At 48.1% G+C, this 119,765-nt stretch overlaps 2 protein-coding genes, 1 long non-coding RNA gene, 1 other non-coding gene and 1 pseudogene across 17 annotated transcripts; 3 read left to right on the top strand and 2 right to left on the bottom strand.

The window, feature by feature from the left end:
* Positions 1 to 2,594: 2,594 nt before the first annotated feature.
* On the bottom strand, positions 2,595 to 75,706 carry DEPDC5 (DEP domain containing 5, GATOR1 subcomplex subunit). 10 transcript variants are annotated; one of them, XM_043901248.1, is made up of 43 exons: positions 75,510 to 75,706; positions 74,708 to 74,825; positions 70,691 to 70,778; positions 69,886 to 69,932; positions 68,223 to 68,308; positions 67,054 to 67,137; positions 66,003 to 66,052; positions 64,497 to 64,566; positions 62,810 to 62,888; positions 61,891 to 61,952; positions 58,686 to 58,755; positions 57,948 to 58,020; positions 56,533 to 56,636; positions 56,172 to 56,246; positions 54,749 to 54,883; positions 53,959 to 54,020; positions 53,747 to 53,820; positions 52,938 to 53,007; positions 52,705 to 52,741; positions 51,861 to 51,981; positions 49,138 to 49,358; positions 47,748 to 47,951; positions 46,888 to 47,023; positions 45,574 to 45,671; positions 43,401 to 43,466; positions 40,129 to 40,285; positions 39,802 to 39,962; positions 37,011 to 37,128; positions 35,001 to 35,168; positions 30,945 to 31,164; positions 29,591 to 29,724; positions 23,948 to 24,056; positions 21,128 to 21,193; positions 18,420 to 18,574; positions 15,823 to 15,900; positions 15,303 to 15,435; positions 14,271 to 14,379; positions 13,345 to 13,569; positions 10,513 to 10,682; positions 9,518 to 9,689; positions 7,088 to 7,148; positions 3,337 to 3,419; positions 2,595 to 3,220 (listed from the first exon to the last, which is right to left on the bottom strand). In XM_043901248.1, exons 2-43 carry the CDS (start codon positions 74,763 to 74,765, stop codon positions 2,928 to 2,930), a joined length of 4,782 nt encoding a protein of 1,593 aa, XP_043757183.1. In that variant the 5' UTR covers positions 74,766 to 74,825; positions 75,510 to 75,706; the 3' UTR covers positions 2,595 to 2,927. The 10 variants fall into 10 exon arrangements, with proteins under 10 accessions (XP_043757183.1, XP_043757180.1, XP_043757182.1 ...); XM_043901245.1 differs by having other exon boundaries at positions 15,303 to 15,558; XM_043901247.1 differs by having other exon boundaries at positions 40,129 to 40,312.
* LOC122693645 lies at positions 11,603 to 13,330 on the top strand. The gene is made up of 3 exons (XR_006340957.1): positions 11,603 to 11,717; positions 12,403 to 12,479; positions 13,124 to 13,330. It is a non-coding gene; the product is annotated as an uncharacterized LOC122693645 (long non-coding RNA).
* Positions 32,704 to 34,524, top strand: LOC122693643 (annotated as a pseudogene). Its single transcript, XR_006340956.1, has one exon. The product of XR_006340956.1 is annotated as a heterogeneous nuclear ribonucleoprotein A1-like (transcript).
* Positions 58,094 to 58,229, bottom strand: LOC122695716. The gene has a single exon (XR_006341474.1). It is a non-coding gene; the product is annotated as a U4 spliceosomal RNA (small nuclear RNA).
* Positions 75,707 to 78,853: 3,147 nt separating the features above from the next.
* Positions 78,854 to 119,552, top strand: PRR14L (proline rich 14 like). 4 transcript variants are annotated; one of them, XM_043901257.1, is made up of 9 exons: positions 78,854 to 78,978; positions 87,765 to 88,288; positions 95,527 to 95,599; positions 98,344 to 103,432; positions 104,295 to 104,366; positions 104,968 to 105,139; positions 105,681 to 105,787; positions 112,662 to 112,733; positions 115,351 to 119,552. In XM_043901257.1, exons 2-9 carry the CDS (start codon positions 87,815 to 87,817, stop codon positions 115,628 to 115,630), a joined length of 6,339 nt encoding a protein of 2,112 aa, XP_043757192.1. In that variant the 5' UTR covers positions 78,854 to 78,978; positions 87,765 to 87,814; the 3' UTR covers positions 115,631 to 119,552. The 4 variants fall into 4 exon arrangements, with proteins under 4 accessions (XP_043757192.1, XP_043757191.1, XP_043757194.1 ...); XM_043901256.1 differs by having other exon boundaries at positions 78,885 to 79,057; XM_043901259.1 differs by lacking the exon at positions 87,765 to 88,288 and having other exon boundaries at positions 78,887 to 79,057.
* Positions 119,553 to 119,765: the final 213 nt, after the last annotated feature.

The raw sequence follows: 119,765 nt of genomic DNA on the forward strand, positions 1-119,765 counted from the left end.
CCGGCGGCTTGGAGGGGGTCAAGGTTACCTTTCTTCTGCTTTCTTTCCTTCCCTTCCCAAGTTTCCAACCGGCTGGTGGTACACCAGGCTCTCAGTGGACCTCCGGGCACATTCAAGTCAGAAGTTTTGGGCAGGCACAACAGCCCTTGCCCAGCTCCCCTGTACAAAATTACGCCCCCTCTTCTATTTCTGCCGTACTTTATGCATCTGCTGTCCTTCACCAGGAGTGCAGGGCCGCCTTGGTCCAGCTTTGCATAAATGTTGGCTGAACGAATGAATTCAACCCATTCTATATGAGCACCCGTGTGGCGTGGGCACCCGCAGTGAAGGTACACGGTGAGCGAGGTCTGCTCTCTGCTCTCAAGGAGCACAGACAGCTGGAGAGGCAAGCTACGGGTACCACGAAAGGGAAACACAAGAGCTGCCCTGAAAACCACGTCCCAGGTTGCTTATCCAGGCTCCATTCCCGTCCCCCCGCCTGGAAAAGCAACCCTGGACGTGACACTCCATTCCCACCAAGGCTGCTGAAGGACTGAGAAGGGGGCTCTCTCAGCCTTGGCTTCCTGCCGGTGGAGAAGGGAAGCTCTGGAGTCCCCGGGGCCCCCGGGTTTCACCCAGACTTGCTGCCGAGGGAGAAAGTGCTCAGAGAGCCAGGGGCCTCTGGGAATGGCACTGCAGCTCTCCTCCTCCTCTCACCCTCACGGGGAAGAGGGCTCCTTCTCGGAACGCTGCTGTGAGGACTCACCGAGAAACAGATGGCTCTTGCCGCAGCCGCAGAAGCGGGCAGAGGTCAAGTGTACAGGCTGGTGGCACTGAGCTGTCGGCACCCGCACATTCCAGGCCAGGCCTGGGGCCAGCCTGAAGGCCAGGAGCTGCCTGGAGCGCTTGCAGGCTGACGTCAGGGCCTTCAGGCCAGAGGGGGGCAGCCTGGGGGAGAGGAAGGGCCCTTCCCACCAGACCCGACACTGCACCTCAGCGGAACAGTCAGCTGGCACAGAGGGCCCCCAGGAGGGAAGGGTGGGCGACGCCTCCCTGTCCTAGCTCCCCGGGGAGAGGAGAGGCACAGGGCAGTGGACGGGGCCTGGCTGGGCTCTGGGGTCCCACAGACCTGATTCCAGCCGCGGTCGGCTGTATGGCCTGGGTGTGTGACCTTGGGGCTCCCACCCTCATCTGGTCGTGACAGCTGTTGATAAGATTACAAGACGGAAAACATGGCAAGTATGCTTACACTGTCCAGAACACAGGCTCAAGGAATGGTGCAACCATTATTATTTCACACATCTGTTTTCCAGGTAACCGAAGGGGCTTGTGACTGGTTTCTTCTGCCTTCTCCCCCGCTCCCTCCACGTGAGCAAAGCCTCGTGGCGTCTCAGCTGTGTATCGTGTGCTCGTTTCTTGTACTGCCCGAACCTTCCATCTCGTTTTGATGGGTCTCTTCCTACAAACAGGCTTCCCTGGCTCAGACAGTAAAAAATCCACCTGTAGTGCAGGAGACCCAGGTTCCATCCCTGGGTCGCAAAGATCCGGTGGAGAAGAGAATGGCAACCCACTCCAGTATTCTTTTGCCTGGAGAATTCTGTGGACAGAGGAGCCTGGTGGGCTACAGTCCGTGGGGGGTCAGGAGGAGTCAGACACGACCAACCGACTTTCACTTCACTTCTCTACAAACAGGAGACGGGCTTCTGTGCCTCTCTGACGGAGAACTTGGCAGTGTTGGCCCAGCCTTTGGGGGTCCTGTGGCTTTGGGGCCCCACGCTCTGAGAGGTCCTTGTGGCTCTCCGTCCGCCCCGACTGCCATCGAGCCGTCACTTGTCATTCACCCTGCTCGCGAGTCCTCTGCCTTCCGGTGTGTGACCTTTGCTCTGCTTTGGTCTGAGAACCAGATTTCCAGGCGGGTTAGGGCTGCAGGTGAGGTAAGTGGGAAGAAGCCCAGAGGAAGGGTCTGGGGGCAGGGCTTCTCAAATGGACCATGGAGAGCCTGGTCACTTAGGCGTCGTTTACAGCACAGAGTCCAGAGCCCCCAAATCAGAATCTCCAAGAGAGGCTGTGGAGCCTGCAATTTAAGGCGCTCCTGTGCAGAGGAGCCTTGGGAAACCACGGCTGGGACTAAGGTGGCCCCTCCTGCTCTGAAGCCCCGCTGGCTGAATTCTTGTTGCTTCAGTAACGGGATGCATTTCTTCCACCCCACACCCCCCCCACCCCCGGCGCTTTCCTTCCGCATCCCACCCCCATGTGGTTCCTCACCCAAGGCTCATTTCTACATCCGGGAGGCTGACGGGTGCTGCCCAGGTATATAGGGGGCCTGTGTGCACTCCCTGCCCCCGGCGCAATCAGCGAGCTGAGAAACGTCTCCAGAACTCCCAGCCTCGGACCACCACCCTGTTCCCGATGGGCAGGAGCCAGGAGGCTCTTCTTCCTGCTCTCAGCTCAGAAACGACTTCCAGTGAACTCACAGCCACACGCCCCAGGTGGATTCTGGAGTCCTCCCCAGCGTCCGCGGCCATGTCACCAGCCTCCAGGGCCCCAGCGACGGGGCATAACCGCCTGGCCCAGGAGGGGGTAGCTGCCGCCGGGGACCAGGCTGGGGACCGAGATGCTGCCTGGGGCACTTTATTCCCGCTTCTGCTCTGTACAGGTATATACAGCTGTGTGAGCCTATGGTACATTATTTCACAAAATTATACATCCTGTGCGCACTCCTCCTGGGAGGGAAGCGGCAGGTCCCGCTTCGCCAGACTGCGGATGCTCACGGGGCTGCCCTCCCGCCCACTCCCAGGGCACAGCGGCTCCTGCAGCCTCCCTTCGGGGAGAGGATGGACACTGGTGGGGGACATGCACCCCCACAACCCCCATCCGCTGAGCCTGCCTGACCATCCCCCTCTGAGTCTCATGGGCAGTGGGACGCCAGCTCCCAGCACCCTGGCCCATCACGGGGCGCTGGCATGCATCTTCTCCAGGCAGCCGGTCCAGAAGGCCACCAGCCGATTGTCACGGTTGCCACAGAAGTCTGTGAAGTCCTTCAGCAGCCGGTCGGCAAACCTCTCGTCGCCGGTGGCGCTGGAGCGCCAGGTCTTGGTGAGCATGGTGTTGTAGGCCCAGTTGTAGCCCACGCGCTCCTCGCAGAACAGGGTCTGGCTGGCGGAGCTGGTGGAGTTGCGGCGCCGCCGCGGCTGCCCCGAGAACTTGCGCTTGGAGTAGGGCAGCTGCAGGAACACCGTCCCTGCAGGGAGACGGCTGGGTCGTGGTGCCGCCAGAAGGGAGGGAGGCACAGGACCCCAGGCCAGCCCGCACACACCATCCTACCCCACCATCCACACCACGCCTGGGGCGCCTCACCTGTGACGTGAATGTACTGAGGCTTGTTCTCTGCTGGGAAGTTGAAAGCGGATGCAGAGTATTTATCTTGTACAAACCCAAACCTAAAGGACAGACAGGGAGACACGCTGCTGAGGACCTCCTGGGCCGGAGTGTGGCTGACACAACCCTCGGGTGGCCCAGCCTGGGGAGAGGGGACCTGGAAAGTCCCAGGGGAACATCCCCACTGCTCCTCTCCATCCTCACCGCTTCCTTCCTCACTCCACTGCACTGGCACTCCCTCCCTCTCCCCTCCACCACCCCACCCCCGAGACCCTCAGCTCCCCAGGGAAGGCCCTTGTCTTAACTCCGCTGAGTTGGCCAGCCTCACTCCCCTTCCTGTCTGTGCTCCCATGCTAAGTGCAGTGGTTCTCAATAAGGGCTTTGCACTGAGAAATGCCGTAACTGCAGTCATTTTCCTTAAGCCGAGAAACACACAGGGCCCTGCCTCACTGTGTTCTGGAAACAGGCAGGAGGGGCTGTTTTTCATCCATGCGTGGTTCTGGGCCTCGTTTTTCTGTTTCCACGAAGCCCATTCATCACAGCTCCACCTGCTAAGTGCCGTAGAGGATGTGCTGGCGAGCGCGACCCCTGCCCTGAGTTGAGGGGTTTTTTTAACAAGGGCTGTGAGGAGGCAGAACTAAAGTAGGTACAGTCCTGTCTCGTCTCCTGGACTGAGCTCTGGGGAGGTGCTGTGTTGCATCCTCGGCAGAAGCTCCTGGTTTCACAAGGGCACCTGATAACTCTTTGCTGAAGGACACGAGAAGTCAGATGCGTAAATTAAATGGATCGGCTGCTTGAACCGTGAGCTCATCACCATCGGCCAGTTCTAGCACATGCAGGCACAGCTCTGGAGTTCACCCTTCCTCCTCTCAACTTTCCCATCAAGGCTATCTACTCAGTGTGGATCAGCACAACCTGCTGACAAACTCAGCTGGGGTCTTCCTAATAGTAACTACCATCTCCTGGAGGCTTACTAGGTGACAGGAATGTCAGGGAACCCTGCCAACAAGCCAGGAGAGCATGGACGCAGCGCAGCTCACGACTCCTCGGCCGGATGCTTGGTGGAGGGGTGGGCGGGGCAGAGGTGAACCAGGCCTGTCTGCTTCTCGCGTCAGAGTCCTTTCCCACCGACCTCTTCACTTGACGGCCCCGAATCGTACACCCTCCTCCTGGGAGGAGGAAGCCAGGTCCCTGGCACTTACTTCACAGCCTTTACCAGGCATCAAAGACAAGGGCAGAGGCAGACCTAAGGCAGGCCTGGGCCAGTTTGGGTGGAGGAGGCTGAAGGGTCTGGACTTCATCTTATGGCTGTGGGTGTGTGTGTGTGGTGGAGGTGTCTCTGTGCATGATGAGGTGTGTGCACAGTAGGTGTGTGTGTGTGTACACAGTGTGTGCATGCACACATGGTGGGAGTGTGTGAGCATGGTGTCTGTGTGCATGGTGGGTGTGTGCAGTGGGGGTGTGTATGTGCACAGTGGGAGTGTGTGTGCATGCTGTGAGTGTGCATAGTATGTGAGTGTGCACGGTGGGTGTGGGTGTGCACAGTGGTGTGTGCACGGTGGGTGTCTGTGTGCATGGTAGGGGTATGAGTGTGCATGATATGAGTGTGCATGGTATGTGTGTGTGCACGGTGGGTGTGGGTGTGCACAGTGGTGTGTGCATGGTAGGTGTCTGTGTACGTGGTAGGGGTGTGAGTGTGCATGATGTGAGTATGCATGATGAGTGTGCACGGTATGTGTGTGTGCATGGTGGGTGTGGGTGTGCACAGTGGTGTGTGCATGGTAGGTGTCTGTGTGCATGGTAGGGGTATGTGTGCGCATGATGTGAGTGTGCATGGTATGTGTGTGTGCACGGTGGGTGTGGGTGTGCACAGTGGTGTGTGCACGGTGGGTGTCTGTGTGCATGGTAGGGGTATGAGTGTGCATGATATGAGTGTGCATGGTATGTGTGTGTGCACGGTGGGTGTGGGTGTGCACAGTGGTGTGTGCATGGTAGGTGTCTGTGTATGTGGTAGGGGTGTGAGTGTGCATGATGTGAGTATGCATGATGAGTGTGCACGGTATGTGTGTGTGCATGGTGGGTGTGGGTGTGCACAGTGGTGTGTGCATGGTAGGTGTCTGTGTGCATGGTAGGGGTATGTGTGCGCATGATGTGAGTGTGCATGGTATGTGTGTGTGCACGGTGGGTGTGGGTGTGCACAGTGGTGTGTGCATGGTAGGTGTCTGTGTGCGTGGTAGGGGTGTGAGTGTGCATGATGTGAGTATGCACGATGTGAGTGTGCACGGTATGTGTGTGTGCATGGTGGGTGTGGGTGTGCACAGTGGTGTGTGCATGGTAGGTGTCTGTGTGCATGGTAGGGGTATGTGTGCGCATGATGTGAGTGTGCATGGTATGTGTGTGTGCATGGTGGGTGTGGGTGTGCACAGTGGTGTGTGCATGGTAGGTGTCTGTGTGCATGGTAGGGGTATGAGTGTGCACGATGTGAGTGTGCACAGTATGTGTGTGTGCACGGTGGGTGTGGGTGTGCACAGTGGTGTGTGCATGGTAGGTGTCTGTGCGTGGTAGGGGTGTGAGTGTGCATGATGTGAGTATGCACGATGTGAGTGTGCACGGTATGTGTGTGTGCATGGTGGGTGTGCACAGTGGTGTGTGCATGGTAGGTGTCTGTGTGCATGGTAGGGGTATGTGTGCGCATGATGTGAGTGTGCATGGTATGTGTGTGCATGGTGGGTGTGGGTGTGCACAGTGGTGTGTGCATGGTAGGTGTCTGTGTGCATGGTAGGGGTATGAGTGTGCACAATGTGAGTATGCACGATGTGAGTGTGCACGGTATGTGTGTGTGCATGGTGGGTGTGTGTGTGCACAGTGGTGTGTGCATGGTAGGTGTCTGTGTGCATGGTAGGGGTATGAGTGTGCATGATGTGAGTGTGCATGGTATGTGTGTGTGCACAGGGGGTGTGGGTGTGCACAGTAGTGTGTGCTTGGTGGGTGTCTGTGTGCGTGGTGGGGTGTGAGTGTGCATGTGAGTATGCACGATGTGAATGTGCACAGTATGTGTGTGTGCATGGTGGGTGTGGGTGTGCACAGTGGTGTGTGCACGGTAGGGGCGGGTGTGTGCACAGTGGTGTGTACATGGTGGATGTCTGTGTGCACGGTAGGGGCGGGTGTGTGCACGGCGGGGCTGGGACTGCTGAAGGCTCCTGAACAAGGTGAAATGACCCTAAAAGCAGCACAGGGGGCTTTGATTTTCTGTGATTAACACCGGGCAGCCACCGGACCCTGAGCTAGTGACACTCTGGAGACAGAGCTGGACTGGCCTGAGCCCAGGAAAGGCCTTCCTTGGTACACACAGCAGGTTTCAGTAAGTAGCCACTGAATGTATCTATCGATTGTTAAGTGTTTACTGTCTTCTCAACATGGGTCAAGGGGCTCCCGAAAAATTCTACCGGTCATCTCCTGGCAAGTTTGGCTCTGGGTGGAGGCCGAGGAGATGGCTCTCTGCTCGCCCACCAACATGAATGAGAGGGAGTCGGGCCTGAAAAACTGCAGCTCCAGGAACTGGACAGGAGGTGCCTATCTCTGAAACCACGGCAGAGGGACCTGTCGGAGATACACAGTAAATCTCTCCTTGGAGGACTGGATCTGTCTCCCCAGAAAGGGAATGGACTAGCTTCATTGTTTGAGACAAACACCGGGGCTTCCCCATGCTTCCTTCTTGTTAAGAACAAACCTGTGTGCAATGGCTTCCTGGAAAAGGTGCATTCGGTCCCAGTATGTTTCTGGTTCAAAGCCTGAAAGGAAAAAAAATAAATGCTGAGTTGCTATTCTAAGCTTTGCAATCATCCCTGGGTCCGGCCTCCATGATCCATTACTACTCTTGGCAATTCTCCCCCCTTGAGCCTGAGCTCTGCTTTTCCACGCCACCAGCTTTCAGAACTGGCTTCCACCCCAAGGAGGAACGTCCTAAAGAGAATGACAGCCCCCAAGCTCCATCAAGGTCTATAAAGGGGAGGAACACAAGTCCTCAGCGACTAGCATGAGCAGCCAGAACTTGCTATGAGACTCATTCTAATGAAGTCTGTGCCAAAAGCAGAAAGGAGCAGGATATTAAATCCAAGCGAAGGACAAGCTTTAAGTGCATGCTATTTGCTTCCAAGGAGAGAAAAACGATTTACCAATTTTCCAGTTTAGGGGTGGGGAAACTGAAGCAAATCAATATAAAATGGTTTTTGGAAAAGTGATCAGCTGGGGAGGGGCATGGAGTGGGGTAGATGGGTGCCTGCCCCCGTCACCCACTTCATGCTGCGGCCTGGCTGGTGTGAGGAAAGGAGCAGGGCAAGGAGGTGGCAGGGCTGAGGCAGCTGTCACACGGTAGAGGCCACGGGCCGGGGCTGCTTTTGGGGTCAAAGTGCTGAGTGCTAGAGCAGCAACCACTCAAGACAGCGTCCCAGAGGCCAGGGCCGCCTGCAGGGGCTTGGCTGCTCTTTCCTTCTTTGGAATTTTATACATATGATAGATGTGAGGATTCTGGGTAACCAAAGAGCAAAAGAAAAAAAAAAAGACTTTGGCTTTAATTGGTAAAAACAAGACACAGAGTGTTCTTGTCATGTTTTTAAGATTTTGAATCCCTTCTTATCAGAAGGGGAGAGGACAGCGGAGATGGCACAGAAGCAAGAAAATCGACTTTCAGATTCAAACCCTCATTCCTTTCAACTAGGATGCCTTTCCTTCAGCCGTAACCATGGCAACCAACAGAGGATGCTGGCCTTGCAGACTGGTTACGACTGGCAGGGAAAACCATCAGCTCATACAGCAATGTCCTCCGGGGCCAGCCCTGTGAGCACTCCTGCCCAGTTACAGCGAAGGTGGGAGACCCCAGAAGAGTCTTTGGACGGTCTGGGTGAAGATCTCGCCTTCTCCACAACATATTAACAACAGCAATAGGAGGTGGTGCCTGGCTTAAAGTCATCAGACACAGATATAAACATCTGGCAATTTCAGGACTGCAGAAAACGGTCCCTCCGCGGCCATACCACAAGGGGAAAGAAACGAGAATGTGGGGGGTGGGGGATGTCATAAACTCCAAGGATCACGGGATCTATGGCCTCCAGGGGTCATGCAGCTTGCCTGGATTCCCAACTACTGCATAAAATGTTGTGTCTGTACAAAAATGTCTTCCAAGATGTAAAAAACATACAGATGTACCTTCAGAACAAAAGCTCTTTGCACCCCAGTGCGGGGTGGTGAGGGGGGAATGGTCTCTGCCATGAACCACGCCACGGACTCACGAGAACTCGGGGAAAGCACCTCCTTTGCCTCTAAGGTTTCTTCTTCCACACTGATAATTTCTACACCTAGGAAGCTAGAGGGTTCCAATCACCAGCAGTGACTCTAGCTTTTCCTTATAAAAAGGTCATCTGTGAGCTTAGGGAACGCTTTGCAGGAGCTAACGATAGGCTCATCACGGTGCACTTGGGGATGAAAAGTCCGTGCCGTGTGAACGCAGCTCACCCCGCGATCTGTCCACACCTGCCCCTGGAGTCAGGTGGGCGAGGGTGGAGCAGCGGGCGAGGTCGGCCCCGTGGGCTCCGTTCTGGGGGAGGGCTGGGATCGGGGGGTCCCTCGTCCTCCTCCTGCTCTGCCTCCTTGGGCCACGGGACCGGAGCCGTCCAGGTGCTAAGGCGCCTCAGCCGTGCACAGCAGCACACTGTCCTGCTCCACTTTCACTGCCTCCCCTTTCCAGCCCTTCTGCGTGGGGCAGTGATGCAAGCCTCCCATGAGGTTCAGCTTCCTGCCACCCAAACCAGTTAGGCTGGAGTGGAGAGAGGAGGCCGTGGGGAGAACTCAAACAACAGCGCCCCCTCCCCACCCACCATGCTCTCCAGGCCACACGAAGGTGTCCCTGAGCTGGCAAGGCAGCTCGGGCCACCCCCATTTTAGAAACAAGGCCATTTGAGGCTCAGAGACATTAGGTGACTTGTCCAGGGTTGGCCAGCCACTGAGTGAAGAAATCAGGATTAAATGCTGGTCCCTTGTCCAGAGGCCCCTTCTTTTTACCACCCACGAAAAGCTGACCTCCCTCCCAGTGCCTCGGGAGGCAACGCTGGCGGTGGGGGGGCGCGGTGCAGGGGACAGCCCTCAGGAGGGGGGTGTCTCTTACTGTCAAATAGGTGCTCGCTGCCCTCCTTGAGCAGGCAGCTAATGTTGAGTGGGATGAACAGCTGGGCCCGGAGCGGGTCGCCGTACAGGTAACTGGGCAGAGCAAAGGGCCCCTCCAAAACCGGCACCAACAAAAAGCCACAGGAGGTGGCCTTGCGGTGCCAACCTTGGACCTGGTGGGAAGCACAGAAACACAGAGTTTCCTGTTATGCACGACTCCTTTTTTTTTTCCTGTATCAAGCAGCATGCAGAATCTTAGCTTTCCGGACCAGGGATCGAACCTGAGCCCCCCTTCAGTGGAAGTACTGAGTATTAACCACCGGACTTGCCAGGGAAATACCACATACGTTAACTTGTAAGAAACAAACGTTATTTCAAAAACCTTCCACCGAAAAGGAGGCAAAACCAATTTTTAAAAAAAAGAGGCCGACTTATTCATAGAGAAGATACATAGGTGATAGGAAATTCTCAGAAAATTATCTACCTGTTAAAAAAAAAAAAGGTGACAGGGCCTCTACCTGCACAGAATGTCTCCACCATAACAGCAAAGTGTCAGGGCAATAGATGGAAGTTCCAGCGAACGGTGGGAGGGTGAGAGAAAGGGTTACTTTTTGCTCTACACCAGGGATTCTCAACTGGGGGCAACGCACCCCTCCCTGGGGACATTAGCAAAATCTGGAGACATTTTTGGTTGACATAGGAGGGGGTGCTACTGTGGGTAGAGGCCAAGGATGCTGTTCAACATCCTACAGTGAACAGGCCAGGCCCTCCACTCCTGACAGAGAACAATCCGTCCTACATGTCAGTAGCCCCAAGGCTCAGACACCCCCTAATCGACACCTTTTCCGACTGTTTGAATTTTTCACAATGTTTAATTTTTTGAAAGAGGCTATTACAAGGGTCCAGGTGAAGGTAACAGGAGCCTGAACTGAAAACAGCTGTTTAAGGGATGAGAATCCCTGCACAGGCCCGACCGCGCACGGGGTGGGGGCTCACCATCTCAAAGAGCACTGCGGCGGTCACAGCCATCCAGTGCAGCTTGATCTCAAAGGCCGCGTTCAGAGAGAAGTTGCCGTGGTAGTAACAGCTGCACCACTCCAGGCGGTCCGTGCGGTTGTTCACGTCCACATCCAGGGTCACGGTCCTCTGCTCCGGGACAGTGGCGGCTACGTCAGCGTGCAGGTGGAGGGGGCGCCCAGGGGAGGGAAAGGAAGGCAGGGGTGAGGAGGAGGAGCAACCAACCAAGCATACAGACGTGAATCTGCAGATTCTAGACGCTTCCTGGAAATCGTCTAGTCCAGGGCTCAGCAAATGTTTCCTATGAAGGCCCAGGTAGTAAGTATTTTAGGTTGTGTAGCTATAAGGTCTCTGTTCTCACTACTCAATGCTGCTGTTAAGAGTGCAAAAGCAGCCAGACATTACCTAAATGAATGAGCACACTGTGTTCCAATAAAACTTTATTTACAAAAACAGGCAGATTTTTAGGGCAGTGAGACTACTCAGTGTGATACTCTAACGGTGAGCGCTACTGTGCTGTGCTAAGTCGCTTTAGTCATGTCCAGCTCTTTTCGACTCTGTGGACTGTGGACTATAGCTCACCAGGCTCCTCTGTCCACGGGATTCTCCAGGCACGAACACTGGAATGAGTTGCCATGCCCTCCTCCAGGGGCTCTTCCTGACTCGAAGATAGAACCCGCATCTCCTATGTCTCCTGCATTGGCAGGAGGGTTCGTCACCACTAGCGCCACCTGGGAAGCCCCAGAATGGTGAGTACATGTCATTATACACTTGTCTAAACCCGTAGAAGGCAGAACACCCAGAGCACACTTTAAGGGAAACCGTGGACCTGGCTGATAATGATGTGCTGGGGTAGGGTCATGGACTCTAACAAACATCCCACTTCAGTGGGGATATGTCGACGGCGGGAGAGGCAGGGGTGGGCAGGGGGTATACGGAAACTCTGTACTTTCTGCTCAATTTTGCAGTGAATCTAAAACCAAAGTTATTATAAAACAAACAAATGAACAAATAGGCGTGTTTGTTCATAGCCTGCCTCCTCTAATCTAATCCCACCCCCGATCTACAGATGAGGAAACAGCAGCCCATGGAGGGGAACTGCCCTGGCCGAGATCAAAGTCAGAACCTCAGCCAGGCTGAGCCCCAGATCTTCCAATTCCAGAGACCAAGGAGCCTAGACCAGAGTGAGGAGGGGGTATTGCTTTTTGGTTTCAACCCAGGAAGGCAACAGTTCTATAATCTTTTCTCAAGAAATGAAACTCTTACTGAAGTCTAATACTCTGTCCCCGGCTTCCCAAGTGGCCCTAGTGGTAAAGAACCCTCCTCGATGCAGGAGACGCAGGTTTGATCCCTGTGTTGGGAAGACCCCTCTGGAGAAGAAAATGGCAACTCACTTCAGTATTCTTGCCTGGAAAATCCCATGGACAGAGGAGCCTAGTGGACTACAGTCCCTGGTGTCGCAAAGAGTCGGACATGAATAAGCATACATATGCAATGCCCTGTCCCAGTGACCGGGTGCTGCCCACTGATGCCAGGTCAGCACCAAAGTAGCTCATCCGACCTGGGCTCCTGCTCGCAAATCCTTCTCAACCAAGATGGGTGTTTTAGAGATGGGTCAGACATAGAGTTCCTGACCAATGGCCTGAAGCTGGCTCAGACGTAAATAAAAACCAGGGCTCCACTCTTGTCTTTCTGGGTGAGGCCAGACCCGGGGCTTCTGTAAACTGTGATCGGCCCCATTTCCTCCCTCCCCCTCAAATCCAATGGCATTTCTTTATGGGCAGCAGTCCACTGTAACAATCATGGGAGCTATTGAAATAGTAAGAGCATTTTCCCAGAAAACATGCACACATGAAAGATTCTGCTTAGTTCTAGATGTTCCTAAAGAAACTGTCAAGAACCAAAATGATACTACTTCTCCCAGAAGCAGAAACTCTAACAAAGGGGTAAGTGCAACACACGGGGTCCTGCACCCACCCCTGGGGGGAACCTCGGTGGTGGGCGGTGCCCTGCTCCACTTCTCACACAGGGCACCGGCCACGCGGGCTCTGTGTGACTCTGAGGATCTGGAAACCAGCACGGTTTCCATTCCACCAGCCAGGCAAGAACTCGAGTTAGCCAGGCGCTTCCAGGCTGACCAAGTAGGAACAGGAATTTCACTGGAGTCTGGCCTGTGTTATGTTTGTTCCCCTCCTTCTGGGGGGTTTTCAGGGTCTCTCCAACCTGCCTTTGAGGGGAATCTCACGACGCCTTGCCTAGAACTCACACCTCAACTCATCAATCTGGTTCTCAAAATCAGAGGTCACCATCATTCAATAAGAATGTATTCACCCCACCTTAGGGAAGGGTCCTGGGGTGCATGCCCCAAAGTAAGCACATTTGGTGGGGGAGGGCAGAGGGGAGGTCCACGCTCAGAGTAAGTGCCTGGAATAGACCACCTCTGAGATCCCTTCCTCTTCTGAGGTCCTGAGATGCTCTGGTGTGGGGACAGCCCCTGGCAGGGGCTAAACCAGCAGAGAATAGCCGCTCACACCCACTGTGTCCTGACCCCCTGGGAAAAGTGACCACACTGTCTGTCCGGTCCATGCAGGACTAGCACCTGGCCCTGATCTGACAACTGCCGAGCCCTGCTGGTCGGCTGGGACAGTAATGCACGCGCCCCACTCAGCAGGTGGAAGCTGCGCAGGAGACCGCAGCATTGACAGTCACAGCGTGGCAGCTGCGGCGGCCCTAACCCTGGTTCCCACGGCACTGCCCCTCTGCCCAGCTGCCCGCCAGCACTCCCCGGGCCCCACCAGCCCAGACACCTACCCAAGAGCGCGGCGGCCTGGCTGCGGCCCCCGAAGCTGCGGCTGAAGGAGCTGTGCCTGCTGGCGTAGGAGGCTGGCCGGCTGGGCAGCCAGGGCAGCAGGAAGGCAGGGATCTCCGAGTGCAGGAGCTCCTCCGCCACGAAGGCCACCTCGAACCACTTGCGCTGGAAGCTGGCGAAGTCATCCACTGCCGTCGTATGCCAGGTGGTGGGCTGCTGCACAGCCACTGCGGAGGGCGGTGGGGGGGGGCCTCAGCACGGTGATCGTGTTTTCACCGATTCGCGCCTGACGCAGTGAATCTGAAAACACGGCGCTAAGAAGCCAGCCATGAAAGGCCGCGGAGTGCGTGAGGCCACTTGGGTAGAAATGTCCAGAACAGGCCAGCCTTTAGAGACAAGACAGCTGACTGGTGGCCAGGGCCTGGGCGAGGTGGAGTTTGGGAGGGAGCACCCCTGAGAATGGGGCGTCCCTTCAGGGTGATGGAAAGGTCATGGAACTAGACAGAGGTAGTGGCTATGTGACACTGTGAGCCCTACATGCCACTGAACTGTCCCCTTTAAAATGCTTAGTTTGGGGGAAGTCCCCAGTGGTCCAGTGGTTAGGCACTTTCACAGTGGTGGTCCTAGGTTCAACCCTTGATCAGAGAACCAAGATGCCACAAGCCACGTGGCATGACCAAAAAACAACAACAACAAAAAAAAAAAAGGGAAAAATAAATAAAATAGTTAGTTTCATGTTATGTGACCTCTATTTCAATTAAGACTATTTTATCCTGCAGTGACGCTCAAACTAAGTACAGATGCTCAGGGAGGTTGACATGTCCGTCAACCGAGGGGACAGCATCACACAAGGAGCCTGAGAAGCCCTGTCATTTGAGGGGGCGCGTCGCCGGGAAACACCTGCCTCGCAGGCAGCAGTCAGCCTCACCTCGCTCGGGATCTCTGTCCATCACGATCTTGTAGAAATAGAAGCCGTAGATGAAGGTCCGCCAGGCTTCGCCAGAGGCGTGTGTGATGAGTTGCTCTTCCAGCATTTTCTAGAAGGAGAGTCAGCGAAACTCTGAAATTCCTGCAGGGGAACATCTCAGAGGGGCAGCCCTCAGAACCCACCCTCCTCCCTATCAGCTGTATCGGTTGCACTGTGTTAAACGCTGTGCCTGATACAGATTACATTATAAAATGCAAACACATAATACAGTGTCATTAGATATTTCAAACACACAGACAAATACAAAGAAACTTCAGGTCATACCATCAGCCACCTTCGACTAATTTAACTTTTTGCTATACAGACTTAAGAGATTTGTTTAAGATCCTGCAAGCCATGCAGTGTGGCCAAAGAAAACTAAACAAAACTTAGAAATCTCTATGGATTCTCCCATGTCTCTCCCTTCCTCTCTATCCAGAAATAAATGGTGAGTGTAATATAATTCTCATGTATATTTTTTAATAATTTTATTATATAGACACATACTGATCAAATGTCATTGATTCTCCATGGGGGCCTCTGTGTGGACAGGATGGTGTGCACTGACCTTTCCCTTCCCCGCTTCTCGAGTTTAATTCCAGTTCTGAACAATGTCATTAAATTCAGCAAGGGCTGGCTCAGTGCCTACCATGTGCCAAGTAATACTCGGGCACACAAGGTCGGAGCTGCCCTGTTCTCGAGGGGCCTGGTCAGGGCGGAGGATGAACGAGATGCGGACAGACCACACGCAACTGTGCCCAGCGCTCTGGGAAGCGCAGGGAGCCAGGAAGGCGCTGAGGCAGACAGAGGGCTTTGCCTGGGCACTTTTCACAGGGATTTCCCCCCTGAGGGTCAGAAGTATAGATTCTGCCCAAAACACTTCAGTGCACATGGGAGACTGTGTCTGATATTTAAGTCAGGGACAGAAGTGCCTTCCGAACCACGACGGGCCTGTGGTTCATCGGTTAGCCCCGCGCCGCCCCGGGGCCTCACCTGCATGATGTCGATGGCCATGGCCTGCGTCTGGACCCCCTCCACGTGATTCACCAGCCAGTGCACCACCTCCGCGCTGATGAAGCAGCTCGGCGACAGGCCCTTCTGCTCAGGGAGCAGCTGGACACCTGTCCTGAGTTCCGAGGAGGCCACAAGGGGAGAGGAGGTGCGGAAAGAAGAGAGTCCCCCACGGAAGGGAGGGCCCTCACAGCACAATTCCTCCCCGCTGCTCCCAGACGCAGGGAAATCCCTGTGGCTGGACACGAGAAGGTGTGGCAGGGGAAAGGAGAAGGGGGAGGGGAAGACCTGGCCTTCAGAGAACACCTGCGACTCAGCCACTGCGGTCCCACTTTACAAACAAGCTAACAGGGCTCGGAGACGTCAAGTAACTTGCCCAAGGTCACACAGCTGTTGAGGAATCAGGTATAAACCCACCAAACCCCACTGCCTGAGCAGCACCCTTGCTCACACCATGGGATCCTCTGACCCCCTGCATTCATCCACAAGAGAAGCCACTTACGAGGGGTGCTTCATGGCCTCCAGGATCTCCACCAGGGTGGAGGAAGAGGTCAGGGAGCTGGCCGCCAGTTGCTGAGAGCTGCAAACAGAGAAGGAGAGCAACCTTCTTAAGGGTCTTGACCTTCCTCCTTCACTTCTCACGGAGCTGGAAGCCAGGACAATCTGGACACCGCAGACGCGGAAGCAAAGCACGGCCAGCTACATCCTGGGGATGTCTCAGAGGGGCTGTCCTGCTTCCAAAGCGTGTGTGTGTGTCTGAGTCGCTCAGTCATGTCCGACTCTTTGCGACCCCATTTACTGTAGCCCACCAAGCTCCTCTGTCCATGGAATTCTCCAGGCATGAGTACTGGAGTGGGTTGCCATTTCCTTCTCCAGGACATCTTCCCAACCCAGGGATCAAACACCACAGGCAGATTCTTTTCCATCTGAGCCACAAGGGAAGCCCTTTCCAAATAAGTATATATATCTATTTAAACCCCATCCTTGGGTCCCCGTGTCTCCCGGGGACTATATACGACATCACGGCTGCCCTCAGGCTGGGCTGGTTGGGCTGATCTGATAAACCTATCTGTGGGGGCAAAAATAGAGACTCAGACCTACAGAACAGACTTACAGACCCAGCGGCAGCAGAAGAGGGTGGGATGAATGGAGACAGTAGCACTGAAATAGACACATTACCATGTGTAAAAAATATTTAGTGAGCTAATGGGAAGGTGCTGTGTAATGCAGAAAGCTCAACCCGGCACTCTGTGACAATCTAGAGGGATGGAGCGGGAGGGAGCTTCGGGACGGAGGGGACATACATACACCTGTGGCTGACTCACACTGCCGTGTGGCAGAAACCAACACAACACTGTAAAGCAATTGTCCTCCAATTAAAAATAAATAAATGTACTTAAAAAAAAAAAAGAATTCAAAGTGGTTTCGTGTCCTAACTTGCTTCCTCTAACGAGCCTCTCCCCTCTGAATAATCTATGTCAGGCTCGACCACTTCCAAGATATTTCCCTGGAGGGACGCTCTGGGCCTCCCACCCGTGGCATCCTTCTTCTCTGGTGCCTCAGTGGTAAAGAATCTGCCTGCAGTGTGGGAGCTGCGAGGGTTTGAGCCCTGGGCTGGGAAGCTCCCTTGGGGGAGGGCATGGCAACCGACTCCAATATTCTTGCCTGGAGAATCCCCATGGACAGAGGAGCCTGGTGGGCTACAGTCCATAGGGTCGCAGACAGTCGGACACGACTGAGTGATTTAGCATGCACGCAAGCATTAGGTAACTGTGGCCGGAGCACGGGGTACAGAATCCCACGGTCATCACCACCAGTGGGAGGGCCTCTGGTTTTACTTGGCCTCAGCTTCCCCATCTATAAACTGGGGAGGACACTGTTCCTGTCCTCCAGGGTTGCTGGGAGGTTAACGTGTATAAAATACTGAGCCTGAACTGACGCCCACCAAGTCCAAAACAGTCAATGATGCTAAACACAACAGTGACAGCCACCCTCTTGAACTTGGAGACATGAAGGATGCTGGTGAAGGGGACTTCCCTGGCAGTCCAGTAGTTAAGACTCCGAGCTTTCAATGTACGAGGCACAGGTTCAATCCCTGGTTGGGGAACCGAGATCCCACATGCCACATGGTACGGTCAAAAAAGAAAAAGACCTGGTGAAGGTCAAAGAGCCAGGAAGCATCAAGGGTCTACATTTGAATCCCGTCTGCCTGCTCCCAGTGCCCAGATCTTTCTATCACCTGCTCCTCGAGCTCTTCCTTGACAATATGACGGTTCATAAAGATGCTAAATACTCAGCAACTGAACCCAGATCCCGGGGCACGGGTCACACCAAACCTGGGGCTTATCCGGAAGTTCCTTAATCCCCACCCCCCTCCCCGGGTGCCCCTGTCTTGGCCTCCTCTTCCTACTCGGCGGATCCAGGACCCACTGGAGCATTTCAGAACCTCAGGGGTTAAAGAAGCCTTTAAAGAAAGATCCTGGAAGTGAACTTCCTTCTGATGCCTGAGTCCCTGTGACAAGCGTCTGGACAGAGGCTGTGCCATCGTGTGAACATCATCAGCGGCAGAGAGCTTGGTTCCCTGAGGCAGGAGCAGCTGCCTGGGGCTTTCTGCCGTGAGATGGAGTGTGTTCTCTGTAATTCAGCCAGGCGTCCTGACTCGTGTCGATCCCAGCCTTCTCCAGCCTAGACATTCCCAGTTCCTCTTCCAAAAGCAGAAGAGAACCTACTGTTCTACCCTCGTGAGCAACAAGGAAGCAGAAACGTGCATGCCTTTCCTGCACCCTGGAGGCTGGAGCTGAAGCGTCCACCAGGCTTGGTGGGGACGTGGGCCTGGAGAGACGAGAGGCTGGACGGGCCCAGCTCCTGCACAGCGCCTGATGCCTTGGCGTTCCTACAGGAGCCTGTGAGGAGGGCCGGGCACGGACCACCAGCCCCTTTGGAAGATGCCGGTGAGGACTGACTGCTCTGGGCTCCCAGACATAACTCGTAGTCGAGTCAGAACTCGGGCCCGAGATCCAGACCCCCAGCCTCTGCAGCCTCTGAGGTCAGAGCGTCCCCACCGCCCAGTAGCACGAGTGTGGCCTTCCTGAGTCTCACCTGCTATCACTGGAGTTTGCAGAGGGGAAGCCCTGTTCCCCCAAGCTCTGCGAGTTCCCGAAGGTCTGGCTGTTACCCCTGTCCACGGACTGGCCTGTGCTCACCCCCAAGCTGCTGCCGTCCAGCACTGGGGCAGCCGTCTGGTCCAAAGACACCTGCAGGAGATTTAAAAGTTAACGCCAAAAAAAAAAAAAATTAATGCCAAAAACCAAAAACCTTTCAGGCTGTTCACAAGTACAGTCCTTCCTATCCCTCTCCTTCCTAGTCCCCGCTGGTCCCTGGGGGAAGAGCTAAAGGAGTCCAGGGACCGCCCCCCACCAGGCATGTACCCCCTTCCATCAGAGTAGGGGGAGTTCATGCACCCCAAACTGAGGCCATGGGAGGCCATTGTGCACAGTGAACCCCCCAGACCAGCACCTGACTCAAACCACAAGATTTACACTAAAGAAAACCCCTGGAGAAGGAGTGAAGAGGCCGTCCCCCCGGGCTGGGAGGAGGGAGACAGCAGCCCCACACCACTCAACCCTGTCCTCCTAGCCCACTTCCGTCACGGGTCCGGTCAGTCTTCCCAACTGCCCAGGTTCACACCTCAGGCACACCTGGAGTTTCCTTCTCCCGCCTCTCCCCTAAGGAGAGGCCTCGTCCTGCAGCCTCCCCTCCGCTGACTCCCAGGGCCCACCAGATGCACCCAAGAACCACCCAGCTCCCACCGACGCCACCCCACACACATCCTACCTGCGAGCACTCCAGCTTCACCCTCCTGAAGGACAACTCAACCCCATCACTCCTTACCCTGACATCTTTCCAGTCTCCGCACGAGCTATCAGACTGAGACCCGACTTGCAGAACTGGGGGCTTCTGCACACACACAGACACACACACACAGACACACACACACCCACCCACACCCACGGCTGCCTTTCCAGCAGAGTCAATCCCGTGTGTTCAATCCTCTCTGTGTGCCCCTCGGGGACTCCCTTCCCCACCAACACGGGCTAGAAACGCTGTGTTCCAAGTGCTGCTCCCTTAGTGAAATGCTCCCTGACTCACTCTGGGCCCCAAACAGAAACCTCCTTCTCTGCTTTCAGTCTCTGACCCTCGCCTGGGGGCTGGCACGTTTTGCTTCATGTCATGGTTTTCTGTCTCATTCCCTTTAAACAGCCTGAAGGGCAGGACTGTGACCTGCCCACCTAGAGAGGCTGCACCCAACAGCGAACATCTGGAGAGAACAGCAAGTCTCCAAGAGCATTTCTGGAAAAATACAAGCCACCTAGTCTCTCTCACACGGGGTTCTCGAGTACTTACAGAAGAATATTATCAGATACTCTATTAGATGATTAAAAAATCACTCCTTCTAAATAAAACACAGCATCTCAACCATGGTACTGCTGCCATTAAGGGTCAGATAAGCCTTTGCTGTGGGAGTTTCCCAGCTGGCTCAGTGGTAGAGAACCTGCCTGTAATGCAGGAAACACAGGTTTAATTCCTGAGTCGGGAAGATCCCCCGGAGGAAGAAATGGCAACCCACTCCAGTATTCTTGCCTGAAGAATCCCATGGACAGGGGAGCCTGGCGGGCTACAGTCTTGGGGTCGCAAAGAGTGACTGAGTACCCACGAAGCCTTTGTTGTGGGGACCACTGGGTGCATTGTGGGTGCTCAGCAGCACCCCTGGTTTCTGCTCACCAGACACTAGCCACGACCCCCTTATCATCTCCCTCTGCTCCAGCTGTGACAAAAATACCTTCAGGTATTACCAAAGGTCCCCTGGGAGACAAAATCATCCCTGGTTCTGAAAGAACCAGTTTGCTCTTCTATACCAGGCTCAATGAATTGCCAAAAAAAAAAAAAAAAAAAGAAAAGGACCACATAGACTCTGCCAGCCCCATAAATACAGAGAGAAACGCAGCAAGAGATAGCTTGCAATTACCAACCACCATCTGCCCTCAACCAGAAAGACTTAGGAAGAAGTGCCATGCCATGAAATTAAGTTAGAAGCTAATGCAGGGGACCAGGCCCAGCTCTCTGGTACAGGTGCGCTTTCTGGGCCTCTCTGTGGGTTATCTCTTGTCTACTGCCCCTGAGTCAGAACCGCACCACCAGCCCACACCAGGATGTGGTTAAAGAGTTATCCTCTAAATCAGAAGTTGGCAAATATCTTCTGTCAAGGACCAGATGGTAATTATTTTAGGCTTTGTGGGCTATAAGGCCTGTTGAAACTGCTCAACTCTGCATGAAAAAGCACAAAAGCAACCATCAATGATGTGAATGAAGGAATGTGGCTCTGTTTCGATAAAACTTTACTGACAAAAGCAGATGGTGGACCAGACTAATGTTTGTATGATTACATGGTTAATCAATATAAAATAACAAGTTAAAGAAGATAAAACTTCCCCTGCCTTCATGACACTTACCATCTGGGAGGAAAAACAAATAAGAGTTCAGCCTTTAAGTCAGGTTGCTACGTCATATGGACAAAAACACCTAAAGGGGAAGATGCTATCACGTGGGCAAAGATGGAGACAATGAGCCCCCTTTGTTGCCACAAACAGAAGGTACTGCATCTCCAAGATGAAATTCAATTTCAACTGCCCCTCAAACTCAGCTTCAGCCCAATTCCAGGTGTTTTCAGAACCGAGCTGAAGGCCAGGTCAAGGCTTCAACTAACAGACAGGCACACACGGGCTGCAGGGCCCTGGGGTTGGACTGACCTGCGGGTAGAAGGCGGATGCTGCTGTGCGCGGGCTGCGGACAAACTCCATAAAGAAGGCCCCGTCCTGAGGTCAGAGCGGCGGGGAGCGGCGGCAGGCGCGAGGGGGTGGAGGATGGCACGCGGCCCAGCGGTGAACCATTGCAGAAGGAGGAAGGGACAAAAGAAACAAACAAAAACAAGGAGGGAAGGAGAGAAAGACGGGCACATGAGGGGAAAGGGGGAGAGAGAGAGAGAGAGAGACCCATCCACCCAGGAGGAAGATATCCAAATGCAAAGCATTAGCAGAAACCCACACCTTCCCAGGCAGAGCATCCCAGCCATGTAGGCGCAGCACCTGGGGGAAGGTGTGTCCAAGCGCCTCAGCTCTCATCAGAGCCAAGCTTGGATGCCTGCGCCCCCACATAGCTCTGAACGTCCTTCAGACCCATGCCAAGGGGACAGAGAGGCCGCAGGGCAGCTTGTGTGTGTGTGTGGGGTGCACAGGGCAGGAGGGGGGGCAGTGTCCTGGCCTGGTGGGGAGACTCCCAGGCTTCTGGAAGATACATGGACACCTGAAGCTTGCTGCTAAACACGGCAGCAGGTGGGAGAAGAGGATTCAATGAAGGAAAAGTTCTTGCTAAATTTTCCAAGCGAACCAGGGAGACAGAAGCAGCAGTACCTTCTCCTCTGCTGGTTGTGTAACAAAACCACGAAGCCGCTGAGACATTTACAGTGTCAGACACGTATGTGCTCACCAGGAGGGGCCCCTGGAGCGGCCTCCCCGCCATCCTTGCAGGGTTCGGGTTACCGTGGACTTGAAACATAAACGGCAGAGAGAACTTTTCCAATCACACCTCCCTCCCTCCTTCCTTCTTAAGGTCAAGACATATCCTCTTGTCCCTTCAAAATCTGCACTTTTTATGTCATTACTGAAATTTGGAAATAGCACTCCATATCCCTGAAGGTCTCTGCTTTCCTACCACTTCTCTTTAATTCTAGAAGTAGAATCACTGAAGTATTTCACTGTCTGTTTTACCAGGACTGCTGTCCTGGCCCATCAGCCCCGACAAGCTCCAGTAATGAGCCGTGGAAACACACACATGGGTACCCTCCACACATGCTAACATGTAGGATGCTGCCTGGAGACAGTGTTGGGCCATCTCCTGACCCCTCTGCCTCCTGCGGACCACTTGGAAATCTATACCCGGGCAGACCCATGGCCACCTTGTGGACTTCACTGTCCAGCCGGAAGATGAGGGGAGTGCTATGGACAACAGTCTCCTCTCTGGTCACCGGCATATGTTAAGCCTAATCCTTGTGGTTCTGTAATCTCTCACTTCTCAGTACAGTCCCCACAGTTTCTAATCCTCAAAGAGGACAGCCAGCGGACAGCACACAGGCATTTGTGTGTTCCCATGCTCTATTTGCGCCCCTCCTCTGCCAGAACACAGAAAGAGGTGCTGACGTGAGGCACCCGTGAGGACAGGTGAAAAGACTTCCTTCACTGACGGGTCGTTCCTGACGCACATACTACACTGAGGACTGGACCCAGAGCCACGGTCTTAGAGCTGGGCTTGCAGAACAGCCTACAGAAAAATGTGGTCCCCTGGTTGTTCCAGCCCATGAGTTGAGAACTTTTCAAATTTTAAATGGTGGAGGAAGAGTCCACACAACAACCTGGATCCTGCCTCTCAGCCCACAAAGTCTAAAATATTTATTAAGGTTTGCCATCTCAGGTCTATGAACTCCCCAAGCTGCTTGCAGCCTCAGTTGCTACTTTTCCCAGATTTTAACCCCTCCATCCTAGTCATCTAATTCTAGGAACTTATCCTGAAGAAATAATCAGAGATGTGATCAAGTAATTATATGCAAGGCTGTTTTCAGCATTATTTGTAATTGTGATACACTGCAGAATAATTATAAAAACCTTACAGAATAGTTACCAAAAACTATTTTTAAAAATCAGAAATCAAAAAAAAAAAAAATCAGAAACCAACATACATATTTTTGTAAACAAATGAAGGTCTATCCACATGATGAAATATTATATATTTTTTTTAAATCATGCTTTGGAGAAATAATGAGACAGGGAAATGTTCATGATGTGGGAGAAAAATAAATAGGCAGATGGATATATAAGTTAACCACAATGTTGAAAAATAAAATACATCTATTGGATCTGCTTCATCTCTGAGTGAGAGAAACCAGATAAGGGAATGTGCAGCCACATCAGAACGATCTCAGGTTCTGAGTTTCTGGGGAGAATGAGCTGACAGAGTCGTATCTATTGGTCTTCGAAGGCAGGACAAGCCTGCCCTGTGGAGTTTTCAGCCCCTCTACTGTACTTGCCAATTCCGTGCAGAGGCCAAAGTCTCAGGTTTTGGTTTCTGTCTCCCAGGACACTCCCATCTGACTACTTCTCAGGAGTCTATGCAAACTGATGGGAATTTCGTTCACCAAAGAGTGAACGAATCTGCTCCTGGAATCTGCTTCAGTCGTTTTCTACCCTCCTCCTGCCCACCCACACACCCACCCCCGTCCCTACCCCACCCTCACCAGGGAGGGCTGAAGATGGAGCTGAAGGGGAACCAGAGGCCAGCGTCACAGCTCAAGCCAAACCTTCAGTCTTGACTGACCCAGTTAACCTGACTGATTTTACACCTGCTTTCATCAGGTACTCAGCTTCCTTACAAGTCCCTCCATCAACACAGCGATGCTACAAAGGGTTCATCAACTCCTCAGCACACTTGGTTCTGGCTCCCAGCGCTGTGTGCTACCTTCCACATCGAGGCCCTGAGTGCACACGCTGGCCCCCTGCCCATCCGAGGGGCTCCTTTACCTTTCGCGGGCTGTCCACGTAGGTGGGAGTCATGGCAACACCGCTGCTCTCGGCCGGCGGGGCGGAGCTCTTGACCCCATGTGCCGCTGCCTGCTGCTCTCCCAGGCACCTGAGGAGGAAAAGCCCAGGGCGGTTCTGCTCAGAGCCGGGGGAAGGACCAGCGTCGGCCACAACGGGTCAAAGGCTGCTCTGTGGCCATCATCTCTGAAACACGCTTTTCCCTTTGTTTCTCCTCAGACCCTGTGTGCTGCCCTTAATTTCATTCTTTGTCCTGAATGATTGCCAGCTGCCACCGAAAATCAGAAAATAGCTCAATTTTAAAAGCATCTTGGTGGTCCAGTGGTTAAGATGCAGAGGATGTGCGTTCAATCCCCTCGTGGAAGAACTAAGATCTTGCATGTCACACAGTGCAGCCAAAAATAAACAAGTAAATAAAAGTATCTTGGCACAGCTTAGGGTTTACATATTCCTTTGAAAAGGCAAGTTACATGGTTTGAGTCACTCCATCTGTGAACACCATGCTTTCAACTCTCTGGGACAGAGCTTTTCCTGTTTTTATTAAATAGACCACCAGAAGCACACTCTGAAAATTAGGGCTGCGTTACCATTCAGCACAACTAAATAGGGCGGAACGTGTCAACTCTTTACATATTTGGAAGATTTGTTAATCTTGCAAATGCACACACTTAATCCCTCCCCACCCCCTAAAAAAAGCCACGCACATAACAGGCATTATCTCAGACACAAGACCACTGTGGTTTTCTTATGACATCTCCTCCCATCTTGGTTCTGGAGTCCATAAACGCCTAACTTCACATTTATTTTTCTAGTTTCTTTTGTGTACTAAAATAAACCATGAACCATTGTGACTTAGGGCTTCCCAGGTGGCTCAGTGGTAAAGAATCCATCTGCCAATGTGGGAGACCTGGGTTCGATCCCTGGGTTGGGAAGACTCCCTGGAGAAGAGAATGGCTTCTACTCCAGTATTCTAGCCTGGAGAATCCCATGGACAGAGGAGCCTGGCGGGCTACAGCCCATTCAGTTGCATTCAGTTCAGTTGCTCAGTCGTGTCCCACTCTTTGCAACCCCATGGACTGCAGCAAGCCAGGCCTCCCTGTCCATCAGGAGTTTACTCAAACTCATGTCCATTGAGTCAGTGATGGGTCAGTCTACGGGGTCACAAAAAGAATCAAACATGACTTAACGACCAAACAATAACAAGTTGTAACTCAAATGAGCCCCCAAATTAGACGTTTAATATATCACTGAATCTTTACTTGGTAAGTTTTAGGAGGCTCCCATCCCCGTCTTGAATGCTTGGTTGTTACCGTAACACACACACTCGTGGCGGGCACCGCGAGGCCCAGACCCTCTGCAGGGCTGCACTGCATCAGGATCTGTGTGTTGTCCGGCGGCCCCCCAGCAGCCCTCCAGGAGGGCCCACGCCCCCCCCAGGCAGAGAACCATCACCAGAGGGTGTAAACGCCTGGCGCCGGTCCAACTCGGCTCACTTCCCAAGGCAGCTCCAGGGGGAGACCGGAGGCGTCAGTGGGTTTTCCTGCAGCGGGGCCTCTCCCTCTGGCCTCTGCCCGCTCCCTCCCGTGGGAAACCAATTCGTGACACGTCTGTTACTGATGGTGAGGTGATTTCATATCGGAGATTAAAAACTGGTTTCCATAGTAACCTGCTACACCATCTCTTTTTGGTTTTTATCATGGAAAATTTTCAAACCCATATGAAAATACAGGATCATGTAATCGAACCCATGATCTACTTGGACCCCAGGATCATTTATGATGGAGCCAATCTTGTCCCATCTATACCTACCCACCTCGATTATTTGGAAGCAAAACTCACATATGCTATTATTTCATCTATAAATACTTCAGTGTATACTGCATCTCTAGAAGAAAATAAAAGAATAACAATCCCATCAACACACTTAAATTTTTAAAAATTTTCTAGTATCAAATATTTCTCTAATTGTCTCTAAAAAAACTTTTTACAGTGTGCTTGTTGGATGCAGTTAAGGTCCCTACGCTGCAGTCAGTCATGTCTCTCGAGCATCCTTTGAGCCGGAAGCTTTATCTGTGGGAGAAAGGAGCTCACTGGTCCTGTAAATTTACCATCTGGATGTGCTCATCACATCCCTTCATTGTTTATCCTGCCCCTCTGTGCACAGCACTTCCTGAGAACTAGAAATTGTATCTAGAGGTTTGAGCACATTTAGGCTTGATGGACAGGACCTTCTCCTCAAGCATGCTGTGTGCTTCTACCTGGAGGCCTTGGCGTCTGGTGATGTGAGCAGTCACTGGTGACCTCTGCTAGATCCGTAAGCGAAGAGGAGCCCACATGTGATAATGTTTGAGCGCTCCCTCTGGACCCATTAGTTTGAATACTGAAGAGACAGACACCTCCCCACACCAATCGCTTGGCTACTCTGAGGGGTGATCCATATATGAAGAGCGGACTAAAAGTTTGACTCCGCCTGAGCCCCGTACATCGTGCCGTCTCTGCGTCACATCGCGGCGTGTTCCTCTAGGCCTCGTCCACAAACACACACTGGGAAGTCCGCCTGTGCTTCCTGGGAGCTGTGGCCGTGTTCCCTGGCTGTGTCCCAGGGCTCCCTCATCTGACACGTGTGACAACCCTCGTGTCCTGAGCTGCTGTCTATGTGCTGACCTGAGGACCAGGAGTTGGGGATTTAGAGACACCTAGGACCTATCCTTGCCCTTGGGGGCTCCACAGCTCACGGGAGGGGATGCCACCAAAGAACACTGCTATCCTGTGCACGCCCACACGAGACACGTATGGGGCACACTGCCTTCTTCCCAGAGGACATGACGACTGCCAGGTGGGCTCGCTCCCTGCTCTGACTCCCTGATGTCAGTTTATCTCCACCAAACAGAAGCCACGGAGCCCATACTGCCCACAGCCCTTCTCCCATGGCCCCTGCCTCCCACGAGAGCCTGATGCCACGTGACGCCTCCAGGCAAAGACTCAGGGGAACTGGAGGAAACCGACACATGTGATAAGATGGCAGGACTACAGGTGAAACTTCTAAACCTCTTCTTCATATTGCTGCAACACAGTTTTCCATAATAAAACTGGATCTCTTTGGTGTAGCAAAAAATAAAGAAAAGCACAAGGTAAAAAACGCCACATGAGCAAACATTACATAAAGGCCTGGCTCCCTCTGCTCGGCCTCCAGCTTTGAGAAGAGGCAACACATCCCCCAGGAGCGCCCATCTGGGGGAGAATACATCTCAGGGCGCCCTGTCCTGCCTCCTGCTATGGGGTCAGCTGAGCTCCCCACACACATTAGGGGACACTGTCACCCCAAGACATCCCTCCTCTTTCCATCTGAGCAGAAAGAGGCTCCTTGGAGTGCTCAGAACAATGACTCACTGACACATTAAAATAAGATTCCCCCACCCCCAGCTTCACACCCCTCCCAGCAACATATGTTCCTTGTTCTTTTTTTCCAGCGGGAAAGGTCTGTGATTAGCTAAGGGACAATCTGCAGGCAGAGTGCTGGGGTCTTTCCTGGGTCAGATTTTCTGGAGGCCCCAGCACCCTCAATCACAGGCCTGACCTACCCCAGCTTTGCCTGTCATCTGCCTGCCCCGCCCTCCCTCCCCCACCGTCACCCTGGCCACTCTCTTCCCTCCCTGCTGCATCCCTTCCTCTCTACCCCATCCTCGCCTCCAGCCTCTTCAGCCTCTCGCCTGGACCAGTGAGGCCTCTGCCTCCTGAGCCTATCCACCAGGACTTCCCACATGCAGGACCCATCTCTGCAAACACCACTGCTGCCAAAGATGCTGAATGAATATTTCATGATATTAAGGAACTGCTGTGACTTCTTAGATGAATTACGCTATCACAGCTTGAAGAGTACTTCTCTTTCAGAGATGCACACTGAAATCTTATAGAGGAAGAGATGAGATGTCTGGGGTTTTATAAGAAATAAAAGGAAGAGAAGCAACTGGGATATAAATGAAACAAGACTGGCCCTGAGTTAACAATCATTAAAGCTGGGTGATGGGTAAACGGGGATTTATTATGCGAATCTACTTTTTTTTTTTTTAATGTTTGAAATTTTACATTAAAATAAAGAAACTTTTAAATGGCCGCTCTTGCTATGGGAACATGTAGGAACAGCTTCGAGTCTGACTTCCCACGCTGTCTTTCCAATTGTATCTCCCGTTGGGCCACAAGCTCTCTCACATTACCTTCTGAAAGCTCAACATCTGTGGGCTCCTGCAGGCGTGGCTCGGAACCCCCCAGCCCACCAGACAGAGAGCGGGGAGCACGGAGGGGACTTGATCTGGCTGGAAGGGTGGGGGGGCGGGGTTAAGGTTAGGGTTTGTGGCAATGTTTTCTCCTTTTCCCCAAGTCCCACCTCCCCCGGTATAAATGCATCCCTTCCTACAAAGACATCTTAAATCCCACCTCCCAAAGCAAGATGTGATCCCTCTGGGATCCTGAGAGCTACAGCACCTGCTGTTCACTCTAATGCCCAGAGAAGCTGGTCAGGTGGTGGACTGAGGGACCAAGTCAGGTACAAGCACAGAGGATGCACTAGTTCCACAGTAAACCAGGGCTCAAGTCCATCTAGAGTGCCAGCCCATACTCCGTGGCCAGGCTCGAATGGGGACCCAGTGCTAACTGAGTCTCCACTAGCCCAAGCAAAGCAAATATTACATATTATATGTAACATAACTTTATATGACATTATCTATATTTTTCATATAGCCACACATCATGTATGTATATGTTATCTATTTTTTTCATATAGGAATTTACTAAGAAATTAAGATTCTTTTTTTTCTTTTACTATTTACTTATTTATTTTGGCTGTGCAGCACGTGGGATCTTAGTTTCCCAATCAGGGACTGAATCCGTGCTGCTTGCAGTGGAAGCACACAGTTTTAACCACTGGACCACCAGGCCCCAGAAGTCAAGATTTTTATATGAACTCTTCAAACAAAAAAAAAATTGACTCAAATATTCTAAAAATATTGTGTTTTTTGGGTAGAGAAACTACTCTTTAATGGTGGCTATGTGTCATTATAAGTTTATCTGCACCCACGGACAGAGAAGCCTGGTGGGCTACAGTCCATGGGATTGCAAAGAGTCAAACACAAATTATGACTAAACCACCACCACACCCACAGAGTGTGCAATACCAAGAGTGAAGCTTGATGTAAATAAACGGTGCACTTTGGGTCCATCAATTGTACCAAACAGGCCTCTCAGTGAGGGACATGGATAATGTGCGGGGAAGGGTGCATATGGGAACTCTCTGTACCTTCCACTCAATTTTGCCTTGAACCTAAAACTGAATTAAAAATAGAAAAGTATTAAAAAATAAAGACAAACAAAAAATCAACCCACTAACAACAACAACAAAAAAAACACTTTGTGGACCAAACCAATTGTACCTGTACTTCAAATCAAGCTCCAAACTACAAGTTTATAAATTCTGGCCTGTTTCATGACATTCAACACTTACCACGTATTGACCTTTCTTTTCACCTGCCTGTCTTTTGTCAATTACTGGCTCCTTGGCAGACAGAAGCCACATTTCACCGCACTTGGGCCTGTGGGGTGCGGAGGTGTTTCCCTCCATCGGGCACTTACTTCTGACTAGCCTCCATCTCCAGCAGGGCGGACAGAGCTGAGGTTCCCTTCTTCCCAACCGGGGGGCCGGCCGATTCAAGGGAGTGCGTGGGGATGGGCCCGGCCATCTGTAAGCCTTTCATGGCGGCCCCTTTCTAGAGCAGAGAGAAGGAAACAGGCCATCAGATGCCACTGTGTCCGCTGTGCCTCAGGTTCTGGGAACCCATCAGTACAGTCGGGGAGGATGAGGTCCAGGAGCCGGAAATGCCAGGGAACAGCTTTTTACTCAAACCAAAAGTCCCAAATAGCTGGCAGACTCAAAACAAACTGCCTCCTTGAGGCGGTTTACGTACATCATCTAATTTTACTCTCATCACAGCTTGAGGAAGTAAATAATGTTACATCTACTTTATGGAAAAAGAAACTAAGTCTCAGAAAAGTGAAGTAATGTATCCCAAATCCCACTGCTGCAGGAATTCGAACTCCAGTTGACTGACTCCAAAACCAAGGTTCTTTCCACTACACAAGCTCTCCTGGAAATGATGCTGTGTACAGAAGGCAGCTGAACTTGAGGTTAAAAACGAAAAGTAAAAACGATGACTGATGATGAAACACTGCTCAGCAATGGAAAGGAATGAACTGTGGGGCCAAGCGGCAAGTTAGATGAATCCCAACGGCCTTATGCTGAGGGGAAGAAGACAGCCTTGAAACATTATGTGCTGTATGATTCCATTTATAAGATATTTGGAAAAGACAACTGTAGAGTGATGAGAACAGACCAGTGGCCACCAGGGTTAGAGACAGAGGGATAGTGTGACTCTAAAGGGTGCTGTGAGAGCTTTCCTTGGAGTGATGGAACTATTCTGTGTCCTGACTGTGGCGGGGATGGTGGTGACATGAATCTATACATTTATAAAATTCAGAGACCTGTGTGCGGAGGCACACAGGCCTGCACGTGGGCCAAATCATCCCAGATCAGCCCTTTGTTAGCTGGGTGTCCTCAGACACATCCTCCCATCACCCCTACAAGCCTCAGCATCCTCACTGGGGAGTGAGTCACTGAAAGAAGGCCCGAGGGTGTGGGGAAACTCCACAGGTGACAGAAGTGACGTGGCTGCCGTTGAGCAATCCGGCATCAGGGCACCCAGGCAGCTGCGCCTGCAGCCGGGAACCCTGCGGGGGGCTCATGGAGCACTTTGTCCTCCGGTGGGGCGCTTTCCCCCGCTTCCCCACCACCGACCACTTCATCTGGACTGAAGATAATCTCTGGGCAGCTGTGTGGTAAAGAACGGCCGGCGAGGGGCCGCTGACACGAGAGTAGGCGGGCCCTGCGGCCCAGACCGGGCGCAGCCCTCGAGGGGCCCCGGGGTCTCACCCGCATCATGCGGTCGGAGCGGTGCCGCCGGCGGATGCGGTTCAGGCCCTCCACGAAGCGGATGAAGCCGTCCAGGAGCTGCCACTCCTCCTCGTCCGCCCGCGGCCGGTCCCCGTAGATGTCGCAGTGGGCCTCTCCCTCCGTGATGCGCTTGGTGGCGGTGACGCAGGCCGGCAGCAGCAGGAAGCGTGTCCTCCAGAACTTCAGGGACTCGATTAAGCTGCAGAGGGATACAGTGGGAAAGGAGGCGGAGGTGAGCCCAAGCTGGAGGTGAGCCCAAGTCAGAGGAGGCGAGCCCAAGCCGGTGAAAGAAGCACCTCCGGCGAGGTGCATCCGTCTCAGCAGCTCCCAACCACCACCTCAAGAGTGGGGTGTGAGGGTCCTTCTGCCTGGGAGCACGTGCCCATCTGAGGTTGCAGGCTCAAAGGAAGACCTCCAAAGCTGCTTTTCCTTTCTACCCCAGAGACGCTGGAATGCTTGTGTGCACCCAGGCCCAGGGTCGTGGCAGCCTTTTATCATCACAACCATAAATCACGCATAAAAATGAAAACTTAAAAACAAGACATCACAAAGCTTTTTATGTAGAGAATGCATAAACAACAAGGTCCTACTGCACAGCACAGAGAAGTATATTCAGTAGCCTGTGGTCATAAAAAAGAAGGAAATACTGCCATTACTGTGACATGGATGGGCCTAGATATTATCACACCGAGTGGAGTAAGTCAGAGAAAGACAAATATCATATGATATCACTTATATGTGGAATCTGAAAGAATGGTACAGATGAACTTATTTACAAAACAGAAACTGAATCACAGATGTAGGAAACAAACTTAACCGGTTACCAAGGAGGAAAGAGAGTGGGGAGAAACAAATTGGGAGACTGGGATTGACATGTACATACTACTATATTTAAAATAGGGCTTCCCTGGTGGCTCAGCTGGTAAAGAATCTGCCTGTCACACAGGAGGCCTGGGTTCAATCCCTGGGCCAGGAAGATCCCCTGGAAAAGGAAATGGCAACCCACTCCAGTATTCTTGACTAGGAAATCCCATGGACAGAGGAGCCTGACAGGCTACAGACCTTGGGGTTGCAAAGAGTCAGGCACGGCTGAGTGACTAAACCACCGTATATAAAGTAGGTAACTAGTAAGAACCTACTGTCCAGCACAAGGAATTCCACTCAATACTTTGTAATGATCTATATGAGAAAAGAATCTAAAAAAGGGTAGACATATGTATAACTGATTCACTTGGCTGGACACCTGAAACTAACACAACACTATAAATCAAATATACTCCAATTTAAAAACAAAGAAAAGTATATTTACATGAAACCATCACACTGTACATCTTACATATATACTACTTTTGTCAATTATACCTCAATAAAGCTGAAAAAAGATTTTTAAAGATCCCAGGATAAACCATGGGGGGGTTCTCTGGTGGCTCAGATGGTAAAGAATCTGTCTGCAATACAGGCGACCCAGGTTTGATTCCTGGGTCAGGAAGATCCCCTGGAGAAAGGAATGGCAACCTACTCCCACTATTCTAGGAGCCTGATGGGCTGCAGTCCAAGGGTCGCAAAGAGTCGGATCGGACACAACTGGGTGACTACACTTTCACTTTCACAGGATAAACCATAATGGAAAAGAATATTAAAAAAGGAAAGTACATATATAACTGAACCACTTTGCCATATAGTAGAAATTAACGTGACATTATAAATCTACTACACCTCAATTAAAAAAAAAGTTACAGCTTTCTGCCCGTGGACGCCACCGAGAAAGCATCGTTGAAGACTTCCCCGCCTCCACTGCCGTCATGTCTAAATCAGAGTCTCCCAAAGAGCCCGAACAGCTGCGGAAACTCTTCATCGGAGGATTGAGCTTTGAAACAACTGATGAGAGTCTGAGGAGCCATTTTGAGCAATGGGGAACGCTCACAGACTGTGTGGTAATGAGGGATCCAAACACCAAGCGCTCCAGAGGCTTCGGGTTTGTCACATAAGCCACGGTGGAGGAGGTGGATGCGGCCATGAATGCAAGGCCACACAAGGTGGACGGAAGAGTTGTGGAACCAAAGAGGGCCGTGTCAAGAGAAGATTCTCAAAGACCTGGTGCCCACTTAACTGTGAAAAAGATTTTTGTTGGTGGCATTAAAGAAGACACTGAAGAACATCACCTGAGAGATTATTTTGAACAGTATGGAAAAATTGAAGTAATTGAAATCATGACTGATCGAGGCAGTGGCAAAAAGAGAGGCTTTGCTTTTGTAACCTTTGATGACCATGACTCTGTAGACAAAATTGTCATTCAGAAATACCACACTGTGAATGGCCACAACTGTGAAGTGAGAAAAGCCCTGTCTAAGCAAGAGATGGCTAGTGCTTCATCCAGCCAGAGAGGTCGAAGTGGTTCTGGAAACTTTGGTGGTGGTCGTGGAGGTGGTTTTGGTGGGAATGACAACTTTGGTCGTGGAGGAAACTTCGTGGTCGAGGTGGCTTTGGTGGCAGCCGTGGTGGTGGTGGATATGGTGGCAGTGGGGATGGATATAATGGATTTGGTAATGACGGTGGTTATGGAGGAGGCAGCCCTGGTTACTCTGGAGGAAGCAGAGGCTATGGAAGTGGTGGACAGGGTTATGGAAACCAGGGCAGTGGCTATGGCGGGAGTGGCAGCTATGACAGCTATAACAACGGTGGAGGCGGAGGCGGCTTTGGCGGTGGTAGTGGAAGCAATTTTGGAGGTGGCGGAAGCTACAATGATTTTGGCAGTTACAACAATCAATCTTCAAATTTTGGACCCATGAAAGGAGGAAACTTTGGAGGCAGAAGTTCTGGCCCCTATGGTGGTGGAGGTCAATACTTTGCCAAACCACGAAACCAAGGTGGCTATGGTGGTTCCAGCAGCAGCAGTAGCTATGGCAGTGGCAGAAGGTTTTAATTACTGCCAGGAGACAAAGCTTAGCAGGAGAGGAGAGCCAGAGAAGTGACAGGGAAGCTACAGGTTACAACAGATTTGTGAACTCAGCCAAGCACAGTGGTGGCAGGGCCTAGCTGCTACAAAGAAGACATGTTTTAGACAATACTCATGTGTATGGGCAAAAAACTCGAGGACTGTACTTGTGACTAATTGTATAACAGGTTATTTTAGTTTCTGTTCTGTGGAAAGTGTAAAGCATTCCAACAAAGGGTTTTAATGTAGATTTTTTTTTTTTGCACCCATGCTGTTGATTGCTAAATGTAATAGTCTGATCATGACGCTGAATAAATGTCTTTTTTTTTTTTTTTTTTTAATGTGCTGTGTAAAGTTAGTCTACTCTGAAGCCATTTTGGTAAACTACCCCAACAGTGTGAAGTTAGAATTCCTTCAGGGTGATGCCAGGTTCCATTTGAAATTTATTTACAACTTGCTTGGTGGAGAAGCTATTGTCTTCAGAACCTTGGTGTAGTTGAACTGACAGTTACTGTGTTGTGACCTGGAGTTCACCATTTAAAGGGTCACCCATGCAAAGTCATGGAGGTTTTTTTCTTTTTTTTTTTTTTTTGTTATTAATGATTGTTGGCACATCCTATGCAATATATCTAAATTGAATTATGGTACCAGATAAAAGTTATAGATGGGAATGAAGCTTGTGTATCATCCATTATCATGTGTAATCAATAAAAGATTTAATACCCTCTTGAAAAAAAAAAAAAAAAGTTACAAGCAGTCAGGAAAATGTGAAGAGCACTGACATTCCACCAAAGGCGCATCTTTACCAGGTTTTTGTTGTTGTTTGTTGTTTCATGTGGCAAAACACATGTAACAACAGTTACCATTATAATGATCTTTAAGGGCACCTTCAGTGGCACTCAGTACATTCACACTGCTGTGCAATCGTCCCCATCCATCTCATCGCTGAGTTTTTAACCCAATCCAGATGTGTTTTTCCCTCCATCCCCCCCCCCCCCCCAAAAATGTCCTCATTTTGGCATCAGGAGGAAGGACAGAGGCATTAAATTACAGACACGCGGCAGGCCACGACGGTGGGGAGCCACCCCGGGCTCTCTGACCTGAAGTCCTCGGAGCCGGCAGAGCAGATGTACTGATCTAAGTAATTCCACTTGTACTCCTCCAGTCGCTCATGGGAGAATTCCACCCAACAGGAGACGAACTCTGAATCGGAGTGGGAGGGGCAGAGGCTGTAGGCGTAGTGGATCTGGGCAGACTCGTACGGGTACCTGAAAAACAAAGGTCCAAACAAGGATACCCACCAACTCGTCTGTACCTGTTCTTTCTCAACACACTTGGCATTCAACCACAGCAACCATCTCATCTCAGGGGACTGGTAATGGAGATTTCTCAGTTTTTAAACCAGAAAAACATCTACTTTTGCTGTATTGACTATGCCAAAGCCTTCAACTGTGTAGATCACAACAAACTGTAGAAAATTCTTCAAGAGATGGGAATACCAGACCACCTTACCTGCCTCCTGAGAAATCTGTATGCAGGTCAAGAAGCAACAGTTAGAACTGGACATGGAGAAATGAACTGGTTCCAAACTGGGAAAGAAGTACGTCAAGATTGTATATTGTCACCCTGCTTACTTAACTTATATGCAGAGTATATCATGTGAAATGCCAGTCTGAATGAAGCACAAGCTGGAATCAAGATCACCGGGAGAAATATCTATAACCTCAGATATACAGATGACACCACCCTTATGGCAGAAAGCAAAGAAGAGCTAAAGAGCCTCTTTATGAAAGAGAAAGAGTAGAGTGAAAAAACTGGCTTAAAACTCAACATTCAGAAAATGAAGATCATAGCATCCAGTCCCATCACTTCACAGCAAATAGATGGGGAAACAATGGAAACAGTGAGAGACTTAATTTTTTGGGGCTCCAAAATCACTGCAGATGGTGACTGCAGCCATGAAATTAAAAGAAGTTTGCTCCTTGGAAGAAAAGCTGTGACCAACCTAGATAGCATATTAAAAAGCAGACATTACTTTGCTGACAAAGATCTGTATAGTCAAAGCTATGGTTTTTCCAGTAGTCATGTATGAATGGAGAGGTGGACTATAAAGAAAGCTGAGCACTGAAGAATTGATGGTTTTGAACTGTGGTGTTGGAGAAGACGCTTGAGAGTCCCTTGGACTGCAAGTAGATCAAACCAGTTAATCCTAAAGGAGATCAGTCCTGAATATTCATTGGAAGGACTGATGCTGAAGCTGAAACTCCAATACTTTGGCCACCTGATGCGAAGAACTGACTCCTTGGAAAAGACCCTGATGCTGGCAAAGACTGAAGGCAGAAGGAGAAGGGGAAGACAGAGAATGAGATGGTTGGACGGCATCACCGATTTGATGGACATGAGTTTGAGTGAGCTCCGGGAGGTGGTGATGGACAGGGAAGACTGGTGTGCTGCAGTCCACAGGGTTGCAAAGAGTCGGACACGACTGAGTGACTGAACTAAAACCACCTTATTCTTCTATCATATTCTTTGTTTTAAATTGGAGTGTTAAGACTCATGCCAAACATTGTAAGCTGAATCAAATCCCTTTCAGAAATAGGTGAGCTACAACCATAAAACACAACCCTGGAAAGCAGACTTTCCTGGTGGTGCACTGGATAGGAATCTGCCTGCCAGTGCAGGACACACTGGTTAGATCCCTGGTCCAGGAAGATTCTACATGCAGCGGAGAAGCTCAGCCATGCGCCCCAAGTCCTGGAGCCCAAGCACCTAGAGCCTGTGCTGTGCAGCAAAAGAAGTCACTGCAATGAGAAGCCTGCACACAGCAACTAGCCAAGACACGAGCCCAGCCCCTGCTGGCTTCAACCAGCCCTTGCAAAGCAATGAAGACCCGGTGGGGCCAAAAATAAATAAGTAAAAATTAAAAACAAAAACAGAAGAAAACCCTGGGAAACAAAATAGTAACTCCAAAACAACAACTACTCACTCAATCTCCCCGGTTTGAATATACATGTAATTCAGTATGTGGACAGTATGTGTTATAAACATCACTTGGTAGGTGGACATGATCTAGGACAGACGCTGAAAACGTTAAAACACCCAGGACTCACTTGGGAAGGTACCGGGTCACTGTGATCATCTTGTCTTTCAGTGTGACTTTGTGGAAGGTTCTGCCCATGCTCAGCCAGTACTGGTCTTCCTCCTCTGGGCGGTTTCGGGACACAAGGCCTAATAAGGAAAAAGAGAATTTGCTCCATCTGGTTGAGGGTCCTTCCTTTAAAAGGCAATTGCTTCTCTTCCACATAGATTCAAAAAAGGAGAGACAAAAGAGGCAACACTTTCAGTTTGGCGATTTCGTGGAAAAGAAATACTCTTGGTTAAAAAAAAAAAGTCCTGAAGGTGGAAGATTTTTCTGTTACTGAACCAGCCAGCAGGGGGTTGGAATCAGGGGTACTGACAGCATCTGGATGATACACTCGAGGCTGAACCTGATGGGTCGTCCTCTGTGAAGGGAAGTTCTGAGGTGGATGTTAACTGACTAAAATGGAACTCCACCCCTCTCAGGCACAAGCTGCCACCTGGCATCTGAGACCCTCACCCCTAGGGCGGCCCACCCAGCCCATGACTCCCACTCTGCTACACCATGTTTCATACTTAAAGGACCGCTTATTGGGGACTGCCCTGGCAGTTCAGTGGTTAAGACTCTGTGCTTCCACTGCAGGGAACATGCGTTCGATTCCTGGTCAGAGAACTAAGATCTCACATGCAGTGCAGCCAAAAAAAAAAGGAACCACTTATTTAATTGATCAAATTTCCTTCTCCAAACATCTGCTCCTGTTGCTTCTTCTTCCTTCTCTTCCTGGGCCACCTTCAAATTCCTAAAGATTGTTTAAGGTCACCATCAAGTGCCACCTTCTTCAGAAAGCTATCAGACCCCATCAATGGTGAATTCTACCTTGGATATAGCTCCTTGTATGTGTCTGTCTCACTCTATGACAAAGTAAATGTTCCAGGAGGCCAGGGCCCAAATCTTGTTCATCTTTGTATTTTCAGTAGCACTGGATAAAGTGCCTGTTTAGAGAAAAGGCAGCCTGGATGGGACCACTAACATGAAAGGGGAATTCATATCACCATGTTTAGGATAAGAACAAAATCCTTCACATGGTCTGTGCAGCCCGGGTCTCCTGATGTCTCTGGCCATGTTGCTGGCTTATTCATGGTCCTCCCCACACTCATCTTTTAGGTGCCAAGAAAATCTTACAAGGTCTCCAGCCACAGGGCCTTTGCACACACACTAATCCTGCTGCCTAGTATGCTCTGCCCTCCACTCCTCTCCCCTCACACTAAAAACTCCTGCATTTGTTTCAGGTTGCAGCTCAAACATTACCTCCTCAAAGAAGCTGCTCCTGACTCTCCAGACCAAACCAGTCCCATATTAAATAATCTCGGACGAGCATTTTGATTTTTCCTTCATGGTCCTTATCATAACATGGAATTATATTTCATAATTTGACTAATGTTATTTTGTCCTATAGAGCAGGAGCTTCAAAAATACTAATGAATGAGGGGCTGAATGAATGAATGAAATAATGAGTGATTGAATGAGTGACATAATAAAATGGGTAAACGAATGAATGAGTGAACTGATGAACAAATGAATTAGTGAAATAAGGAATTAATGAATAAAATTAGTGAGTGAAATAATGAATGTGTGAAATAATGCATGACATAATGAATGAATGAATGAATGAATGAACACTATCATAAATTCATACACCCACGCTGTCCTATACCAGGCACAGTGGCTTCCATAATGGAAGATAATAAGATGAAGCTGAAGTTATCCTAGTACTCAGAAAGGTTATTATTAGTAGAGTCTATAATATGAGAAGAAGGTATCACATGATACATACCACAAGAGGCTTTTAGAGAAAACCCAGAGGAGCCCAAAACTTCATGGTGAACAAAGGGGCATGGATGCAAGGACCACTAAGCCCCTGCTGACAGGTCCATGCTTCTTTGATCCTCTGACTGGAGGAGCTTTAATGGAACCAAAGCTGACCTGAGGTCTGGTTGTGGCTGTCTAGGGAGCAGGGTGGGGTGCTCATTAGCTATAAGGAGGAAGCAGGGGACGAAGAGATGCTCAGTGATGGCTCCAGGAAGTGACCGCTGCTCTCCGGTTCCAGGCCCCAAAATGTAATTCCCGCTGCTGGACTTGTTTCAAGGGAGACCTCCAGAGCCCAGCTCAAACTCAGCCAGCACCACTGAGTCTCTATACTCACTAGCCTCTGCCACTCACAAATGACCCATCTTGGCTTCAAGTCACTGAGCTTCGGTGAGCTGCAGTGACAGAATAGGGAAGGAGAGGAGAACAAGCATAAACTTCAGGTTCGGGTAACATTAGAGGACCTACAGTGTCAGGCACTGTGCAAGGAATAAACCCAGGCCTCTGGGATGGGAATATTCACCCTGTAGTTTGACGGTTCGGCCCTTGCTCAGCAGCCTGGGACCCAAGGTACTGCTCAAGCCAGGCTGGAACATCCCTGAACTTAGCCATACCCTCTTCCTTAAAAGGAGAGTTGATTAAAGAGTTTTAAGATAAGTCCGAACCCAGAGGAGACATTAATTCTTGTATAAAGTAAAAATTTTAAAGGGAAAAAAAAATGCATAAGCAATACAGCAGAGAATATGTGTAAATATGCCATTGCATAAACTATTAATGTTATATATTAGTATACATAAATGTATGAATCTATGTACCTAATATGAAGGTACTAGATCAAAAAAAAAATGTGTGTTGAAAAACAATGATTTTAAGTGTATGTATTCCCTACTATCTTAAGAACTTGTTCGTACAAATTGAGTACAGAAGAAAACTCAGGGTCCGCAGTGGCACCTCACCCCGGCTGTAGAGCGGGCTGCTGCTGAGTGGCGGTGGGCCGGCAGGGCTGGGCTTCTGTGCACGGGGCTGAACAATGATCTGGTAACCCTGCATGAGCCGCTGGCAGATGAACTCTTCAAACACCTGCTGGGCCGTCATCTGCACACCCTCCTCGTCCCTCCTAAAAAGACAGACGGCGTTCACAGGATATGCCAGGGGCACAGTGACAGAGTCCCCAGTCCTCAGCTCCATCCCCGTGAGCCTTTCCATGGTGGTGCGTGAAACTGAGGATTTGCAAACCAGTCTTGGGAGAAGCAAAAGCCAGGCACCTTCTCTCTGTCACCGACCTGTCAATGTCAGCCTCTGGGAGGAGATCGTAGCAGCCCTCCGTGTAGTCGTTCTGTAGGCCCTGGCGGTCGGGGAAGTAGTCCGTGGTGAGGGGGAGGCACGCGGGAGTCGTGAGTGACTTCCAGTCCACACCAACTGTGCAACAGAAGCCTGGCACTACAGGGGGAGCAGACAGCGTCAGAACTGCCTCGTGTGAACAGGAAGGAAGGCAGTGAGGTCACCAGGCAGGTGTGGGATGTGGGTGGGGAATGGGGGGGAGAAGGGTGGTGTGACAGGTGATCAAATTGCCAGGAAAGGGAGGGAGAGAGAAAGGGGCGGGGGAGGGAGAAAGAGAGAGAAACAGAGGCTGTTAGACAACGCAGTGCTTATCCGATCCCACCATGCAAATGGGAGTCGCAGCCGACACTTTTCATTTTCTGCTGATCGTGAGCTGCAGCCGTGAGTCCAGTGAGGTTACGGCAGGGGCAGGCCAGGCAGAGTTACACATCGAAGCAAATCAACGTCCTGAGAGCGGAAGAGAGGCTCAGGCCGGGAGCCTCCCTGAGGCTCCCCGAGGGGGCAGAGGGGCCAGGTAGGGAGAAGAGAGGAGAGCAGCTGATTCTGGCGCGAATAGCACAGGGGAGCAGAATTCAGGATTGAAAAGTAAGTCACGGATCCATCAGGGCAGGAAGAGGAGTCAAGGGAGGACATCTGGGAAAGTTACGAGGCTGGAACTTTAGAGCTGGAGTTTAATAATCTAGAAATGAGAGCTTCCGTGGCAGAGCAGGTCCAACCCTCTGGGTCGGTCAGAGATCGCCTGCGCTTTGGTGAAGCAGGGCTTCCCCACTTCGGGGCATGAGACCTACTCTGGTAAGGATAATTCTCTGTCATGGGGGGCGGTCCTGGGCACTGCAGGATGTAGGCAGCCTCCCAGTCCCTACTCAATACATGCTAGTGGCATCGCCTGGTTGTGAAAACCAATGGTATCTGCAGACATGGCCACATGCACCCCAATGAGCAGAATATCCCTTGCTGAGAATCACTGAGTTAACACAGGGGGGCAGTTAGCTTCTTCATTCAAGTAAGTGAACATTATTTTTCAAATCTTCATACAAGGGAGCAACGAGAAGCAGCTATACTCCACGCTTCAGCCTCTGAGTCCCCAGCGAGACCCTCAGATGCCTCATCTCCCGTGGCTCCTCGGTCTTCCGCCCACTGTCCTCCTGACAGCCCTCCTCTCAACAGCTGTGGTGGCGTCATCAACCCCTTTAAACACCTGGCCGAGCTGAATCCCCCCGAGGTCACAGGACCAGAAGCCTCTCTGCTCAGGGATCTTTCCTTCATAAAGTGACCAACATGCCCCTAGGTAAACAGTGTCCCTGAGCCTGGGGGCCAGGAAGACTTTCGAGCTGGGTCCCAGCGGGAAACATGCCCCGTGTGCAGCCACAAGGCTTTGGGGAAGATGACCTAACCTGCAACAAGCCTAACTCCATGGTCTCCACTCCAGGTCCCGGTGTGACTTCTGCTTGGTTGGTCTGAATTTTATTTTATTGTGGTAAGAACACTTGAGATCTACCACCTTAACAAATTTTTAAGTGTACAATTCAGTATTCTTAAACTTGGGACAGTGCCATGCACCAGGTCTCTAGAGACCTTACTCAATCTCACAAGGACTGAAGTTTTACGTCCACCAACTAGCAACCCCCGGCACCCTGCCCACCTTCCCCTGGGACCCTGGCAACCACCTCTCCACTCTCTCAGTCTATGAGTCTGACTCCATACAGGCCTCGTGAACTCCTTAATACCCCAAGAACTCAAAACACAGCTAAAGGGAAACAGGGGAGGGAGAGGAATGGACTGGGAGTCTGGCGTTAGCAGATGCAAACTACTACATGTAGAATGGATCAACAGCAAGGTATAGCACAGGGAACTATATTAAATATCCTGTAATAAGCCATAATGAAGAAGAATATAAAGAAAATAATGTATGTTTGTGTATAACTGAGTCATTTTGATGTACAGCAGAGTTGCACAACATTGTAAATCAACTACACTTCAATAAAAAACAACAACAAAAAAAAACCCAGCCCACAACATCCTAGTTAGCACCCCAATTTCCCATATGGCAAACAAGGGTGAGTTTGTGTGAGCTTCCTTGTTAGAATCAGCAGCAGAAGGTGGGTACCGCATGGAGCCCCCAAGGGGAGGCCGGAAATACAAGGCCCTCTATCTCAGCGCCTTCTTACACCATTCTGGCCCTTGCCAGCTCCCTGACCCTTGGGATTATAAAAACCTTTTAGAAACAGGGTCCATGGGCACACATGGAGACTTCAGACCTCGTGGAGAGAAAAGCTCCCAGTTCTTAGCTGGATGCTGCTGCTGCTTCCCTGGGTAAAGAGTCTGGGTGGCCTCTTTTCCACCTCCAGTACCTCCAGGCCCTGCCAAAGCCTCTGAGGTGGTTCCAGCTCAGAACCACACAGTGACAAACACAGATGACAAAATCCAGTGCCGGGCTTGCAGAGGAGAAACAGGCTCATCTATTCAAGGCTGGCAGCTTTCTAGAAAACAATCAATCTGCCAACTATTCTTTGGAATATATTCCAAGGATCTGAACCAAGAGAAAAAAATACACCCATGACACCATGCATTATATGCTAAAAAAAAAAAAAAAAGTAGAAATCACCCAAATGACCATCAATAGACCTGATTATCCAAATCACAATATAGTAATACATTTGATATTGACATGAAAAATGACTAGCATGCCAGACCTGGAGAACTAGTGAAATGATTGCTAAATTACTTAAAAGTGGGGACAGTAAAAGATTTGGTGATGTACATACATCCATCGGTCACAGTGAGGTAAAGCAATGTTGATCAAGCAGTAGAGTTTCTTTTTCTGGTCTTTTGCTATTGCTGATATTTAGATGTTCAGCTATTTCAACAGACAAGGATGATCAATGTAAATACAACCCAGACACACACTTCCAACTGCAGGGATATAAATAGCTTCAGGTCTTATTCCTTCCGACTTCTCCCCAGAGCCATTGTTAGGCATCTCAGAGCCAAGGCCAGTGCTGGGAATATGGCCACCCTTCCCGTGTGGCCTCCCCGCCGCTCCCTTTCCATCAGACAGGCTACAGACTCTCCTTCACCACACTGCCTTCCCGCACCTGAGACATGAACGTCCAGGCTGTTCTCCCCCCACAGGGCAGCTCCCTCTTGCTCCCCCACAGTGCCCTGACCATCCACCTCACACCCCCACCTCCCTCCGTCAGTCGCCCCCTCTTACTTGGGTCTGGAGAGGTAGACACACTGTCCTCCGGAGAATCCTTATTCTGGGTCCGAGGATTCACACCTATGGAAAGATAAAAAGAATCTGTTTCACTGAGGCTCATTTTGCAAAAAAGTTCTGACCAGTTATAGTTTTTAAAAAAAAAGAGACAGAGAGAACCTTCTACACCAGTCATTAAATAAGGACTTCTCTCTTTTCTCCAGAGCAGAGGAATCAACGGGTCTATGAGAGATGCCTCCCCCAGGCCCAGAATCACACTCCATGACCACCTGGGGAAAATCCTGAAGCAGTTACCACCTGAACCCATGGTTCCCCTGCTTCAGGTCACCAGGAAACTTGCTCCAAGTGTGGTCCCGTAAGCCCCAGAGCAGCCCTCCTTTGTATGACTTGACCCCAAACAGCTGGGAAGGTCAAACTCTGGATTCCTATAAAGTGGCTCCTTTTAGCAAAGTAACAGAAACGTTGCCTTTATCATATTCTCTTTTTTTGAGGTTCTTTTCTTTTAATATTTATTTGGCTGCATAGGGGCTTAGTTGCGTCATGTGGGATGTTTTTGTTGCAGCACATGGGCTGTCTCGTTGTGGGGCACAGGATGAGTTGCTTTGCAGATTGAACCCACATCCACTGCATTGCAAGGCAGATTCTTAACCGCTGGACTGCCAGGAAGGTCCCTTGCCTTTATCACATTCTGAAGGCACTTTCCAAGAGCCTGGAAGCCAACTACCATTTTCAGCCCCCAAGCACAGGGATCAAAAATATCTTAGCCCCAAACCTTTATTCAACATGTCTTCTCATTCAAAATGAATGATGGAAAGATGGACTAGAAATTGGAAAGAAATAATTACGAGACTTCAGGAATCCTCTGACTGCCAATCCAATTTTCAAGCCTTAGCTATAGGCCACCAGAAACATCACTAGCTGAATCCACCCATGAATGTAGGCAAACTTTATTAACTAATTTTATAAAATTTCAATCCCATTGTTTTCCTCAAGTCAACTTTCAGAAAGGCAAGTTAACTTATAGGAAACGAAGACATGAAATAGTAACTTCATTTTTTCTTTCAGTTTTAATGTTTTTCATATTCATTTGGTGTAGTATCTATCCTTTGAGGCTTTCCAAAATCTGCCCTCCACCCATCTAAACTCACGTTCCCCTACCCCTGTAAAGGTTCTCTGAATAGTGCAGAAATCAGAAACAGCAGCCAATGCAGGAGACATAAGAGAGGAGAGTTTGATCCCTGGGTCAGGAAGATCCCCTGGAGGAGGGCATGGCAACCCACTCCAGTATTCTTGCCTGGAGGATCCCATGGACAGAGGAGCCTGGCAGGCTAGAGCCCATGGGGTTGCAAAGCGTCAGACACGACTGAGCACAGAAACAGCAGGAACAGCTGGCTGCTGGCTTGAGAGATCAGAATAATATCTCCACACCTCTGGGTGTTAAGTTGCTACATGTGTAGAATATATTTAATGACTTACTCCCTACAGGAATGATCAGATAATAAGTGCTTCCAAAAAGCATAAAGCCTGTATCAGTAAAAGCTCCAACCCTCCCTGCACTTAGAATCCCTTACCTTCTAACTCTCCTCCTGACCAAATACCACCCCTTCGCGTCTGAGGTGCCTATCCACTTGTGTAAGCCAGTGGTCCTCAAACTTTTTGGCACCAGGGACCGGTTTTGAGACGATTCAAGCACATTACATTTATTGCGCACTTTATTTCCATTTCATCAGCTCCACCTCATATCATCAGGCATTAGATCCCAGAGTTTGGAGACCCCTGCTGTAAGCAACAAGGTCACCCTTCTCTTCTCCAATCTCAAACCACACTGCTCCCTCTGGGTCTCTGGTCATTTTTATGGGGGGGGGGGTCCCCTTCCACATATAATTGAAAGCTTCTAGGCCTGGTGCGGCCCTCAGTAGTGATCTCATAAGCAGCCCTCAATCACGACTCACTGACAGACCAATGATAAATGTGTTCCCGACCAACATGTTCTCAGCTAAAAACGTTAACGTGCGGCCCATTTATAATTCCATGCATTATACAGCACGGCTTCTAAATAGGTCACCCAAAATTGTGGCTGAAATGATCCTGAAATAGACACGGCCCTGCTTTTCTATCCCATGTCACTCCCGGGGGTGGGCCTGCTCAGAGCGTCTCTTGGGCGGGTTACCTGCACCACTGCCGCTGAGCAGGCTGACCGAGAGCTCCTCCGTCCCAGCGAAGCTCAAGAAGGACGTGCTGTCGCCAGGCTGGCGGGAAGTGCTGTGCCTGCAGAGAACAAACAGAGCCCAGCCGCCTGGCTTACTGTGGATCATCACCTCTCTTAGCCTGCTCACCCTGTTTCCGGGGGGCTTTCATCAAAAACAGGCCTGAATGCTTGGCCACACGGGCTGGCAAACACCAAGATCCACATCACAGCTGCCAGGCTTCAGGATCTGGAGCGCATGCCAGCTCGAGGTTCCCACCCTGGCACCCCGGCTGCACCCCCATCGCCATGCCAGATGCCTGCCCTCTCCTTCCTAAGTCTGCCCCTGCTGATACCCACAGCAGGACGTGAGGCGCTCCAACAGAGGTACCATGTTAACCTGGTAAGGAGGGTCATGCCCTGCCTGTGTCCCACATCCAGCCCATGGGATGCTGGGACGACTGGAAAGGGGTCAAAGGTTGCCCCTTGCAAGACTAACGCATCACAGCAGATCCAGCATAGCCAGGGCTAGAGCACGTCAAGGTTTAAATGACTTTCTTCCTAGGCCGACTCTCTCTGGATGCCTTGTAACACATTTAGAACCCCGGTTCAAAAAGACTTGTTTCTATAAACACAGGCCTTGGTCTCCATTGTTTTTACTTATTTACTTTTTATCAAGCAAAACTTTAATAATATAGAAATATATAATAGTCCCTAACTTGATCAAAAATATCACTTGAAAGTCAGTAGTACCCATCTTATGATTTGCAATTTGTCAACCATTGCTATTAGACAAATTCTTACACACTGGTTATTTTGAGATCCTAAACAATGCAATAAAATATGAAAAACAATTAAAATGATAAATATTTGCAGTGAAGGCAAAGGATTCTAATTCATTTGGGATCCACTGCTTTCAGCATTAACCCAACAGTGGGATTCCTCAATGACCAAAATGACAAAAGTCACAGACTGACTGCCCAGAACACACAGCAGGAACCACCTGCCCTGGAATTCATTTTCAGCCTTGACTGAGGATCAGAAGTAACTCATGTCTGTGGTTGACAAAGTGTGTTTTGAATAAAAGCAGAAGCTAAAGCAGAGCCTGGGGAACATCTCTGGCAAAAGCACCTCAGGCTGTCTGTGTCCAGCGGGCCCAGTGAAGGGGACTGACAAAGGGTGATGCTGCACCCCCACCATGTCCCCGAGTCTCCCGGACATGACGTGTCATGGGCAGCCCGTTCCGCCATCACCCCGGCATTCTCACAGCACCTCCCAGAGCCCCAGGCCCAGCCTCACCTGCCGGCGGCCTCGTGGTATGCCAGCTCCAGCAGCTCCGCGGAGGAGTGGGTCAGGTCCCTCTGTCCGCTGCCCTGCAGCTCTGCCATGTTCTGTCGGGTCTGGTGATGGATCTGAATGGCCTCTCCGGACGGTCCTATCCAGACAGAGACCCACTGACTCATCGTCCCCCCAAAAGCCAGAGCCGCGCACTCTACCTCACACTGTCTCTCTTCCTGCTGCTAGGACATGGGCACTGGAGAGGCTGAAAGGCAGCTACAGCACACAGGAACATCATGTCCTCAACCCTCTGGCTCCCAGATAGGACATCGCCTTCTCTGAGCAAGGCTTGTCCTCCTGTGAGGCCTCAGCCTGAGAATATTGCAGGGGACGTCCCTGGTGGTGTAGTGGATAAGAATGCGCCTGCCAGTGCAGGGGACACAGGTTCAATCCCTGGTCTGGGAAGATCCCACATGCCTTGGAGCAACTAAACCTGCATGCCACAACTACTGACCCCAAGACTAATTCACCAAAATGAGAAGCCCACACACTGCAACTAGAGAGTAGCCCCCACTCACCACAACTAGAGAAAGCCTGCACATAGCGATGAAGACCCAACACAGCCAAAAATAATAAAAGAAAGAAAATTGTGGGAGCCTTTGTTTCACACACATCAAGTGAGATGCAGCAGAGAAAGACAACAGCACAGAAGGCAGGGGCTCCTCCCAGGAGGCTTAATGCAAGTCAGAAGAACACACGTGACTGTCCCAGCCTCCAGGTGCAGAGAAGGATGGCATCTCTGACTGAGGCCGAGCAGGGACGAGTGCTGGGGGCCAGGACTAGGATTTCCGGGCTCGGGCTCTTTCCCGGGAAAAACGTACCCACAGGGAAAGTGTGCATCCAGCGCCTCCTGTTGGACGTGAGCTTCATGGGCATCCGCGAGGGTGCAAAGGGGTTAATCAGTGCCCGCTGGGGCGTGTACCCCCCGGGGCGGACGTGCAGCATGGACTCTGCGCTGCCCACGTGGAACCGGCCCGGTGCGCTGGAATCCCGCTGTGGTGGCTCCATCATGTTCTCCAGGACGTCTGCCAGTTACCACGGGGACAAGGGGGGAGCAGAGAGAGAAAGCACAGGGTCACAGGGAAAGCAGGACTAGGCAGGAGGTCCTCCGAGGCTGACAAGGACCTTGGAGGGTGTACGTGTTCGGGAACGAGGGAGATGAGTGAAGTGACCAAATTATAAAGAAATGAAATACTGGGTTTGTTTACTTTTTAAACACTTAAGAGAAGGAGGTTCTGGTCCCTAAATTACTAGCCTAGTGAAGCCACACCCAAAGCCGACGGGGAGGACCACACATTGCCTGGATACCCCAGACTCTGAGCTGGATGCAATGACTCCATGGAGCTGTCTCCTCTGGGGTGGGTGTGTTCTGTATACAGGAGGAACAATACATGTAGGTATTTGGTGACCAGAAGGGCGGACCCTGGCAGACAGCCAGTGTGTTTAGTTCACTAGACCCGTTTGATTTTCCTCTGAGGCTCACAAGGAGAGGGCAGTTTCCAGCCCCTCTGCACTGGGGCCGCATAACAGAGCTCCAGTCAGCAGAGCACAGGCGGACGCAACCTGCTCCAGCTGAGGGCCTGGACCACTGACTCTCCATTCACGATCTCCATTCTCCTCTCCCCTGCTGTGGAAACTCTGGAGACCTGTGTTGATGACCATAGCATCCCGGGATAGAAGGAACCCCAGGCTCTAGGTGACTGGGTAGACAGAAACCCCTTCCCACTGATGCAGAGGCCTGGAACATGAATAAGCAATCAATGTGACTGTGTTTAAAACAACAATAATAAGTTCATGGGAGAAAAAATGAGGAAATGAGTGCATCCAGCCTTGACCAGGCATTGAGATGGCATGCTATTTAGACCCAACCTGTCCCACCCAATGGCAGACAGGTCCCTAACGTGAGTGGAACAGAGAGCTGAAACCTACAACCAGATGCCATGGTGAGTGTCCCATGCCCACTAAGCAAACACCCAGGTTAGAAAGTGGGTCCAGGGACTTCCCTGGTGGTCCAGCGGCTAAGACTCTGTGCTCCCAATGCAGGGGGCCTGGAGCCAGTCCCAGGTCAGAGACCTAGACCACACGTGACACAACTAAAAAAGATCCGAACAACGAAGACTGAAGTGCCTGAGTACTGCCACTAACACCTGATGCAGCCAAATAAATAAAGAAACAAAACAGCAAAACGGCTGCCCAGCCCTGCCCTCTGACCTCGAGTGCTGGTGTAGCCCAGGGAGCTGCTGACTTCGTACTGGTGCAGGTGGGGGTGAGGGATCACCAGGATGTTGGCGCTCCTGCCCAGCGAGCTGTCGTCGGAAGCCTGGCTCCTCACCTCCTCTGTGGGCAGCGTCCGGCCGGGCAGCGAAGGGCTGGACGAAACGTCACAGGAGCTGGCGCTCTTCCGGCTGTGACTCTCCCGCTCTCGCACAGACCTGGCAGGCGAGAGACCAAGTCACTGTCTCCAGCCCAGGCTCATGGAAGACCAGTAATGATAACCCCCGTGGGATCTCTGGGTGGGAGGTGATGCAGGAGGTACTCTGCCCAGAGCAGCTCCGGGAAGAAACAGGGGAGATGAAGGACAGTCCTCCCGTGGCCGGAGTCCTGGGATCACAGCCTTATAGAAGCGATCCCTCAGTCTGACCCCACCTCATCCCACCATCAAGCTCGCATCACGGAGAATGGAGTTTTGACTTGAGGTCATCCAGGAGGAAGCACACAGCACCACCTGAGATGTCTCCTGGCATCAGAAATTGAATCTAAATCTCACTGGGCCTCCAGAGACAATTGCCAGTTTATAGGAGACTCAGAGACGACAGGGCAAGTTAAACATAATCAAGGAAACAAAGAGTCAGAGGAAGAAAAAGCAAGACACTCTACAGTCACAGAAAGGACACAAGATGAAATGCCACATGTGCATCTTCTTCAGATCCCAACTCAAGCAAACTAACCGTAAAAACTGCATTTTTGAGACAATTAGGAAGTCTGGAGAGGGACTGGCTATCAGAGGATATTAGCAATTAGTGTGAATTTTGTTACCAGGAACACAGGTACTATGATCATGTTGGGTTTTGTTTTTTGTTTTTTTAATTCTTATTTGTTAGAGACACACACCGAAATATTTACATGTTAAAAAAAAAAAAGGGTATCTGAGATCTGTTTTAGAATACTCCAGTGAAATTTCAAATGTGGGAGAAGTGATAAAACAAGATTGACAACATGCTGATAACTGTTCATTTCGCTAGTCTCTGAATGTTTCTTTAATAAAAATGAAGAAAAAACACCTGTATGTCCTTATTAAAACATGAAACTCCCTGAGCGGGGAGCCTCTGGAAGTGGCAGGAAGAAGGATCAGAAGGAGAGAAGTCCAATGGAAGCAAAATTTCAGAATTAAAGAGTCAGCAACTGCCCACAGGGCTGCCCCTGTAGTATCAAAGCTATTCTCTCTCCACCTGGAAGAGTTTTAAAGTGAGCTTAAATGGAACCTGAAGATAGATCCCAAGGGCAGACTGCACATTTCATTATTTCAACAATAAATATTTGAGCACCAGCATACGCTCCACCCAGTGGAGGGACAGAGCACCAATTAGGGCACGGTCTATGCCCTCAGGGAACACAGTCTGAGTCTCTGGGACATCAGGTCTTGCCATCTTCGGTCAGAAGAAAGAAAACCAAGCATCTTGGACCCGGAAAGTGTTCTTAGATGCTCAGAAGGAAAGCACCACCAAGCCCTTGGGCAGCATCCATGTGCAGGGAGCTGCTGCTAACAGCACTTACTCTGAGCTCTAAGCACTCTCGGGACCAGACATCAGGATGGGATGAGGGGAATGGACAGAAGCACGTGGCCACGATGAGCCCGCCTGTCATGATGTGAAGAGACGGGAGGTTTTTCTAGCAGTGGTACTGAGTTACAGTACACTTTCCATACTAAGAAATGCAGAAAATAGACTGGCGATGCTTGGTCAACGAGGGGGAAAAAAAAAAAAAGCTAGAACTCTACTTCCCACATTCTAAAAAAAATTTTACACAAATCACTAAGCACAAAAACTAAGACTATAGGGACTTCCCTGGTGGTCCAGGGGTAAGAGCTTCAAGTTTCCATTGCAGGGAGGTGTGTTGTTTGATCCCTGGTGAATCGCATGCCACAATGTGCGGTCAAAAACAGACAGACAAACAAAAACCAAGACTAAAAGAATTAGAAGAAAATACAAAATACACATCTTGGATCTGGGATGGCTTTCTTACACTAGACCCAGAAATGAGTATGTTGGTAAATCTAAACATATCACAGTGGAAAACTACTGTGTGACCCAAATACCAGGGAGCAAATTTCAAACACAAGAGTTAAAAAAAGAAAAGTATCTTGCTCTCTGGGAATAATAAACCTAAAAGAAACTCTGGACACTAGGATCCATCTATTGATCTATCTAACTTGGTGGCTCAGACGATAAAGAATCTGCCTGCAATGCAAGAGACCTGGGTTTGATCCCTGGGTTGGGAAGATCCCCTGGAGAAGGGAATGGCTACCCACTCCATGATTCTTGCTTGGAGAACTCCACGGACAGAGGAGCCTGGTGGGCTACAGTCCATGGGGTTGCAAAGAGTTGGACACAACTGAGTAACTAACACACTTTCACTTTATCTATTAGTGGCTGCTCAGTGAAATGAAGATTCTAGAATTCAATTGTTCCTCTTGGTTAGAAAAAGCAGGATGCTCTCCTTATTTGGGAACACTTCATCATAACAAACATAGCTAACCAAACAGCTAGGCCAGAGAACGGGAAAACAGATTCCCTAATGATGTATATACTATGGCTTCCATTTGGCTAATTTTAATTTAAGATATTTTCAAGGTTGCTCTCATGTAGGTCCCTCTGGGGCCTCAGGTTTTCCTAATTAGTTTCTACATCCACCCCAAAGCACATCTGGCAGAGAACCTGCAGGTGGCGAGGCGCTGAGCCCGGGAGGGACCCGGGAGCCTGAAGACTTGTGCGTCGTAAGCATCGTAATCCACCTGGATGGGAAGGGTGTTCTCGGATTCTTTGGGGGTCCCGAGAGCTGAAACACATGAATAATATCAACTGTCATCAAAACACACTTCAACAAGAGGCCTTCGGATGGTCTTCATCAAAATCTGCAAGGTATAGGTCATCATCAGCATCTTCCCATGGAAAAAAATGAGATAATAACCCATGATCAGGTTGCAAAGATTAAATGATTTTTGCATCAAAACGATAGAGAAATTACTATTTACAAGCACCAAGTAAAGGCCAGATGATGGCACCATTTCCTTCTGTGATACCACTGTTGAAAAACAGCATTTTAGCAGGATGTGGGGGTTGGGTGGGAGGGAGGCTCAAGAGGGAAGGGATATACGTATGCACGTAGGTGATTCACACTGTTGCACAGCAGGAACTAACAAGGCATTGTGAAGCAATTATACTCCAATTAAAAGAATAAAAAAGCAATCATAAAAAGTAGCACCTTAATGTATATATTTAGTCCTTTAAAACTTTTCACCCGATTCCTATAACCAACCTATGGAAAACAAACACAAGATTTTGAAAAAAAAAAAAAAACAAAGTTTTGTTATCACCCACTTTGCAGTGGGTAATAGGACAAAAACATATGCAGTCATCAAGGGACCTTCCAAAGGTCACACAAGGGGAATTCAGGTCCCAAACTTGGCCATGAACTTTTTACGCAACCTCACAAAAACCTGTTGCCATGGGTCAGCTGACTCTTCCTAAAAGTGATGAAAGAAGGAAAAAAAATACTCACATGTATCACGGCCGTTTTTTGCTTTCTCAGAGGTGGGCTGTAAAGTTAAACAGATAGTTAATCACTCCTGGAATTTGCCGTGGTGTTTATTTATTTAATGCAGAAGACTATAAAATCTTAAAACGAATTTCTCAATTGCTATTCATGACCACTGGGAAACAGGGAGTAACTTAGGGCCAAAATAACATTATCAGTGACAGTCCCCAAAGGCTCTGCTGGTCAGTGAAACCTACCTTCTTTCCTGCCAGTTTAATTCGTGGAGTGAAACTATTACAAAAGAGCTGGCTTTTGGATGTGTAGAAACTGTGAAAGAAACAGACAGGGTCACTCATCTAAACCCCTTTCATTTTATTTTTAATTAAAAAAAAATTTTTGACGGTGCCACACGGCATGCGGGATCTTACTTCCCCTATCAAGGATCAAACCCACGCTCCGTGCAGTGGAAGTGCAGGGTCTGAACCACCAAACCACCAGAGAAGTCCTCAAACCCCTTTCATTCTAAACCTCCAGACACAGCTGGAATCCCAGCCATTGATCAGCCCTCCTAGGAATGCTCACTCAGGCCTCACTGATCTTTCCAATTCTAACTTTCCTTTGTAATTACTAGGAAACATTGATTACGTTTTAAATTATTGTTCTATTCCTTTTCCCCATAAATTGTCTCATGTGTGGTTTAGAACCCCCTCCTTGAGCTGAAATCAGTAGGAACACTGAAGCCAGGTCTCAGTGAAGAGGAGATCTAGGGAGCTTCCTACAAATAGAGGGGCCCAGGCCCAGCATCAGTCACCTGTGGGCTGTGGGAGTCGGGAACTGATGTGGAAAGAAGTCCTTCAAACTTGGTCTTATGCTTTTCACCACAGACTGTAATTATGTCATGGCCATGGCTTTGCATGTAGACAGGTTTGAAGCAAATGTTACAACTTAAGTTTCCACACTTTCTTGACAAAAGATTTTATATTAAGAGCTCAACAGGCTTGAAGAAAAAATGGCAAGGGAGCTAACAGAATCCCTGATCACCTACGGTGAATCTGCTCTCGCTCACCTGTGGTTTATCCAGTGAGGGATGTTGTAGTCATCGCCCAGACGGGAGTCATGAGGGGCACTCCGATTGTGCAGCTGAAAGGGAACAGAGCATGGACCAGGTAAGCTGGGAAGCAGGTGGGACCCGGAGCCGCCCAGCTTCTCCAATTCTAACTATTTCAGACCACCCTGCACTGGAGCCTGGCTTTTAGCAAGCAGGGCGAAATCAATCACCTTGAACAACGGGACCGCGTGCAGCGGCTGCTCCCCCATGCACACCAGGTCCACACCGATTCCTAAGGAACAAAAGGGAGAGTTGGGAGGTGCGTGTGATTTAAGTGGGGTCAAGGTTCAAGACACAGCTGACTTATCAGCACTGCCCAAGGCAGGTAAGAAGGAAATAGGTGCATTCCATCTTTCTAACCTTCACCAAGTCCCACTGCACCTGCCACTAATCAGCACCTGACAATCCGCCTCTGACGGCCTTGCGGGTCGTGATCTGTCAAGCAGACCACCATGTAGCCATGAGCACAGTTTCAAGGCCAGAGAGGAAAGGGAACCCTGCCAGCTCAGTAAAAAGCAAAACAATTCCATCAGTTCAGAGTCTCTTTACTGGCCATCGGGACTCATGTTCCCAACTGTGCCTTGCTGTTGGAACACAAATCCAGCTGGGGAAGGGGCGCAGGCTGGGGACATCACGGAGGGAGTACCAGGCGATGCTGTGGCGCTCCCCAGGACGGGCCGATGGGCACTGGATCCTGGAAACAACCCCCAAAGGCGTTCTCCAGCGTCAAGTGTGTTTGGGAGACTCAGAGTGCCAGTTCTGTCCTTTAGAGGCAAACAGACCCTCTGACACCGTCACCTGGCGATGAGGAACTGTGCCTGACTGCGTTCCCAAGCTGACTGACCATGGAACTCTTTTTGTCACCTGAGGTTACTCAGGTCCCCGGTCCCGATACTCAGAGCCCTAAGGCTAAGCCAGGCTATAAACACAGGACGCAGGGCAGCGCCCCGGGAGCATTACCGTTATCTATCATCCGCTGCTTGGTCAGGATCATGAGCAGCCGGTCCACTTCGAACACGCCCACCCCGGGTGTGATCACCACCGACATCTGCCCGGTTCGGTCAAAGTTGCGGTTGATATAGTGCTTGTCAAACACTTGAAACAGAGCAAAAAGTCCTCCCATGAAGATGCTACAGCGTCTCAGAAACCAGCCAATGGCAAGCGTTCCTGTGCTCTCGGACCCGCTTCGTCCATGTCCATGTCCCTATCAGAACGACTGCCACCTCCTGGCCTGAACTCACGACTGTCCTTCCCCTTCAATGTCCTGTCACCTTTGTTAATCCCCCTCTTCAAGGGTGTATACCTCGTCTGTGCAGCCTTGTGTGAGAAGTGAAAGTGTTAGTCGCTCAGTCGTGTCCAACGCTTTATGACCCCGTGGACCATAGCCCGCCAGGTTCCTCTGTCCATGGGGTTTCCCAGATAAGAATACTGGAGTGGGTTGCCATTTTCTCCTCCAGGGGCTCTTTCTGACCCAGGGATAGAACCCATGTCCCCTGCATTGCAGGCAGATTCTTTACTGTCTGAGACACCATGCCCAAATTTCATGTGGTTAATTTAAACCATCCATAAATGGATCTGTATTGCAACTTAGAAGAACCAAATATTAATTAAGACAGTATTCTCTGCTAAATGCTACATGGCAGCCTGGATGGGCGGGGAGTTTGGGGGAGAATGTATATGTATGGCTGAGCTCTTCCGCTATACATCATGCTATTAACAACAGTTCCTCTTTGGGAAGGATCTGACAGTGGAGGCAGAGGGGATATTTTTATTTTACTTGAAGTACTTTTCTAGTATTTGAATTCTAGGAACATGGGTTCCTTCTGTGATTTTTTTAAAAAAAGCAGATATAAAAAAAATTACCTAGAAGCAGTTAAGGGATGGAGTAGAAAATAGTAAGAACACAGTTTTTAGGAAAATAAACGACCCAAGGAGAATTGCCTACAGCTCTTCACCCTTGGGTCAGTGTGAGACAAGCAAGTCAACTGCCAACAGAAGCCCCAGGACCTACATGGTGGCCATTAAATCCATCTAATCAGGACTTCCCTGGCAGTCCAGTGGTTAAGAACTGGCCTTTCAATGCAGGGGACATGGGTTCGATCCCTGGTGGGGGAACTAATATCCCAGAGGCCATGGAGCAACTAAGCACCGCCACAAAAGATCCTGCGTGATGCAATGAAGATCCTGCATGCTGCAACTACGAGCCGAAGGAGCCAAATACATGAATATATAGTTTGTAAAGTTACTGCTTTCAGTTAACCTGGGGGTTAGGTAGCTGGGGGCATCATCAGCTCAGCCTGGGTCTCTGCACATCAATAAAGAGAGGTTCACGGTCACGTGGTCAGCGAAATGCCCACAGACTGTGGCTGGCACCCTTACTCACCGTTGAAGGACAGGTTGATGGCCTCTAGGTAATTTCCTTGTGCTGAGGTAGAATTGTCTCCTTGAGGAAAGCCCTCTGAAGCAAAAGACACAGAGAAGGAACATCATCTCATGAAAGGTGGACTCGCAAGGAACAAGCGGAAGGTGCCTGGCTCCACAGGGCCCCCACCCTGCAGAAGGGACATGACTGAACTTACTGCACGCGCAATGACCAGCGGGACCCCCAACCCGAAACAGACACCTGGCCAGAAGCAGAAGCCACACTCCGCGCTGGAAGGGAGGCAAGCAGGAACCTCTGCATCCCCCAGCCTCCACCCGACACCCCTCTCCCACCACGCCGCCCGGCACGTTAAGTGCAGTACCTGCCTGTTCCAGCCGCACCAGCACCGGGTACTGGATGAAGAGCTTTTTGATGGTCACGAGGAGTGAGGTCCACTCTTCCCTCCTCTCGTTCTGCACCACCACCCTGAAAGGAGCACCATGGCGAGGTGGGGACTAAGCAGCGATGACACGCGGGACGTCGGGTCCCTTACAGGGTTTCACGGAAAGGGGAGGAGGGACTCCTGGAGCTGGGGTCATTTACCACACAACCATACATGATGAAGTCACACGTGTTTAACAGACATGAGCAGACTGGACCCCTCTAATGGTTCGGTGGTTAAGAATCCACCTGCCAATGCAGGGGACAAGGGTTTGATCCCCGGTCCGAGAAAACTCCCTATGCTGCTGGGCAACGAAGCCTGCTGCCACGAAAAAGAGTCGCCCCCACGGGATACAACTAGAGAAAGACTGAATACAGCAACAAAGACTCAGCACAGCCAGCGACAATTAAAATGCTCTAAAAAACAGCAGACTTGAGAGGAGGATGTAGAGACTTCCCACGTATTCCCTCCCCTAACACGTGTTTTGTACTCCCCTCCCCAGACTATGGTCAATACTCCTCATTGGAGTGGGGCATTTGTTGCAATTCCTAAACCTACAGGGACACATCATCATCGGAAAGTCCCCTTATTTTTTAGGAACAAAATGCTTTCGTATCTGTCATTTGCTCTAAAGTAAAATTTAACACACACACACACACACACACACACACACACACACACACAAAACACAGGTGAAGCAAACATGGAATGATATTAACTGTTTAATCCAGGAACTAGGGGTATGGGTTCATTATATTTAGTTCATTCTTCTTTTCTGCAAGAATTTGAAATTTTTCACAATAAAAAGTTTGGGAAGTTCAAAAGCAATGTGATATCCTAAACTGGATCCTGGAATAAAAAAAGGTGCATAAGTGGAAAAACTGATGAACTCTGAGAAAAGTCTGAGATCTAGTTCATAGCAATGTACCAGTGTGGGGCTTCCCAGGTAGCTCAGTGGTAAAGAATCCACCTGCCAAGCAGGAGATGGGGGTTCGATCCCTGGGTTGAGAAGGTCCCCTGCAGAAGGAAATGGCAACCCACTCCAGTCCTCTTTCTAGAGAATCCCATGGACGGAGGAGCCTGGTGGGCTACAGTACATGGGGTCGCAAAAGAGCCAGACAAGACTGAAGCGATTGAGCACACACCAGTGCTCATCTCCGAGTTCTAACAGATGCATCTTGGTGAGGAAATGCTCAGAGGCAACTGTGTAAAGGGTATATGGAGCTCTCTGTGCTAGCTTTGCTACTTCTCTGCAAGCCTAAAATTATTCCAAAGTCAAAAGGGTAATTTTTTAAGTCAGATAAGAAACAACCAAGGAGGAAAAAAGGCAAAAAAGGCAAAGCACCCAAACATACTTGTAAAAGTCTTCATAGAATCGCCCCTTGTGATCCTGCCTAATTGAGGCTCGGTTTATTTCAGGAAATTCATCTGAAATAGAGAAAACAACATACGCAGATCAGATTGAAGAGAGAAATTCAGCTTCTCTGCTCCCCCTTCTGGATTGGAGATCTACATCACACAAACACACACAAAAGATAACTATATTTCTAATAAGTTGGGAAAAGTTTTCAATTAGCAATAATGGCGCCTCAGATAAATAAACCTCATGGGCTACGATACTGCGACTGTGCAAAACTAGCTTGGTTTTAAGATGGATCGCAGCCCAGAAACTTCTTGCATTGACTAATGGACTGAGTCATTTTCTCCTCTATCCTATCTTTTAACAGAAAAATTGGGAGAGATGGAGCAGGAGAGAAAAAATGATACAGAGTGAATCAGGATGGATGTGTGGAAAGCTTAATAAAAAAACAACTTTAGGAACAGTTAGAGGTTGGGATGGACATGTACACCCTGCTATACTTGAAATGGATAACCCACAAGGACCTACTATGTAGCACAAGGAACTCTGCTAAATGTCATGTAGCAACATGGATAGGAGGGGATTTGGGGAAAGAATGGATACATGTATATGTATGGCTGAGTCCCTTCACTGTTCAGTTGAAACTATCACAACATTGTTAATTAGCTATACCCCAATACAAAATAAAAAGTTAAAAAAAAAATATAACTTTGTAAGAGAAAGAGTTACTCACCAAGAGATTTTGCATCATAAAAAGTCCTAGAAAACAGGACCACTGTCACTTCATGACTGCAGTTCTTCTCCTAGGCATGAATAGAGAAAAAGAGGGCTCAAGTTTAATCCATTTACTTCACCATGAAGCAGCTTGTGTGAACATAGCAGTCTCAGCTCTGGAAGGCTTGGAGGCTCAGGTATTGGGTGACCTCCTATAACTGTAGGCTGCATAATACAGCGGACAGATTGTTAGGCTGACTCGTGGCTCTGAAACTGACCACTACATGACCTTGGGCAAGTTATCTGAAGTCACTGCAAATCACTGGATTTCCCCGGTGGTCCAGTGGTTAAGACTCCACGCTTCCACTGCAGGGGGCATGGCTTCCATCCCTGATTGTGGAACTAAGGTCCTGCATGCTACACAGTGCAGCCAAAACAAACAGACAAACAAAAAACTGCAAATCATCAATAAGGTGGGGGTGCTGTCTCCTTGCTGTGGTGTGAACAGACCAGCCCACTGTCAGAGGATCCTGGTATTTATACCTGGTGTTTTTTAACCTTTTCAGGACTGTGGTTTAGAGAAGAACAGAACCTAGGGTAGTGGGATGCCAGAACCAGACACTCCCACCTACTTCCAGGGTCACAGGATGGGGACTGGATGCTGCTTGAGATGCAGGGGTTGAAATTAAGGCAGAGAATTACCTTTGGACTGGGATGGGGATGAGTGAGAATAAACATTTCCATGCAGTCGGGAGTTCAATGTTCTAGAAGTAGGGTGTTTACAGATGGCATGAAATTTGGCCTGCACCAGGGAGTCAGCAAGCTCAGTATCAGTTCCTCCTGGTCTTTGAAAACAGAAACCCACACTAACCAACCTAGACTTGAACTCAGCCTACTGATTGCACAATTCAGCAGTCATCATATAAGGAAGACAACGTAACGCACATCACACATCACCTTACGTTCTTCACAGCTATCTCTCGGGTAGACAGAAACTCCTAAATACAAGCCACAGGACCAAGGGCACACTTTCACTAGCCACCAACTCTTTTATTGGACATCTAGCACTCCAAATGCAGCTTCAAACTCATCTGATTGGGGTGCAAGTTTTAGACAGGAAAAATGCCTGACAGCGGGCTGGCGTGGGCATGCGAGCTTCTCAACCCATGTATGACGGAGGAGGTGATGTACAATGGGGCTGACATGGCTCAGGATTATAGAAACACAGACAGGATGGCCTGGGGGTTACAATCCCAGGAGAGCACTGGGGGAAAGGATGGAATAGGATTAGAATTCTTATTCTGCTTTCGTAGGCTATTGATCCCAGGCAAGGTACCTAACCTCTTTCAGCTGTACCTTCCCTATCTGTGTAAGACTGACAAGAGGATTCAGTGGGATAATGTAGGTAAAACACTCATAACAACTTCTGGCGGCAGTGGTGGTTGTTTAGTCACTCAGTTGTGTCCAACTCTGTGCAACCCCATGGACTGTAGCCCACCAGGCTCCTCTGTCCATGGGATTTCCCAGGAAAGAATACTGGAGAAGGTTGCCGTTTCCTTCTCCAGGAGATCTTCCCGACTCAGGGGATCAAACTCATGTCTTCTCCACTGTAGTCCGATTCTTTACCGTCTGAGCCACCAGGGAAGCCCTTGCGTAGTATTGCTATCTTAACAATATTAAGTCCTCTAATCTATGAACATGAGATGTTTTTCACTGATTTGGGTCTTTCCTTGAGCAAAGTTCTGTAGATTTTAGTGTACAAACCTTGCATCTTCTTGGGTAAATTATTGCATAGTGTTTTATTTCTCTGCTGCTGCTAAGTCGCTTTAGCCGTGTCCGACTCTGTGCGACCCCATAGACGGCAGACCGCCAGGCTCCCCCGTCCCTGGGATTCTCCAGGCAAGAACACTGGAGTGGGTTGCCATTTCCTTCTCCAATGCATGAAAGTGAAAAGTGAAAGTGAAGTTGCTCACTTATGTCCGACTCTTAGCGACCCCATGGACTGCAGCCTACCAGGCTCCTCCATCCATGGGATTTTTCCAGGCAAGAATACTGGAGTGGGGTGCCATTGCCTTCTCCATTATTTCTCTGATACTCTCGTAAATGGAATTTTTATTTCTCTTTAAAATTTTTAACTCCTTGTTTTAATTTCCTGTTCAGATTGTTCATTGTTGATGAAATACAAATGATCTGTGTGCTGATTTTGCAACTCTGCTAAATTTGTTCATTAGCTCTGTTGTTTTTTTTAATGGACTTGGGGGGGTTTTCTACATAGAGGATGTCACCTGTGAGGAGAGATAGTTTTACTTCTTCTCTTCCAATATGGATGCCTTCTTTTTCTTTCTTTCTTTTCTTGGCCTAGTGGCTCTGGCTAGAATTCCCAGTACAACACTGATTGTTGTTGTTCAGTCCCTGAGTCGTGTCTGACTCTTTGGGACACAATGGACCGCAGCACACCAGGCTTCCCTGTCCTTCACTGTTTCCCAGAGTCTGCTCAGAATCATGTCCACTGAGTCAGTGAGGCTATCTAACCATCTCGTCCTCTGCCGACTTCTCCTTTTGCCTTCAATCTTTCCCAGCATCAGGGTCTCTTCCAATGAGTTGGTTCTTCACATCAGGTAGCCAAAGTATTCGAGCTTCAGCTTCGGCATCAGTCTTTCCAGTGAATATTTAGGATTGATTTCCTTTAGGATTGACTGGTTTGCTCTCCTTGCTGTCCAAGGGACTCTCAAGAGTCTTCTCCAACACCACAATTTGAAAGCATCAATTCTTTGGCACTCAGCCTTCTTCATAGCCCAACTCTCACATCTGTACATGACTACTGGAAAAACCATACCTTTGACTCTACTGATATCTGTCAGCAAAGTGATGTCTCTGTCTGGGTTTGTCATAGCTTTCCTTCCCAGGAGCGAGCATCTTTTAATTTCATGGCTGCAGTCACCATCTGCAGTGAATACTGGTGGTGAAAGCAAGCATCCTTATTTTGTTCCTGAACTTAAGGGGGAAAGTTTTCAGTCTCTTACCACTGAGTTTGATGTTAGGTCTGGGTTCCTCACAAGTACACTTCACAATGTTGAAGTGATTAAGGTAATTTAAATCTACAGTCTCATCAATCAGACTTTAGCTCTGGTGCCTCCATTAAATGCAGATTAATAGAAATTGTTTTTAAAATCTGCACTGAATGATGTTTATACAGCAAGACTTGGTGATGAGAAGAAACATACCTTCCACTTGGTGAAGAGATCAGCAAGGAAACCATTCACAGCTTTCTCAAAATACAGATCCCCTGAAAAGAAACAATAGGAAGAAGGTGAGAATTCTCTTTATTTCTGGCTTACAATTTCTTCCCTCAGTAAAGTAATAGGAACAGGACCAGTCAAAGAGAAGGTGGGTACTGCTCTATCCTAAGAGTGGTTTCGACCTAGACTTTCTATTGAGCCAAATTTAATATTTACCTCACTCAGTAAGAGGTCATGGGTTCAAGGTAAAACACAAGATTGAAAAAGTTTTGATGCTTGAAAAAGGGTGTCTCTTCAAAATGAGAGAACCATCTAAAGTATTCTCATAGTGATGCTTCGTGTTTGTTCGAAGGTAATCTGGTAGACCCTGGGCAGTCACTAAATTATCACTTGCAGTTTCTGCTGTTCTTGAGAAAACCCTTGATGACCTACATGAAAAATTAATATGTAGTTTTGCTAAACACAAGTTAGAACTGCTTGAAACATGAGGCTGGTGTGTTGGGCACAGCACCCACACCTCACAGCAGCTTTATCATACTCGACTTATGGTAATTCTAATAAAATGAGACAAACCTGGTGATTTCTGTGAGTGATAGAACATGAAATGAAAGTTATCAAAGCAGCTGCTGGTTCCTGGCCATAAAGTCACTACCTCTATGACTTTTGATTCTGTACTTATAGAATAATTGAAGATCTGAGAAGACAGACTTTTCATTAATGCTTTACTACACTTCATGCAATTCACCGCATATATAAAATGTACATTTATTTTTAACATTTGAGGATTTCTAAAGATTCAGGACATATCTTCAGAGAACGTTCAGAGATTACTGTAAATGATACCAATTTGAAGGAAACCAGAAACCTCCCCATTAGCATTACAACCCACACTTAGGAACAGTACCATAAATATCAAAATCCCACATTTCACAGCTCATCTGAATAAATATGTAAACCATAGCCGACGTAGAACGGAACACCACCTGCAACAAAAAAAAAAACATAATTGCATTAAAAAGCAATGATGGGTAGAATTTCAGTTCCACAAAATGAAAAAGTTCTGGAGATTTGTTTCAGAATGATGTGAATATACTCAACACTGCTGAACTGTACATTTAAAAATGGTTAAGGGAGTTCCCTGGCGATCCGGTGATTAGGACTCCACCCTTCCACTTCAAGGAGCATGGGTTTCGACCCCTGATGGGGAAACTATAGACTATATGCCTTGCAGTGTAGCCAAGACAAAAAGAAAAAAAGGGGTGAATTGCTATAAAACTGGGGGAAAGATCACTGTAAAATACCAATGCATGTCCACTAGAGTGGCAAAAACTTTCAAACTTTAAAACTGGGTACTGGAGAAAGTAAAAAACAGGAGGTTTTATATATGGGTACTAGGAGTATAAATTGTTCTGAAGAATTTGAAAGATAATTTGACATTATCTTACAGAGCAGAACCTATGACATAACAAATACACTCCTAATCGGGGATTTAAGATATAGTGAGTACAAACAAGACAGCTAAAAGAGAGAGTGAGAGGGAGGAAGGGGGAGAATACATTTTCATTCCTCTTTAATAAAACTCAAAAGTAAGCAAAACGAGTAATACACTGCTTAGGGTAAAACATATATGTATCGTCACTATATAAATAAGCAAATTACAAAAATAATTTTTTGTAAGACAGAGTGGTTATCTCTCAAAATTGCCCCAAGTCCTCAACTATCTTGCCTGCCCAGGGGACATCTGGTGGTGGCTGGTGACATTTCTGGAGGTTATGACTTGCAGAGGGTGGGGACAGGGGTGGGAGCTACTGGCATTTACTGAGTGGAAGCCAGGGACCCTGACCCGCCCACAGCGCCCGGTACAGCCCCCCACAACACTACTGCCCTTTTGGGCCAGGTGATTCTCTTTCTGGAGGGCTGTGCTTCATGCCGTAACAGGTTGAGCAAAATCCTCCACACAACCCCAGTTGTGACAAACAAAGATGTCTCCAGACTTTGCGAAGAGACCCCTGGGGAGACATAATCACCCTGGGGTTGAGAACCACTGCTCTCAAGGGAGGCTGTGGGTGGGAACACGGAAGAGCAGACAGGTGCTTTCGCCAGCGTGGGGAAAGCACCCTGTGCTCTGGAGCCCTGGGGCCACAACTGCTGAGCCCTAATTCCCACCAGCGTGGGGAACGCTCATGGGTGCTCAGCTTGGAATTTCCCAACTGTACCAGAGTCACAGGAGGAGATTCCTTGGCAAAGGTCTTTCTCCGGGTTTACCAACACAATCTTCTACTGGGCTTAACTTTTGCTGTGTATTAATGGGCACAGAAGTCTGTGCCCTAGACACTCCTTTCTTACGTCTGATATTAAACAAAAGAAAACAAAGATCACCCCCAAACCAGAGAGATCAGACTGTAAAACCCTAGTATTTCAGGAGTCCCTGCTTTATTACAGTATTATTCCAGTTGGGCAGATGGTAGCTTGGTCACGAGCTTGATCATGAGATCAGGTTTTTACTAGTTTCTGTTTTGTTTTTGATTTCACGACTTACAGACATCACAACATGGGGAAACAAATCCAAAAAAGCATCGTATCAACCTCACCCTGGTATCTTCGCTGATATAACCACACATGACCTTCTCATTCTTGACCCAGAGCTCACCAGCCTGTGCCCTGAAAGGAGACGCACACGCATTATTACGAGTCCTACATAAACCAAGAAATGGAGGAGCCTTCAGGGTAGCTTCCTCTGCTCTGTCATTGTGACCCAAATGACCTGGTCAGTTACAGATTTCCAGAGTGCCACGAACACAACACAAAGAATTTTCAGCGTACACTGAATTTGTACAATAGGAGCTCTTGATTTGGGGGTCCAAAGACAACCTCTGAATCTGAGGAAGGGCTTTGGGGAACCCACAAACCCTCTAAATGATGTAATCTTTCCTAAGCACAGAACTGTACACTTTGTCAAATCTCAAAAGGGTCCATGTCACAAAAACCGTTAAAAAGCACTGATGAACAAATCTGCTAATCCAAGCTTTGAGATAATGAGTTTCAACAAAAACAAGATCCACTGCAATATCACAAGTAGACAGAAAGTATAAAGGCACGGGGTCCCTACTCAATGGAGGCCATCTTTTCTTGGACAAGCCATGCAGCATGGGGATCTAAGTTCCCCAACCAAGGATCAAACTTATGCCCCCTGCACTGGGAGCACAGTCTTAACTACTGGACTACCAGGGAAGTCCCAGTGGAAGCCACTTCACTGAAAAATTTTCATGTCAGTATCAAGTAATATGATATCTTCTGCCCCCGCATCTTTTCTATTACTCATTTTTGTTTATTTTTCAGTCATTGTCGTGAGATTAAGCTATTGCTTTTTTTTCTTTTTTGGCTATGCTGGGTCTTTGTTGCTGCATGGGCTTTTCTCTATTTGCATCAAGCAGGAGCTGCTCTCTGGTTGTGGCATGTGGGCCTCTAATTGCAGTGGCTTCTCTTGTTGCCGAGCACAGGCTCTATGACGAGTGGGCTTCAGTAGTTGCGGCTCCTGGGCTCCAGAGCACAGGCTTGGCAGTCGCGTTGCATGGGCTTAGTTGCTTGGTGGCATGTGGGATTTTTCCGGACCAGGGATTACACCTGTGTCTCTTGCATTGGTAGGCAGATTCTTTACCACTGAGCCACCAGGGAAGCCCTCCTCTTGCTTCTTTATGCTGTTTTTCAAATTGGCTACAATGAACAAACACTGTATATAAAAATACTTAGCACACGCCTGATACACAGCGTGTGCTGAACAAGTGGGGCTCAACAGTGCTAATTCCACAACCAGGACATGTGTGTTGAGACTGGTCACCACATAGTCAGAGCTCAAGTCAGAGAGAAGGTTCCAGAAGATCCTCTGCAGTTGGGCAGATCGAGCAGAAAAACACCCAAATTGGACATTCCAATGGGCTTTAAGTGTGCCTAGCAAACATATCTATTCGCTCCTGGACCTACTGTGTATTTTATCATATGGATATCCACACGCCTCAAAGGCTGTATGTAAAACAGTTGCTGCGCTGGATTCTGCTCCTGTTTACAAGCTGATGAATCAAGAGTGACACAGGAGTTACCTGATGCCTGCAAATTCCACCTTCTGAGTGATATAGGCACATGTGCTGACCTAAGTGGAGAGAGAGAGAGATTCAACAACACATCGAGGCCATAAAAGGTCACAAAGAAAGTCTCCTGGCTTTCTAATCTCTTCTAACAACCCGATATTCAATTAACATGGGAGCAATAGATTTATCCCACAGGGAAACCTGCTGGAGCGGGTATAACAGTAGGTTCTTAAGGGCTTGGCAGGTACAGACAATAGTAAAGACTGGGTGGATAGTAAGGGGCCAGCTTCAGTAGTACGCTTGTCATAGATGCTCACATATGCACCTATTATTTACACATAGAACATCTACTTCTCATTTTAGAAAATGGAACCTTCTCCCACCAAATAAAAAATAAGCAAAGACATCGCTGTCTAAAAATATACAGTGTGGACATTTTACTTAGGATTTGCTGTTCCATAATTGCCAAAGAGTCCAAAAGGAGAAGTTTCCGCACCAGCTTGCAATTCTGATGAACTGATCATGTTCAGTGGAAAATGCCAATTGAAAATAAATAAACAAGGAAAAATGGGAGGAGGGGAAAGTGAAAAGCAGCCTAACCTGGAAGCAACAAGATCTGGGTTCCAGCCTAGTGTCAACTGTTTACTGGCTTTCTTGTCGTGGGAACTCACTCAACCCCTCTATCTCAGTTTTCATAGATATAAATTCGGGGTAATAAATGTCTATCCACAGGAGGAGACATGCGGAGCAAACGAAATCAGGTGAAAACTTGCAAATCAAAGTCCCATTTAAATGTAAAATCATATTATACTTTCCCATTCAGACCAAAAAATGCAGAGTAAAACTCTGTGACAATAGACAAGCAAAACAAAGCATTAAGAAAAACATGAAAGGAGAATGGAAGGAGACAGACAACATGTCTACAATAGTTGTCTGTGATGCTGGAATCAGAAATGATTTTATACTCTTCTGACTAGATATAAATCTTCCCAGTGACATGGATTATTAACATAAGAGAAAAAGTAATAGACTTTAAAACAAAAAAAAAAAAGTCACATCTTACCAAACTTTTCTTTAGTCGCCACATATCCCCACGGCCAATATATTGATCCTTAAAGGTTAATTCCACAAGGTCAAGGGTCACATCCTAAAAAGGATAATCAGATGTATGTCTCTGCATTACTCTGCCAGGCCTTACAGTTGTAAGATACTGCTCACTCACCACAATGAAACTGTTTGACAAAAAGACAACCACTGAAGACCATTCAGTAGCGAAAGTGAAAAGTTAAAGTCACTCAGCCGTGTCCGACTCTTTGTGACCCCATGGACTATACAGTTCATGGAATTCTCCAGGCCAGAATTCTGGAGTAGGTAGGTAGCCTTCCCTTCTCCACGCATTTTCCCAGCCCAGGGATCGAACCCAAGTCTCCCGCATTGCAGGCAGATTCTTTACCAGCTGAGCCACAAGGGAAGCCCGTTCAGTAGCGGAACCCCGACAAATAGAATTTTATCCTGCGTGAGAAGGCTTTTGAGGACAGGGAAGTGTCCAACAGATATGACAGCCACTGTACAATGGTCAAGTGCAAAGCATACCAGAGTAGAGAGTCAGTGTTTTAGTTTTGATTTTGGTACACAAACATGACACTGAGCCGTGGGCTTTATTTCCCTAGATAATATCAATCATGTCTTTTGGACAATGATTTTTACCTCTTAATTTTATAGCATCATTGCTCCAAGTAAAATGAGAACACAGAAAGAAATTTTAGTATTTTTATAGAAAATTTTGTATTTAGCTTCACAAACATACATATATGTACAGAACCTTTATAGGACAAGCTTTTTAAAAAGGAGAACTTTAAATACAATGTACATTCTGCCCATAATCTAAATGACCTATGCATGACCACATATTTAACAGTCTAACACTATACTTGGTGTGTTAGTTGTTCCACCATGTTTCATTCTTTGCAACGCCATGGACGGTAGCCCACCAGGCTCTTCTGTCTCTGGAATTCTCCAGGCAAGAATACTGGAGTGGGTAGCCATTCCCTTCTCCAGTGGATCTTCCCAAAGGAGAGACTGAACCCAGGTCTCCTGCTTTACAGGTGAGTTCTTTACTGTCTGAGCCACCAGGGAAGCCCTAAGTAACTCATGATTTCCTTAGAGACCTAATGTTGAGGAAGGGCATTAATCATTCCCCATAAGATATTCAAATCCAGAATAAAGACACACCTTAGGGTCTACAACATTCACATACACATCCTGATAAGGTCTTAGCCGGAACACCTGAGTCACCGTCTGGTCCACACTGATAGTTTCTGAAACAGAGAAGAAATCTGGATCAGATAACACATTCTGAAAAACCAGGTAAATACATTCTAATCTATAAAAGGCTTCCGAGGTGGCTCAGTGGTAAAGAATCTGCCTGCCACTGCAGGAGAAGCAGGAGATGTGGGTTCGATCCCTGGGTCGGGAAGATCCCCTGGAGAAGAAAATGGCAACCCACTCCAGTATTCTTCCCTAGAAAATTCATGGGCAAAGGAGACTGACAGGCTGCAGTCCATGGGGTCACAAAGAATGAGATACGACCGAGGGCATGTGTGTGCATGTGTGCGTGGGCACACACACACACAATCTATAAATACCCAAACATGCAACAAACAACACAACTGATCCTTTGCTAAGGGCAAGACATGTTCTCCACCTTCAGGAACTTAAAACTTAGAGAGTTCTCTGCTTTTCAGGTGAAGTAAGACCTGAACCCAAGCAATTAAAAAATGAGAGAAAGACAGACTGAAAATTTATATATATATATATATAGAGAGAGAGAGAGAAAAGAATTTAAGAAGCAACATAACAAAGCTCAAAGGGTTGTGAAAACTTAGAAGAGGAAAGAGATCATTTCTCTTTCGGAATGAAAGCAGTGCTGGTAGTCAAGGAAGAAACAAACTTTCCAATGAGCCCTGAAGTCTGGTAAGTATAAAACTGAACAGGCAGCAGGAGATGAGGTGAGACTATAAAGGACACTCAAATTTGAAAGCATGTTTTCCCATCAAGTTAAAACATAAAAAAGTGGTTGACATCAAAATCCTTTAGAGAAGATTTAAAAAAAATTTTTTTTCTTTTCAGTGCTGTTTAAGGAATTACTTTTATTTGCTATCAATTAACATTTTAGTTCCTAGATCAGCAAGGTACAGTCATTAGAAGAAAGGATTTGGATCCAGAATGAGTAGTATTGATAGAATCACTGCTCTGGTTCCTTCACTTGCTAACACCAGGCAAACTTGCTCATTCCACTGAGACAAAGGTTCCACCCTCACTCAAGAGTTGGTGGGAAGATCAAGAAAGAAGGATGACAAACAGCTCCAGTACAGAGCCTTGCACAAGTGCCAGGTCAGCAGAGTATGTTCCTCCCCTGCTCCAACCCAATGTAGACACTTAACAAATATTTTGTGAAAAAATATAATATTGAGGAAAGCATGCTTTGCCAACAATTGTTTTGGAGTTTAAGTGTAGGGCTTCACCTTCTTTCCTTCTGATTCTAAACATAGTTTTTGTTTTCTTGTTAATATTTATTTATTTGGCTGTGCAGGGTTGTGGGAACTCTTAGTTCCCTGACCAGGGATCGAACCCAGGCCCCCTGCATTGGGAGCACAGAGTCTTAGCCACTGAGCCACCAGGCAAGTCCCTAAACATAGTTAAAAATTTCCAGTGCCCTCAAGATGCTGACAAATGAGATTCCTTGGCAGTTTTGGTATCTGACAATATTTTTACTAGCAGGAACACAATTTGATAAGGAGAGATGTACTGTGCCCTCATTGTGAAAGGGGGTTTCTTAAAGTTTCTGAGACAATAAAGTGTAAAAAATCTTAGAAAAGAGAGATGGAATTCTTACCTTTCTGCAAATCCTCCTTAAGTGACTTGACCTGCAAAAGCAGAGGGCTGGGGGGAAAAAAAGGCAACAAAGAGAAGAGATGTTATCAGTAGTAAGTAACCAGCTTTCTTTACCACCCACAAAACACAAACAGACCACTCTGGACATATTGATAGCAGCACCAGAACAGGAGGGTTCCTGCAGAAACAAACTCTGCGCTTGTACAGTGAGGCCCCGACATCCAAACCCTCAGCTTGTGGGCTTTCAAAGACATGACCGTGCGTGCCTGCCCCTGTGTGCCTCCCATTGCACTGGGTGACGGTAGTTTCCAAGGTACTGTGCTGTAAGATTAAATTATTTTTTGTGTTTTTGATGTATGTATTATTTGTGTGAAGAAGTATTAGGCTGGCCAAAAAGTTCATTTGGGTTTTTCCATGGAAGAACTCGAATACTGGCCAGGCCAATGTTCTGAACCTACTACAGCACAGTACTATACAGCCGATTATGTCAGTTGGGAACCTAGGCCAACTTCACTGGACTTAAGGACAAACGCACTCTCTGAACAGAACTCTTCTGTATGTCAGAGACTTACTGTATTCAAGGAAATGAATAAATGCTACAGAATTGTTCAGAGTTCTCCTCTCAGCTTCGTAAACAGAAAAAATTGACTCCTTTTAAAAAGATGATTGGTCTAGCAAATCCCAGAGGGCAGGAACATTTTTATCCCAAGGCAAAGAGACATCTCGCCCTCCATCCCCTTAGACAATACATCACCTGGAAACAGCGGGCTGTCCAGCTAGCCCCCTGCTCCTGCTTAGACGCTCACCTGTACTCATCGTTGGGGTGGGCAATCTCCACGATGTCTCCAAGCTTGATGTGTGGAAATACTTTGGGGTTCACGACTAGCTCATCGTCTGAAAGACAATTCAGGGATCTTAGGCAGCAAGCAACTCACTTGGGTTGTGGGTTGCTGTGTTCTCATGCTGGGTCCTTACAACCCCATAATTCAGTATGACAACCCCATCTCACAGAGGAAGTTCCATTTAAAATTGAGATTTAAGGCTTCCCTAGTGGCTCAGTGGTAAAGAATCCACCTGCCAATGCAGGAGACATGGGTTCGATCCCAGGTCCAGGAAGACCCCACATGCCTGGGAGCAACTAAGCCCGTGTACCACAACTATTGCGCCCAGAGCCCACAAGTACTGAGCCCAGATGCCACACCTACTGAAGCCCGCATCCCCCAGAGCCTGTGCTCTGCAACTAGAGAAGCCACTACAGTGAGAAGCCCATGCCCCACAACTAGAGACTAGCCCCTACTTGCTGCAACCATAGAAAAGCCTGCACAGCAACGAAGACCCAGGAAAGCCAAAAATAAATTATTTTTAAAAATAAATAAATAAAATTGAGATTTAGCTTGACTGAAGGATTTGTACAGGAAGCCAGAACTGGTGAGCAGCTCAGTGGGATGGTGTTCGGGGACCTTTGTCTCCAGAGCTTTACCTGCCAGCCCACTGCTCCCAGGAAGAAGGCAGCTCTTCCTCTCTGGGAATTAGGCCTCTGGGGCAATTCTTTACTTCCTCAAATGGTGTGCATCTGGCATCACCAGGAACAAGACAGCCAGGGGCCCACATACAGCACAATCCCTTCTATTTAATATTCAAAGATTTTTTCAAAATACTGTCTGAATGTGACCCTCACAATAAATCTCTAGATCTAATAGAAGCAAGGAAACAACTTAAGGGATAAAGCAACTTGCCAAAGGTAGATAGCTAGGAACAACAGTACACCAGGACTGGTTACTAGTCCAGGGCTCCAAAACCCACTGTCTCTCACATCCCTCAAGCCAAATAAAACACCCTGGACTTGGAGGGCAATGCTTGATCAGGGAAAAAATTCACATATAGCAGAACTGAATAGACAACAGAAATAACTTGACAGAGGACAGGATGCAAGGATACAGTATATACAGCGTATCTATAATGTATGAGAGTCTTCTTTTTCAGTCTGGAGCTGGGTACAGGAGACTCTTAAAATATAGAGAGAATGTGATTTTATATGTTTATCTATCCCTGCCCCACACTAGGGGTCGGGGGTGGGGGGAGGGAACTCTTTGAAATATAAAAAACTCAGGATCATAAAGATATGGTATTTTTTTGTTGCTGTTTTTTCTTTGTCTCTGTTTTAGCTTTTAGGGAAAGATGGTCTTTTTTTTTTTTTTTTTCCTTTTCTTTTTTTTGGCCATGGCTTGTGAGTATTAGTTCCCCAACCAGGGATCAAACCCAGGCCTTCAGTAGTGAGAGCGCAGAGTCCTAACTGCTGGACCACTAGGGAATTCCCAACATATCCTTCTATCATGCTAAAATTATGACAAATAAATATGTTCAGATTTCAGATATAATCAGATCCAACAAGAATTCAGCCTAGGAAAGCAAAGTGCTGAGTTAATCCACAGTTGCTTTTTTTTTTTTTGGATATAGATTCCATTGACAGGTGTAAAGCAAATCCTCTATGAAGTCTTCCTCTAACTTTCACAGTCTAACAAGTATTCCTTCCTGTTTAATCTTATCATTTCTTTTTGCATGTATGTCTCAACAAGCTGAAAGCTCCTTAGGGAGAAGGAACCTTGTCATATTCAAAATCTTTATGCTTGGTATAGGTAGATGGTTTAGTCACTAAGTCGTGTCCAACTCTTGCAACCCCATGGACTACAGCCCACCAGGTTCCTCTGTCCATGGGATTCTTCAGGCAAGAATATTGGAGTGGGTTGCCATTTCCCTCTCCATTGGTATAGGTATGTACCTAATAAATATTTGTTGGATGTATTTTTTCAATTTGATTTTTATTTTATTTATGTATTGACATACAATACTGCATCAGCTTCAGGTGTTCAGCATATGATTCAGTATTTTTGCAGAATATATTCCATTATGAGCTATTACAAGATAAGAGGTGCATTCCCTCTGCTATGTAATATATCATTGTTGTTTATCTATTTGATACATAGTAGTCTGTATCCACTAATCCCATACCCCTAATTTGTCCCTCCCCCTTCCCCCCCACCTTTGGTTACAAGTTTGTTTTATATGTCTGAGAGTTTGTTCTGCATATACATTCATTTGTTTTGTATTATTTTTTAGATTCCACACGTAAGTGATATCATTGTATTTGTCTTTCCTGTCTGACTTAATCACTAAGCATAATATTCTCTAGGTCTATCCATGTTGTTGCGAATGACAACATTTCATTCTTTTTTATGGCTGAGTAATATTGTAGGATGTATGTTTTTCTTTATAGTCCTGCAGCAGACTGGGTAAGGCAGGGATCCACCACCGTCTTACACACATGAAAAAGAAGACTTGCATACATTGTATTAATAGATACACTGTATATACTGTATCCTTTTATTCTTTCCTGTGTCAAAAGTTATTTCTGTTTGTTCAGTTCTGCTCCACAAAGGTTTAGGCAGTTTCCACTGCATACAAAGTACAATGTTAACAACAGACTGTGGTTTTAGCAGAAATTATGTTTTAAATATAGCAATGCCTGGTATATCATTTTCCTGGTACTTACAATGGCTACATTTATTTAACAGCTAGAAGGAGCCTGGCTGAATACTTTACATACATCACTTAATTTGATCCCTTAAGATCTTATGATATAGAAACTATTATTCTACCTTTTTGGCAGCCCTTACCTTTGGGAGGCTCATACATATATAACACAGGAGCAGATATAAAAGTGAAAGTGAAGTCGCTCAGTCGTGTCCGATTCTTTGCGACCTCATGGACTGTAGACTACCAGCCTCCTCCATCCATGGAATTTTCCAGGCAAGAGTACTGGAGTGGGTTGCCATTTTCTTCTCCAGGGGATCTTCCCAACCCAGGGATTGAACCCAGGTCTCCAGCATTGCAGGCAGATGCTATACCATCTGAGCCAGCAGGGATTTTGAGCAAATATATAGTAAAATACAATTTTTAAAATACTGTGTTGTTAATTCCAATTCCTGAAGTAAATAAGGTTATTAGGACAGAAAGGAAATTTATTCCTTTAGGGGAAAAAAAACGTCATATAAATAGGTGCTTCCTTATTCTGCAGATTCATAATCTCAACGTGCTAAGAAAAATGGAGAAATTACCCTAAAGAGCTGGAATTTGTAATTAACGTAAACTAGAGGCTTGCTCAAGGTCACAGGGAAATTAGAGGCAGAGCTGATACCCAGATTCAGGTTTAATGGAGGGCAACATGCTGTGTCCTGCCCCAACTCATGGTGCTTCAGAGCCAGGCAAAGGTTCCTGCTTTGATCATACCTGTCTTATGCACACCTACTACCTCTCTTTCATTGAACATAAGTTTCTCTTATCTGCCGAACCAACACAGACTGGAATTTTATAGAACATACACAGTAAATATGTAATAAAAAACACAAACAAATCAACAAGGACCTAGTACACATAACTATATTCAACACCATGTAATAACCTGCAATGGAAAAAAATACTTGAAAAAATATATATATGAATTACTTTGCTATACATCTTAAATACAACACTGTAAATCAACCACACATCAAATAAGATAAAGCAAAAACAAACAAATGGAGAGTAGTAAGCTGGAAATATCCACAACATCCCTGAAAATGCAGAATGCAAATGCTTCTGGAAGGAGCTTGTGCTCTCTGGTCCTGCTACCGTTTCAATACTTCAGTATCACACCTGCTGCTTCACTCAGTTAAGCTACCTGCTTTGCCTCCATTGTCTCCTCAGTCAGCGTGTAAACTTCAAGGCACAGGATATATCAGAATCTCAGCCAACTTACACAAGCCCAAAGACCAATCAATACTGACCACTGCCCCCGAAGCCCTTCTTGTGGATGACGAGTTTGTAGACCTTTGTTGTTCTCATCTTGTACTGTTGTTTCCTTCAGCTGTTCCAAGTTTGGGGGAGAGAAGTCATCTTGCCTCCCTGCCAGTGAAACACAAACAAAAAAGGCTGGAATGTCATAGTTTTCTCTGCAACTGCTCTTTGATTTTAGGGCAGTGAAAATACTGCTCTCGCTCAGCTGAGAGGCGGCACCAATCCTTGGATGAAATCACTCCTCCAAATACCAAGAGGGATGGGAAACAAACAGAACCAACCAATCTGGGAACGCAAGGGAATCCAAGTCAGGGTCTACTCCAACCTCCGAGATACGCTATCACACCCTAAAGGGGAAAACTTGGAGTGAACGAGGCACCATTACCTTGCCTCTCTATAAATCAATAACACTCAAACATTAAAGAGACCTTAAAAGAGGTTTGGTACATTCATTTTGTAGATGAGGAAAGTGAGGGCCAGCGCACGGGACATGCCCGAGGTCTCTGAGACAGAGAATTCCTGTCTGTTCACGTTCGGCCACCGATGTCTTGGGCGAGGAGAATGTAAATAGAGGAAGGCTCGCTCCCCAAACCTCCACCTGCACAAACTCTCCGCGGTTCCTACTCGTACCAGCTCCCCTCATGTCAGAACTGATGTCACTGAGGCTCAGAGACGGACAGAGACTTGTCTAAGGTCACACAGTAGGTTGGGGGTAGGGCCAGGATTCGAACCGGGGCCCTGGCCCTCTCCTCCTGATCCCCAACTCCGGCCCCGGCGGACAGGTCCACTCACCCGCAGCTCCGGAGCCCCCTCCCGCTTGAGGCCGGGGTTCCGACGCCCGGACCCTGGCCAGATCCCCGCGCCTCCTCCGGACGTCCCTCCTACGCCCGCAGAGTCCGCGAGGATCGGATGCCGGATCTCCAGGCGCCGGCCGGCCCGCCCCGGCCACAGAGCGCTCACCTGAGAACCCGCGCCGCTCCGGTGGCTCCGCCCCGGGGCACCGCCCCCTTCCCGCCCACCCTCGCCGGGCCGCTCTGGCCGGGCCTCCGCCTCGTCTCGGTGTCCGCGCCACTTCCCCATCCGGGGCTCGCGTCGGGGGCGGGGCCTCACGTGCGGCCTATTGGCCGGGATGCCGGACGGCGTTTCCCGCTTCCTAAGGGCCGTCGACCCGGGCAGGAAATCCCTTTCCTCCTAGACGTTCCGAAATAGATTGGAGCCCAAGAATTGACTTCCGACCTAGTGATTTTCCCCACAGGACGAGCGTCCCGGGATCTATAAAGGATGTTACGGACCTTCGCGGGGCCTCCTAGGGCAACGAAGAGGCACAAAATAGTTTCTGGGGGAACTTTTGTAACATGAAAAGGGCTGAGCATGTGCGACTTAGTGCGATGGCCCCTGCTGGGAAGTATCCGCTTTGAGGGGGCTTTTCAAATTCTTCCAAACCCCAAGTGGTGTTCTGTGCCTCTGTTTATTGGTAATAGCTACCATGGTTTTCATAGACATTCTTATGTAATCGTCACATCCCTTTATGGAGGCAGATACTATTTCATTTCACAGACAACTGGAACAGGCTGAGGACAGAGAAATCCTCGGGAGGAAGCGAGTACGGATCCTAACCCAATGCAGTCAAACTTGGCTCCAAGGCTGAGCGTTTAACTAGCATCCTCCTGTCTCACCCAAGGGCCTAAGCCCCTATTCTGTTGGGACACCTTTCTCTTCTCAAGGGAAATAGCGCCGTGTGGGCAGTGCCTGAAGCTGGCTAAGGGCTCCATGCAAGTTCCCAGCTCCATGTAATTGACGTATGAAAGTGAAAACTAGTTACTGTGGGTTGCCATTCCCTATTCCAGGAGATCTTCCCAACCCAGGGATCGAATCCGGGTCTCCTGCAATGCAGGCGGATTCTTTACTGATTTTGACTGAGCTACAAGGGAAGGCAATTTACCTATAGTTTTTGGAAATTTTCTGAATGTTGAAAGGAAAAAAGCACCGCATATCACAAAGGAACTGGGGGGTAGGTGTAGGGTTCAGAAGTTAAATAATTTTTAAATAATTGTAATTTTTAATAGTAAAAAAAAGCATGTAATCAAGCACACTGCAACAGTTGCAAAACTTTTCAAGGATAAAATGTTAAATGTTAGACATGTTTATGTTGCCATTTCAGGGTGGCACCCCCAGATCTCTCAGATGGTTTTTGTTTGTTTGTTTTTTAGTAGCTAGTGAGAAGTTCTTCCATCCCAGACAGAATTAAGGGGACTCTATGTCCCTGGCCCTCGGGGGAATTTGATTCTTTCTCCTGAGCAATGTCCATAATTGGTGTCATATCTTAGCAATACAAATATTTCACTTTTTAATTTGGCAAAAATTCCTTAAATCAAAAAACGACAACAACAACAACAAAACCTTGTCAAGGTTTGAGACTTTAAAAAATGTCTAAAGCTGGGCAAAGCTAGGAAAGGCTGGAGCAGGTAGCCGAAATACTGGGGAGTCAATAACCTTGGTTCTACAACCACCTGTGGGATTGCCTGTTTTTAGCTGTGTACCTTTGCACAAGATAATTCTCTTTGCTCAAATTTCTCCCTTGACAGGTGGAGAATTAAAAGTAAGTGTTATTCTTCCTTCACAAGGTGTTTGAGGGCCAGATAAGGTGAAGGACATGTTACATTAGGTCTTTGAAATTAAAAGAACTTAAAATGCCATGTAAATGTCACCAAAAGCGTGGAATTTATCAGGACATTGGCTCTCATTGACTTTTAGGGGGTTGAATGATGATGCTTCTTTGAGGTCTCTTTGTGCTTACTGCATACAGAGCTAGGAGCAAGACTAGGACTAGGGTGAGGTGGGTGAGGCTAATGAGTTGTTCAGTCATAAATCCTGTCTGACTCTTTTTGACCCCATGGATTGCAGCACACCAGCCTTCCCTGTCCTTCACTGTCTCCCCGAGTTTGCCCAAATTCATGTCCATTGAATCAGTGATGCTATCTAACCACTTGCCTTATTTAGGGCACAAAATGCTAAGGGGGTGCCAAAACTCAGCGAGATAAATGATAATGTGATTGTTTTTAAAGGAAGCAATACAAAAAAAAAATCCATGTTGAACAAAATACCACATTTTAAAAATAAAGATGAGAACAATAATGGTGCAGTGCCTGTCATATTAGAACCTGAGGCAGAAGACAAACCAATAACACTGGGTTTCTCAGATCCTAGTCTGTAGGCATGCAGTGGCCTGAGGAAGATCCTGAGGTCTTGGATACTCCTGTAAAAATGTGTAGAAATGTCTTAAAGTGAGTTTCTAGTTAATTAATCCCAACAACATCTGTAGTAGCCTATATGTGAAGTGCATGCATACATGGACGATGGATAGACTCATTAGATGTAAACAATAGTTGGCATTTGGGTTTTTGTATCTCCAGCCCTAACTAAAACTGGGAAAACCACTTTCTCAGATAAAACAGTCAGTATGTTGACTGGTTCAAAGATACCTTGATCGGAGAAGAGAAAATTAAAATCTCTCACAAAACTGTAAAACTTTAGCTCTCTAATCAGCCAAGAAATATCAGACTTCTGTTTAAACACAAGGCTGTAATTTGGAGCAAGTTGATTGCATTCTCTAGACCTCCATTCCCTCTTGAAAGAACATTCTTTTCCTTCCTTTAAATATCTGCTTAGTGTTTGCTTGTGCGGGCACTGCTCTAGGCGGTGAACAAAGAATGAGGAACAAAACAGACGAGGGTGGGAAAGAGAGATGATAAAAGGAGTCGATAAATAGATGAAATGGCAATTTCAGCTAGTGTTAAAGCTATGAAGAAATGAAAACAAAATGCCAGAAAGGAGATGGAGCAGGGGACTGACATGATCTAAAATACTGATTCCAGGTATAAAAAGATATCTTGGGCTGCCAGGGTAGAAGCCGAGAGGTCCCAAGAGTTGCAAACATTAGGGCCAGAAAAGAGGACTGGACCAGGGTGGTAGCAGTGGAATCAGACAGTGGGCCTGAGGCTCAGCAGCAGTCAAAAGGTGTGTTCCGCTTTAAGAGTCCTGGAGGCGGGGGCGGGGCAGAGGCCGCCGGAGCTGGCTGGGGGAGGGAGTCTCTACAGGGAAGAGCCGCCTCAAGGGTGCGCGCGCGCAGTGCGGGGGCGGGACTTGGGCGAGTCCGCATGGCTGGCTCGGGCCCCGGATGAGGAAGTGCAGGGCGATCATAGAGACGAAGAGGCGGCGGCGGCCGGAGCGCCCCCGGGCTCTCTCGGCTCCGCAGGCTCAGGTAGATTCGGCGGCGACGGGGTTGCTGCTGCAGAGGCCGGGCTGGCGGGGCGAGCGCGGGCCGCGGAGCAGGCCTCAGGGTAAGAGGCCGGGGGCGGGAAGGCTTGGGGCGTAGCCGCCCCGCCCCACTCAAGCCCTAGCGGACCCTCAGCCGGGCTGTGCAGGCTGAGGGGGAGCCCGGGTCCCCCGCCCTCTTGGGGCGCCGACGGGAACGCAGGCTGTGCTGCGGGCGCCGAGAGACCAGGGGAGAGGGAGGAGCCCAGGCCCCGCGTCGCGAGGGCAAAACGGCTTCTCCGAGTCATGGCTCCGGCGGGGGAAGCGACTCCTCGTCGACCTTAGTACGGCGGGGGACCCCCCAACTTCTCTCTTCAGGAAGGCGACGCCCGTTGTCGTGGGCGAACGCGCGTCTCCGGCTGCATCGCGCTTGTCAGTGGAGGGAGACCCGCTCCCGGGGTGCGAGGGGGCGATTATAAACTTATTTTCAGGAGGGATAAGACCTCTCTTGATTTGGTCGGCGCCCCTCAGGTGGAGAGAAAGACTCAAGTTGCCTAAAAGTGAGAGAGATCTTCCTTTCCTGTAAAAGATAGAGTTATCTTCCCTCTTATTTTTCGCCTTTATCCCGGTATATGGGGAAGAAGACCTAGAATTTACTTAGTGGTGTTAGTCAGCCTTTCTCCCCTCCCCCAGCAGTGTCCACCGAGGCAGCCTTGCTTCTCTGCCCCTGAGTCTCCTGGTGTGCCTTGAGCTCTTTACCTTTGCACAATGAAGAGCGTGGTGTTTGGAGCGTGAGGGATGCAAGCTTGTGTGTCCCACTTTTCATCTTTATGACCTTGACTCACTGCTTCACCTTTTTGTCAGTTAGCCCATCTCTTAATTTCGGTCCTCTCTTCATAGAATTGTCCCCAAGACTACAGGAAATTTCGTGTAACTGCTTGGTACACAGTAACCTTTTGGTAAACTGTTGCTATTAGTTACTTAATTTGTTAGAAAAGAAAAGTAGTATCTCCCATAGAGAAACAGATTTTTCCATGCATGCCTCCTCCCATCCCTCCCCACCGCCCCCCGCATCACTTCCTCACTAGAGAGGAGGCTTTTAACCCCCCGGGGGCAGAGAAAGAGGCGCTTTTACTCTTTGAGATCCTAAATTAACAAAGCTGTTAGAGTAATCTGGGGAAAAGACTGTTTGGGCAAACAGGTCTGGAAGATCTGATAGGAGAAGCAGCCTTCCCTTTGTCCACGGAAGTTATCAGTCCTTCCTGACTGGTTAGAGCTGCCCTCTTCCACTCCTCCTACTTGCTCTGCTGATGAAAAAGCTTCCCTCTATCTGATCTGCACACCCCTCACCCCCAGAAAGGAGATCCCAACTTCTTTCTCTTGCTCTCCCAAGAAAAATATGACTCTAGACCTTTGAGAGGAGTGCCCTTTCCTGCTGTATCTTTGGAGTGGCACAAATAGTTTCTCTTCTCCCCTCCCTCTGAAAAAAGGATGAAAATCTCTAGTGCAGAGTCTCTGTCCGTAGAAATCAGGAGCATTTTCAGTGTTTCACTCCCCCCTCCCCACCCCCGTGGAGATAGAGGGATCCTTTTTCTGAGTGCTGATAACGGGAGGAACAGGGGAGCTGTGCCTGTTGCTCTTGAGATTTCCTGTGCACTCTTGCCGTGTGGAAGAGCGAGGCCCTATTCACTGTATGGACTTCCCTGCTCCACTTTGAGCTTGTCTGGAGAGCTTGTTAAAAGATCCCTCTTCCTCTGTCCCTCAAGAAGAGGCCCGTTTTCCAAATTGCCTCAGAGATTGGCTACAGTGTTTGAATCTTTGGAAAAGAAAGGCCCTTTCTCAAGGTGAAAGGCGTGTGGGGAACTTCTGAGGTCCCGATCACTATTGTGAGTATTGTCCCCTGACACAAGTGTGGCAGCGCCTAGTGTTCTAACTGCTTCATTTCGTTAAGAGCAACCCCTTTGCTTTTGGAATTAAAGAGAAGGGAGACCTTCAGACTTGGGATTATTGGGGCACATGGCTTTCTGTTCTGCTGTTTTCTTTGTTTGACTCTTTTTTTCTTCTTCTTCTTTTGCTTAGTGCTGTAAACTTTATACCCCCAGAACTTTTGTTTTGGGGAGTGTTTGAATGACTAAAGTAAAAGTTGTCACTTGGTCAGGTTTTTAATATTACTATAATAAAACGTATTCTAATGAGGCTGAGAGCTGCAGTGTTAGTTAATCTTTCCTTGGTAGTCTCCCCACCCTCCCCCTGGCTTTTGTCATTTGGTGGGATAGGAATTAACACTTCCCAATTGCCTGAAGATACGCTAAAGAACAGCGTTCTATCCTTTTCGTATGTAAAGTGTTCTTAAATTACCTTCTTTGCCCTTGCAGTGGGGATTAGTCTGAATTCTGTACCACTTTTGTTGGCGTCTGTAGGTGCGCTTTGCCAAAACAAAGTGAAACAGAAAAGTTATTTAGAGTCTTGGAAATTTTATGGGTTAGCAGGACTCTCTGAGATTATTTTGTTTGACTTGTCCATTTTACATGTGGAAAACAAGCCCAGGAAAATTCAGTGACACACACTCAAGGCCTTGCTGCTAGTATGTGAGGGGCAGGATAGGGACCCTGGTCTCCCACCTTGGAGACCAAAACTAGACTACTTCTTAGCCCTGACTCTGCCTTTGAAACAGAAAGACTGGGAGATGATTGTTCTCAATTGAAAAATGATTCCTTCTGTTGGAATAATTGTACTGCCTACTCCCCAAAATGTTAGTCTCCCCCCAGGGATAATTCCATCCCCTAAACAATCTAATTCTTATTTGTGTTCATGGTAAAGATGACAAGCCAATAGCAGTAGGAAAGAGTTGTTTGTGAGTCTATGGGTTAGTTTTTCCTTGTACCTCAAACTAGGTAATTATCTGCTGTCAACCCAGTAGGTTGGTTGTAAGTCTGTAGTAAGGATTAAGCCATAAATCTGTCTACATTTTATAAGCACATGTTATACTCACACTTTATTTCAAGTATATTTAAAACTTTAATGTAAAAACTTTCATGGTTGAGGGAGAGAGCTAACATTTTAAAAATACTGATAAAAGTAAAGGGATAATACACTTAACAGTTATTCTTTAGTGCTTCATATTTGGATCTTGAGATATAATATTTTTTAAAAATTTAACATGTATTACACACTCATTGTAAAAAAAAATGGGGATATGTCATTCATAATCCTATCACCCACATAGCATTGTTAATATTTGGCTTATAGTTTTTAAAACATTTTCTCTATATGGATATAGATATATATTTTACCAAAATAAAATAATCCTATTTTTTTAATATGGGCTTTCCAGGAGGCACAGTGGTAAATAATCTGCCTGCCAGTGCAGGAGATGCAAGAGACACGGGTTCGATCCCTGGTTCAGGAAGATCCCCTGGAGGAGGGAATGGCAACCCACTCCAGTATTATTGCCTGGAAAATTCCCTGGACAGGGGAGCCTGGCGAGCTACAGTCCATGGGGCTGCAAAGAGTCAGACGCTACTGACAACAGATAAGCACACAATGTTTATCTAGTTTGATAAGACATCCCAGACAGCTTTCTATGGAGAGGTATATTTCTATACCATCATTTTTTAATTGCTCCACTAAATTCAGAAATTTAAAGGACTCAAATGGTAAAATTTTGTTTCTGCTGTCTTTGTGGCACAACCAAGTATCTTGATAGTTGGAGAAAATTGAAAGGAGAGTTTAGTGACATGAGCTGGTGAGCTAAGAATAATTGTAAACTGCTACTCGAGGCTTGTGTCTAATTACTACTTCACCTCTGGGGCTTCCCTGGTGGCTCAGATGGTAAAGAGTCTGCCTGCAGTGTAGGAGACCCAGGTTTGATCCCTGGGTCGGGATGATCCCCAGAGAAGGAAATGGCAACCCACTCCAGTATTCTTGGCTGTAGAATCCCATGGATGGAGGAGCTTGGCAGGCTACAATCCAGTCCATGGGGTTGCAAAGAGAGACACAACTGAGCAACTTCACTCACTCACTCACCTCTGGGGGTTTCAGCTGAGGCGCTCAGCTGTTCATGGTGACTCCACTGCACATACTGCTGAGAAACTTGAGGAAGAGAAGTGCTGCAGAGAAAAAGGTGGGAATGTCTTTTGCTTGAATAGCCGATGTGCATGGTTGTTTTACAGGTTGAAAAGTCTTAGAATTCTGTCTCTACCGAACACATGTATCAAGAGACAGTAGCTTTGTGACATCTGGCTTTTGTATATTGGAAGTCATCTTTTAGTCACCCAGTTTTACAATTCTGTTTCGGTCCACTTCAGTTCACAGCATAGGTGGGGGCATAGGAAAGGTAATAGCAGTTTTTCCTGAGGAATATTTTGAGCCATTTTTTGAGATGATCAGTATTGCCTCTCTGTGATAAAGATGTTTAGTGAGTGTGCGTGTGTTTGTGCATGATCCTGTGTTCAGAACAAAATCTAGAGTTAGGACCATGGGGATGGAACAGTGAGATGTGGTGGAGACACAGCTGGCGTTGGGTGCATGGGTATGAGTGCTAACTACACAGCGTGTGGACAGTCATACAGTTACATTTGGGGATTCACGTCTGAGCTCTAGGGTAATGCGGTGCCATTACTGAGAGAAGCAGCAGGATCAGAAATAAGCATGTAAGGTTACTGAGAACATCTTAACTCATCCTTGAATCTCACAGCTGTTTGCATGGACAGTAGTCGATTTTTCACTGGGTTGAATGTGCTCTATTTTTGGCATGTTAAGTTTGGGGCGGGGGGCGAGGGGGCTTCCCTGGTGGCTCAGTGGTAAAGAATCCATCTGCCAATGCAGGAGAGTAAGAAAGACATAGCAACCCACTCCAGTGTTCTTGCGGGGGAAATCCTTTGGACAGAGGAGTCTGAGCAAAGTCCATGGGCTTGCAAAAGAGTTGGACACAAGTTAGCAACTAAACAACAGGTTTTGAGAGGGTGCCATCCTTGTGAATGAAACATAGATCACAACTTGAGAAAAAGTTGGGGCTATGGACAGGTTTCTTTTTTTAAAAAGTCAACTTTATTAAGATATAATTCATATACCATACAATTCACAATGTAAATTGTACAATTCAGTGGTGTTTGGCATAGTCAGAGTTGGGCAGCCATCACCACAACCAGCTTTAGAATACTTCTGTTGTGCCCAAAAGAAGCACTGTCCATCAGCAGCCACTCCCTGTTTGTCCGCTTCTTCCGAAAGTTGTTGTTCAGTCACTCAGTCATGTCCATCTCTGCAACCCCATGGACTGCAACTTGCCAGTCTCTTGTCCTCCACCATCTCCTGGATTTTGTTCAAATTCATGTCCACTGAGTTGGTGATGCCGTCCAACCATCTCATCCTCTGTCGTCCCCTTCTCCTCCTGCCTTCAATTATTCCCAGCATCAGGGTCTTTCCCAGTGAGTCGGCTCTTCATATCAGGTAGCCGAAATATGTAGAGCTTTGGCTTCAGTCCTTCATGAATATTCATGGTCGATTTCCTTTAGGATTGACTGGTTTGATCTCCTTGCTGTCCAAAGGACTCTAAAGTCTTCTCCAGCACCACAGTTTGAAATCAATAATTCTTTGACGCTCAGTCTTCTTTGTGGTCCAACTCTCACATCCATATGTGAGTACTGGAAAAACCATCGCTTCCAGAAGTAGGCGACCACTAATCCACTTTCCGGCTCTAGATTTGCCTGCTCTGGACATTTCGTGGAAATGAGATCTTATAACAGTGGTCTTTCATAATGGCTTCTTTTACCTGCATAATGTTTTCAAGGTGCATCCGTGTTGTGTCATGAACCAGCACATTGGGTCTTTTCATAGTTGAGTAATACTCCATTGTGGATGGACGACATTTTGTTGATCATTCATCAGTTGATAGACATTTTGAGTTGTTTCTGCTTTTTGGCCCCTGCGAACAGTGCTACAGTGAACATCCATGTACTAGTTTTTGTGCATTCGTGTAGTTTTTGCACATGTTCCTCAGAGTGGAATCGCGGAGTTGTGTGGTTACTCTGTGCCTAAAAGGACAGTTTTGAGTCACCCTGTTGGCAGACAAGCTGCATGAAAAGGCAAGGGCATGAAAAAAGTGAAGCCGGGGAAGGCGTGTCCAGGGCTGGATTTGAAAACCCCCACACGATGGCAACTGGGGAGACCCTCGGAGCCTTCTCCAGCCACAAGACCATCTTCTGCAGTGGTCTTTCCACTTCTGCGCTCACTCTTTCGGTCTGTTTGTGATGTGACAGTCAGAAGCTGGATGGTGTCTGTTGAGGTGAAAGGGAGCTGAACCAAATTAAAATGGAGCACTGCCAGCATGTTTTGGGAGGGGCCTCAAATAGCAATTCCACTATTATTCCCTTAACCCCACGTATCTACACACACACATTGGCCTAAAATCCAGAGTACCCCTGGAGGTCTCCAGGAGCTAGCGGAGAACGGAGACTAGCTCCGGAAAGGAGGCCTCGTCAGCATTCTGTGTGGAGGTCTGCGAGCCCTGCTGTGCTCCTGTGCTCACCGGCCTCTCTCTCCTTGTTTCCCTTTTGGAGTTAAGTCTCTTCTTATGTTACCTCAACCTCATGGATCAGCCGTCGGCTTTCCTATAATTTCTAGCGTTTAAATGAGTGGTGTCACAATGTGTCCTTCCATTTTGAGTAGGGTTCCTTGAGAACACAGAGGCGCTCAGCAGATGAGAGCACAGGGACGTGAATAAACTCTCCACCTCAGGTCGGAAAACCAGGAGAAAGGCAGGATGGCCCACAACGAGGGAACCTATCACCCGCCCCCCGCCCTCCTTCCTTGGTCCCAGCTCCAGTCCAGCAGCACAGGCCAGTGGGGGGACCTCCCATCCCCTTGTCGGCCCAGGGGTGTTCAGGGAGCAGGGTGCTCAATGATGGGGAGGCGGAGCGTGTGCCTTTGTGGAAGCGATGTCAGTGGGCTCCCTCAAGGAATTGGGGTACAAACAGAGACAGGGCCTGAAGGCCGCTGGGTCCTACGGAGTTACACGGTGTCTCGGGGAGCCCCTCCTGCCCAGAAACACAGTTGCAGTCGCTGGAGAGAAGGTGAGACTGCTCATCAGTCAGAGCAGTTCTGTAGTTGGCACTGGGTTTTACTTGACGTAATGCGTTTCTTATGGGGAAACGTGGACATTCAGAAGCACTGGGAGTAGCTTTCCGAAACGTCCGTTCTGTGTGCATTTCGGCCAAAGGGATTGGCTGCCAGTACCTCTAGTAAATTCTTGTTCTGAATTCGGAGATGCCAAATATTTCTCACCTTCTCTGTTCTCCTGTTCAGGGTTAGGGAAAGCATCAAGAATGAAAGCATACAGTATCTCATTTGGTTAACCATTTCCGCCTTGGTCAGGTCAAGTGGATTTTGTGGTGGAAACTGCACACATTTGGTAGACTAAAATGGAAAAGTCACCAGCCAGGAAACCCTGGTTCTGGGGGTACCATACCCTATCTCTCTGTGTTTGTTTTGATTACTTTAATAATGTATCATGAACTACTTAAATATACTTATTTTAGCAGATAACCCATGTTTCTATTGCCCAACAGAAGTGAAACATGACCCCCACATTAGAAGCCCCGGGCATCCCCTCTCCTCCTTTGCATTAACCATGTAATATTTCAGGCGTGCGTGCTCACTGTCTCCTTCGTGTTCGACTCTCTGTGGCCCCATGGACTGTAGTCCACCAGTCTCCTCTGTCTGTGGATTTCCTAGGCAAGAATACTGGAGTGGGTTGCCATTCCCTTCTCCAGGGGATCTTCCCAACCCAGGATCGAACCCATGTCTCCTGCATTGGCAGGCAGATTCTTTACCACTGAGCCTCCTGGGAAGCACCCAATACTTCCGGCAGGTCACCCTCCCCCTCCTCAGTTATGGTGTTGGAGCCTACAACGGAAGGACGACGGCTGCCCTGCTCAGCTCACGGGGCTGTCAGGAAAATCACGTGAGCAGTGTCTGGGAAGGTGCTTGGGCAATCTTGAGGTGCTGAGTAGAAGTCAGGAAGGATTCTGCCCCAGAGCTGGTATAGCCCTATCCAGCTCCAGGCTGTGTGGACACAGTTCAGGGGTTTGGTGACAATAAAAGAGTGGAATTCTGTTTTCTTGGTGTGTTCTTCCAAAGAAAATTCTTAATGAAGAGAAGTCAGTCAAACAGATTCTGAGCCTCTCAGTGTATGTTAATTCAGAAGATACTTTCTGAGTACCTGCTAGATGTGAGGCAACTATTCCAGGCAGTGGGGCTACAGCACTGAATAAAATGGGCAAGGTTCATGACCTGAAAACTAAGTGGAAAACCATCTTTATCTCCTAATTTAAAACATTTATTTCTTTTTGACCTTGCCTCACAACTTGCAGGGTCTCAGTTTCTAAAGCAGGGATTGAACCCAGTCCCCAGCAGGGAGAGCTTGGTATCCTAACTGCTGGGCCACCAGGGAACTCCCATTTATCTTCTTATTTATTCAGTGCATTGGGTCTATCCTTGAGTGCTTAGACATGTCTTATTCTTATCTATATTTGGTCAGATCTCAGTTAAATCCAGCTTTAAATTGAGAATTGTTCACAAGGCAGTCTCTGGATTGAGATTAGACAGACGTCTACTAAAGGTTTAAGGTATTTATTTTTCCTCAAACTCAGTCTGTTAAGCAAATTCCTTGGTGCCAGATAATGCTGGCATTTGAGGTAGAATTTTTGGCGCTTGTTTTAGCCAGTTTGAGCTGAGACAGCTTCCTTCTACCCTGCAAGGTTTTAAATTCTTATCCCTTCCTTTGATTTGTGTCAGGGTGAACCGTTTGGTGTAAGAGGCTTGACTCCATATCTGCACCTGCCCCCATGCTGTCATCCGGCGTGGAGACCCAGCCTGTTCCACTTGATTCCTCCATGTCTGCTGAGGTGCAGGAATTATACTCTGAACTCCCAGGGAGTGCCTCCAAAGAGCTTCATGCTGACCCCGAGCCGAGTGCAACTCCAGATGTAAAACCCGGAGCCTCAAGCTCTCGTGTAAGTCAGAGTAGGGCTGCGCCCTTGGAGCTGCAGAGGACTCCTGCGGAAAGTTGTCGTGAAGAAGCCCCCGAGACCTCGGACCATGGGGGTGAGCCTGGGCCGTGTGGGCTGGTGGGCCCCTCAACAGAAGGTCCCGTGGCTCCTGGGAGCTTGGATAGGGAAGCGAAAGCCGAGAGCCTGGAGCAAAAGGCCTTCAGAGATGGAGGGGACCAGGCAGAGGTGGTGAGAGCCCCCTGTGAGGGAGCGGAAGAAGACCTGCATCAGTGTCCCACAGCCACTGGAGAACAGCTCAGCCCCGGCCAGGTAAGACAGAGACCTTGACTCACTCAGTGTCTCCCCAGCTGGACTGACACTTCCCAAGATAAAGTACGGATGCTCACAGGTGGCTTACAGTTCATTCTTGAAACATTTTCCAAATGTTGATCTCGATGTTAACTTTCTTTCAGTGACCTTTAAAACTGTGTGTCACATCAGACACTTGAAGAGAAGAAGTGCTTATCTCATGAAAAAAGTGTCAGTCCTTTGTAGCAGCTGCTGTGTGTGGACTGTTGAGTCTCTTTGTGACAGTTGTATGGGGTTTCTGCATCCAGTGTTAAGGAACGATGTGGACTGGTTCCTTGAGTTTTGGTAGCATCACGGTTAGGACAGAGTGAGGTGTCACAGAGGTGCCTGAGGGAGACTGTGGACGCAGCAAGGGCTTCACAGGATGGATACTCTCGAGGGGTCTCCATGTTTCGGAAGTCATTTCTAAACTTTGATTGTATTTTTTCTACATCAGAGATGATGATCTGCAAAGAACTGATTCAAGGTAACCCACTTCATGGGAGGCTGAAGCTTAAATCAGAAAGCCTGTTCTTTAATACAGAGTGAGAAGTGGAATCTCTGCTTGGTGTGGCATGAAAAATCCAGTCTCTGTGAGTTTGATATTAGAGTAAGAGGGATTAGTTAGGTGAGACTAATGGTTAGTTGATCCATGGTGTACGGGATCTTCCTAGACCAGGAATCGAACCCATGTCTCCTGCATTTCAGGCAGATTCTTTACCACTGAGCCACCAAGGAAGCCCTGTGCTTGCTCTTTTGTTTGTTTTTCTTGGTGCTGAGTGTCACAGGGATAGATCTGCCAGGTTGAATCTGTTGTGAAAGCTTTAGCCTCAAGATACTCATGCTCAGCACAGACACCGGAAAAGTTCTGAATCGTCTGCTGGGTGAAACATCCAAGGACTCAGTGTACATCGTCTGACAGATATGTGAAGATATGTGGACAGGAGACATCCAATAAGGATGCACAGTGGCTGGAGATCACTCGAGGTGTGTGACGCTCTTGAGAAACTTGTTATTTAACGTCATGTTCATAAAAGACCCGATCTCGTGCAATTTCCATGACTTCATTTAAGTGAAAGGCCAGTATGCTGACGGCCAGGTAAACTTGCTTCATTGCCGCCCCTAGAGTCTGATCCTGAGGAAGCTTCTTGACAGTGTGAAGGAGCTTGCTGTTTGTGTAAAAGAGATCTTGTTGGACAGAACTTGTTTTCACTGATTAAGGTGAAAAAATCTGAACTTCACACTGTCAGTAGTGAAGCTGAAGGCCGTAAGCTCTCCTCCAGATCAGCCAGGACACAGTGACCCCCACACGCCTGTGGTTCTCGGCTCCTGTTGTTAAAAGTGTGACAGAGCAGTGCCTGAGGCACCACGTTCTTATTGCCAGGCCTTAAGGTAGAACTAGGGCTTCGTCAATGGCTCAGCAGTGAAGAGTGCGCCCGTAGTGCAGGAGATTAGGCGTTTGATCCCTGGGTTGGGAAGATACCGTGGAGGAGGGAATGGCAACCCACTCCAGTATTCGTTCCTGGAAAATCCCATGGACAGAGGAGTCTGGCGGGCTACAGTCCAGGGGGTCACAAAGAGCTGGACGTGACTGAGCATGCACACAAGGTAAAACTTTCTCATTATTTTAGCAGTTCTCTTAGGTAAGTCCCTGTGGGGGGCTGTCATGAAATGCCTTACCTAGCTTACATAATCGATGCCTTATCTAAAGTTTCTCTGACTTGAGATCCATGGAGGAACATTCCTTGTAAATGCTGTAAAGGTGATTTAGAGTTCCTGTCCCACAGCTCTTCCTCCCCAGTTGTGCAAGTGTAGGTACAGGTCCATCTGGAGACTCCAAGTCTCATTGATTTTCAGTGGTCTTCACCATACACACGTGATCATGGCTGTTTCCATGAGTGTCAAGAAGTGTGGGGTATCTCGTTTGCTCCATGTTGCGGCCCGGCTCTTGTGTGTTCCATGTGTCAGCGGTAGTTCTGCCTGAAGCTGGGACCACCACTGCCTGCAAATCAGGAAGCTCAGTCTTAGAGGAGGTCTGCAGTATCTAGGGCTCAAGGCTCAGAGATACATCAGGCCCCGAGGAGCTTGTAACCAGCCTGCCTACAAAAGCCGAAGAGCCCGGTATGTGTTCATTTCCCTCCTAAAGATATTTGTGGGGTTTTTTTTTTTTTCTCTCTGTCTATACTAACCTTATAGGTATGAACCAGTATTGCATCTTTTCTAGGACTCATAGGCAACTTTTAATAGGAAATGAGATTACAGATGAACAGTAAGAATGGTTTTCAGTACCCTCCTAAAATCTGCCTAGACTGGAGAAGTATGGCAAGTTGGTTTTGGTTGAAAGCAGTGGGCAGGAGAGTGACATGATGGCTGTGGCAGGCTGAGGTGGAGAAGTTGCTGTCATTTGACAAATTCCACTATGGCGTGACCTTTCTTCAGAGAAGGCAATGGCACCCCACTCCAGTACTCTTACCTGGAAAATCCCGTGGACGGAAGATCCTGGTGGGCTGCAGTCCGTGGGGTCGCTACGAGTCAGATATGACTGAGCGACTTCACTTTCCCTTTTCACTTTCATGCATTGGAGAAGGAAATGGCAACCCACTCCAGTGTTCTTGCCTGGAGAATCCCAGGGATGGGGGAGCCTGGTGGGCTGCCATCTCTGGAGTCATACAGAGTTGGACACGACTGAAGCGACTTAGCAGCAGCAGCAACAGTGACCTTTCTTATTTTACGTAGTTTATATAATGCTACAGATTACTGCCCTGATCTCACTTGATTTTGCAAGAGGGATCCACATTAACTTTTGTCTTGGAAACAGATTTTGCAAGGAATATTAAGATACTAGTGATCAGCTATGGAGATTTAAAAAAATCTAGATGATAGAAATGTTTAGGACTTTACCTCTAGGAATCCTGAAGCTTAAGTACATTTGTTGTTGTTATTCAGTCGCTAAGTTGTGTCTGACTCTTTGCGACCCCATGGACTGCAGCATGCCAGGCTTCCCTGTGCTTTACTGTCTCCCAGAGTTTGCTCAAATTCATGTCCATTGAATCAGTGATACTGTCTAACCATCTCATCCTCTGCAGCCCGTTCTCCTGCCCTCAGTCTTTCTCAGCATCAGGATCTTTTCCAGTGAGTCGGCTCTTTGCATCAGGTGGCCAGAGTTTTGGGACTTGAGCTTCAGCATTAGTCCTTCCAGTGAATATTCAGGGTTAATTTTCTTTAGGATTGACTGGTTTGATCTCCTTGCAAGACTCTTCTCCAGCACCACAGTTCGAAAGCATCAGTTCTTCGACACTCAGCCTTCTTTGGGCTTCCCAGGTGGCTCAGTTGGTAGAGAATCCGTCTGCAATGCAGGAGACACAGATTCAATCCCTGAGTTGGAAAGATCCCCTGGAGCAGGGCATGGCAACCAACTCCAGTATTCTTGCCTGGAAAATCCCACGGACAGAGGAGCCTGGTGGGCTACAGTCCATAGGGTCACAGTCAGACAGAGCTAAAGTGACTAAGCACACACACACAGCCTTCTTTATGGTCCAGCTCTCAACATCTGTACTTGACTACTGGAAAAAACTAGCTGATGAAGTATTTTAGGAAAAGAACTTCATGTTTGATAAGTGTTTGCAAGTGTTTATTACATGACGGGCTGGCCTCAGGAGGGTGGAGGAGTTACACACAGGACGCTTAGGCTGCTCAGTCACGGCTTGCAAGTTGTCTGTTCTGTGCCCTTATCTGCACTTGGGGCCCAGGCTGGTCAAGCTCCCACCTGATCTGGAGGTCGCCCACCACCCTGCTGGCGGTGCTTGGGTGTCCCTCACATCCGACCTCAGCCTCACCTGGTCATAGCTGATAACCCAGATCAGATTTGAAACTTAAAGCCTTGTAGGGTCCGCAGCCCTTGTGAGGGGAGACTTGCTTTTCCTGACTCAAAACCTTTCGAGAGGTCAGCGAGGCAGAGGGAGAGGGGAGTCTGTCACTCTTGGCCCCCTGCTTCTCCCCTTCCCTGTTAGGCTCGTGGCTGCTAACCAAGGAGAGGGGGATGGCCTGAATTAGTTGGCTTGGGTGTGGGGGTTCCAGCTAGGAACCCTCCTTCGAGCAGCAGGTGTGGAGGAACTGAACTCCCAGCAGCCCCACCAGGGCCCCCTCAGGAGTCACCTGGCGAGATCACCAGAGCCCTTGGGAATCTGACGGGAGCTGTGTGCTGCCTGCGGGAGGTCCGCTCTCACCCTGCAGAGGCTCTTTAGACCCAGAAGAGCTTAGGGCGGTCACCCCAGATGACACCAGGGTCTGCTGGTCACAGTCCTGTCAGCGTTCTCACAGGAAGAGATGACAAGTGTCTGAGGTATGCTGGGTGGCGAGAGCTTCTGTTGATGGCGCAAGCTGCCTGTGGTCCCCATTTATAAAACCAACTGTGAGCTCACTCTCTGCCCCGCAAAGCTACAGGTGGAAATCCTGAGGCCGGAGCAGAGCTGAGTCTGGGTCCTACTCCCTTGGCTTCTGCTCCAGCACTCGGCCTTGCCTATAGAGTGTTAATCTGAAGAAATATTCTAATGGCATCCAGTCTCACCCCTCAGACACTCAGCCTGAGAACTAGAAGTGTGCAGGGCAGTGTCATTTGGAGTAAGGATCAAGAGTTGCCACAGAAAAAGGTGCTTTCTTAACCTTTCATTTTGAAATAATTTGAGACTCACAGAGAAGTTGCAGAAGCAATGTAAAGACCTTCATGTGGATCCCTCACCTGTTAGCTTTTCACCACATTTGCTTTTTTTCCCTTCTGATCTTAGTTTGTAGTTGCAGATGTGAGGCCTAAATACTTGACTATGTATTTACTCGCAAACATTCAGCATTCTGTTAGGTGACCACAGTACACTAATCAGAATCAAGACATTAACCCTTTTATCGAAAGACCATATTCACACTGGACCAGTTGTCCCACTGATGTCTTTTAGCAAAAGAAAATGTTTTTTTGGTCTAAGAGAAAAATTCAAGCTCACTCGTGGCATTCATTTGTCATGTCTCTTTCATCTCCTTTAATCTGCAATGTTTCCTCTGCTTGTGACCTCGACACTTGAAGACTACAGGCCATTTATTTTGTAGCATTTCCCTCAGCTTGAGTTTGTCAGACGTTTCCTCATCATCAGATCGTGGTTGTGCATTCAGGGGGGCAGGAATCCCACAGAAATGATTGGTTCTTCTCCATGCATCCTCTCGCAGGCTTGGTGTGGGGGTGCCTCCTTCCTGGGCGGAAGAACTGCCCAGCCTCTCCACCGTGGAGGTGCCATTTTCCCCTTCACAGTCATTGAGTATCTTGTGGGGAGATACTGGAGACTACATAAATATTTCTGTTTCTCATTCAGACTTTTAGCCACTAGGTTTAACACCCACTGATGATTCTCCTTGAGGTAATTATCACCATGATGGTTCCCAAGTGGTGATTTTCTAGTTCCATCCTTCCTTCCATGATAAGTAAGAACTTTCTCCTCTCCCCATTTGCAAATAAATTTGACCCAGGATCATGCTAGAATTTGTACGTTTTGGTCAAGTACAGTAACACGTAAGTTCTGTGGGAGAGATCTGTTTTAAATTCACGGTCCTCCAAAGCATTCATCTCTGAAGTTGCGAGGAAAAGCAAAGGAACGGTCCTGCTTCCTACATGACGCTCCGTACCTGGTCTCTTCTCTCAGGTCCAGTGATGATGCTTTTTTCCCCTCCCATTTACCCCTATACTTGCCATCGCTTGGTCTTCTGTTTCCACCGCAGAACTTTGCTTAGAGATGAAATGGTTTTGCTTGTTGTTTTTTTAGATGCTATAAAAAAATTATCAGAAGTTACAGTGACTTCACCATCTGTAGATTTAAGTGAGTGTTGTGTCAGTCAGAATCTTGTATTTACCAATTAAATTAGTGTGGGGAAAAATTTTACTTTTTTTTTGAACATCAAAAGATTATTGATGTAGAAGAAAACCAGTGGTTAGAACTCTACACTTCCGCTGCAGGGGGCATGAGCTGCACCCCTGGTTTGGGGGGGGGGGGGGGGGATGTACTAAACCCCTTGTGCCTCAGGGCAAGGCAAAGAGAAAAACCAAAAGATTTTAAAAAAAAATAGAAGACCAAAAAACCCCTGATATCTCCAGTTAAGGAATTTAGTGTTTCTGTCTATATGGGAAGATGCAGGAGTCTGAACTTCGTTCCTTTGATACACACCTTAGCTACCTGAGGTCAGTGTCCTGTGCCTCTCTTCCTGAGTGTCCTTGGGGTGCACCATCAGGCGTGGGCGTGGCTGCAGCAGTTGGCTGCTGGACGGCGGGCATCAGGTTTCTACCCTCGGTTTCCTCAGGGTGATGCTGAAAGTTCAACCTTTCTGTGCACTGATGCTGGTACTGATCAAATCTTTGGGACGGGTGAAGTAGAAAAGGATAGCTTTGTTGCCTTGCCAGGCAGAGGGGGACACAGTGGGTTAATGCCCTCAAATCCAAGTGTCCCCACTTGGGGAAGACAGTGAGAAGTTTTATAGTAATTGTTCAAAGAGGGCATGATTAGCTGGTGGACACCCTTCTGATGGGTTGGTGATGAGGTAAGTAATAGTCCACATCGTCAACCTTTGGGTCCAACTAGTCTGGGATCTACATGCCAAAAAAAAAGGTAAATCTGTGGGCAGATAAAAAGAGGTGACCCCGAAGGACACTTTGATGTGAGCAGCCATCGCTGGTGAGTCAGTGTCTGCAGCCGGACCCTGTCCTCACGGGGCTGCACACCCGTGTTGCCCCTGCCTGTTTCCCTGAAGTCCCTTTTGTCAGTTGTCATTGATGGCGCTCCCTCTCATCCCCTCCTCCAGTGAACAGGGATGAAAAGGGAAAGTAGCCCTTCCAGGAGGGAAGAAAGTGGTTAGGGGCTGGGTGCCCTCCAATTTCCTGATAGTTTCCAGTTAGGTTTTCACTCTATTAAGATCACACTGCACCAGTGTGTTTATTGATTCGGAAGACACAAGGTTTTGTTTGGATCTGTCAGGACCTTGGGAAACTTGACTTTTCAAGCTCATATTCTAGAGGAATGGAAGTTTTACTAATAATATGAACTTGAATTTGCAGCTTCTTTCAGTTCCCAGTCCTTGTGACAACTAGCACATTTCCAAGAACTGCAGAGAAGCCTCTCAGAGGATCGTTGGCATTGTGAGCTCAGGGTCTCTGGGTCCTCCTTGACCACTGGGTTTTCTTACCGCAGGAGGACCTCCGGATGCAGGCAAGCGAAGAACTTTTATGCATGGGCCTCCCTGAAGATGGTCTGAGGAACAAAGGTATCTGTTTCTCTCACATCCTTTCCTTTTTCCACTCGTTACACCGTTTTTGTTCCCACTGAGAACATGAGGATTGTAAGTCTCTGTCTTGCACAAGGGACTGGCCTTAGCAGCTGTCGGTGTTACTGCCCATGGACATGCTCGGAGGCCCCTGGTGTTATCCAACAGTGCCTCTTTTCTGTGACAAGTTTGCTTCCCACTTTTTCTGTAATGAGGCCCTATTGACTATGAGTTGAACCTTAAAGCTAGTGTGGAATCTTCCATTTGACTTTATAAAGCAACACTGCCTTCCAAACAAGTTCACATGGATGGGGCAGGAACCACTGCCTTGCAGGACATCCCACTCTGTTCATCCCATGTCCACTCCCCATCACCTTGAGAGTTTGCCAAGCTCATTTCTGTTACCTCATTTGCTCCTCAGGTATTGCAGTGGTAGAGAACTCTGCCTGCTAGTGCAGGAGATGCAAGAGACTCAGGTTTGATCCCTGGGTTGGGAAGATCCCCTGGGGAAGGGAATGGCAAACTGCTCCAGTCTTCTTGCCTGGAGAATCCCATGGACAGAGGAGCCTGATGGGCTATAGTCCACGCGGTCTCAAAGAGAAACTGCTCCAGTCTTCTTGCCTGGAGAATCCCATGGACAGAGGAGCCTGATGGGCTATAGTCCACGCGGTCTCAAAGAGTCAGACATGACTGAGCACATACACATATTTGCTCCTCAAAACAATGGTAGGATATGGGCATCGGAGATACTGCCTTCATTGTGATTGATCTTTTGATTGATTAAGGAAGAAACTGAGGCCTAAAAGTGCTGAGCCATGATTCTGTGTGTATCTATTATATAATTAAGATTAACTATGTAGAATAATTGGAGCTGCAAAAAAAAAAAATACAGCAAATATGTTTAATCACATGAACCTTTTGTTACTGTGGAACAGTATCAGATTTGATGATGCTTCTTGGCAGCCTGGATAGAAAAGAGGGTGCAGACCATCCCTGTGAGAAAGGACATTTGTCCCAGTTCATCCTCCTGCTTCCTGCTGATGGAGGTTCTCTCTGTGGCTCAAATTCCTCGCTGTCCTGTGGAGAGTAAAGCTCTGAAGCTGAGGATGGTCATTATCTTCCTGTAATTCACATTTTGGAGGAGTGGGAAGTTGAAAAATGAGCCAGTACCACACCCATTTAAAAGGCAACCAGGAAGCAGTCTAGACATGTGGGGCACTGAATTTTTTTTTCTTTTTAATTAAGGTACAGCTTATATACAGTGGAATTCACTCGTGTGTGTGTGTGTGTGTGTGGACACAAACACATGCAGTTGTGTGATCACAGCTGTACTGACACAATAAAAAAAGGGAACATTTCCATCTTGCAGTCTCCTTATCCTCCTCTCCGACCCCTCCAGTCCGTTTTCTTTGTTCGAGATTGTATGTTGGCTATTAATGTGTCCATTGCATTTTCATATGAGTTTTAGGATGTCTGTCAATTTCTGCAAACGTAAGCACCATTTAAACAGTTATCACATGACCACAAATCCAGGATGTTCAGCCAAGTCATGAAACTCCTATGCTGCTTAAACCTCACAGAACACATTTCACCCTCCAGTGTACCTAACTTGTAACAGCTTCCCTCACTTAATTCCTCATTCTGCTGACATCTGTAACATACCTACCCATCGCCAGGGTCACCATGGGGTGTTCAGTACAGAGTGAGCAGTAAGATCCAATAGCATTTGTTGACGTCACCTGACTGTAGTCATTTATCAGCTCCATAAATACTTCCTGAGTGCTGTTATGTACTGGTTATTATGCTAGACAACAGGGAGGTGGAGATACCAAAACAGAGGTGATCCTTCCCTTTGTGGAACTTACGTTCTAGTGGGAACTAGATCTGTAGGTTGATTTGCATCTTGCTTTGTCTGCACAGTGCAGGCGTCCTGTTACATGCATGCAGCATATGTACAAGCATATACACATGTTTACCTCTAAGTGAACAGCTTTGGGAGAGGGACAAAAAGTCTTTTGTAGATTAACAGTTTGGGGGAACTTCTTTATACTGCATCCTGTGCCTAGAATTTCAGAGAAGTTCTGGGCAGTAAAACTCCTTCGTAAGTTACATTTACATCTTAGGTATTTTGTGTGTGTGTGTTTTAATGTTTCATAATGAAAAATTTCTCACTCACTCAGAAGTGGAAAGGAGAAAATACTAAACCCCTGTGAACCTATCTCTCACCTTCAATTATTACCAATTCATGACCAACCCTGTAGGGAGGCAAGCCTTGCAAGTAATTGGGTTCAAGACTGATACTCCACTTTCAGATTAATCTCTTTTACTTAAGGCTTTATGTGTTACTATTCTTTTTCAAAGATAATTTTATTTATTATTTATTCAAGTATTATGGTCATTTCGTAACATAAGCTGTTTTAATGTGAGTCTGCTTTATAAATGCTTTAGAATGGAAACTCCCTAAGACTGAATTAAGCATATATCTCCCCATTATCATCATTTGTCCAGCTAGGTCAGTGCATTTAAGTAAGTAACATATTTAAAGAAAGGATTTGTTCAGAATAACCTGTTTCTTTCAGGTACTCTTTTGGCTCTCTGTCATATTTTGCAAAGAAGAACAAAGCCAATGGTACTGTAGCACTAACTTTGCAATTCTCTTTTGGAGTTGTTTTTGTTGCGTGATTAAATTTATGAAGGTAGAGCAAATGATTACACATTAATTCAGATTTATTTCTCTTGCACAGAAGAAAATGTACAAATCACAGCTGAAACTCTTCTGACATCTACTGAGGAAGTCCAAGTTATGAAGGTCCATGGAACTAAGGCGGACGATAACGAAGGACTCGAGAATGGCCGTGTGAGTCAGGGTCTCTCGGCTCGGTGCCGTGGACACTCAGAGACAGACAAAATCATGACCAGTGCTGAGGTTTCAGAGTCCAGCACCTTAGTTTCCCTAGAGCCTTTAAATATTGTGGACCCTGGACTAACAGAAGCAACTCCTAAAGAAAAGGAATGTGAAGAAATAAGAACTTATCCTTCTTGGTTGTCATTGTTACCAGGGAACAGTGCCATTTCCAAAGCGGACAGCAGGGAGGAAGAGTTACGTAAATTAAACCTTGTCTGTGAAGCCGACGACAATCACCAACAGGTCCCTGGCCACCATAGTGAGAGACACAGTTCTGCATGTGACAGTCTCAAAGCCACGAGAAAGGTGGTTCTAACAGAACCCTCAGAAGAAAATTCTAAAGTTTCCCATTTCACATCAGGTTTATCTGGTCCAGGATCCAGAACAACGTCCTCAGAAAAGTGTGGTCTTGAAGGTGATGGCTTGCCAAAGGGATCCGCTGAAAAGACGCACGATTCCTGTTTGGATGGGAATGGTCAAAGCCAGAACTTGTCTTCTAGAGAAGAACACAAACAGCCTTTGAATCCCAGGAGTGAAAGAGAACTCTTCCTTGTTAACGCCAGGCAACCAGGAGAGGATGGTAGTCGTCACTGTTCTGGAAAAAAAGAGACTACTGTCTTCCCCAAAGAAAATGCCCATGATCACTACTGCCCTCGAGGCAGTTCCCATATAGGCTGCTCCAGTTCCTTCATGCCCAATTCTTTTACTCAAGCCGTGGAAGGAGTGCTTGAAGAAAATGATTTGAAAATCACTTTAGACGTTCATGGTAGCTTGGCAAATGATGAGGACCACAGAGGAACTTTTGCTGAAATGAGCCATCCAGGCACAGACTCTGAAGGGAGTCATTTTCCCTCCTCAGTGCAGATTGAAGAACCAGAACAGACAACCACTCTAGAGCCCAGTGTGCTGACTGAGAAGACTCACAGTAGAGACTGTGAGTCCTTAGTCCGTACCCAGAGAAATCTAGAAGGCAGACCCCAGTTAAATGAAGCCTCGCCTAACGGATTTTTAATTGAAGGGAAATCCCTTGTGAGTTTAACACCAGAGGACCAGATCAATTCTATAACTGAGATGTCTAAGCTCAAGAAAGACATTACTCCGTTACCACCATCCCTAGAACTTGATGACAGGCCTGAATCAGAAATAGCCATACAAAACGCCCAGGACCACGGTCCACATTTAGGTAAACAGAGCACCTCCTGGGAGGTGGATAAATTTGCTCATGACAACAAACTGGTTGTAAACAAAACAGGAAGTGAATGTGTTTTAAATCAAGTGTCCCTTAATTCTCAAACCCACACAAAGTTGCCAACCAACAAAGAGATGCCTGTAGCAGCAAGCAGGGGTTCCCGACAGGGCCAGCGCCCTCCGTCAGAGGATGGCACAGGTGTCGCTGCCGGAACCCACCCCGTTCCCATGAAAACAAAGACGAAAGACATCTCTCGACCAAGTGACGGATCCCGTGGTGCCTCTTCAAACAGTTCCACCTTAAACAGCAGACTAGAAAGAGAGACCGAAGCAGCCAATTCGGGAGCAGGTAGTCTGCATTCTGGACTCCTCTCAAATAAGAACGAAGTGGCAGCCTTGCCTGTAGAGGTCTCTGTCCGGGAACGTCAGAGTGTTCCGTCTCGGGATCTCTCTAGCTGCCCTTGTGTGAGGAAAAACGTCCCAGAGGAGAGCAGGTGTCCTGCCCATGCTGCCCTGGAGCCCAGCAGAACTACCCTGAGCATCGAAAACTGTCTGTTATCCAAGTATGAAGATACCTTTCAGCATATCCATCACCACCCCCAAGGGAGCGACAGCTCTGTGGAAAGCTGCAGCTGTAGAAAGAATTGTGCATCGGAGGAAAGTGAGCCAGGTGAGGGAGACACTGAAGACAGCCTTCCCAGAGGTGAGGCCAGAGATGAAACGATGGCAGGCACATTAAACAGTGAAGCTCCAGACCAAACCACCCAACCAAGCAAGGAAGGGCCAGAAGAAAAAGAACAGGACACACCCAAAGACACTGTGTTCTGTCGATGTGACGTTTCTGATCGCGTCGCACAAGAATTCAACCAACCCACAAACATTCCAAGTCCTCCCATGTTCTCTGGTGTTAAGAATGTGAACCAAGCAATTGAAACTCCTAAGCAGAAGGCAGATGATGCCGTCAGCTCCCAGGGTGACCCAGGCAGACCCAGTGAATGCAGAGGTGAAGGTAACCCAGCTAAGGAGACACTTGGCCGTGACCAGCGAGAGTCGCCCACAGAGCCTGACAGAGAGGCGAGCCACAGCCTGAAGGCTCTACCTGTTGGTTCAGGCAGTAACAGCTCAACATCTGGCAGGAGCCCCACAAAAGGGGGCTGTGGGAGGATTTCTGATTGTGAGGAGCCCACAGATGGGACAGCAGACATGGTCTCCACAGGCGGTAGTGATGAGCCCTCAGAAGGCATTCTGGAAGGAAGGCTTTCTGGTACTCTGACTGGGGGTGCAAGGCACGCCAGGGCGATGTTGCCAGAAGCCTCAGGGAGTACGGTGTCCCAGAGGGGAGCACCTGTCGCTGCTTTTGTAGGAATGATTGGCCAGGATTCGGATTTCCAACATGCTGCTTCCTCTGCATCAGACTCTCTCAATATTAAAAAATCGTGTGAAGAGAAGGTATGCAGACCCATAGAAGACTGTGAAATGGAAGTGTGTCCAGACCCTTGTGTGCCTGACGTAGGGTCTATTGCAGATCATGAACCAGATGTAAGAGTATTGGGTAAAATAAATATGTCTTTCAATTATGTTCATCATGAAGAGCAAGTTAAAGAAGCATCTCTGAGAGAAACACAAGGAACAATTGAAGGATCAAGACTCGAAGTAAACCTTGAGCAAGACAAGGAAAATACCATTGGAATTTCTTCAGTAGAGTTAACATCTTCTGGACACCAGGGTGTAGACTCTGTACCCTCAAGAAGCCTGAAATCCATCGAGATAATGCCTTTGCACCCACTGTGTGAAAAAAAATCAGAAACAATTATTAATAGTGAAGAAACTGACCCCCCAAACCTTTTTAAGCCAATAGACGGTGAAATGCCTTGTGAGAATAAGAACAACACAGTCCTGCCTGAGATGGAGGGAGGAGCAGCGAGGAGTGAGAGTGATCCTAGCAAAGAAGGCAGCACAGCCCTCAGGGCGGAAGGCTCGCCTTTGACGCTAGATGCGGAAACTAAAGTGAAAGGAGAGCAGGCTGCAGAGCAGCAGAGGGGGCCATGGGGTCAGCCTCCTGCCGGGCAGGAGTCGGAAGAGATGGCAATCAGGGAAGGTGGTCTCGCTGATAACCCGAGCCAGGTCTCTCAGACCCACCTTAAAGCTCCGAGGATGCGGGGTGACTCAGAGAAACGACCAAGCCAGAAGGTTCTGAGCCACAAGGAAGAGGAGCAGGTACGTCAAAAAGAAGCACACACAGTACTGGAACAATGCCCAGCATCTCATCCGTTGTCGGATGAGGTGCAGGAGGGTGGCGACGATGAGCCCGCCTCAGAGACGGGAGTCACCTCAGCAAAGCCGGCCACGGGCACCTCTGCCGTGGGGCCTCAGAAGCCCACAGGCCTGACGGAGGAAGGCTCGTGTCACCCCCCAAGAAAGGACACGGAGTCATGCATGTGCCCCGGTCCCCGCACTGCCCCTCGGAGGGCTCGAGACCCCTGCTCTGCCCGGCGTGAGGCCTTCCACGGTGCCTTTGGGAACACTTCTCACCGGAAGGGGGCGCTGCCCTTAAAGAAGCAGCCCCCCCGAACCTGCAAGAAAGTTTCCTGCCAGGAGCTGGTCTCCGTGGGGAGGAAAATGAGTAGAATCGCACGTTCTGCTTTCCTAAAGAGCTCCTCTGAGACCATCCCCACGAAAGCACACAGAGTTCTCAGTTCCCATGCCATGTCTCTACCTGTGCGCCCAGAGCCCGAAACAGCCCCTGCCAGAAGCCTTGTGAGCCATGTACCAAAGCCGAAGGCCGCCCCAGGCCTGCCCTCGGGGGGCCTGAATGTGCGGATGCCTACCAAAGAATTGGCCTTACTCAGCAAGCTATCCATCCTCGCCTCCAGACTGGCCCCCGCTGCCAGGACCCAGAAGCTGCGGTCTCGGCGGTGCTCCTCGGACCTTCTCCCTGTGGCTAAAAGCTACAAGCAGCTCCGATACCGGAGGCTCCTGGACGGCTTCTCCCGCAGCACAACGCAGCTGAACCCATGTCTGGCAGCTGGTGACTGGGACAGGAGGCCTAAGAGTAAACCCCTGATGCTTTATTCGCTCGAAACTGTCAAAATGAGCTTCATAGATCTGAGCGACAAGATGCCATCGCTGCTGTTCGGTTCCGAAACCTTCCCGGTGTCCTTCCATGTGAAGCTGGGCCCTGAGTGCGTGGCTGAGTCCCCCAGGACTTTCCCTGAGCACTGTGCGCCTGCGAGACTCGCCTTAGGAGAGGCCCGCTGGGGCCGTTCTCCACCTCCCAAGTGGACCTTCTCCTTCTTCCTGGCCCATGGCTGCCCTGGAGTGGCCACGTTCAGGGAAGACCCCGGCCTCCACGACCAGGCAGGCGCCCAGCCTCCAGTTCCCCTCCAGGACCGCAGGGCCACTGCCCTAGTCCAGAGCAGGGGGGGCTGTTCCATCCTTGGCCTCCACACGCTCCTAGCACTCTGCTCCCCGGGATGCTACCGGATCTGGACGAAGAAACGGAGCTGTGCCAGCCACACGCCTGCCATGCAGAGGCTCTTCATGACCCAGTTAACACAGGGCCTCAAAGGGCTGCGGTCTCCTGCCTCCATAGCTGACAAGGTCTTCTGTTCTCTGCCCTACTCGGTGGGCCGGGTGCTATCCATCTGGAGCCAGCATGGGCCTTCCGCCTGCCCCTTGGAGATCTCCGCCCTTCCACCCTCTCACAGCAAGCGGCAGTCACCTCTGGGCGTCATGAGCAGGTAAACTCCATGCCCTGTCCTTTGCTTAAGTCCTGTGTTTGCATCCTCCCACTGGGGAGAGGGGAGGGCGCTCCTAAAGCTACAAGGCTCAGCGTCTGTGTCTGCATTGCCTGTTTATTGCCAGATCTCTGCTAAGAAAGTGCAGCAGTAATTCTGAAGTGCGGGCCCCTCGAATTTTCCGGAAGGATCTGGATTTCCTGCAGAACCCTTAATTTGGTACCTTCCTTCATTGTGTTGGTTTAATTCTACAAACCAGTAAATCTTAAATCTCTCCTTTTCTTCCCTTGGCCTCTTCTTGCCAAGAACAAATCGCACTGCATGTTAAAGACTGTAAGCGGTGACTTGTGACTTGTACCTATGATCTGTTCACAGGTGTTATACTCAGTGTTTGGCGTGTAAATGATACAGAAGTACTTTTTAAATTATTTATGCAGGCAAAACCCAATCTATTTATAAGCCTACCTCTCTTTCTTTCTGGAGCAGAGGAGCTTCAAAGATTGGCATGTACATGTTACAGCTATAAAATTCATAGACTTTTATGTGAACTGGGAAGGAGTTCTTGTGGTTTGACCACTGAGAACAGTTGAAAATAATTCCACCAATATCGTTTGCTTCTAATCTCTCTGCCTTTCCATTTAAGTCAGAACACAGCCCTCCTGTCAGCCCACCTCCATCCCAGTGATCGGCACGTACATGAAATTTCTGTGCCCTGGAGGCAGGTTTTTGTCTCCCTGGTAGATGGACGCTTCTCAGGTCTTCCTTGGGCTCTGACTGAGCATCCTTCCAAACCCATGGGTCCTCACAGCCTTTCCCACCATCCTGCCGCCCTAACCCGTCACTCTTTATTTTTGCTCCACTTCAGCCGCACCGTGTTACCGTCCATGCCTCTTCCGGGCCTGGAAGCTGCTTACAGTGTTGGCGGCAGTCACCTGAGGTGAGGGCTTGTGGAGGGAGGGAGACGTGGGGAGGGGGGGGTACTCTAGCTGCCGTGGGTTGAGCTTGGTGCAATTCTGGCCTCTTGTTCTCCTTCTAAGCCTGATCTGCATCTCTCAGGAGCACAGGCAGAGGTTCAGCCTCAGGACTGTGTAACTAAAGTTGTGTGATCAGTTCCATTTACTGAAAAAAAGAAAAAAGTCAAATCAGGAGCCAGCTCATTGTACTGCAAGTCCCCTCAAGATGCCTGTCAGGCATTGAGCTGATTTCAGTGCCCGGATGCTATTGATCACATCCAAGCAGAATTCGTTTGTTCAGTTCCCTAAATGTCTTCTTCCTGCAAAAACTCCTTTCTTTTTTCATATTTTTTTCCTTATTCAAATCTGCATCTTCCAAGTTTCCTTATTCCACTCCAGGGAACTGGGTTGACCACATTCTTGTAGTTTATCACACATGCAGACACAGGCATGTCCAGAAGCAACATGGGGATAGCCTTATGGGAATGTCACTTAGCTCTTATCTGGATGTTAGGACGAAGGTGCTGACATGGAAGGTGAACCTGTCCCACGTTTTCTTCTTTGTCTCTGTCTCTGTGGTTTCAGGCTAGAGCCTCCATTCCCTGCCTTGGTACCAAAGTCTCACCTGGTAACAGACTCAACTGTCAGCAAGCTCCTGTTCTCAGCCTCCGAGTTCCCGGTTCCTGGGTTTGACGAGCTGGATGGTGTGACGGCCGCCTGCCCCCGACCACAGGGCAGCCCTCCAGAACAGAAAGAGGTAAACTCAGTGCCGGTGGGTTCGGGCGGCAGAAGCTCCTCAGATCCCATGACAGGTGCAGACAGCCCCCCGGGTCTCCTTACTGCCACCTTTAGCTTCAGCCCAGTACCGGATGTCACCAGGACAGGGGCTTTTCCGTTGACCACCAAAGGGTGCCTGGGATCTGTTCATCCTCATTGCTCTCCAGACCCTTTTTTCTCAAGGACGCATTTAACAACATTCAGAGAATTGAAGCATAGAGCAGGAGGCTTCTCACATTCAGAGATGAGTGAATGATGCTGTGCTTCAGTTTCTCAGCATCCACTGTCTCCAACAGTTTTAAACTGTATTGATCATCTCAGTATCTGAACTGCATGCACAGTAACATGAAGGGGGCAGTTGCTGAAAATGCTGTTGGCAGGAGTGGTTGGGTGAAGCTTTGTCATAAAACTACTTCCTGAAGTCCCCTGTACACTGAGGAAGCAGTGTAGTGAGTGTCAACAAAGGGGCTCTGTGTATTTAGAATGACTTACAACCTTACTGTCTGTCTTCTTAAAAATAGGCTGAGCCAGAGAAGAGGCCGAAGAAAGTCTCACAGATTCGCATCCGGAAAACCATTCCTAAGCCAGACCCTAACCTCACACCCATGGGCCTTCCTCGACCCAAAAGGTGAGCGCCTTCTCTAACACACACGGATGCATTTTTCTGGAAATTGTTTAGTATAATATAATGGCCTTTTCAATGATCATATACTCTGAGCTTTTGTTATATCAATACTTCTAGGAATTTATCCAAAAGAATTTCACCAGTACTGTGGCCAGAGATTTGTGCGCAGGGTTCTGGGTCACTTCCTGAGTCTCTATGCCCGGTTCCTCTGTGTTTACAATCCCAGGGCCTCCTCCAGGGGTGCTGGGAAGTCAGCACTGCCGTTGTCCCCAGGCTTAGGTGCCGGTGCCAGGGCTCAGTGGCTGAGAGACCCGTGTTAAGCCAGAACGTCTGTCCTGGCCCTGGTGGCTCCTGTCCCCACAGGTCTCACCCAACCCCACAGCCCAGACTCATGACATTCTACACACAGAACTGGAATGCGACCCACAGGTTATGAGAGCAGTCTTTTTGTTGTTGTTTTTTAAGAAAATGCTAGATCCATGTTATGGTAGAGTATAGCCTTTAAAATTTTGGATTCTAAAGATTTCTGTGACAGAGATGATTGCTCATCCCTAAAGAGTGAAGTGGAAAGAAAACGATTACTAAATTATGTATTGGGCATGATTCCAGATTGTATATTTGACATGATTCGAGTTTGGAGATGATGTGTATTACACAGATGGGCTTCCCAGGTGGCGCTAGTGGTAAAGAATCCATCTGCTAATGCAGGAGACGCAAGAGACCTGGGTTTGATGCCTGGGTCAGGACGATCCCATGGAGAAGGGAATGGCAACCCACTCCAGTGTTCTTGCCTGTAAAATTCCGTGGACGGAGGAGCCTGGTGGGCTGCAATACTTGGGGTCACAGAGTGGACACCCCATGTGCATGTGCACGCACGCACACACAGTGAAGATACACACATTGTTACAAGATACCTAGTTAACGTTTCCTTTGTGATGGATTTCACTCATTCATTTCTCATTGGCAAATGGAAGCCTGTGTCCCTTGACTAACCCAGAGTAAGTTATTTCACCCTCCTGAACGTCAAGGACTTACCTGTAGAAAGTAAATAAGAATTCCCAATATTTAAAATTGTTGTACAGTCCAGTTGAGAAAAAAAGTTATCTATTTTATTGCTTCACACAGCACAGATGTGACAATTAACTGTTCCTATGATTGACATTCCACTTTTCCCACTTGGTTTTATCTTAACGTGTTGTGTCCTACAGTTCTTTTATTGATCATCCTACGATGTCTTTTCAAGAGAAATTTTTAAAGTATTTCAGATATCCTGTGTTGAGTACTACTTTTTACTAGAATAAAATAGGGTTCAGAAACATGGTATTCTACCTTGAATTTTTTGGTAGATATAAGTTCTAGAAAACCTTATTCACCTTATTCAGATAAGTAGTGGGAGTGGAGAGAGTTTTAATGGAACAATGGCATTCAACCCTTTCAAGTTCTGTCAAGTAATATTAAAAAAATCTCAGTGATCTATCATCAAATTATATTTGATGGTTTATCACTTAATTTGTTTTTGAAAGCAAAGAATTGAAAAGTGCTGACTCCCTTGGGTTCTGTCACCCAGGCTTTGCAGGTAGGCAGTGTCTCGGGTTGTGGGATGTGACCCAGGAGGATCTGACCAGTGTCAGATGGCTAACAAATTACATGCTACTTTGGCACTTAGAGGTACTTTATTTAATCCTATATAATGAGTGAGGTTGAAAACTAAGATCTTCAATAAGTCTTTACCACCGACATTTTGATTAAGATGATTTTATTACTTCAAGTACACTTTTGTGTCTTGAAGATGCTGATTTAGTGCCTTAAACTTAGGGAAAATTTTTGACATGTAACTTAATTAGCAAAGGCATATTTTATTTTTCAAGCCCATCAGCCAGATCATTCTTACTTCCTTACTTTTCTGTTTTCCAATTCAAATGTAGTCGTCCCTCAGTATCCTTGGGGAAGTAATCCATGGATGCCCAGGTCTCTTATATAAAATGACATAGTGCCACAAATACGGTCTCCCCTCTATGTCAAGGGCTATGAAACAATAAGTGTGTTAATATTCACATTCAAAAGAACCATACAGACCATTGAGAAATAAACTATGGAACACATCTTGTAGATTTCTAAAAGTCATAAGACAGTTTAAATTTATAAGAATTTCCTGTTATTGAATTTATAATAAAGCAATGTGATTTGTAGCTAAAATAATTACGAAGAGAGGAGTACATAAGAAAGCATGATATTGCTTCAGTACATGTGTGCACATGCACCAATCAAACTGTGATTAGACTTTTAGGAATAATTAATTGTGGGGAGAAAGATCCATTAATTAATATAAAATCTCATGATCGCTTCAATGTAGGGTACAAGTGTATCACTGCAAACCGATTGTCATGGCAGCTCATCATATAATTTTTGTTGTTAACAGGAAGTAGAAGTTGTATTTTATAAGATGAAGATTGAATAATTGACTTAAATGTTTCTGTATAAGATGTGATTAAAGTTCTTCTGAGTTTTATATACTTTATCTTCAAAAGTTTGATAGTCCTAGTAAACATTTCACTTTTTTTTTTAAAAGAAGAATCAACAGCTTTTCTAAGTGGTAACAGACTGAGTGTTGAGAATAGTTTGAAAAAGACATTGTGTACAGTTATGCTATTTTTGGTGTTTGAAGCTCTCCTTAAATAGGCGTTGTCTGATGATAGTCAGGAGGTGAATGAATGAAACAAAGTCCCTCTGAGAGCTCCATTCCACACTGAATCTGAAATCCAGATATCCTTATACCAAGTCAAGTCTCCAATAAACCCACTTCATGGAACCTTGTGTGAAGTGGGGAGAGACACCTCCAAGACAAGTTTACGGTGACTTCATTAATCTGTAAAGAGGGGTTGGTGAGATCATTGATTTGATTCCAATACTAAGGTAGAATTCAGGGTGGGTGGGGCTATTCAGAAAGAATTTATGGGAAGTTACGCATGAGCGTACAGACACTTCTAGATGAGTCATGAGCAGGAGGTTAGAGTTCAGGAGGTTGCTTACACTGGAGGTGAGTGCCCGTGTGCTGTCTTGAAAGTCTTCCAGCATGCTGGTATGAGGACCCATGGTCTAGCAGAGCCTTAGGGGTTTTACCTTAGTATCACATATCAGTCTGAGTCCATTCAGGAGATGGAAACCACATGGTATGTTAAACAGGGCAAGTTTAATATTAAAGTGTTAAACTATTAATATAACAGAAGAGTAACCATAAAGGTGTGCAGAGAGTTTTCTCTAGTTGCAGGGAGCTACTCTTGGTTGCAGAGGGCAGGCTTCTCAGTGCACTGGCTTTTCTGCTTGTGGAGCACGAGCTTTGGGGCGCTTGGGCTTCAGGAGTTGCGGCACGTGGGCTCAGTAGTTGCAACACATCGGCTTAGTTGCTCTGCGCCATGTAGGATCTTCCCGGACCAGGGATCGAACCTGTGCCTCTTGCATTGGCAAGCGATTCTTTATTACTGAGCCACCAGGGAAGCGCCCCGTACAGAGAATTCTGAAGGGCATCTTAGGGCCCTCCCTGCAACTGGAGTCTGACTTTGTTGCAGGAGATATGGTTGCAGCCATCAGATGGTGGGTTGCTAACACTGGAGCTGGATGAGCGGGAAACAGCAGCAGCCGTACGGGGCATGAGATGAGGCTGGAGGGCTGCACCCAGGCTGTTGGGGTGCTGCTGCAGTTGCATGGCCTGCAGTGGGGGGTGTTTGCTCCAGGGGAGTCACAGGAAGTGACCCCCAGGAAGCTGGGGTCCCACCGTGGGCTTCTGTCCCTGAATGCCTTGTCTGTGTGTGGTAGTCACCAAACGTGCTGCAGGGGTCCTCGGGGGCTACACTCTGGCTGTTCAGGTAGTGCTGAGCCCCTCCAAGTGTCCCCATCTGACTTCACCCCAGACCCCAATACACAGACACCCACGATGGACCATGTGGCAGAAGCAAGGAAAAAAGCTCACTTCCTCTTCCAGTGCTCCTCTAGTGCCTTCTTTTGCCAAAGTCCAGCACTGTACTCACTGTGGAAAAGAAATGTGCAAGGAGGCCAAGATTCCATTGTCACAGAGCAGGTACTGAGAGCACATTCTGAGCTGAGAAGCAGTAATTTAGTAACTGGTACATTCCAGTAAACAAAATTTAAAGCAAATACACTTGACCAAGCTCTGTAGTTTCAGGAAGAGATGTGAATGAACGGAAAGCCATGTATTTAATGTAGATACAGAACTAAAGCAAGAATAGCCTGGAAAATTCAGCAAACAAGTGAAATAAAAGAGTACTATTCTTGGAACTTCCTTGGTGATCCAGTGGTAAAGAATCTGCTGCCAATGCTTGGGACATGGGTTCGATCTCTGGTCCAGGAAGATTCTACTTACTGTGGAGCAACTAAGCCTGAAAAATGCAACTGCTGAAGCTCGCATACCCTACAGCCTGCATACCACAGCTACTAAGCATGAGTACCTGGAGCCTGTGCTCTGCAATGAGAAGCCACTGAAATGAGAAGCCCGTGCAGCACAGCAGAGAGTAGCCCTCGCTCGCTGCAACTGGAGAACGCCCAAGCAAGACCCAGCCCAGCCAAAAATAAGTAAATTGAAACAAAAAGAATGTAGTCTTAAGAGATCTTATAATATATTGTAAAATATCAGCAATTAACATGATGCCAGGACTTCCCTGGTAGCACAGTGGATAAGAGTCTGCCTGCTAACACAGGGGTCATGGATTCAATCTCTGATCCAGGAAGATCCCACATAGTGCGGAGCAGCTAAGCCCATTTGCCACAGCTACTGAGCCCACGCTTTAGAGCCTGCAAGCCATAACTACTGGAGCCCACGTGCCGTGGAGCCCATGCTCCACAAAAGAAGCCACCGCAACAAGAAGCCTGCACACTACAACGAAGAGTAGCCCCCACTCACTGCCGTTAGAGAAAGCCCAGTGCAGCAGCGAAGACCCAGCACAGCTAACGGTAAAGCGGTGTATGTGGTAAAGAGTCCGCCTGCATGTTGATGTATAGCAGAAACCAACACAATATTGTAAAGCAATTATCCTTCAACTAAAAATAAATTTAAAAAAAAAGAATCTGCCTGCCAGTGTAGGAAATGTAAGGGACCAGGATTCAATCCTGGGTCAGAAAGATCCCCTGGAGTAGAAAATGGCAACACCCACTCCAGTGTTCTTGCCTGGAAAATTCCACAGAGGAGCCTGGTGGACTACAGTCCATGGGGTCACAAAAGAGTTGGATGTGACTGAGCGACTAAACACGTATATGTCAAAAAATAAATATGGCAGTGTGAAGAAGAAATGATTTGATGCCACAGGATTAATATACAGGCTTGTAAAACAAAAACGGGAGTCCATAAATAGACACAAACACATAGAGAAATTCAATACGTAACAAAGGTGTCCCCTCAGATCAGTGATATAAAGATGGGCTGATCAGTAAAGTGCTACTGGGACAGCTGGGCAGTCATTCTAAGAATAATAAAGCTGGGTCTCTATCTTAGACCTTTCACCAGAATATATTTAAGTCTGATTTCATGTGAAATCAGACTTAAATATAAAAACAGAATACCTGAAGAAACCATAGGAAATGGTTAACTATAACAAAATTCAGAGTCACAAAATAAAAATCTGAATAATCTTTTTCATAAAAATCTATCTTTCCTGCTGGGGAAAAAAGAAAGAAACTATAAACAAAGACAGAACACAAACTCGTACATACAGGGGAATATTAGCCATAAAAAGGAACACATTTGAGTCAGTTCTGATGAGTTGGATGAACCTAGAGTCTGTCATACAGAGTGAAGTAAGTCAGAAAGAGAAAAACAAATATCGCATTTTAACACATATATATGGAATCTAGAAAGATTGTACTGATGAACCTATTTGCAGGGCAGCAGTGGAGACAAAGGCATAGAGAACAGACGACATGGCAGGGAGGAGAGTTCAGAGTTCCAAAGACAGAAAGGTAATCTTAAAAGAAGCCAGGAAACTTCGTAAATGTAGACACCAAAATCGTCAGATACTAGCAAACTGAATCCAGCAACATATTTGAAAAAATGATTGTACCCATGACCAAGTGGCTTTTATCCCAGGAATGCAAACTTAGTTGAACATAGGAAATCAATCCATGTAGTATACCATATTAATAGAATAAAGGAGATTTAATTAACAGAATAAAGAGATAATATGGTTATCTCATTAGATGCATAATTACAAAATCAAAAGGCAGAATAGAACACTGCTAACGTATAAATTGGGACAGTATTGATTAGACTTAGAACTTCCAGGGACCTTGTGTTGTTTGAGAGAAGGGTAAAAATAAAATGTTAACTGTACTTCAGTTTCTAAGTTAAATATGCTAATCAAAATTCTTGCCAACCGCTACAAGAAAAGAAGATGTATAATTTTCAAGCCAGGATGGGAGGATAAAAAAGAGAGCAGTCCGTCAAAGAGAAGAAACATAGAAAAAGTAGGGAAAAAAAGAAGCTGTAAGCTAAGATAATAGGTAGAGATCCAGTTATATCCCTCCCAGTAAGTATAACTGAACTGAATCTCATAAAGTCTAAGATCAGCAGCATGAAAAGGAAGATCCAGGATTCATGGTTCACGTGAGACATACCGAGAACTCTTGGAAAGTAAACGACTGGAAAGGATAAAGTTGGGAAACCAATCCTGTTCCTCTTAGGAGACCATGAAGGGACTTCCCTGGTGGTCCAGTGGCTAAGACTCCAAGCTCTCAGTGCAGGGGGCCTGGGACTGATCCCTGGTCAGGGAGCTGGCTTCCACGTGCCACAACTAAGCAGCAGAGCCAAATAAATAAATCTGTCTTCTTAAAAGCGAGATCATGAAGAATTTATATTTCTTTCTCTTTTCAGGTTAAAGAAAAAAGAGTTTAGTTTAGAAGAAATATATACCAACAAGAATTATAAATCTCCTCCTGCAAACAGGTAGGTACACACAAGTAGGAAATAATAGATTGGGAGGGCTTCCGAAACGATCGACATAAATCTCCAGTCTTCATTTTGGAAAGGGTTTTATGTTCAGTTCTTTAATACCGGATCTCAAAAATAACTAGTGTTCACTTGAGTTGGAGTCGGCAGTAGGACAGGAAAGAAATGTGTGTCAGATTGGGTATCCTCTTTTCGTTTGTACTTGGGTCTTCAAGACTAAGAATCATTGATCTTCAGATTTGACTCCATCCCCAAATACAGAAGGCATTTCACTTACTTGGCTTTGTTTGGGTCTAAATTCTGTTGAAATCATTGAACGTTTATTCCATTCCTGTGGTGTCTAGGATGAAGGAGGAGAGTTTAATCCTGTAAGATAGGATGAGCATTTGCTCTGAAGCCTTTGTCATATAATGCTATTCATTGCAGCATCGCTAAATATTGGATTGGCAAAAAAAGTTCTTTTAAATTTTTCCATATGTTCTTGCAAACCTGCACAGACTTTATGGCCAACCCAATAATAGGAGAGGGTTGGAAACAACTTTAAAAATACCCATGACTAGAGTTCTGACTAAATTATGATCCATCCTGACTGTGAGTTACACCGCACAGCCGTTTAAAATGGGATCCCTGCATACCCAGCTGGGGCGCTCTTAAAGGTTATTGCTCGTCAGAGCGGCACAGTGCACAGGATAGCCTGTGGTCTGCTACCCCTTAAGTAAAGAGGAACCCAGACTGTTGGATGGATGGTGCAAACTACAGGCCAGGTTCAGCCAGCCGCCTGTTTTCTTTCTTTTTTTCCAGTCCTATGAGCTAAGAATGACCTCTTCTTTCAAAGGACTGTTTAAAAAATGAAAATAAATATGTAGCAGAGACCCAAGAGGCTCATCAGTTTTTAAAATGTTTGCTACCCAGCCCTTCACACAGCAGGGCTGACCTCTGCTGATGCATGCTTACCTGTGCACATCTGTACATTGAATGACTTTGGGAGGACACACGAAACACTCTTGCTAGTGGGGTGGGGTGTCTTACTTTTGTTCTTTACCATCCTGTCCAATTTCTGTTTCTTCACTATGTGCTTGTATTCAGTTCAGTTCAGTCGCTTAGTTGTGTCCGACTTTGTGACCGCATGGACCTCAGCACACCAGGCTTCCGTGTCCATCACCAACTCCTGGAGCTTGCTCAAACTCATATCCATTGAGTCAGTGATGCCATCCAACCATCTCATCCTCTGTCGTCCCCTTCTCCTCCTGCCTTCAATCTTTCCCAGCATCAGGGTCTTTTCCAATGAGTCAGCTCTTCGCATCAGGTGGCCAAAGTATTGGAGTTTCAGTTTCAGCATCAGTCCTTCCAATGAATATTCAGGGTTGATTTCCTTTAGGATTGACTGGTTTGATCTCCTTGTAGTCCGAGGGACTCTCAAGAGTCTTCTCCAACACCACAGTGCGGAAGCATCCGTTCTTCAGCATTTAGCCTTCTTTATGGTCCAACTCTGACATCCATACATGACTACTGGAATAACCATAGCTTTGACTAGATGGACCTTTGTCAGCAAAGTAATGTCTCTGCTTTTTAATATGCTGTCTATGTTTGTCATAGCTTCTCTCCAAGGACCAAGCGTCTTTTAATTTCATGGCTGCAGTCACCATCCGCAGTGATTTTGGAGCCCAAAAATACAAAGTCTGTCACTGTTTCCATTGTTTCCCCATCTATTTGCCCTGAAGTGATGGGACTGGATGTCATGATTTTAATTTTTTGAATATTGAATTTTAAGCCACCTTTTTCACTTTCCTGTTTCATCAAAAGGCTCTTTAGTTCTTCACTTTCTGCTGTAAGGGTGTCATCTGCATATCTGAGGTTATTGATATTTCTCCCGGCAATCTTGATTCCAGCTTGTGCTTCATGCAGCCTGCCTTTTTGCATGAGGTACTCTGCATATAAGTTAAATAAGCAGGGTGACAATATACAGCCTTGACGTACTCCTTTCACAATTTGGAACCAGTCTGTTGTTCCATGTTCAGTTCCAACTCTTGCTTCTTGACCTACATACAGATTTCTCAGGAGGCAGGTAAGGTGGTCTGGTATTCCCATCTCTTTCAGAATTTCCCAGTTTATTGTGATCCACACAGTTAAAGGCTTTGGCATAGTCAATAAAGCAGAGGTAGATGTTTTTCTGGAATTCTCTTGCTCTTTCTGTGATTCAGAGGATGTTGGCAATTTGATCTCTGCCTTTTCAAAATGCAGCTTGAACATCTGGAAGTTCATGGTTCATGTACTGCTGAAGCCTGGCTTGGAGAATTTTGAGCTTTCCTTTGCTAGCGTGTGAGATGAATGCAATTGTGCAGTAGTTTGAACACTCTTTGGCATTGCCTTTCTCTGGGATTGGAATGAAAACTGACCTTTTCCAGTCCTGTGGCCACTGTTGAGTTTTCCAAATTGCTAGTATTACATATTCAGAGTGCCTGTATTACATATTCATATTTGTCATAAAAAAATTAAAGCTGCAGGCCAGAGACAGGAGCTGAGTCAGGAGCAGTGAGCCTTCAGCATAGACGGGGAGGGTCGGTGGCCCCCCAGGTCTGCATGTCAGTGACCCTGTCTTGTACTTCACCTTTAGGTGTTTAGAGACCATTTTCGAGGAGCCTAAGGAACGAAACGGTACACTCATCTCCATCAGTCAACAGAAGAGGAAGCGAGTCCTGGAGTTTCAGGATTTCACAGTCCCTCGGAAGAGGCGTGCGCGCGGAAAGGTCAAGGTAGCGGGCAGCTTTACTCGGGCCCAGAAGGCGGCCCTGCAGAGCCGGGAGCTGGACGCGCTCTTGATACAGAAACTGATGGAACTGGAGACCTTCTTTGCCAAGGAAGAGGAGGAGCAGGAGCAGCCGTCCGGCTGCTGAGTGGTGATTCAGGTTGGGGGTCTTGGCTTCAGACTTTTCTTGGCCTCCTTGGAAGAGGTTGCCTGATTTTGCCCTCCCGCCTAAACCCCTCAGAGCGCAGGCTGTGGATTTTACCTCCTTCCGGGTGCAGCTTCTGTAGGAGCTGGTGCAGGAGGGCCCTCTAGCTTGTACTGCTGAGCACAGAACCTCAGGAATGCTCCTTTTCTCTTGGAAATGGTCCCGGATGACGCCGGCCTCCTCGCCCCGCTCTCTGCCATCCATGGAGGGGCACACGGCACCCTTTCAACAACACTAGGTTTCAGCGACTCACAGCATTTGCACGTCCATGTGAAAGTCCCACATCGTTTACGGTGGTGCTAGACCAAGATCATTCAGACATGTGGCCTAGGGAGAGAGACCTGGCGTCCTGTCCCATGAGGTCTCACTGGCTCACTTCAGTAGTTGAGGAAAGATGAGCTGTTGTGTTTTCTAATCCTTTGAGTCCGTCTGTCCAGAACCAGGAGAGAGAGAGAGAGAGAGAGAGTGTGTGTGTGTGTGTGTGGCTTTTCCCTATTGTCTTCTCCCCTCTGTGACTGTGGGTCACTAGTGCCAGAGGAGCCCGTCCAGGGCCCATTTGAAGTAAGTTGCACTTTTTAATGTTGTGGTGTTGATTATTTTCATTTGTTTTATTTCCCTCTTTTTTTTTTTTTTAAATTTTTGCTGCATGTTTCGAGCCTTTAAATGTGATTTTAAAACTAATTTTTTAAGACATCAAGAAGAAAGACAATACACATCTCCAGAACACACGACAGGCATTTGTCCCGGTTTGTCGGTGGGTAGCCAAGAGCCTTTCCCCATCAATGCGTTCTGGCAGCCTCTTCCCCACATGCAACTCGAGGCATGACTATTGCCTCATCTGGGTTCTCATTCTTGCCCACTAACTAGATGTATTTATCGTAATGATGAAAGTAAGAGCAGGTTTCTCTCCCGGTCATTTAACAAGTCGGAAGGTTGGGTGTGGTCTCAGTGGGTTTCATCTGAAGTGGTGTCCGTGACAGAGGTCCACAGCGGCCCTGGTGGTGCCAAACGCCAACCCAGAGTGTCCACAGCTGCCAATCCTGCGGGAGGAGGGGTCAGCCGAGGTCATGAAGTTCTCGGGCAGCCCCCTCAGAGGGCACCTCGCTGTCCTCTGGGCCCCTGCGTCAGTCCTACTGGAAGTCTGGAGGCATGTTGGGCAGGTCTCTCAGCTGCTGTGTGTGCACCTGAGGGAGTCTGTGGGCAGGGGAGCAGGGGCTGCTGCGTGCGGCCCCCGGCCCAGAGGTTTCATTCCTTCCCCACATCAGGCCTGTGTGCCCTCACCTGCTTCCCCTCTTCCCCTTCCCTTGTGTTTTATCTTGTTTTTTCATCTCTGTCTCTGAAACCAAGAGTGCAGAGAATTAACATTCCGTGGCTGGAGAGCAGGATACTAAAACCTCGCCTCAGGGCACTGGTCGCGCCTCCGTCCTCCTACGGGAGCAGCGCCGGCCAGCGGGACTGTCAGATCTCCAGGGGTGTTTCCGAGTCAGCCTGTGAGAGGAGTGAGTGGTCCCGTCCTGGTCCTGTCTCCTGGGCTCCTGTTGTCTCCCCGTGTGTCGGCGGCAGGGAGATGGAGTGGGGGGTGGGGGTCTCTGTGTGCCTTTCCTCTGCAGGCTGACAGTCTGTGCCACACGAGCAGAAAAACTGACAGTGTCAGAAAAGTGCCACGTCTGTCTCGTGGGCCCACTGCCTCAGGCAGAGCTTTCAGTAACCGGAGCACCCACCTGCTGACCCGCGGAGGCTTCTCAGGCCATGGCCACAGCGCGTCGGAGAGCCAGGCATTCACACCGCTGTGGACGGTGCAGACCAGACGCTGCCCCGTGCATCCCCTTTGCTCAGACTGTAGACATGACCTGTGTGTCGCCTCAGTACCTCTCCCGTCCTGGGACAGGGTCCTCAGACACAAATGCTCCATCTTTTTGCTCAAGGGAGTAGGGATGAGTTTGTGCCCGCGTACGAGCATTTTTAGGGCGCTCCCGCTGGACAGACTCCCAGCTGTTCGCCAGCTCCGTCGTCAGTGGAGACGAGTCCACCATGTGGCAAACGTGGCAGACTGAAGTGGGTGCAGCTGCGGTTCCACCAGCGTCCTGGAGATCCAATTTCAAGTCTGCCCGTTGCAGGCGTGGCACCTGTCAGGGCTGGGAGCGAGGTTTGGAGCCTCAGTGTCTGGAGGGGAGGCATGGATGAGGTGGGACCCGGGTTCCTTCCTGTCCTGGGAGTGTAGGAAGTAGCTTCTCTGAGGCCAGCCTCCCCTTGTAATTTTTGGCCTGCCTCTGGCCGAGGCCCCGCCTCATTCCAAAGTTAAGAAGGGGCCCCCACTGCAGACTTGAAGTTGCTTGCCTGAAGTCCACGTCAGGCTTTAGCTGTGTCCAGCCGCACCTGTCTTAATGTCTAGCAGCTGCAGCACTGTCTGTGGTCCTAGAAGCTGTGCCACCTGCCACCAGTTGGCTGCTGGCGCCACCTGCCCAGAGCCTTGGGAGGTCTGGTTCTGCGCTGGGAGTTAGTAGCTTCCAAGGATGGGGACTTCCCACCCCACGAGATTTAGTGATTTTAATATGGGAAAGAGAGGAGAAATCTCAGGTCCAATCAGCAGTTCTGCCCGTCGGCTTTTCACTGACCCCTCAGCTATGGTTTTCTCCCTGTGTCGGTTTCTGGCAGTGTTGGCCGCCCTCCCCCTTTTCCTCCTGGTTTCCTTTGCAGCTTCCTTTCTCTATCAGTTTAAATGTACCTCATCACCCATTCAAGCAGATTATGTCCACTTTTTGTCACTCACCGTACTCTTAAGAGCTACAGCCAAGGAGCGTGCCGTGCAGAGATATGTAGCGTTTGCCTTACTTGGAGCCTGAAGAGCCCAGAAACTCATGCTGTGAATCTGGAGCTCAGCACTCCCCATGGAGCTGTGAAAATCAGACACTTTGTCACAATTTTGCCTGGAAGGGCCTTACTTTGGGCGCCAGAGCCGACCTGAGGTGGACTGCAGATCCCACCCTCTGGACTCGGTCCTCCCCCTGGGGAGCTGGCCCCCTGCCTGCAGGCCGAGGGCGGCACGGCGTGTGCAGGGCAGGGTCACCGACCCCGGCTCTCGCGGCTGGCGGGGCGCAGAGCCAGCCCTCGTCTCCAAGGCTGGGGTTTCCTCTCACGGTGCACGCTGGGATCGGCAAAAGACCGACTTGTAGGCGGTGGTGCTTTCCCCCATCCCTGGGGGCAGAGTATGCAGTCGGCGCTTTCCTTAATTCCCTTGGGTTCTGTGCGTGTCCCCGGACCCCAGTATCATGGAAAGGACCCCTGAGACACAACATCGTGGGTGGCTGTTCCCAAAGTCTGTAAGTGGTTGGCCAGAGGCTCGGAGCACCCTACCCTGGATTCATGCGTGGGGAGGGCTCCTTGCTGTAACCAAACTTCCTGTATCAAAAGCTGGCCAGGAAGAAGGCTTCATTTTAGTAAAATCAAAGTGTGATACTATCACCTAGCCACACACTGAGCAGCAGAGGCTATTTATTCTGATTGTGAAGCAAGGGTCCCCGCATAGTCTGCCCTCTAGCACCGCACCCTGTCAGATTGGACGCTTGTACATCGTGTGTCTTCACGAGCCCCTCTCTGGTGCTGAATTGGATTTTAATCCTTGGCGAGAGGCCTCAGCATCTCCTTGGGCGGGTCTGGGCCAGTAAATAGCCGCCTGAAGTGTTTATATAATTATCATGGTCAATAGTTCAGTGAAATTTGTACATTTTTGGTAACATTGGCACACACAATGCCCCTGCAGTTCCTTTTCTGTTTGGTAGTTTGTGACTAAAAATCCCACTGTTATGTGTGTTAATTTATGAAAATAAAGATTCTTTTTTTTTTTTTGGAAAACCTTTCAAATAACTCTCAAGGCTGTTGTTCTTTTGGCTTCATAAGTTAAATTTTTACCTGTAATGAGGTTGCTGTTGTTTTTTAATAGACATTCCAAAGTTATATATATCACAACAAACATGTTCCCTCCGCAGTGGTGACCATTTTCTGAGGACTGCCCAATGCTCAGGACACGTGTAGAGTCCCACTTGTGGGTGGCCTTCTGAGCCAGTTGTGTAGCATTTTA

This window comes from Cervus elaphus, chromosome 5, assembly GCF_910594005.1.
Source record: "Cervus elaphus chromosome 5, mCerEla1.1, whole genome shotgun sequence".
Taxonomy (NCBI): domain Eukaryota; kingdom Metazoa; phylum Chordata; class Mammalia; order Artiodactyla; family Cervidae; genus Cervus; species Cervus elaphus.

Bases quoted from the DNA above. Each gene is read 5' to 3' on its own strand.
- DEPDC5 (XM_043901244.1), bottom strand. From the start codon at position 74,765: ATGAGAACAACAAAGGTCTACAAACTCGTCATCCACAAGAAGGGCTTC. The intron at 52,742-52,937 runs GTAGGTTTCACT...TTAACTTTACAG, and splicing joins TTAAACTGGCAGGAAAGAAG to CCCACCTCTGAGAAAGCAAA. The intron at 15,901-18,419 runs GTGAGACTCAGG...CTCTGTTTGCAG, and splicing joins GCAAACTCCAGTGATAGCAG to CTCTCAGCAACTGGCGGCCA.
- PRR14L (XM_043901257.1), top strand. From the start codon at position 87,815: ATGCTGTCATCCGGCGTGGAGACCCAGCCTGTTCCACTTGATTCCTCC. The intron at 105,788-112,661 runs GTGAGCGCCTTC...TTCTCTTTTCAG, and splicing joins GGCCTTCCTCGACCCAAAAG to GTTAAAGAAAAAAGAGTTTA. The intron at 112,734-115,350 runs GTAGGTACACAC...CTTCACCTTTAG, and splicing joins AAATCTCCTCCTGCAAACAG to GTGTTTAGAGACCATTTTCG.